The sequence below is a fragment of the Dipteris shenzhenensis genome, chromosome 5 (assembly GCF_047967505.1).
Source record: "Dipteris shenzhenensis isolate YYH24624 ecotype China chromosome 5, Dip_SZ_1.0, whole genome shotgun sequence".
NCBI classification, from domain to species: domain Eukaryota; kingdom Viridiplantae; phylum Streptophyta; class Polypodiopsida; order Gleicheniales; family Dipteridaceae; genus Dipteris; species Dipteris shenzhenensis.
In genome coordinates this window covers 23747001-23891179 of record NC_141600.1, presented here as the reverse complement: position 1 = coordinate 23891179, position 144179 = coordinate 23747001, and the positions used below count along the sequence as shown (strand labels likewise).

At 45.9% G+C, this 144179-nt stretch overlaps 2 protein-coding genes across 2 annotated transcripts; both read left to right on the top strand.

Annotated features, from left to right (window-relative positions):
• The first annotated feature begins 29021 nt into the window (after positions 1–29021).
• CLT2 (CRT (chloroquine-resistance transporter)-like transporter 2) lies at positions 29022–124738 on the top strand. Its single transcript, XM_087374694.1, has 10 exons — positions 29022–29780; positions 75870–76015; positions 76151–76188; positions 76617–76732; positions 99685–99787; positions 100016–100051; positions 112495–112545; positions 112724–112847; positions 113055–113180; positions 124315–124738. Exons 1-10 carry the CDS (start codon positions 29266–29268, stop codon positions 124470–124472), a joined length of 1413 nt encoding a protein of 470 aa, XP_087230820.1. The 5' UTR covers positions 29022–29265; the 3' UTR covers positions 124473–124738.
• A 13836-nt stretch (positions 124739–138574) lies between these two features.
• Positions 138575–140146, top strand: LOC147901758 (UDP-glycosyltransferase 86A1-like). The gene is made up of 2 exons (XM_087374365.1): positions 138575–139070; positions 139164–140146. Exons 1-2 carry the CDS (start codon positions 138575–138577, stop codon positions 140144–140146), a joined length of 1479 nt encoding a protein of 492 aa, XP_087230491.1.
• The last annotated feature ends 4033 nt before the right edge of the window (positions 140147–144179 follow it).

Here is a 144179-nt window from a genome sequence, read left to right as displayed (position 1 = left end):
TTAGATAATGCTAGAACTCATTGACAACATAGACCATCCCAAGAGCTTCTTTTCCAATTATGCAATAATTCCTCTCGACATTGGACAATTATGCAATAAATGGGTTGGTACTACCTTTTTATCTTCTGTCGCATCAATTTTGCACCAATGGCTTTGTTGAAAGCATCGATGAACTCATGGAAGGGAAATTAGGTTGTGTGAGTGGAGCTTTTACTAGCATGAGTTTGAGAAAGTGCCACTAGACTTGGCCGAAGAATCGGGCTAACTAATTTGTTGTGATAGGATGTTCAGCTTTGCAAATCTACTCAAACTTGTTTGGATCGAGAGCAATTCTATCCTTACAAATAATGTGGCCAAGGAGCATGCCGATACTTACTACTACAAATGTGCATTTTGTCAGATTGAGTGGTAGTCAGGTTCCTAGCATTGGTGAGGCACAGCTCAAGATGATGAAGGTTCTCTACTTGGCACCAAAAACACTGAAGTCATCCAAGAAAATGTGCCTGAATGATGTTCAAAAATTTCTAGTATAAGGCATTGGAATGCCACCAATGAGATCGAAGGTCATCACATTGGATGTGAACACCCCCCATTCAGTAATGAAGTGGTTTTCTCTTTATCTTTCTCAGCCATGCATACTTGATTGTAACGACTGAACCCGTCAAGCAAAGAATATGTCTCATGGTTGACTATAGCACCAAGTACAATATCGAGGAAGGGTATGGGAAAGACGTCGGTCACGGTGGCCAAATGGAGCCGATGGTAATCCATGCAAACACACAGCTTCTTGTTCTTCTTGGAGATGATGATGATTAGATAGAGTCAACAAGGTATACAATATCTTATCAATTTCTTCCTTTACCTTTCGGGCATAATTGGTGTTCATCTAGTATTACTATTGTTGGACTGGCTTGGCATCATCCTTGAGCACAATCCGGTGCTGGTAAAATTGAGAGTCAATGCCCTTCATACTAGTGTAAATCCAAGCAGAAACATCAAAAAAGGATTGAGGAGGCCCTAGAGGTCATATTGGAGTTTAGAAGTAAGTTGAAAGATAATTTTGGGATCAGAGTCCAAACACAAATTCAAGTCAAACAGGTCATCCTCTTTGACACATCCAAAATCTAGAAGATCCTAATCAAAGGCTCGCTCCACTTGAATAAGTGTTCGCATGGCAGGATCTTCGGGCATGCCATCATCAGTCAAAAGGCCAAAATCTTTATCTTTGTCCATGCTCTCATTGTGCAAGGTTGATTCCTAGGGGAAGTGATACTTATCAAGGATGGCCATGACATCCACCTCAAAAAGCCTGATAAGGTTTGGGTTATTTGTGAGGAGCTCATCTTCATCTAGCCCATCTATAATGTTGATGCCTTCAAAAACTTGAGGTCATAGGTGCATGTGAACAACGCATTTTGCCTTGACTGATATCTTTTGCTTGCTTTTTTGGATAGTGTTGACTCTGTGCCAACATGAACTTATCAAGAAAGAGAAGGTGTTACAACTTTGTGATACAACTTTGTGTTACAACTTTGTGTTACAACTTCTAGACACAACTTTGTGTAACAACTTTGTGTTACAAGTTTGTGTTACAACTTCTGCATGAAGAGAGAGAATGTGTTACGACTTTGTGACACAACTTTGTGTTACAACTTTGTGTTACAACTTCTACATGTAGAGAGAGAATGTGTTACAACTTTGTGATACAACTTTGTGTAACAACTTTGTGATACGACTTTGTGTTACATGCAGAGAGAGAAGCTCTCCAACTTGTATAAATACCCCATAATGGAATGAAGCCCACACTCTTTGGGGCATTGTGTTGAGTCTGCTTTGGTATTCCAAGCATTTGTCTCAAGTGTCCATGCTTCCTTGCACTGCATGTCCAAAAGCATGTCCTAACCTTGCAACCCTTCTCCCCTCTCCTCCAACCTTGCAACCCACCCTCTCCCTCTCCTCCTCCCTCCTTCTCCTTCCTCCTTCTCCTCCTCCTCCCTCCTCCTCCTCCTCCTCCTCCTCTCTCCTCCCCCTCCCTCCTCCTCTTCCCTCCTCCTCCTTCCTCCTCTCTCTTCATTCACCCATGCTCTTACACCTTCTTCCTCTCCCACTCCTATGCTTTCCTAAACCCTTAAACTCCATGATCTACGAGGGAGACGAGTTCTCCACCATGTACTCTACTCTAAACCTTGGATCCTCCTTCTAACCTTGGACTCCTTCTAAACCTTGGAACCTCCTTCTAAACCCTAGAACTCTTTCTAAACCCTGAAACTCTTTCTGAACCTGGAACCACCTTCTGAACCCTGGAGCTCCTCATAAACCCTTGAACTCTTTCTAAACCCTCGAACCTCCTTCTAAACCCTAAAACTCCTCCTAAACCCTACAACCCCCAATGAAGGCGAAAGCCTTCATTACCTCAACAATGATGGTTTACGTGCCTTTTACACATCATTGTTGAGGTAATGGAGGCTTTCGCCTTCATTGGGTGTTGTAGGGTTTAGGAGGAGTTTAAGGGTTCAGAAGCAGGTTCGAGGGTTTAGAAAGAGTTCAAGGGTTTAGGAGGAGTTCCAGGGTTCAAAAGGTGGTTCCAGGGTTCAGAAAGAGTTCCAGGGTTTAGAAAGAGTTCCAGGGTTTAGAAGGAGGTTCCAAGGTTTAGAAGGAGTCCAGGGTTAGAAGGAGGATCCAAGGTTCAGAGTAGAGTACATGGTGGAGAACTCGTCTCTCTCATAGATCATGGAGTTTAAGGGTTTAGGAAAGCATAGGAGTGGGAGAGGAAGAAGGTGTAAGAGCATGGGTGAAAGAAGGGAGAGGAGGAAGGAGGAGGAGGGAAGAGGAGGAGGGAGGGGGAGGAGAGAGGAGGAGGAGGAGGAGGAGGAGGGAGGAGGAGAAGAAGGAGGAAGGAGAAGGAGGGAGGAGGAGAGGGAGAGGGTGGGTTGCAAGGTTGGAGTAGAGGGGAGAAGGGTTGCAAGGTTAGGACATGCTTTTGGACGTGCAGTGCAAGGAAGCATGGACACTTGAGACAAATGCTTGGAATACCAAAGTAGACTCTTGTAACAACACAATGCTAGTCCAAGGGTTAGAAGGAGTCCAGGGTTAGAAGGAGGATCCAAGGTTTAGAGTATAGTACATGGTGGAGAACTCGTCTCCCATGTAGTTCATGGAGTTTAAGGATTTAGGAAAGCATAGGAGTGGGAGAGAAAGAAGTTGTAAGAGCATGGAAGAAAGAAGAGAGAGGAGAAAGGAGGAGGAGGGAAGAGGAGGAGGGAGAGGGAGGAGAGAGGAGGAGGAGGAGGAGGGAGGAGGAGGAGGAGGAGGAGGAGGGAGGAGGAGGAGAAGGAGGAAGGAGGAGGAGGGAGGAGGAGAGGGAGAGGGTGGGTTGCAAGGTTGGAGGAGAGGGGAGAAGGGTTGCAAGGTTAGGACATGCTTTTGGACGTGCAGTGCAAGGAAGCATGGACACTTGAGACAAATGCTTGGAATACCAAAGTAGACTCAACACAATGCCCCAAAGAGTGTGGGCTTTATTCCATTATGGGGTATTTATACAAGTTGGAGAGCTTCTCTCTCTGCATGTAACACAAAGTCGTATCACAAAGTTGTAACACAAAGTTGTATCACAAAGTTGTAACACAAAGTTGTATCACAAATTTGTAACACAAAGTTGTAACACATTCTCTCTCTACATGTAGAAGTTGTAACACAAAGTTGTTACACAAAGTTGTAACACAAAGTTGTGTCACAAAGTCATAACACATTCTCTCTCTTCATGTAGACAGGAGGATCCAAGGTTCAGAGTATAGTACATGGTGGAGAACTCGTCTCCCACGTAGTTCATGGAGTTTAAGGGTTTAGGAAAGCATAGGACTGGGAGAGGAAGAAGGTGTAAGAGCATGGGTGAAAGAAGAGAGAGGAGAAAGGAGGAGGAGGGAAGAGGAGCAGGGAGAGGGAGGAGAGAGGAGGAGGAGGAGGAGGGAGGAGGAGGAGAGAATGTGTTACGAGTTTGTGACACAACTTTGTGTAACAACTTTGTGTAACAACTTTGTGTAACAACTTTGTGTTACAACTTTGTGTTACAACTTCTACATGTAGAGAGAGAATGTGTTACAACTTTGTGATACAACTTTGTGTAACAACTTTGTGATACAACTTTGTGTTACATGCAGAGAGAGAAGCTCTCCAACTTGTATAAATACCTCATAATGGAATGAAGCCCACACTCTTTGGGGCATTGTGTTGAGTCTACTTTGGTATTCCAAGCATTTGTCTCAAGTGTCCATGCTTCCTTGCACTGCACGTCCAAAAGCATGTCCTAACCTTGCAACCCTTCTCCCCTCTCCTCCAACCTTGCAACCCACCCTCTCCCTCTCCTCCTCCCTCCTTCTCCTTCCTCCTTCTCCTCCTCCTCCTCCTCCTCCTCCTCCTCCTCCTCCTCCTCCTCCTCTCTCCTCCCCCTCCCTCCTCCTCTTCCCTCCTCCTCCTTTCTTCTCTCTCTTCTTTCACCCATGCTCTTACACCTTCTTCCTCTCCCACTCCTATGCTTTCCTAAACCCTTAAACTCCATGATCTATGAGGGAGACGAGTTCTCCACCCTGTACTCTTCTCTGAACCTTGGATCCTCCTTCTAACCCTGGACTCCTTCTAAACCTTGGAACCTCCTTCTAAACCCTGGAACTCTTTCTAAACCCTGGAACTCTTTCTGAACCCTAGTGGAACCACCTTCTGAACCCTGGAACTCCTCCTAAACCCTTGAACTCTTTCTAAACCCTTGAACCTCCTTCTGAACCCTTAAACTCCTCCTAAACCCTACAACCCCCAATGAAGGCAAAAGTCTTCATTACCTCAACAATGATGGTTTACGTGCCTTTTACACATGCTTGCACTTTGTTTGCTTACCACACTTAAGCCTACGTCTCTCACCGGAACACAACTAGAGGTCCTAAGCTACACATATACTACAACCGACAATCCCAATATATCTTTAGGTGACAAAAAGCCTCGGAACCCTGCAACATAGAATACCCAGCTCTTCCTACAAAAGCAGTAGGAAAGAGCCAACATTTGGTGCCGTTGCCGGGGAACTTTGTGTTACAACTTTGTGTAACAACTTTGGTAGGGTCCTTGACCTAGATCCAATGAAGATCGCCTAGAGGCCATGACCTTGAAGCTGAAAGAAGATATGATGCAAGCCATGGATCAAAAACTCCACTTGTCTCAACCGCCAACTCAAACATATCCACGGCGAGAAAATGTCTGGTGCCCACACTGCTTGGCAAATCATACAGCAAATGAATGCCCAGTCCTAAGAGCAAGGATCACTGCACAAGCAAATCCACTGCCACGGTTGTGGTGCCATATCTACGTCATCGGCGGCCATGATGAGACCAGTTGCATCTTCAACATGCGCAACAATCCGCCTCAAAAATCCGCCTCGGCCACCACAATACCAAGCAGCACCCATGCCAGTATACAGGCAACCGGCGCTTGCACAAGCGCCCCTAGCTCCGAGACTAAATCCTATTCCCGTTCGGACACAAGTCCCACAACTACTCAGGAATCCGAATCCACGACCGTATCCAAGAGCACCAAATCCAGCTCCTCAAGCAGTTCCCATACATCAATTACAAGCCGAGGAAGTAGACTCGCTATTTGAGTATGAAGCAGAGTACCCAGTGTACTATGTAGAAGGTGCAGAGGGTCTAATACTAGTCTATGCAAATCAAGTGCGACCCAACACATTTCGAGCACCAATCAAGTGTTACGGTTGTGGAGAAAATCATAGGATCGCAGAGTGCCCTCATCATGGTAGCCCAGCCACTTTCCAACCACTTTGCAGAGATTGTGGCATAGGACATGCCTGTATGGATTGTCCCATGAAAAATAAGGTCCCAGAACAAACAGAGGTTAAGCCTGACATCCCCATCGGCATCATTGGGGTGGACCATCAAAGTCTGGGTCCCGCAAGTATAAGGTCACAGCCTATCAATGTAATTACCTGCCAACAGAATATGTTGACTCTGTGCCAACATGAACTTATCAAGAAAGAGAAGGTGTTACAACTTTGTGATACAACTTTGTGTTACAACTTTGTGTTACAACTTCTAGACACAACTTTGTGTTACGACTTTGTGTAACAAGTTTGTGTTACAACTTCTACATGAAGAGAGAGAATGTGTTACGACTTTGTGACACAACTTTGTGTTACAACTTTGTGTAACAACTTTGTGTAACAACTTTGTGTTACAACTTTGTGTTACAACTTCTACATGTAGAGAGAGAATGTGTTACAACTTTGTGATACAACTTTGTGTAACAACTTTGTGATACGACTTTGTGTTACATGCAGAGAGAGAAGCTCTCCAACTTGTATAAATACCCCATAATGGAATGAAGCCCACACTCTTTGGGGCATTGTGTTGAGTCCACTTTGGTATTCCAAGCATTTGTCTCAAGTGTCCATGCTTCCTTGCACTGCACGTCCAAAAGCATGTCCTAACCTTGCAACCCTTCTCCCCTCTCCTCCAACCCTGCAACCCACCCTCTCCCTCTCCTCCTCCCTCCTCCTCCTTCCTCCTTCTCCTCCTCCTCCCTCCTCCTCCTCCTCCTCCTCCTCCCTCCTCCTCCTCCTCCTCTCTCCTCCCTCTCCCTCCTCCTCTTCCCTCCTCCTCCTTTCTCCTCTCTCTTCTTTCACCCATGCTCTTACACCTTCTTCCTCTCCCACTCCTATGCTTTCCTAAACCCTTAAACTCCATGAACTACGTGGGAGACGAGTTCTCCACCATGTACTCTACTCTGAACCTTGGATCCTCCTTCTAACCCTGGACTCCTTCTAAACCTTGGAACCTCCTTCTAAACCCTAGAACTCTTTCTAAACCCTGGAACTCTTTTTGAACCCTGGAACCACCTTCTGAACCCTGGAACTCCTCCTAAACCCTTGAACTCTTTCTAAACCCTCGAACCTCCTTCTGAACCCTTAAAATCCTCCTAAACCCTACAACCCCCAATGAAGGCGAAAGCCTTCATTACCTGAACAATGATGGTTTATGTGCCTTTTACACATGCTTGCACTTTGTTTGCTTACCACACTTAAGCCTACGTCTCTCACCGGAACACGACTCGAGGTCCTAAGCTACACATATACTACAACCAACAATCCTAATATATCTGTAGGTGACAAAAAGCCTCGGAACCCTGCAACATAGAATACCCAGCTCTTCCTATGAAAGCAGTAGGAAAGAGCCAACATTTGGCGCCGCTACCGGGGGGACTAGCATTGTGTTGTTACAAGGAGGTTAGAAGGAGGTTCCAAGGATTAGAAGGAGGTTCCAAGCATTTATACAAGTATATGTGTAGCTTAGGACCTCGACTCGTGTTCCGGTGAGAGACGTAGGCTTAAGTGTGGTAAGCAAACAAAGTGCAAGCATGTGTAAAAGGCACGTAAACCATCTTTGTTGAGGTAATGAAGGCTTTTGCCTTCATTGGGGGTTGTAGGGTTTAGGAAGAGTTTAAGGGTTCAGAAGGAGGTTCCAGGGTTTAGAAAGAGTTCCAGGGTTTAGGAGGAGTTCCAGGGTTCAGAAGGAGGTTCCAGGGTTTAGAAAGAGTTCCAGGGTTTAGAAGGAGGTTCCAAGGATTAGAAGGAGTCCAGGGTTAGAAGGAGGATCCAAGGTTTAGAGTATAGTACATGGTGGAGAACTCGTCTCCCACGTAGTTCATGGAGTTTAAGGGTTTAGGAAAGCATAAGAGTGGGAGAGGAAGAAGGTGTAAGAGCATGGGTGAAAGAAGAGAGAGGAGAAAGGAGGAGGATGGAAGAGGAGGAGGGAGAGGGAGGAGAGAGGAGGAGGAGGAGGAGGGAGGAGGAGGAGGATGAGGAGGAGGAGGGAGGAGGAGGAGAAGGAGGAAGGAGGAGGAGGGAGGAGGAGAGGGAGAGGGTGGGTTGCAGGGTTGGAGGAGAGGGGAGAAGGGTTGCAAGGTTAGGACATGCTTTTGGACGTGCAGTGCAAGGAAGCATGGACACTTGAGACAAATGCTTGGAATACCAAAGTAGACTCAACACAATGCCCCAAAGAGTGGTTGAGAGGATGTAGATGGCTGCGAACTCTGGAGGGGGTCCCGTGGTTGAGGCGGTGGGCTCTTTCTACACATCCTCTTTAGTGGTGGCATCTTTTCTGAACCTGCATCCATGTACATGTAGTGTACCATTGATCATTGATTGGCATGCCTGTATGACCTTTCTGTGTGTGTGTGGGAGAGAGATCTCTTTTTGTTTTTTTTTTTTGTTATACATCCTTTGAGAGTGTGGAATGAAAGTGTGTGGTACAATTATTCATGCAATCATCTATGTGTCTAAGTGAAAGCGTGTGAGTGCACGTGACCTAGTAGCTAAGTAGGGACTAACTATATGCTTTTTTTGCTGGGATTTTCATAGGGTAGCTAGAACTCACATCACTTCTGAGCTCTAGGTAAAATCGATTGATGCTACCTATATGTGTGAAGATGTACATATGCAAGTGAGTGCTCGTGATACAATCTAATCCTAACTAAGGAAGACTTGGTTTCCCAAATCTTCGTTTTTATCGGGGATGGCTCGCGTGTTGATGTAGTAGCGCTTCAGTCGGCTCCCGTTTATTGTTGTGTTGAATTGGACTCCATCTAGTGTTTCAAGTAGCACAGCTCCGATGGGATTCATCTTTCGTACTCGGTAGGGTCCTTGACCTAGATACTTCAGTATTCTATGTTGCAGGGTTCCGAGGCTTTTTGTCACCTACAGATATATTGGGATTGTCGGTTGTAGTATATGTGTAGCTTAGGACCTCGAGTCGTGTTCCGGTGAGAGACGTAGGCTTAAGTGTGGTAAGCAAACAAAGTGCAAGCATGTGTAAAAGGCACGTGAACCATCTTTGTTGAGGTAATGAAGGCTTTCGCCTTCATTGGGGGTTGTAGGGTTTAGGAAGAGTTTAAGGGTTCAGAAGGAGGTTCCAGGGTTTAGAAAGAGTTCCAGGGTTCAGGAGGAGTTCCAGGGTTCAGAAGGAGGTTCCAGGGTTCAGAAAGAGTTCCAGGGTTTAGAAGGAGGTTCCAAGGATTAGAAGGAGTCCAGGGTTAGAAGGAGGATCCAAGGTTCAGAGTATAGTACATGGTGGAGAACTCGTCTCCCACGTAGTTCATGGAGTTTAAGGGTTTAGGAAAGCATAGGAGTGGGAGAGGAAGAAGGTGTAAGAGCATGGGTGAAAGAAGAGAGAGGAGAAAGGAGGAGGAGGGAAGAGGAGGAGGGAGAGGGAGGAGAGAGGAGGAGGAGGAGGAGGGAGGAGGAGGAGGAGGAGGAGGAGGGAGAAGGAGGAGAAGGAGGAAGGAGGAGGAGGGAGGAGGAGAGGGAGAGGGTGGGTTGCAGGGTTGAAGGAGAGGGGAGAAGGGTTGCAAGGTTAGGACATGCTTTTGGACGTGCAGTGCAAGGAAGCATGGACACTTGAGACAAATGCTTGGAATACCAAAGTAGACTCAACACAATGCCCCCCCGCGCCACCCCCCGCCCTTTCCCCCACTCAGTGCCACCCCCCGCCCCTTTCCCCCCCTGCGCAAACCCCCCGCACCCCCGCCCTGCCCCCCTCCCCTCCACTCGAGCCCTCGCCCCCCCACCCCCGAACCACCTCCCCCCCCCTGCGCAACCACCCCCCCCCTGCGCCAACTCCCCTTGCAAAACCCCCCCCTGGACGTCGCCATCGACGCCCCCCACAAAAAAAAAAAACTAACCTCAGGTTAGTTACTAACTACGGTTAGGTTAGTCGGTTAACCCTAGGCTAGTTAGTCTTAACTACAGTTAGGTTAGGTTAGCTAGGTTAGGATCACTACATTAGTTAGGTTAAAATACCTAGGTTTAGTTAGGCTAGGTTAGTTAGGTTAGGCTAACTAGACTAGGTTAGTTTCACCTAACCTCAGTTAACTTAACTGTAGTTAGTTATACTAACTAAGTAAGACTAACTGATTAGTTAGTCTAACTAGCTCAACTTGGTTTCAACCCCTCGGTCGGACTTAAAGTCCATTCACACCACCATTAGGACACCCCAAATGCAACATTTACCCCTCCTTTAACCCCTCGAAACTCATCCGTTTGGGACCCAAATTGAACCCCGTTTGAACCCAGATTTCACACACGGACACACCACATTACGAGGTATTTTTCCAGCCCATTGCACACCATTTTGGCATCCCTAGCACACGTTCATTCACGCCCCCGTGTGGGCCTCATTTCGCATAAATTCACTCGTATTTTCACGCCGTGACCTCCGATTAACGATCCGTCTGCACCGGCACATTTCCTTACACATGTGGGCTAATCTTAGGCACATTATTAACACAACAGTCCCTACAGACACTAACACCACTCTAACTCTCCTAACCACACCACATTCGCAAACGCCCTTGGGGTAGCGACACCCTTGGCAAATCGCGCACAATCTGCATGCAGTTACGTTCCGGCCAACGACTTCGACTCCAACGCTCGCCCCATCCGCAACTAACTCCACGGCAACAACCGCCCCCGCCAATCCTCTACCCCGACTCCCCCCTGAGATTCAACAACTTCCTTTAACTCCTCCACGCCCCAACATGGCTGGACACCATCATGAGCATGATGGGGATATCGAGCTCGATGCCGAGGCTGACAACTTCTTCAATCGACGAAATCACAACAATCAAGGCCGACGCCCCTTGGGAAAACTGGAACTTCCCAAATATAATGGTATGGGAGACCCAGCTCGCTTCCTCCAGCATTTTGATGCCGCATGTCGAGCAGGTGGTGATCAATCCCATGAAACCAAGGTGGCTTGGTTTCCAATGGCCTTAACTGATGAAGCGTCAGAATGGTACCTCGACCTTCTCGTGGAAGAACGTGCCACATGGGACCTACTTCAAACTGAATTCAAACGTCGCTTTCAAACGGAGAGGCTACAAGATGATCCCGCTCTCCAACTCAGCAAGATCGAACAAGGCCGGAGGGAAGATGTACGCACATACCTAGGAAAGATGAAGAGATTGATCGCCAAATGTGACCCACGCCCAGATGCAAAGTACCTCACGGCATGGTTCATAGCAGGTCTACGAAAGAAAATCCGCAAGGATATGAAAAAGATAAGTAGCTATGAAACATTCAGTGCTGCTCATGCGGCAGCCATTGACATCGAAGATGGCATGACAGATTCAGACACTAGCAGTGATGATGCTAGATCAAATACACGAGATAAACGCTCGAAAAAAGGTAAATCAAAGGACACTGCCAAAGATTGCCTAGAGGCCATGACCTTGAAGCTGAAAGAAGATATGATGCAAGCCATGGATCAAAAACTCCACTTGTCTCAACCGCCAACTCAAACATATCCACGGCGAGAAAATGTCTGGTGCCCACATTGCTTGGCAAATCATATAGCAAATGAATGCCCAGTCCTAAGAGCAAGGATCACTGCATAAGCAAATCCATCGCCACGGTTGTGGTGCCATATCTGCGTCGTCGGCGGCCATGATGAGACCAGTTGCATCTTCAACATACGCAACAATCCGCCTCGACCACCACAATACCAAGCGGCACCCATGCCAGTATACAGGCAACCGGCCGTTGCACAAATGCCCCTAGCTTCGAGACTAAATCCTGTTCCCATTCGGACACAAGTCCCACAACTACTCAGGAATCCAAATCCACGACCGTATCCAAGAGCACCAAATCTAGCTCCTCAGGCAGTTCCCATACATCAATTACAAGCCGAGGAAGTAGACTCGCTATTTGAGTATGAAGAAGAGTACCCAGTGTACTATGTAGAAGGTGCAGAGGGTCTATACCAGTCTATGCAAATCAAGTGCGACCCAACACATTTTGAGCACCAATCAAGTGTTATGGTTGTGGAGAAAATCATAGGATTGCAGAGTGCCCTCATCGTGGTAGCCCAGCCACTTTCCAACCACTCTGCAGAGATTGTGGCATAGGACATGCCTGTATGGATTGTCCCATGAAAAATAAGGTCCCAGAACAAACAGAGGTTAAGCCTGACATCCCCATCGGCATCATTGGGGTGGACCATCAAAGTCTGGGTCCGCCGGCAAGTCTAAGGTCACAGCCTATCAATGTAATTACACGCCAACAGAAAGAGGCCACGAAGGACCCTATCATTCCAATCCAACCGAAGCGACTTCTGAGAAAGAAAGCACAAGTGCCTCCACCTCCGCCAAGCAATGAGCAGCCGAGCTCATCCACATCAACTCCCGAGCCTCGAATACAAGAAGCTCCATTCCCAAATGCAGAGGTGGAGAAGGCTCGTTTTCAGGTACTTCAGCAATGGATCCAAAATGAACAAGCTCAATTTGAGGCTCAGAAACAAGCTCAAGACCCAATCCATGACTTGGCCCCACAAAGTATTGATACTGTACTCGAGCCTTTGTTCCAACAACAGAGTCCACAACAGAATGTACCACCACGTCAACTTGAAGGAGCCGCACTCTCTAGCATCCTGAGTTGCCCTGTGTCAATTCCCATCGGAATCCTCTTACGAAATTGTCCCAATCTCTGGGCGAGTTTCAAAGGATGGATTGAACTCGCAAATCCCCCTCCACCTATGAACGACATTGAAGATATCCCTGTGCGGATGGGTGAGAGAGATGACATACGCAACATCACTGTGCCTTTGATCCACAAGGCATATAATGAAGTCCAAGCCATAGTGGATGGTGGAGCAGGTGTCAATGTCCTATCAAAGGAGCTTTACGAAGAATGGGGTCTCCCACCAATGCAAAAGGCTAATTTCAACATACGCCTTGCCGATGATTCACGGGCTAAACCCTTGGGAATAGTGAATGGCGTGTCCACAAAGATCGCAGGAGTCCGCTTTTCCCTTCAATTCACAATCTTGGATCTCCCCCAAAAATCCTATCAAATCTTACTGGGACGTCCTTGGTTACGGGAAGCATCAGTCCTCCATGACTGGGGAACGGATAGATTGACAATCCAAAATCGAGACACTGCAGTCAGGGTGAATGTGGGGACAGGAGCTATTAAATCAATTGTGCCTAGAGCATTGGATGACACATCTTCCATGACAATCTCGAGCAAATCAGCTCCCTTGCAATAGCATGCCATAGCAGGTGACTCACAAAGCAATGTCAATAACTGGATACAAACATTGGCAACCATCGACAACTGCCATTCATTAGACCCCATTTTCTCACAGATAGATGTTAACGCACTACAGGTCGATCCTCCACCGACACATGAAGAACCAATCGATCTAGAGATGCCATTCTTTATGGCTGACCTCAAATGGGATAATGAACCTGAAGAAGGTACCCCTACCAATGATGACTCAGATTTTCCTTGGGACCTTGAAATAGAGGCTGCGAATGCTGAAATTGAAAATCAAATCTTTGATAATGACCTAGCCATTCTACATGCCCTAATGGCAATTGAGCTCCCAAAAGTTGAACCTCCACAGTTGAATAACAGCAGAAGATCCCGCAAGAAAGCTGCAGGAGGAAATCGCAGAAAAGCCAAGGCCGAGCACTTCAATGAATTCGAACGAGTCCAAACAAGGATTGTCGAATTGTACCTTGCAAAGGCAGTTCCCTCAAAATCAAAACCACCACCTCTTGAATGGTCCCCTGAGGGACTGGAAGGAGTATGTGCAGCACATGAACCCTTACTTGGAAACACTTTACCAGTGGAAAAGTTACCTCACAGTTCCCAATGTAAGAAGTTTCGAAAATATAAGCCACACGTGCGGATGAAGCTCGATCAAGAGACTTCAGAAAAAGAAAGAACAGAAGAGCCTAACCAATTCATAAATGCAACTATGCCACCCAGTACACATGACACATGTCAGGCTAGTTCAACCCCATCAGAGGCCGATCTTCGAGAAGTGCTGGAATACTTTAAGAATTATACAAGTGGCAGTGCACCAATAGCAATGCCAAGACCAATCAGAGAATCTGAAGTTCAAGAAACCGATAGCATTGGAGAAACTCCAATCTATGAGGGACCGGCAAAAACACGCACAATAAACCTCGCCCTTGAAGGGGAGGAAGAAAAATTAGTTTTCATTGGGAAACAGCTCCGTCAAGAAGATGAAATCAAACTCAAAGACCTCCTAATGGAATACCATGACTGCCTAGCATGGTCATACAAAGAGATGAAAGGAATTTCACCAGAAGTGGCAGTTCACACGATCCCTATAAGGGAAGGTGCTCGCCCTAAGGTATGTGGACCTTATCGCACAAATCCTAAATATGGCACCATGGTTTATGACGAGCTGGAAAAACTCCTAGATGCCAGATTCATCTACGAGATAGAGCACACTGATTGGGTTTCACCCATTGTCATTGTGCCTAAACGCAACAAGAAGCTCAGAATATGCGTAAACTTGAAAAATGTGAATGCCGCCACAATTAGGGATCACTACCCCCTACCCTTAACAGAAACAGTGTTGGAAAAGGTGGCAGGATCCGAAATATATAGCTTCTTGGATGGCTTCAGTGGCTATAACCAAGTGCAAATTGCTCCTCAAGACCAATCAAAAACAGCGTTTGCTACAGAATGGGGTATTTTTGCATATAGAGTCATGCCATTCGGCCTTTGTAATGCCCCAGCCACATTCCAACGAGTCATGTTCACAGCTTTCAAGTCATTTTTGAATAAGTTTTTACAGGTGTTCTTGGATGATTTGTGCATCCATTCAACCAAACAGGACCACTTTAAATGCCTGGAAGAAGTACTAATCAAATGCAGGGAGTATGGCATCTCCCTAAATCCAACAAAATGCCAGTTCATGGTCACCCACGGAGTTGTTTTGGGACACATCGTCTCTCAACATGGGATTGCAACTGACATGGACAAAATCAAAATCATCATGGAATTGCCTCCTCCTACAAATTCCAAAGGTGTACAGGTCTTTATGGGACATGCCGGCTATTATAGAAGATTTATATTGCGGTATGCCATGATAGCTAGACCACTTTACAAATTAATAGTGGAGTTCTTATGGAACAAAGAGTGTGACCAAGCCTTTGAGCTTTTAAAATGGCGCCTAATCACAGCACCCATCCTTATATCTCCCAATTGGGATATTAATTTTCATGTTCATACTGATGGATCCAAGTATGCAATTGGGAGTGTGCTTTGTCAACCTGGTGAACATAAGAAAGACTACCCCGTCTACTTCGCCAGTCGACAACTCAATGATGCAGAGATCAACTATACAACCACAGAAAGAGAAGCCCTAGCAATGGTGTATAGTGTAAAGAAATTTCGGCACTATCTACTCACAAATGATTTTGTCTTCTACACCGACCATCAAGCATTGCTTTATCTTGTGAACCGTCTGTGTACCACAGGAAGAATAACCAGATGGCTCCTCTTGCTGCAAGAATTCAACTTCAAAATCATGGTCCGCAAAGGTGCCCAACACTACATTGCCGATCACATGTCTCGAGTCAAGACAGGAGAAGAAGCCACTGGAGTAGAAGACGACTTACCAGATGCCACACTATTTCAAATAGATGTTGTTCCAGAATGGTGTGGAGATATCATTGGGTACTTGATGGCAGGAAGACCACCCCCTAACATGAAAGCAGTAGATGCCAGAAAATTGATTCTAAAAGCTGCACCATATCAACTCATTACAGGACAACTATACAAGATGGGCAAGGACCAGATATTAAGAAGATGTGTAATGCCTCATGAGATCGTGCCAATCCTGAGTGAAGTCCATGAAGGCATTGCAGGAGGACACTTCCAAGGGGAAGCCACAGCAAGAAAAGTTCTCCTTGTAGGCTACTGGTGGCCAACACTGTGGACAAATGCCTATGAATATGTAAAAGGCTATGATGTATGCCAACGAACTCTTAAACCACAACACAAAGACTTCAATCCCCTAACAACAGTTGTTGCACAACAACCATTGAAAAATGGGGGATTGATTATGTGGGTCCCATACATCCAGCAGCAAAAGGAACACAGGCACGCTACATCATTGTGGCCACTGATTACTTTACAAAATGGGCTGAAGCTAAAGCAGTCAGAAAGGCAGATGCCAAAAGCACAGCAAGATTCTTGTACGAACATGTGATCACCCGATTCGGATGCCCCATTGAAATTGTGTCGGATAGAGGCACACATTTTGTCAAATGAGGTAATCCAAGAACTCTTGTCTGGCTTCATGGTCATCCATAGAAAAAGCACACCCTACTACCCCCAAGGGAATGGACTAGCAGAATCCACAAACAAAATCATATGCAATATCCTCACCAAGGTAGTAGAACCACAACATTCTGATTGGGTAGAGAAACTGAATGCAGGCTTATGGGCATACAGAACCACATTCAAGGTCAGTACAGGGAACATACCTTTTCAATTGGTGTACGGCCTTGAAGCCATGGTCCCACTCGAATTTGTAATACCAAGTCTACACATCGCAGTACAGGAACGCATGGGTGATCATGAGTCCTTGAAAGAAAGGCTCTGTCAGTTGGAAAAGCATACAGAGACAAGACTAGTCGCTTATCATGCCATGACAATAGAAAAACGTCGAAGAAAGGCATGGTTTGACAGGAATCTGAAAGCCAAAGACATCAAGGAAGGCGACTTAGTCCTGTTATACAATGCCAAAGTACACAAGGGAAAACTGAAGTATCTAGGTCAAGGACCCTACCGAGTACGAAAGATGAATCCCATCGGAGCTGTGCTACTTGAAACACTAGATGGAGTCCAATTCAACACAACAATAAACGGGAGCCGATTGAAGCGCTACTACATCAACACGCGAGCCATCCCCGATAAAAACGAAGATTTGGGAAACCAAGTCTTCCTTAGTTAGGATTAGATTGTATCACGAGCACTCACTTGCATATGTACGTCTTCGCACATATAGGTAGCATCAATCGATTTTACCTAGAGCTCAGAAGTGATGATGAGTTCTAGCTGCCCTATGAAAATCCCAGCAAAAAAAGCATATAGTTAGTCCCTACTTAGCTAGTGGTCACGTGCACTCACACGCTTTCACTTAGACACATAGATGATTGCATGAATAATTGTACCACACACTTTCATTCCACACTCTCAAAGGATGTATAACCAAAAAAAAAAAAAAAAAGAGATCTCTCTCCCACACTTACACAAAGGACTTTCTCCACTCTTACTACTCCAGCAATGCAACGGATGGCAAGTACGGTACAATCACTGTACAGCAGAGCCCACTGAACATTATCCTCGACAGTACGGTCATTCAAAGGGCTTTCTCACTACCAAAACAAGGTGGCCAATACCCTAAACGGCCTGCTGATGCAAAGTTTATCGAAGTACAGTCTCTCCTCACCAAGGGTACCCTGATCCATAGAGATGGCATATTGCTTCGCACAATCCTTGACCCTCGCCTCAAGAAAGCAGCACAATTTCTATCCACAATCCTGGGAATAAAGAACGGCAAGGAATGCTCCCTTCCACTCCGCACATTTGGTTTGCTGAGTAGGAAGCTAAAACAAGATTGGGTCCAACACTTCGTCATTTTCTTTACCAAAAAACTTGATGGTTCTTCAGGCCAGAAATGTAAAATTCCGCACTTATTGGCTATAATCATCAAAAAAGAACTACAAGAAAGAGAAATGACTCTGCCCTAGTCTCCAAAGCCAATTGAGGAGTTGGACATACCCTTCTCACCAGTATGGGAGCCGTCATCAACTACTCCAGCTATCACATTGATAAGTACAGATGCCTTAATAGAAGTACCTATTCTGGAAAGCAGGATTGCGGAATTGCCCCAGGAAATGCTACAGCTCGGTGCACAACTGCAACCACTAAGCCTCCACCAACAGCACCAGCCCGAGCTCGAGACAAGGTTGGCACCCGAACCTGAGGAACGATCAACACCAGAGCTTGAGACCACATCAGCACTCGAACCCCCATCGACGCCATGCCAGTCGATGAGCCCCAAGGAGAGCTAGTGCTAGATCAGCAGTATGACTATTGTACACAAGGGATTGAAATGCCATTGGAACAACCTCCCCTAAGTACTACAGAATCATCGGGATGGTTACATGGGCATCACTTGTATCAGCAATATCGCCAGACCTCATCACCGTCTGTCATTCTCCAACATCAAGCTAGCCAAATGATCCAAATGTCAGAACTCTTCACTAGCTTGGCTAAGGAAGCGTACGCAAGAGAATTGGAAAGGCAGACGGCATCAGACATCAAAGACCAATTCCAAGCAATCGCCATAGAGGTCAAGGCACTTCGGGCATAGATAGATGAGAAGGAGGTAGAAGAAGTGCACATGAACCAGTCTCTCCAAGCTCAAGAGAAGGCCGTAAGGGATGTGACCTCCAACCTCCACCAAAGTCAAACATAGCTGACTGCGGCAGTAGAAGCCATGGCAATCCTACAGACCTCCTATAACTCCCTGACATCTGCACATGCGCAACAAACAGAGGTAGTGGCACAAGCTCGACTCACTCTCATTCACAAAGAAGAAGAGCTCCAGGATTGCAAAGACAAGCTTGAAGAATTGAAACAATCTTTGGCAGTACGTGCCTTTAGCATTGATGAGCTTACAAGGGAATGCCGACTCTTAAAAAACCAACTTACTACTGTTCAAGAGGCCAGCACTTCACAAGCCCAGGTCTTGGACCAATGGTCCAATACCACTGAAGACATTCCTCAACAGGCAAAGGTCACCTTGCAAATGAAAAAGCTTAAGGAGGCATACACAACCATCTACCATCAGTACAAAGAAAAAATGCATGAGATGCACTCCCAAAAAATAGCCATCTCCAAGCTTGAACTCCAATTGCTAGTGCACAACAATGAGGCATTGGAAGACAACATCAATGACACCCCACTACAATGCACAACCGTGGTGTACGAAGAGCTTGTGGCTGCTCTACAAGTGGAAGATCACCTCAACGCACGCGTGCTTATCCAATGGAAGCAACTCCAAATCAGGATCATATCTACTCATCCAACAATCAACTGGAAATGATCAATCGGGATTAAATCCCTGCGCATAATTTGCCAAGACTTGTCTGAAGATGAGAAGAATATCTTCTGCCTGTCTACACATGCCGGGTTTATAACACTCAGGACGGATGCTTTCATTGCATATGTCTGCCTCATGGGTAGTCCTCCCCTCAGGGTTATTGCAGGTTTGTTGCCATTGCTACAAAGACCATCCCTATTATTTGCACGGCACGACATAACTGACATCCAACCCATGCAGCTGATCATCCCATCGCACCAGCAAAAAGAAGTGTCGGAAGATGACAAGGCCTATCTCTCATCCAACTTCCCATATCTAACCACTCTTTCTGCCAACATCATAACCTCACTTCCCCTTGCTGCTACCACCCTCTTAACCTTCCCCGAGCTCCATCCTAACATCTATTCCCTCCATCGTCTCTTTGCTCATGCCTCTCACCATTTTCAACTTACCCAACAATCACAAACTTACGAGCCCCTCACACCTAGCTTTTTCCCCTCCCTTGCTAATCCTACCCTTGAGGATTACCAAGCTGCTTAAACCATTTGCCCATTTCTTCCCCCCCTTCCCTCTGCTCCCCCTTTCGCCACTATCACTCAACCATATTTCTCCCCCATGTCCCCTGATTCTCTCCCGGCCCCGTCATCACCTCCGACACTTCTGGTGCTCCCATCAGCAGAAAATGATGCAGTATTTGATTTTGAATATCAGGATCCGGATAATCCAATTCGTACACCCATGCCAAGTTCCAATGATGGGTATGATTTTGATGAGATACCACTTCCCAGTAACCCCATCAAGGAATTTTGGAGCAAATATCCTGATATGAAAACTCGCGGTGGATGGACCCTGGGTAACTTTCCTACCAACCTTCGTCAGCATCAAATCAGTGAAGGTTGGATTAGCAAATTGGATCCACAGCCTGATTGGCGCCGTCCCAAGCTCTTTGATGTAATCTTCTTAAAGGAGTACTTACGGGCACCTCCATGTCTCAGAACCCATCCCAAGTTCTATGCAGTTCCACGGCGTAAAAAATGGGAAGCCAACATACACACTTTGGCTGAAGATCGAGTCATTAATTGGCCAATGATCGAACCCTACTCTGGTGTAGAATGGAATATCCAAGGCACCATGATCCGAGCACTTCAGCAGCATGAACAAACAATGCACGGCAACATTGATCGCTTCCTTCGCCAAAGTGCCATATTCTGTAAAACATTAGAATTAATTCTGGAGGTCCCATGTTACCTTGATTCCCATTTGCCTCCACTCAGCTTTAATCCCAATGAACGGATTGATGCTCAGATTACAAGCCGACTCTATCAAAGAGTGATCTTCTTGGAGGCACGCCACATATCTCTGTTCGAGCAAATGGTAGATACAGGCTACCTAGAAACTGCGCAAAAATTGTATGGTGCTAAGGCTCTACAGCAGGATCGGTTGGCACGACACAAGTTCCACAGCCACTGGACTAAAAACATGGCAACCCACGTACGTGATCGCAATAAGCCATAACCCGAGGACGGGTAATAAAATGGATCCGGGAGTATGTTGACTCTGTGCCAACATGAACTTATCAAGAAAGAGAAGGTGCTACAACTTTGTGATACAACTTTGTGTTACAACTTCTAGACACAACTTTGTGTTACGACTTTGTGTAACAACTTTGTGTTACAACTTTGTGTTACAACTTCTGCATGAAGAGAGAGAATGTGTTACGACTTTGTGACACAACTTTGTGTTACAACTTTGTGTTACAACTTCTACATGTAGAGAGAGAATGTGTTACAACTTTGTGATATAACTTTGTGTAACAACTTTGTGATACGACTTTGTGTTACATGCAGAGAGAGAAGCTCTCCAACTTGTATAAATACCCCATAATGGAATGAAGCCCACACTCTTTGGGGCATTGTGTTGAGTCTACTTTGGTATTCCAAGAATTTGTCTCAAATGTCCATGCTTCCTTGCACTGCACGTCCAAAAGCATGTCCTAACCTTGCAACCCTTCTCCCCTCTCCTCCAACCTTGCAACCCACCCTCTCCCTCTCCTCCTCCCTCCTTCTCCTTCCTCCTTCTCCTCCTCCTCCCTCCTCCTCCTCCTCCTCCTCCTCTCTCCTCCCCCTCCCTCCTCCTCTTCCCTCCTCCTCCTTCCTCCTCTCTCTTCTTTCACCCATGCTCTTACACCTTCTTCCTCTCCCACTCCTATGCTTTCCTAAACCCTTAAACTCCATGATCTACGAGGGAGACGAGTTCTCCACCATGTACTCTACTCTGAACCTTGGATCCTCCTTCTAACCCTGGACTCCTTCTAAACCTTGGAACCTCCTTCTAAACCCTGGAACTCTTCTAAACCCTAGAACTCTTTCTGAACCCTGGAACCACCTTCTGAACCCTGGAACTCCTCCTAAACCCTTGAATTCTTTCTAAACCCTCGAACCTCCTTCTGAACCCTTAAACTCCTCCTAAACCCTACAACCCCCAATGAAGGTGAAAGCCTTCATTACCTCAACAATGATGGTTGACGTGCCTTTTACACATGCTTGCACTTTGTTTGCTTACCACACTTAAGCCTACGTCTCTCACCGGAACACGACTCAAGGTCCTAAGCTACACATATACTACAACCGACAATCCCAATATATCTGTAGGTGACAAAAAGCCTCGGAACCCTACAACATAGAATACCCAGCTCTTCCTACGAAAGCAGTAGGAAAGAGCCAACAGATAGTGATCTAATTGGACTACCAATCCTCTTTGACACACGCTTGCTAAGGCCATGGCTTGCCTAAGAACCTGCGGTAGGTGCCACTAATATGTTCCATTCACAACATGACAATTGCAATTAAAAAGTGGAGGCTAGCAATAGTTATGGCAATCCCGAAGAGAAGGCCCATCAATTGTACACACCACTAATCCTCCATTCTAACTACCACAAATGGGGCTGGCTTCCATCCAGAGAATCCAAGATGTTGACACATATCATCAAACGTAATATTCACTCTTGAGCCACCATCAAGCAGCATGCCCAAAATAGCTTGGCCCATCAGGGTCATCATTGTACACTGATCCTTCCAGTTTGTATGATAGCAAGTTTAGCTAGACGATGCAAATAGCTAGACTGGTGCCAATTGGGCCTACATCACACACCATGGGAAGTGATTTTGCTTGGGATTGGTGTAGTGAACTCTATGGGGCCCATGGTATTCCTTTCATAGATGTTGGTGAAAGGTTGACACAAGATTTAGTAATTGCTAAGCTGACATGTTGATCTTTGCGTCCTTCAACACTTCCCAAAATTTGAATGTTGCATTTGAGGTCAAAAGAATTTTCTATATTCTGCATATTTAAATAGCTGGTAAGCATACTAAACTAAGGTTGCACATCTTTGAGCCACTTCAATACTATGGCGTGAACTTTAGCTTATTTCTACCAGTTGATTGGCTCTTTGTCTTTCTTGATGGAATGTCGTTCTAGTAATGCAATACCCGATGGGATCTTCATCATCCTTGATGTCACAACATTGGCCATGGCAGCATCATCAATAGACCTTCCATTTGGCATTTGGAGCCACTACATACACCGCATTCACTTGCGGAGCAACAGGAGTCACGACTATCGAGGCGCAAAAAGGCTCCTTTAGCGCTTGATAATGTTTGAACAATTCACATTCAATCTTTCAGTTCTTTGGTGAGAGTGGTAGGGCGCTTTGCCACCGCTACTCTACATACATAATGCTCTTCATAGTTGTTGTCCTAGACGCACTTCTGGCCCCTATGTGGCTATTGGAGCTACCACCGGGGCAACAGTTGACATCAAAGTGACGAAAAGGTTTTGCACCACGGTTGGTGTTGAAGCACTCAACACTGGAGGTCACAGAGCTGTAAAAACTTTTTATTACAAAAGCAATTAAAGTTCAACCTCCTCTTTACAATAGGGCGATGTGCCTTAGAAATCCTACTTTCCTGCCACCAACGCTCATCCACGATATGTGATGATGCTAGGTGTTTAAACTAAGAGACGTTTTGAACTATTGACCACAAGAGCGTCCTATGGCCATGGTCCAACTTGATTATGTAGCAAGGCCATAAAGGCCCTGATAGATGCCGCCTGACCTTAAAAGCTTGACAGATGCATTTCTAACTAGGATTTGTATAACTCTGGCTAAGGCGGTCAAAGACCATCCATGTTATCAGAGACGAGCCACTTAATTTGGGTTGGTCGAACCAGTAACAATGAGCTCCTTCAACTCTTTCTCTTAGGAAAGTGAGCTGAGTATCCTTGCATGTTTCTCGCCCATTAGAGGAGAATTGGGGTCTCAAAAGGGCCTCATAAGGAATGGATTAGGGAATGCTTAGTGGGCTAATGCAAGGGGCTTGCAGGGTCCCAAAGAGGCCTAACTAGCCCGACCTAGGTGGGTTAAGCCCACATTTGAGCCCATCTCTCCCCCCATCAATGAGCGGAGGGGGCCACTTTTTGAAATTTGAATTTCAAATTTCAAATCTCCCTCCCTCCCTCCCTCTCTCTCTCTGCCTCCCTCCCTCTCTCTCCCTCCCCTCCTCCCTCCCTCCTCCCTCCCTCCTCCTCCCTCTCCCTCTCCCTCTCCCTCTCCCTCCCTCCCCCTCCCTCCTACTCTCCCCTCCTCCGCCTTACTCCTCCTCCTCCCTCTCCCCTCCTCCTGCTCCTTCTTGCTCCTCCTCCCTCCTTCCTCTCCCCTCCTTCTCTAGCGACCCAAGCTCCCTCTCCTCTGCTCCTCCCTCCTACAAAATATATCCCCTCCTCCTCCCTCCTGTAGCATCTCTCCCCTCCTCCTCCCTTCTACAACAACTCCTTCCCTCCCTTCTACACCTATCACCCTACTCTCCTCGTGAACAATAGAAATGGATAATAGTGATCCTTCATATGTTCTAAGAAGTTTAATAAAGTCAAGTGATGTCATTGAAGTGTTGAAGGACCCTAGACAAAAAGGGCTAGGTGAACAAGTTGCTAGAGAGGTAATGAAGGACTTCAAGGGCCTCGTGTAAGCAAAGGAGGTCTTGGAGCTTGTGATGCTACTAGTATAAGTTGTGAAGCTTACAACTTTGTTTTTAAAATGTTCAAGTCTGCTATGGAGGAAAAGTATAAGATATCTACAATGCCATTGCTAACATCGTGGTCTATAAGGCTTGCACGTCAAGAAACAAACCAATGTGCTAGAGAAAATCTCGGAGGATCCATTGTGTAAGTGGCACAATGACTTGGAAGAGTAAAAAGAAATCTAGCATCCAAACATTTGAGATGAATGCTTTCAATAATTTTTACGTGGATGTAGAGAATTTGCAGAGAGCCATGGTCAAATCCTATGGGATGTGAGAAAAGAAGATAAGAGAAATTCCCTCTTCACATTCAACTTTATTTCTTCTCATTTCTATATCCTTACTATATTTCTCTTTCATTGTATAGATGGCAAGCTAGTATTTGTTATAAAAATGGATGAAGCTCAGTTTGTAAAAGAGCACAAGCTAGAGAGGGTGAGCATTTGTATTATGAATGACGCCTTGCATTTTGCTCAAGGGGATGAGGAAGTTGACCAGGGTTTCTCAGTCCACCAATCTGAGAAGGACATATGGTGGCTTGCAGCCTTTGAGACCCCAAAGGAGTGCCACGAGACATTTAAGTGGGTTTGGGAGAGAACCAGCATCCCGTCGATTATTCGAAGACAAGAGGCAAGGCAAACATTAATAGTGGATGGACATGGAACGTTTCAAGTTGAATGGCATCCAACTGGTGATTTGAAGACCCTCAAGTGCTTGTATGGTTGTGATATAGGTGCAGATGCAAAATGGACATGCTTGTATTGCACCCACTCTCAGAAGATGCAAAAGGGAAGCCTACAGTGGGAAAATGGCATCCTTTCTTGCAACCAAAATGCAGCCCCTGATTGTTACAAAAAGGATCCTAAGTGGGACCCCATTCTACCAATTCCATTGGAGCGGGTACACGTGTGTACTTTGCATGCTGAACTACGTATACTTGATAAGTTACTCTATCTCCATCTAGTTCATGCTTGGAATTTGAGGCCACAACAAGTATCTGCATAATGCATTGCAAAAGATGAAGAACTACTCTCACTAATGGAACTTCACGGAGGCAATGTGAAGCTTAAGCAGGACAAGAAACAATCAGGAAAGACATAAAATCTTCCTGCTAAAGTGTCCATGGGTGGAGGAAAGGCAAGGAGGTTCTTGTCCAACCACAATGTCCAACCACAATGCTGATAAAGAAAAACATACATTGGCTGAAAGCACCCTAGGTTGGGAGTACTGGAAAGCTTTGTGTGAGTGCACTACGAATCAAGCTTCACATCCGCGAATTGCTACTTTGAGAGAAAAACTGTGGACAAAGCTTGATGCATTTATAAAGTTGCTTAAACAAGGTCAAATAGATGAGCTTTATTATGAGAGATTGAGGACAACATTAGGAGAATTCATATCATTAATGGTAGAAGCATGGGGGGAGTCACATATTACACATTACATGGTAATCCTCCTTAGGTTGAAATTTTGTGCTCTAAACTTGAGTCAGTTTATGTTTCTAATATGATGTTTTTCTTTACAGCATATTCTTTACGCACATGCACCATGGTTTGTAAAGCAATGGGGCCCTCTATCCATTTGGAATACTCAAGGAATGGAGAAATCGCACTACAGAGCAAAGGCAGCATACTTTAAGAATACAAGGCATGGGGGTGGTATCGCGTGAAGCAATGCACTACACGAAATGTTCGATTGGTTTTATAGATGTCTAGAGGCCAGGACTCTCAAGCACGATAAGGTAGAGATCTCAAGTCTCACAAAAGCGGTTCAACATGTCAAGAAGACAACGAGATGTGCTGCTTGGAAGTCCTGAACAGGGAGCCAAGGGGTTGCGCTTTGGTTGCAATGTAGAGTGAGACAGGGGAGGCATTGGGTCCTAAGAGAATCCCAAATGTAAAATGTTTGATGAATAAAGTTAACACTATTTTGAGTCAATTATAGATTCCAAAATTCACAAATTTGTTTGGAAATTGTAGAATCGCATGTGCGACATGACAGGGCAGAGGGGTGAGTGGGTTCGGAGGGAGGGTGGTGAAGATTAAGTATTACCGAACTGGCGACAAAAGACCAGGGGGGGAGGGGGTGCACTCAAAAAACCCTAATTTAAAAGAAAAACCCTAAACTGCTTTAAAAATGACTATATAAAGCACTTCAAAACCCTAAAATCCCTCATTTCTATGGCAGAAGTTAAACAAATTGCTAGACCCACTAGACGCCGTTTAGACACCACCTGCTCTCCTCCTCACAACTCCATGGCCTCTGAACACACTGCAAGCCCCAGTGGCCAAGAGGGTAATGATCAATAGGGATCTGAAGGTGGTTCTCATCATCAGGAGTCCTAGCAACGCGAGTCCCCACCATCCAACTCTCATGGGGGATCCTAGGGATCTCAACACCAATAGGAATCCCAGCACGATGAAGGATCCAAGCACGATCAGGGGTCTTCTCAGTCCTTCCACACAACTAACTGTGGAAGTAGAGAGGTCTCCCAAGAGGGACAAAATAGTCCAATCAATCGTGATCAACTGCCCCTCCCTCCTCCGTGGGGTCCTGGCATGGAGCATTTACACCAACAAGGGGAGCAAGAAAGGCAAAGAGAGGAGGTGGAGAGATTAAAAGAGCCACAACAAGAGGAAGTATTTGGCGGGCTCACAGATATAATGAATCTTGGCCCCGGCCCAAAGATTTCCCTCCATGTTTGTTTCTTCAAGGACATAGCTGAATGGGTTGACAATAGCGCTTGTCCAATGGAGAGCTAATGTGAGGCTTCTAGACAGGGCCATGTAGGTCGATCGATAGGAGTGGCTTTATCTTTGAGTGATGCCACCCTTTAATGGAGCTTTATCTACTGCCAAGACCCTCCTATCATTCTTAGTTGGCAAATGGATTTGGTCCCTCAAGTACCATACAAAAGACTTTACAATGATGTCACTTTATAGATGGATTTGGTCCCTTAAGTAATGATGCCACATTGTATATCTATTTTTTGTTTTTTGATGAGTTTTTATATATTAGTTTTTGTATTGGGTGTGCATTGAAGACACCAGGTAGAGATATATGGAAAAGCAATCAATGCTTCCCATGTGAAGAAGAGTGGACAATAAAGCTCAATGGGGCATGCAAAAGAAAAACCATGGGGACATTCAAAACTTATGTGCTTATGGAGCTTTGTGATGATGAGCATGCAGGACTGATAGCGAAAGTGAGAGAGGGAGACAGAGGAGTGCACACAAGATACTAACTAAACACTAAGTTGTATTGAACAATAACATGAATATATACTTAGGGTTAGGGTTAGTGTTTGCCCCTAATGCCCTAGAGGTATGGTGCAATTTACATCATCCTCAACACCCCCTCTTAAATTGCACTGGGTAAGTAGAGGGTGCATATACAAGACCTATTTGTGGATTCGTTTGGTGCATATGATAGCATCCAAAACTGAAAAGAAAGCTGAAAAGAAATCAGAGTAGTATGTGTGTATGTGAGCACAGTGACTACGTAGTGGAAGCCCCTCACTACTACTCTCACTCCAGCTCTACGTGCTCCCCGCCCCTCTCCCTCCCCCTCCTCTCCTTGTGCTTAGCCACCCGTCCCTCTTCTCTCCGTGCACTCTACTACTCCACCCCCCCCCCCATACTATCTAGGGTGGTAGAAGGTTCGAGATGCTAAAGCTTCTAAAGGAAGCCACAACGAGTCATCGCGAATCTTCTCATTGAGCCTTACATTAATCGATTTAATCCAACATTGCTTCCTCCTGCCTCGCACAAGTAATTAATTAATAGGGGCTATCTATCGACTGGGGGCCCCTATTCTTGTAAGCGTCTTATCGAATAGAGGTGGAGGATTTTCGAGTCGAGCATATTTTGGAGAGTGGATAGCAACAAAACATGAATTGTATATTGTATCGAGCTGGTTTTGGATAACATAAAGATGTTTTGAGATGAAGAATCTTTTACACACTTGCTCAAATGTTCAACTATACAAGTGCAATACAAACATTGCTTTTTCATTCCATACTTTATGGGAAATGACTACCAAATGCTCTTCATCAAAGAAATTACTCACGAAAGTGAAAATGTTATGGAGTTGGTTTTGGATAACATAAAGATGTCTGAGATGTAGAATCTTTGTCAAGAGAAGTATTCACATACAAACTTGCTGAAATGTTCCACTTTATGTGCGCAATATAAACATTGACTTTTACTTCATGGGAGTCATATATAAGGTTGTAGTTGGGAGAGCGTTCAATCACCTTAGACCATTAGCATGGTCTGGTAGTAGTGTTGACATCCATGGGTTGAGGGAGGGCGAGCCAATCATGCTTGGTTGTGAGCATGGGTCTTGTGGAAGGCCTCGATCACAATATATAGGGTACAATAAGAATGATGATTGAGTTGCCAACATGGAAAGGCTTGAGGAGGCGAGCAAAGGATTATGGAGTGTGACAGATTACGGGTTAAAATCTGGGAACAATAGAGTTGCAGCTAGGGCGTCTAGGCCCGGGGGAGGGGGGGGGGGGGGAAACATGTGCATTGTGGGATGAGGTTAACAAGCCACGTGTATAAAGAGCCACGTGTATAAAGAGCCACGTGTACAGGCTAGGTGGACATGCCGCGTGTTATGTAAGTTAACGAGGAATTAGCGAGAGCAATTACACAATAATCAACCAGCAATTAGCGAGAACAACGGCCGAGCTTGCTAGATTGGAGTTTCCGTTGAAGTGGTCTTCGAGTGTAGGACGAAAATCAATCCTTTCTTAGATTGGCATGCGTCGAGCGTGAGATTCGAGTTCGTGCAGGAGCAGGATTCGCTTCGATTAGAAAGGAAATTTGAGATTGACATTCGTTTGCAGTAGGAAATCAGCGAGTAGCAGGAGAAAATTTGGTGAGATTGACATTCGTTTGCAGGAAGAAATCAGCGAGTAACAGGAGGAATTCGCGTCTGCTAGTCGTTCTTCAGCTTTTTGAAACGAAACCTGTTGACACCATGAATCTTGGACATAGAAGTCTCGGAAGGAACGAATAAAGATGATGAATACAAACGACGAGGTGCAGCGAGAGAATGCTTGACCGTTTTCTGAGAATGCAGTCGATCACAATTGAGCTCGCTCAGGAGCAATACTGTTGACAGCGTCTTCTTCGATCCCGCACAGTACATTTTGATTCTTTTGCGACTACGAATTGTTGTTCCTTGCAAACGTCATGGCGTGCTCCGAAGATTTCCTTTTTGCCAAGACTTCGCGAGTGCGAACCTTTCCCGAGAAGCGATTGTCTCGCTCACTTTCTTATCCCCTTCCTGCGTCCGTTATGAGTTTCAAACCTTTCGCAATCTATAAATCTGTCGACAACCCTGTTGGCAAGCTGCTTCTTAACAGAGTACAGGAATCGCCCGCCGCCCGCACACGTATATCATTGGCAACCTCGGCTTCAAAGAAGCAAGAATTTGGCTCTGTGTCATCCCGTCTGTACGTGGGTAAGCGGAATGTTCACCTCAAGGAGAAAAAGGCAGTACGCGTGAGTGCCTCCGGGACTCCTTTCACAGAAGAAGAAGCAATGTTGACTGTAGGTGGAATAGGATTCTCGAAGAGAGATGTGCAGGTTGCGATTGGAGCTGCTATCACCGTCGTGCTGGCCGTGGCGAACAGAGTGCTTTACAAGATGGCTTTGATTCCGCTCAAGGACTATCCGTTTTTCCTGGCGTTAACCAATACGTTCGGGTATGCTTCTATGTATTAAATATGGCTCTTTTACTGTCTTTTCTTGCTCGTTGAACTTCCATCAATTTTGTCGTGTTCCCTCGTAGGATAATTGGCAAATTTACACAACATCCGATTTTGGGATATGTGTCTTTACTTAACTTCATTCTTTTTCTTACAGCAAGTAGTTGATCCAAAAGCCGACTGAATTAAATTTCTTTCTTACATGAGTGACGCTATGTGGATTCCTTGAATTGTGCACAGTAAATTTATTTCCATTTATCTTGACTTCGAAGTGGGCATGTCAAGCTTCTTTGATCTCGTGAGAGGGCATGAAAACGATTTGGGCCACATGCAAGTGCATGCATGGATGGTTAGGAGCATGTGGATAAAAAATGACTGTGTAAGCGGACAACATGTACATACTTTGCTTGCTTTGAAAATTTTATACTAGAAGATCAAATTTGGTTCGTACTGCATATCACCCGTGTAATTCCTTGGACACCTCCTTAGGCAACCCTTTTTCTCTTATATGAGGCTACACATGGGCTCTTGCCTGCTTGACGAACAGCAGGCCTCTAAAAGGGCCATGGCGTACCTCCAAGTTCCATAGTCCATATTAAGAACTATAGATAGCAGGGCTATAGTGGCTCGTCCACCTTGAAGCTCTGAAGGACAGGAAGTTAAAACCGTCCTGGTTTTGTGTCGACGACCTGAAAATGACCGTCTGTGAGATAGGGTTGTATAGCAATTTCAATAAAGGCTTTGCCATTAGAACAACCTTATAGACCACAAAACAAGCTACGCTTGCTAATATGACTTTCAAGCTACTAAGGATCACTTCTACTGCTTATCGCCTCATCCCAATAATGGGTCACTAGGTACAGATTCGCACTAATCTCCCTTGTGCATAATCAGCACATGAGTTCTTTTAGAACTAAGTACCTCACTTATGCTGCACATCTTCACACAGGAAGAAGAGCACCACTGAGGTCTATTGGATCAGAGTTCAGCATCAAGACTCCAAGTGCCACTGAAGCCTATCAGAAGGCAATGCAGCAGGAGGAGTTAGTAGAGCAGCAGGATCCAGAGGATTATGTACTCCAAGCCTCAAGGTCACAAAGTGGAGCAGCATTGATTCCAGGTTCTTCAGTCCAATGGCTTTACATGTGCCGATCCCAAACTTCGAAGAGGCAGGCAAACATGACGGGGATAATCACACGATCTGGAAGGTGAAGCTGTGTAGTAAGTGGTGGTAAGGATGTTATGGAAGGTGATGACAGGAGGGGATGTGAAACCCCTAATCACAGTGGAGGCGACAAGAAAGATAGTAAAACATGCGAATCTAGATGAGGTGGAAGAGTGTGATGAAAAGGATGCTGAGGCGCTATCACTGATCATCAAAGATGCAAATGGAGCGGTGATCCTGCACATTCAATTGGCAGACACCTCGAAGGAAGCATGTGACATCTTGAAGGGCTTGTATATTTAGTTGGTAGAGACATCGAAGGAAGCATGGGACATCTTGAAGGACTTGTATGAGAAAAACAATACCACTAGGATTCTCAACATCCAAAATCCATGTTCATCATAAGGACAGAGGAGGAAGATGATGTGCATGACCATCTCGTGACAATGAAGGTCAACTGGCATCAGTTGGTCATAGTGGAACTGGTTCAGTTGCCTATGCCCGTGTTGAATATGGTGCCAAAGAGCTTCAGAACCTTTGTGACCTGCATTATGACTTTGGAAAGGCAAAGCCACTCACTTCTGAAGAATTGGGGGCTATGTTGGTACAGGAGGCGGCTGGGGCAAAGATATACGACAAAGTAGTGGCACTGACAAGCAGGCAATGGCAAGCCCAACAAAAGGAAAGATGACAAACCTGATGATGATGAGGAGGTGGAGGCAAGGAGAAGAAGAAATGCTTCTATTGTGATGGTCATCTGCTGCCGCTGATAATGCCATGGAAGAGGACAATGCTAACCACGGTAATCTACTGCGTCCAGAGGTATGATCTCCGTATGCCCTGACTCGATATAAGTAGGTGATGACCTGGAATGCTGCATCGAGCTATAATGGTGAAGATGCAAACTCAGCCTGAATGATCTGGTGAGGCACTGTCGGTTTACCGCGAATCATCAGTGATAGCATAAGAACCTGTAGTCGCTTCACATGAGCCCATCGATAGGTCCAGCCCCCAACAAGGACTTCCATACATCCCCTCTGGTCGAACCAAGGAGTCAAAGAGTAGGCATTTGGTCTGAGGGTCCTAAAATTGTGAACGGAAGCACTGCCTCTACAACCTGGCCAACGAGGCATATCCTCTGCTTAGGCGAGCCTGCATCGCCAGTCTCATAGTGAAAATAGGTCAGTAAAAGATAACCCCCAAGTAGGTGTATGATGAAACAATCTCGACTGGTGACCCGTCAAAAGTAAACTGTCTCCAATGCATCGTGACCCGATATGTATTTAAGATCATGACCTTGGTTTTACCAAAGGTTGACCTTGAGATCATGCGACTCACAGAAACACTGTAGTGCATCTAAGTGCCTCCTCTATTGAGGACGATAGGAGTACCACATCATTTGCATAATGCAATATCTGAATCAGAGTGCTAGTGAGAGAGCATCCAGCCCCCCTATGGGCGAATCTTGATGGTATGGTACGCCAGGAGGTTGTGGACTGATTGACCGTTGGATGTAGATGTTCGTGCCAGCAGCCCACCTTGTGGCTCGGGGGGATGCTCGGATTCTTCAGGTCCTGGACCCGTGAGCATCATGATTGTGGAAAAGGACTGTCTACGGATGAAGGATTCCCTGTGAGTACCATGGAAGGATAGTCCCCTACACTGTGCTCTAGGGTGGAAGGCCCTTGAGTGGATGATGGATTCATACTGGTAGATGCTGATGGCGAGAGAAAGTGTAAGCAAGCTATGAGAAACTCCTCTCGGTCTCGCGTGCACTAGACCCCCAATGCTGCGAAGTTGGCACAATGTTGGGCTTGATGCATGGCCTCCTCAAGGCGTTCCTGTTCTAGCAGCAGCTGGAAGTGGTCCAACGTCGTTGCATCCTCCTTTATCTTCTTTTCCTACTTGTACAAGACCTGGAGTTACTCAAAAAGGAGTTCGATTTGCTCAAAGAGACAATCTTGCTCCCTGTTAGAGGAGATTGAGAGTGCAGTCTTTGAGGATTGGCTGCCATGCTGGATGGGTCCATGATGGAAGACTGGTAGACCCATCAATTGCTATGACACTGATTGCCAGTGGAAAAAAAAATTCCACTTACTCTGCCACAAGGTGTAAATGTACACTGAGGGAGGGAGAAGCTAATGGAGCATGGTGCTGCCACTGAGAATATCCCGACCATGCTCCCTCCTTTGCCTGCCTCATCCCCATAACTGTGATTTGCCATCACGACTCCCTCCACCCTTCTTCAGATCAGAAGGAACCATGCTGCTCTGATACCAATGTAACATGTGTGGGCTTGCTGTGCGGAATAAATGAATGCAAAAGGAGAATTCAAGGAGACACAAGAGATCTTCGTACACTGCTTTATTTATGATGCTGGCATAAATGTCCTAACAACTGTTTGTACATGAGCACCAAATCACCACACAAAACTGAGCAGAAAAACTCTAGCTGCGACTGCAGGAGCACGAGCTATACTGCTGAAACAGACTGCCCAAACCTTGACCTTGCTGCGGTCCAAATCCACCTGTGCGCTGCATGTAGAGGCTGCTAGGAATGGTGACCTGTTGGTTGTAAATTCTCTGCTGTCTTTGGTCCTGTATGGGCGCTGGAAGGGAGATTGACCAGAGTGACCCAGCTGCCCCTTGGTTGGGCTGCTGGAAGGCCCTCAAAAATGCCGAATTCCTGCCCAAATACTATGAGCTATTGCAAATACTGACAGTGCTCACTGCCACCTATGCCTGGCATTGGTGCATGTGACTGCCATCGGGAGAGATGGTGGGAAGGGTATAAGTGTTGTAAAGACCATTGGGGAAGACCACACTATGAAGAAGTCACTGCTAACACAAATGTAGATGGAGAGTACATGGAGGGTGTTGAAGCCCTTAGCCATGTATGACAGGTAAGCAGTTGAGAAAGACATAGGTGGTGGAAATGATGGAAGGAAAGTAGGGAAAGCAGTTGAGAACGACATGGGTGGTGGAAAAGGCACATAAGACGGAAGGAAAATAGGGAAAGGCACGGATGGTATGATTGGTGCAAGCGAGATCGTAAAGTGAGAATTGAGAGGTATGATAGGTGTGGATGCTAGGGGTGATAAGAACCTGAGGTGGTCGGTGATGGAAAAATTAGCAACCATATTATTTGGGACTATTGAGTCAAGTGTTGAGTTCTTGCCGCCCTTGTCAAATTGGCTCTTGATGAAGACATGTTTGTAGAAGAGGAGGGATACTCTTGACCTATGCAAGCTTCCTTGTCCTCCTTACCTTCCTTCTTGACTTGTTCTCCGCTTTGTACCACTTCATCTGAGTTGCAACTATAGTCCTACCAACACTGCTCTTGTTCGTCCAAGTTCACAAGGGCCTCAATTTGCTCTACTAGAGGACTTCTTGGAGATGTATTTTGTACTTCGTGATATGAAGGAACACCAATTGCTACAATGCCACATATGAGGAATGCAAAGGTATAGGAAGCATTGTGGTTGAGTTTGTGTTGCGAGTGTTGTGGTACGAATGCACAAAGGACACTGCTACGAATGTGCAACAAGTCTCTATGCAGGAGAAACGTTTGTTTGTTTGTTTTTTTCCCAGAGAATAGAACTTCTATTGATGTTTGTAAAAAACGATCATACAAGTTGGCAAATACCATGAAGGTGCCAACCATGAAAATCAACAAAAAATAAAATGCTGGCTGTCAGAAAGACAGTCCTGCTACCGGAGATCCTAGCTCACTGCCTAGGGATTCTCTGTAACAGGGGCTAATAACCAGGGTGGCGGACTATACAACCATCTGATCCCTCTCAGGGTGATGTTGTAGAAAACACCTACAGGCCAAGCATCGTAGAAACATTCCCGTCGTGCGACAGTAGCTCGAGAACCTGGAGAGCCTCGCTCCCAAATGGCGCGAAGCGTGATGATGATGTCCTGCCAAATGGCTACCAAGGTGGCCGACGGTGGAACATGGTGCTGGCCCATAACCCAGCTGCAGCAAGCAACCCAGATGTTCCATGCTGTAATGCCAGCTACTGTCTCCCACACGCTGTCCTCCGATGAAGGAAGAGGTCGATGACTAGTGGGAGGGGTCGCCTCATGAAACTCAATGCTGTGAATGCACAGGCCCTGTATCCTGTATGCTAGAGAGACCACGTCAATGGGAAAGGCATGGCCACCCTCTGACAACCAAGCAACCATGCCCCACGTGAAGTCCCTCTGCGTGCCCTGAAGCCTCGCCACAATCCAAATCGCTCCTTGCCATATCCTCTGTGCTGCTGGGCAGCTCCAAAGGCAGTGGGGGATCGTCTCCAAAGTCCCAATTGTGCATGTATGGCAGCTTCCCTCCACCCGCATCTGCTCCAACCAAGGGCCAACAGGAAGACCTCCATGCGCTATCATCTAGAAAAACTAGGAGATCTTCTGCGGTCGAAGACTGGACCAAAGGCGTGTCCAGAACCTGGATCTCACCTCTCGAGGTACCTGCTACGCTGGCCAATGCCTCTCTCTCGATGGAGTCCAGGCTACTGCCTCCAGCTGCAAGCGGCGTCCTCTGCGTGTAGTATAAGAGAAGAAGGGCACCTCCTCCACTCTCTCTGACGGCCAAAACCATTCGCCTGGGTCCCACTGTACTCGACTGAGGGGACGACCCTCCCATAATCATAAGCGCCAGCAAGCTGCATCCAGATCTGAGATGCAAGAGAGCCGATCGACCACTCCTTGCCCAGACAGCCCACTACTCTGACCCTCTGCCACCCTAACTGATCCAAGGCCCCATCCATCTCTAGATCTCCATCTGCTAGAGACTGCAAGAGTCCACCTGGACCCACACTGTAGAACCGGGCTCGGCTGAGAATGGGAGGGAGGGGGCATAGCTGAATCGGAAGAGGTACCCTTGTCCCTAGAACTGGCCCAACCACTGTACTGGAAGGCCCACCCACCAAGACTTTGGGATAGCTCCCTCAATCTCTGCCATCCTTGGGCCCGTGCCCCGAAGATGTGAGAGGGTCTCTAATCGTACCTTTGTGTTAGCTGGGAGTCTCACCCACATACTGAAAGATCGAGCTGGGCCGCTCTCCCACTGTGCCCAACCGATGTGTAACCTCTATCCCAGCATGCGATCATCCTGATCTCAAACCTCCGGGTGCCAAATCAAAGGCCATCGTGCAAACTCCTTAGAAAATTGAGGACTAGCCCGGATAAGACCCCCTACCAATCGTTGCCAAACTCTGAAGAGACTCCACATCAAGGGAGAGCCCTTCCCTATAAGGGGGGCCTCCGAGAAGAGCCATCTGTGTGATTGCTGCCACTGACCACCCGTGCGGGGGGTGTTCCAAAGGAGACCGCGCTGTAGAAGAAGCTACTAGGGCTCTGTACCAGGAGTGAGGCCCCTCACTACCAACTTGCATCAATGATGCCCAATCCTCCCTGGGCCTGGGGCAGGATCACTATCTGCCAGGCTACCCTGGCTCAGGTGTTACATGTGCCATCCGATCCTGCCCAAAGGAAATTGCACACCAAGCACCTCAGCTGTCCCATGCATCCCCTGTGAAAACACCAGCACGAGGCTATGTACCAGGTGGCAGCAAGGAGGACCTGGTTAGCCACCAAGGCCCTTCCTGCAAGAGAGAGTTTGGCTGAGCTCCAGTAAAAAAGCTTGCTGTTGGCTCTTTCCTACTGCTTTCGTAGGAAGAGCTGGGTTTTCTATGTTGCAGGGTTCCGAGGCTTTTTGTCACCTACAGATATATTGGGATTGTCGTTGTAGTATATGTGTAGCTTAGGACCTCGAGTCGTGTTCCGGTGAGAGACATAGGCTTAAGTGTGGTAAGCAAACAAAGTGCAAGCATGTGTAAAAGGCACGTAAACCATCGTTGTTGGGGTAATGAAGGCTTTCACCTTCATTGGGGGTTGTAGGGTTTAGGAGGAGTTTAGGGGTTCAGAAGAAGGTTGTAGGGTTTAGAAAGAGTTCAAGGGTTTAGGAGAAGTTCCAGGGTTCAGAAGGAGGTTCCAGGGTTCAGAAAGAGCTCCAGGGTTTAGAAAGAGTTCCAGGGTTTAGAAGGAGGTTCCAAGGTTTAGAAGGAGTCCAGGGTTAGAGGGAGGATTCAAGGTTCAGAGTAGAATACATGGTGGAGAACTCGTCTCCCTCGTAGATCATGGAGTTTAAGGGTTTAGGAAAGCATAGGAGTGGGAGAGGAAGAAGGTGTAAGAGCATGGGTGAAGGAAGAGAAAGAGGAGGAAGGAGGAGCAGGAGGAGGAGGGAGGAGGAGGAGGAGGAGGAAGGAGAAGGAGGGAGGAGGAGAGGGAGAGGGTGGGTTGCAGGGTTGGAGGAGAGGGGAGAAGGGTTGCAAGGTTAGGACATGCGTTTGGACGTGCAGTGCAAGGAAGCATGGACACTTGAGACAAATGCTTGGAATACCAATGTAGACTCAACACAATGCCCCAAGAGTGCGGGCTTCATTCCATTATGGGCTATTTATACAAGTTGGAGAGCTTCTCTCTCTGCATGTAACACAAAGTCGTATCACAAAGTTGTAACACAAAGTTGTATCACAAAGTTGTAACACAAAGTTGTAACACCTCTCTCTACATGTAGAAGTTGTAACACAAAGTTGTAACACAAAGTTGTTACACAAAGTTGTAACACAAAGTTGTGTCACAAAGTCGTAACACTTTCTCTCTCTTCATGTAGAAGTTGTAACACAAACTTGTAACTCAAAGTTGTTACACAAAGTCGTAACATAAAGTTGTGTCTAGAAGTTGTAACACAAAGTTGTAACACAAAGTTGTATCACAAAGTTGTATCACCTTCTCTTTCTTCATAAGTTCATGTTGGCACAGAGTCAACATACTCCCGGATCCATTTTATTACCCGTCCTTGGGTTATGGCTTATTTTGATTTCAGAGTTGGGATGCCATGTGCGTAATTCAGTGGCTATTTAGCTTGTGGTATGCGAGTCGTTCCTGCTGTAATTCTTTTGCACCACACAATTTGTAGTCAATAGTCAAGAAACTTATCTCCTCTTAAGGAGGGGTAGATGACTATGAATGTCAGAGGGGATCTCGTTGCTGAGGTTGCGGACGCTGCCATCATTGAATCTTCTTGGGAAGAGGTTTAGCGGGGGTCTCGTTGTGGAGGATTGGTATAAAAGGATGTTGGTCAAGAAGCTTATCTCCACTTAAGGAGGGGTAGATGACTATGAATGTCAGAGGGGATCTCGTTGCTGAGGTTGCAGACGCTGCCATCGAATCTTCTTGGGAAGAGGTTTGGCGGGGGTCTCGTTGTTGAGGCTGTCATTTCTTGCTATCTTGCATACATGTTGGATGCGATTGCACCCGTAGCATTGAGCTTGTAGATAATTAGTATGCAAGTTTGATATTTTTGCATATAGGAGACGGCTGTGATGTTTGGCGGGGGTCTCGTTGCGGAGGCTGTAGACTCTGTTGCCAATTCTTGAGTTTTGGCATAGCTTCGTGTACTGCGTGTGAATTCATTGCATGCTTTGAGAGTATGGAATGAAAGTGTGTGATACTATTATGCAATCTATTATGTGCCTATGCAAAATCATGTGAGTGCATGTGATGTGTCTATCTATATGCTTATTTGTGGGATTTGATAGGGAAACTAAGACTCAAACATCCCTAATGTGCAAAAAACATGCGTATGCAGTGAGTGTGCATGTAACAATCTAGTGCAAACTATATGTGCAAAAACGTGCATATGCGAGTGAGTGCTTGTGATACAATCTAATCCTAACTAAGGAAGACTTGGTTTCCCAAATCTTCGTTTTTGTCGGGGATGGCTCGCGTGTTGACGTAGTAGCGCTTCAGTCGGCTCCCGTTTATTGTTGTGTTGAATTGGACTCCATCTAGTGTTTCAAGTAGCACAGCTCCAATGGGATTCATCTTTCGTACTCGGTAGGGTCCTTGACCTAGATACTTCAGTTGTGTACTTTGGCATTGTATAACAGGACTAAGTCGCCTTCCTTGATGTCTTTAGCTTTCAGAGTCCTGTCAAACCATGCCTTTCTTCAACGTTTTTCTGTTGTCATGGCATGATAAGCGACTAGTCTTGTCTCTGTATGCTTTTCCAACTGACAGAGCCTTTCTTTCAAGGACTCATGATCACCCATGCGTTCATGTATTGTGATGCGCAGACTTGGTATTACAAATTCGAGTGGGACCACGGCTTCAAGGCCGTACACCAATTGAAAAGGTGTGTTTCCTGTACTGACCTTGAATGTGGTTCTGTATGCCCATAAGGCTGCATTCAGTTTCTCTGCCCAATCAGAACGCTGTGGTTCTACTACCTTGGTGAGGATATTGCATATGATTTTGTTTGTGGATTCTGCTAGTCCATTCCCTTGGGGGTAGTAGGGTGTGCTTTTTCTATGGATGACCATGAAGCCAGACAAGAGTTCTTAGATTACCTCATTGACAAAATGTGTGCCTCTATCCGACACAATTTCAAGGGGGCATCCGAATCGGGTGATCACATGTTCGTATAAGAACCTTGCTGTGCTTTTGGCATCTGCCTTTCTGACTGCTTTAGCTTCAGCCCATTTTGTAAAGTAATCAGTGGCCACAATGATGTAGCGTGCCTGTGTTCCTTTTGCTGCTGGATGTATGGGACCTACATAATCGATCCCCCATTTTTCAAATGGCTGTTGTGCAACAACTGTTGTTAGGGGATTGAAGTCTTTGTGTTGTGGTTTAATAGTTCGTTGGCATACATCACAGCCCTTTACATATTCATAGGCATCTGCCCACAGTGTTAGCCACCAGTAGCCTGCGAGGAGAACTTTTCTTGCTGTGGCTTCCCCTTGGAAGTGTCCTCCTGCAATGCCGTAATGGACTTCACTCAGGATTGGCAGGATCTCATGAGGCATTACACATCTTCTTAATATCTGGTCCTTGCCCATCTTGTATAGTTGTCCTGCAATGAGTTGATAGGGTGCAGCCTTTAGAATCAATTTTCTGGCATCTACTGCTTTCATGTCAGGGGGTGGTCTTCCTGCCATCAAGTACCCAATGATATCTCCACACCATTCTGGAACAGCATCTATTTGAAATAGTGTGGCATCTGGTAAGTCATCTTCTACTCCAGTGGCTTCTTCTCCTGTCTTGACTCGAGACATGTGATCGGCAATGTAGTGTTGGGCACCTTTGCGGACCACAATTTTGAAGTTGAATTCTTGCAGCAAGAGGAGCCATCTAGTTATTCTTCCTGTGGTACACGGACGGTTCACAAGATAAAGCAATGCTTGATGGTCGGTGTAGAAGACAAAATCATTTGCGAGTAGATAGTGCCGAAATTTCTTTACACTGTACACCATTGCGAGGGCTTCTCTTTCTGTGATTGTATAGTTGATCTCTGCATCATTGAGTTGTCGATTGGCAAAGTAGACGGGGTAGTCTTTCTTATGTTCACCAGGTTGACAAAGCACACTCCCAATTGCATACTTGGATCCATCAGTATGAACATGAAAATCAATATCCCAATTGGGAGATAGAAGGATGGGTGCTGTGATTAGGCGCCACTTTAAAAGCTCAAAGGCTTGGTCGCACTCTTCGGTCCATAAGAACTCCACTAATAATTTGTAAAGTGGTCTAGCTATCATGGCATACCGCAAGATAAATCTTCTATAATAGCCGGCATGTCCCATAAAGACCTGTACACCTTTGGAATTTGTAGGAGGAGGCAATTCCATGATGATTTTGATTTTGTCCATGTCAGTTGCAATCCCATGTTGAGAGACGATGTGTCCCAAAACAACTCCGTGGGTGACCATGAACTGGCATTTTGTTGGATTTAGGGAGATGCCATACTCCCTGCATTTGATTAGTACTTCTTCCAGACATTTGAAGTGGTCCTGTTTGGTTGAATGGATGCACAAATCATCCAAGAAGACCTGTAAAAACTTATCAAAAAATGACTTAAAAGCTGTGAGCATGACTCGCTGGAATGTGGCTGGGGCATTACAAAGGCCGAATGGCATGACTCTATATGCAAAAATACCCCATTCTGTAGCAAATGCTGTTTTTGATTGGTCTTGAGGAGCAATTTGTACTTGGTTATAGCCACTGAAGCCATCCAAGAAGCTATATATTTCGGATCCTGCCACCTTTTCCAACACTGTTTCTGTTAAGGGTAGGGGGTAGTGATCCCTAATTGTGGCGGCATTCACATCTCGTAGATGAATCCGGCATCTAGGAGTTTTTCCAGCTCGTCATAAACCATGGTGCCATATTTAGGATTTGTGCGATAAGGTCCACATACCTTAAGGGGAGCACCTTCCCTTATAGGGATCGTGTGAACTGCCACTTCTGGTGAAATTCCTTTCATCTCTTTGTATGACCATGCTAGGCAGTCACGGTATTCCATTAGGAGGTCTTTGAGTTTGCTTTCATCTTCTTGACGGAGCTGTTTCCCAATGAAAACCAACTTTTCTTCCTCCCCTTCAAGGGCGAGGTTTATTGTGCGTGTTTTTGCCGGTCCCTCATAGATTGGAGTTTCTCCAATGCTATCGGTTTCTTGAACTTCAGATTCTCTGATTAGTCTTGGCATTGCTATTGCACTGCCACTTGTATAATTCTTAAAGTATTCCGGCACTGCTCGAAGATCGGCCTCTGATGGGGTTGAACTAGCCTGAGATGTGGCATGAGTACTGGGTGGCATAGTTGCATTTAGTAATTTGTTAGGCTCTTCTTTCCTTTCTTTTTCTGAAGTCTCTTGATCGAGCTTCATCCGCACATGTGGCTTATATTTCCGAAACTTCTTACGTTGGGAACTGTGGGGTAACTTTTCCACTGGTAAGGTGTTTCCAAGTAAGGGTTCATATGCTGCACATACTCCTTCCAGTCCCTCAGGGGACCATTCAAGAGGTGGTGATTTTGATTTTGAGGGGACTGCCTTTGCAAGATACAATCCCACAATCCGTGTTTGGACTCGTTCGAATTCATTGAAGTGCTCGGCGTTGGCTCTTCTGCGATTTCCTCCTGCAGCTTTCTTGCGGGATCGTCTGCTGTTATGCAACTGTGGAGGTTCAACTTTTGGGAGCTCAACTGCCATTAGGGCATGCAGAATGGCTAGGTCATTATCAAAGATTTGATCTTCAATTGCAGCATTCGCAGCCTCTGTTTCAAGGTCCCAAGGAAAATCTGAGTCATCATTGGTATGGGTACCTTCTTCAGGTTCATTATCCCATTCGAGGTCAGCCATAAAGAAAGGCATCTCTAGATCGATTGGTTCTTCATGCGTCGGTGGAGGATCGACCTGTAGTGCGTTAACATCTATCTGTGAGAAGATGGGGTCTAATGAATGGTAGTTGTCGATTGTTGCCAATGTTTGTATCCAGTTATTGACATTGCTTTGTGAGTCACCTGCTATGGCATGCTGTTGCAAGGGATCTGATTTGCTCGAGATTGTCGTGGAAGATGTGTCATCCAATGCTCTAGGAACAATTGGTTTAATAACTCCTGTCCCCACATTCACCCTGACTGCAGTGTCTCGATTCTGGATTGTCAATCTATCCGTTCCCCAGTCATGGAGGACTGATGCTTCCCGTAACCAAGGACGTCCCAGTAAGATTTGATAGGATTTTTTGGGGAGATCCAAGATTGTGAATTGAAGGGAAAAGCGGACTCCTGCGATCTTTGTGGACACGCCATTCACTATTCCCAAGGGTTTAGCCCGTGAATCATCGGCAAGGCATATGTTGAAATTAGCCTTTTGCAATGGTGGGAGACCCCATTCTTCGTAAAGCTCCTTTGATAGGACATTGACACCTGCTCCACCATCCATTATGGCTTGGATTTCATTATATGCCTTGTGGATCAAAGGCACAGTGATGTTGCGTATGTCATCTTTCTCACCCATCCGCACAGGGATATCATCAATGTCGTTCATAGGTGGAGGGGGATTTGCGAGTTCAATCCATCCTTTGAAACTCTCCCAGAGATTGGGACAATTTCGTAAGAGGATTCCGATGGGAATGGACACAGGGCAACTCAGGATGCTAGAGAGTGCAGCTCCTTCAAGTTGACGTGGCGGTACATTCTGTTGTGGAGTCTGTTGTTGGAACAAAGGCTCGAGTACAGTATCAATACTTTGTGGGACCAAGTCATGGAGTGGGTCTTGAGCTTGTTTCTGAGCCTCAAATTGAGCTTGTTCATTTTGGACCCATTGCTGAAGTGCCTGAAAACGAGCCTTCTCCACCTCTGCATTCGGGAATGGAGCTTCTTTTATTCGAGGCTCGGGAGTTGATGTGGATGAGCTCGGCTGCTCATTGCTTGGCGGAGGTGGAGGCACTTGTGCTTTCTTATTCAGAAGTCGCTTCGGTTGGATTGGAATGATAGGGTCCTTCGTAGCCGCTTTCTGTTGGCGTGTAATTACATTGATAGGTTGTGACCTTAGACTTGCCGGACCCAGACTTTGATGGTCCACCCCAATGATGCCGATGGGGATGTCAGGCTTAACCTCTGTTTGTTCTGGGACCTTATTTTTCATGGGACAATCCATACAGGCATGTCCTATGCCACAATCTCTGCAGAGCGGTTGGAAAGTGGCTGGGCTACCACGATGAGGGCACTCTGCGATCCTATGATTTTCTCCACAACCGTAACACTTGATTGGTGCTCGAAATGTGTTGGGTCGCACTTGATTTGCATAGACTGGTATTAGACCCTCTGCACCTTCTACATAGTACACTGGGTACTCTGCTTCATACTCAAATAGCGAGTCTACTTCCTCGGCTTGTAATTGATGTATGGGAACTGCCTGAGGAGCTGGATTTGGTGCTCTTGGATACGGTCGTGGATTCGGATTCCTGAGTAGTTGTGGGACTTGTGTCCGAACGGGAACAGGATTTAGTCTCGGAGCTAGGGGCGCTTGTGCAAGCGCCGGTTGCCTGTATACTGGCATGGGTGTTGCTTGGTATTGTGGTGGCCGAGGCGGATTGTTGAGGCGGATTGTTGCGCATGTTGAAGATGCAACTGGTCTCATCATGGCCGCCGATGATGCAGATATGGCACCACAACCGTGGCGGTGGATTTGCTTGTGCAGTGATCCTTGCTCTTAGGACTGGGCATTCATTTGCTGTATGATTTGCCAAACAGTGTGGGCACCAGATATTTTCTCGCCGTGGATATATTTAAGTTGGCGGCTGAGACAAGTGGAGTTTTTGATCCATGGCCTGCATCATATCTTCTTTCAGCTTCAAGGTCATGGCCTCGAGGCGATCTTCATTGGATGTTTCGGCAGTGTCCTTTGATTTACCTTTTTTCGAGCGCTTATCTCGTGTATTTGATGTGGCATCATCACTGCTAGTGTCTGAATCTGTCATGCCATCTTCGATGTCAATGGCTGCCGCATGAGCAGCACTGAATGTTTCATAGCTACTTATCTTTTTCTATCCTTGCGGATTTTCTTTCGTAGACCTGCTATGAACCATGCCTTGAGGTACTTTGCATCTGGGCGTGGGTCACATTTGGCGATCAATCTCTTCATCTTTCCCAGGTATGTGCGTACATCTTCCCTCCGGCCTTGTTCGATCTTGCTGAGTTGGAGAGCGGGATCATCTTGTAGCCTCTCCGTTTGGAAGCGACGTTTGAATTCGGTTTGAAGTAGGTCCCATGTGGCACGTTCTTCCACAAGAAGGTCGAGGTACCATTCCGACGCCTCATCAGTTAAGGCCATTGGAAACCAAGCCACCTTGGTTTCATGGGATTGATCACCACCTGCTCGACATGCGGCATCAAAATGCTGGAGGAAGCGAGCTGGGTCTCCCCTACCATTATATTTGGGAAGTTCCAGTTTTCCCAAGGGGTGTCGGCCGTGATTGTTGTGATTTCGTCGATTGAAGAAGTTGTCAGCCTCGGCATCGAGCTCGATGTCCCCATCATGCTCATGACGGCGTCCAGCCATGTTGGGGCGTGGAGGAGTTAAAGGAAGTTGTTGAACCTCAGGGGGGAATTCGGGGTAGAGGATTGGCGGGGGCGGTTGTTGCAGTGGAGTTAGTTGCGGATTGGGCGAGCGTTGGAGTCGAAGTCGTTGGCCGGAACGTAACTGCATGCAGATGGTACGTGATTTGCCAAGGGTATCGCTACCCCAAGGGCGGGTGTGGAGGTGGTGTCGTTAGGAGAGTTAGAGTGATGTTAGTTTGTGTAGGGACCGTCGTGTTAATAATGTGCCTAGGATTGTACTACGTGTGTAGGGAAATGTGCCGGTGCAGACGGATCGTTAATTGGAGGTCACGGCGTGAAAATACGAGTGAATTAATGCAAAATGAGGCCCACACGGGGGCGCGAATGAACGTGTGCCAGGGATGCCGAAATGGTGTGCAATGGGCTGGAAAAATACCCCGTAACGTGGTGTTTCCGTGTGTGAAATCTGGGTTCAAACGGGGTTCAATTTGGGTCCCAAACGGATGAGTTTCGAGGGGTTAAAGGAGGGGTAAATTTGGCGTTTTGGGGGTCCTAATGGTGGTGTGAATGGACTTTAAGTCCGACCGAGGGGTTGAAACCAAGTGACTCTAGTTAGACTAACTAACCGAGGTCCTCCCAGTTACTGTAATTGGGAGGTTAACTAACTGTAGTTAGGTACTAACTGAAGAGTTAGTCTAACCTAAGTGAGGGTTAACTAAACTAACCTAACCTCAGTTACTACCAACCAAACCTACGTAGCTAATCTAATTGAGGTTAACTAACTAACCTAGGGTTAACTAACCTAACCTAACTGTAGTTAGTACTAACCTAACTATGGTTAAACTAACCCTAGAGTTAATTTTAGGTTAGGTTTAGTTTGGTTAGGTTTAGTTAAAAAAAATTTTTTTTCTGTTTGGTTAGGTGGGGGGTTGCCCGGCGGCGGCGCCCGGACGGGGGGGTTGACGCGGCGTGGGAGGGCGGGGGTGGCGCGCGGGGGGGGCGGGGGAGGGCGAGGGGGTTGCGCGGGGTGGGGGGGCGGGGGGATAGGGCGGGGGGTGTGCGCGGGGGGTGTGAGGGGGGTGGCGGGGGAGGGCGGGGGGAAATGGCGGGGGGTGGCGAGGGGGTAAGGGGTTGGGGAGGGCGAGGGGGTGCGCGCGGGGACGAGGGGTGGTGAGAGGGGGTAAGGAGTTGTTGCGAGGGGGGTGCGCGGGGCTGCGGGCGGGGGTGGCGCGGGCGGGGGTGCGCGGGGCGGGGCGGGGGTGGCGCGGGCGGGGGGGCGCGGGGCGGGGCGGGGGTGGCGCGGGCGGGGGGTCGCGGGGCGGGGTCGGGGTGGCGCGGGCGGGGGGCGCGGGGCAGCGGCTTTTCTGCGGAGCGCCGCTGTGGGCGGGGCGGGGCAGGGCGGGGGTGGTGCGGGCGGGGGGTCGCGGGGCGAGGCGGGGGTGACGCGGGGCGGGGCGGGGGTGGCGGGGGGGCGCGGGGCGGCGGCGGCTCTGCGGAGCGCCGCCGCGGGCGGGGTGGGGGGTGGGGTGGGGTCGCAGTGAGGGGAGAGGAGGGTAAGGGGGAGGGGGTAAGCGGGAGAGAGAGGAGAGGGGGGCGGGGTGAGAACGAGGGGGAGAGAGGAGAGAGGGAGTGAGAGAGGGGGTGGGGGAGAGAACGAGGGGGAGAGAGGAGAGAGGGAGTGAGAGAGGGGGTGGGAGAGAGAACGAGGGGGAGAGAGGAGAGAGGGAGTGAAAGAGGGGGTGGGAGAGAGAACGAGGGGGAGAGGGGAGGGGGAGGGGGAGAATGGAGGGGGAAGGTGGAGGTGGAGATGAAGGGGGAGGGGGAGGGGGAGGGGGGAGAGGGGGAGGGGGGAGGTGGTGGTGGAGGAGGAGGGGGAGAGGGGGAGGGGGAAGGTGGTGGTGGAGGGGGAGAGGGGGAGGGGGGAGGTGGTGGTGGAGGGGGAGAGGGGGAGGGGGGAGGTGGAGATGGAGGGGGAGGGGGGAGATGGTGGTGGAAGGGGAGAGGGGTGGAGGTGGAGATGAAGGGGGAGGGGGGAGGTGGTGGTGGAGATCGAGGGGGAGGGGGAGGGGGAGGTGGAGAGGGAGGGGGGAGGTGGAAAAAAAAACTGAAAGACTGAAATCGAAAAGCAGGGAGAAGTGGTCACCTGAACGCTCTCCTAGTCTTTCTCGATGTAACGGGATTGTTGCGGAACAATGGACGGTGGGTGGAAGGCTAGGTCATCGCTGCGAGAAGGGCTCGATGTTACTTATATGGCGAGGATAGGAGTAAGGGGGTGGTCGATGGAGAGGGAGGAGTGTCTTGCGTGGGGCTCGGAAGGAGGAAGAGAATGGAGGCAAAAAGTGAAAGATGAAGAATGAGGGGGGGTGGAGTAGGTTTTTATAGGTTTGGATTTTAGGTTTAGGGTTTAGGTTTAGGGTTTAACCCTAAACTCTTTCCGAGCCATAACTCTTTATGGAGAGCTCGGTTTGCCTTTCTGTAAAAAGGTAAAATGATCGAAATTGAAAGCTCTACGCAACCATGTCCACTACCTAGCCCGGATAAGACCCCCTACCAATCACTGCCAAACTCTGAAGAGACTCCGCATCAAGGGAGAGCCCTTCCCTATAAGGGGGGCCTCCCGAGAAGAGCCATCTGTGTGATTGCTGCCACTGACCACCCGTGCGGGGGGTGTTCCAAAGGAGACCGCGCTGTAGAAGAAGCTACTAGGGCTCTGTACCAGGAGTGAGGCCCCTCACTACCAACTTGCATCAATGATGCCCAATCCTCCCTGGGCCTAGGGCAGGATCACTATCTGCCAGGCTACCCTGGCTCAGGTGTTACATGTGCCATCCGATCCTGCCCAAAGAAAATTGCACACCAAGCGCCTCAGCTGTCCCATGCATCCCCTGTGAAAACACCAGCACGAGGCTATGTACCAGGTGGCAGCAAGGAGGACCTGGTTAGCCACCAAGGCCCTTCCTGCAAGAGAGAGTTTGCCTGAGCTTCAGTAAAAAAGCTTGCTGTTGGCTCTTTCCTACTGCTTTCGTAGGAAGAGCTGGGTTTTCTATGTTGCAGGGTTCCGAGGCTTTTTGTCACCTACAGATATATTGGGATTGTCGTTGTAGTATATGTGTAGCTTAGGACCTCGAGTCGTGTTCCGGTGAGAGACGTAGGCTTAAGTGTGGTAAGCAAACAAAGTGCAAGCATGTGTAAAAGGCACGTAAACCATCGTTGTTGGGGTAATGAAGGCTTTCGCCTTCATTGGGGGTTGTAGGGTTTAGGAGGAGTTTAGGGGTTCAGAAGGAGGTTGTAGGGTTTAGAAAGAGTTCAAGGGTTTAGGAGAAGTTCTAGGGTTCAGAAGGAGGTTCCAGGGTTCAGAAAGAGTTCCAGGGTTTAGAAAGAGTTCCAGGGTTTAGAAGGAGGTTCCAAGGTTTAGGAGTCCAGGGTTAAAGGGAGGATTCAAGGTTCAGAGTAGAATACATGGTGGAGAACTCGTCTCCCTCGTAGATCATGGAGTTTAAGGGTTTAGGAAAGCATAGGAGTGGGAGAGGAAGAAGGTGTAAGAGCATGGGTGAAGGAAGAGAAAGAGAAGGAAGGAGGAGGAGGAGGGGAGGGAGGAGGAGGAGAAGGAGGAAGGAGAAGGAGGGAGGAGGAGAGGGAGAGGGTGGGTTGCAGGGTTGGAGGAGAGGGGAGAAGGGTTACAAGGTTAGGACATGCTTTTGGACGTGCAGTGCAAGGAAGCATGGACACTTGAGACAAATGCTTGGAATACCAATGTAGACTCAACACAATGTCCCAAGAGTGCGGGCTTCATTCCATTATGGGGTATTTATACAAGTTGGAGAGCTTCTCTCTCTGCATGTTACACAAAGTTGTTACACAAAGTTGTAACACAAAGTTGTGTCACAAAGTCGTAACACATTCTCTCTCTTCATGTAGAAGTTGTAACACAAAGTTGTTACACAAAGTCGTAACATAAAGTTGTGTCTAGAAGTTGTAACACAAAGTTGTATCACAAAGTTGTATCACCTTCTCTTTCTTCATAAGTTCATGTTGGCACAGAGTCAACACTTGCGCCGAACACTCTCTAGGACCGGGGAGATCTGCTGCTCTGCTGAAATATCAATGCCAACCTAGTAGCCAAGTTATCTTGCTGTCTGCCCCCTTAGAATCCACCAGAAGCCTAGTGCTGAGCCTGTTGCAACACTGAAAGGAAAGAGTAGAGTGGACACAAAATCAGAATACTTGCTTATAGAATGAAGAAGAAAGAGGTCCTTAAGTAGGCACCTCATACAAGGTCACTGACATCACTGATGACCTCAAAGTTCCACAATCATCTCCTCAATCTGCTCCTAGATTCACTCAATCATCCTATGTGGCTTTTCCACCACCTAACTGTGCTTGTGGGCACCTAACTGTGCCTCTAGCACTCACACATAGAAACATAAGGTGTGCCTGAGGCATACACCTTGAGATATCCCAACAAACCCCCCCTCAAGGGAATGCCTCAGGCTATGTCAAGGATACATCTAGTCTCATAGTTTCTCATGCCATCTCATGGTGGTCAAGGATAAATCTATGGCTAGGTTCTCATGCTAGCAAGGGTTCCCTAGGGTGTAAGGTAAACAGAAAGGGATACAAACAGACCTTCCAATGGTTATCTCCCCTGCATGTACATGCACACAATGTCTGCAGGAGGTACCATGGAACAAAACATACACATGGCCTACATCATAAGGTGACCAGAGGTGTTTACAAAACACACAACACACAATAGTTTATTTTCATTCATTTTGGAGGACTATCCAGTCTGAGTACCTTGACATAAAAAGAGAGATCTGGAGCATACATAGAGATGATTTAAAATGCATAATCTTCATGGGATGCCTCATCTTGTGGAGGCAAAATATCCATGTCAAGGCAAGGTCTTACCACATGGGCAGTGTCTAGTGCCTTATAAGATGATGGTACTATGATAGAACAAGTGGATCTGAAAGTCATATCCTTCATGAGAACAATTATCTTGTCATCTCCATAGTTGTGTAGAGAAGCATATCTTAGGTGTCTGACCTTCATCTTTTTCTTGTACTTGGAGTCAAATAAAAGTGCCATGAGAGGGTAGATCTCTGTAGTTGCTTCCTTTTTGGCAACCATTGTTTTGGCAATCTTCAACAAGGAAGTCAGGTTGGCATTTTCATCCTTTGTAGCATAACAAGACATTGCTTTATGTTTTGGCTTTTCACATATTTTGCATAAGCAAGCCATGAGAGGCTCTAACCCAAGTATTGGGTAGTGTCTTCTCTCTTACAGGGCTTAGAATAACAACTGAAATGCTTCAAAATATAAGCATTTAATGTAGCAAAGTCTTGTGACCAAATTTCAAACAATGATGCTTCTTCTTACATGCTTCATAGAAGTGGATGAAATAAACACTTTCCAATCACAACCAGGTCTAGCAAGTCAAAACAAAACTGAAGCAACACTTGTAGTGAAATTATTGAAAACTTCAAAAGACCAGAAATGCTAGAGTAGCATTTTATGTAGCATCATTTTCAAAAGCTTGTCAAAACTGTCAAAACTAGAGAGCTGAACTTGGAGGGCTCATAGCACACTCTTCAAAGCAAAAGAAAGGGGGCTTTCTGAGGCAAAAGAAAGCTGGTATACCACAGTAGATCCTCTGGGAAGAAGAGGCGAAAATATGCGTCAGGTCGCCTTCACCTTCTTGAACAAAGTCGACTGGTTTTTCTCTGTTTTCTCCTTCAATATGCAGCCATTGCTGCTCAGATTTCAGCACAAGGTAGCTCTAGGTATGGAGAAGCTTGCCCTGAAAGGAATTAGACAAAGACGGAGCAGGCGCAGAGAAAACGCAGGAAGAAGATTCGACGAAGTTCGTGCAATGGCGACCAGCAGAGCGGGTTATTCTTCAATTGCTTGCAGCTCGAAATTCGCCCCAACAAGAGGGATCTCCAGCTGGAAGGGCATGGGAAATGGGTGAGAATTGGAGGAGAACAAGCTCAAGCAAATTTTTGGAAGAAGAGGGAGAGATGGTGAAGAAGAAGAAGAGGAAGAAGATGATGATGTGGCAAAAATGGGCTCAAGGGGGATCAAATGGCTCTGATACCATGTTGGAACACTGAAAGGAAAGAGTAGAGTGGACACAAAATCAGAATACTTGCTTATAGAATGAAGAAGAAAGAGGTCCTTAAGTAGGCACCTCATACAAGGTCACTGACATCATTGATGACCTCAAAGTTCCACAATCATCTCCTCAATCTGCTCCTAGATTCACTCAATCATCCTATGTGGCTTTTCCACCACCTAACTGTGCTTGTGGGCACCTAACTGTGCCTCTAGCACTCACACATAGAAACATAAGGTGTGCCTGAGGCATACACCTTGAGATATCGCAACAGAGCCCCAATCCTGGATCTCCTGTCCTGCCTCTGTCGATCCAAGAAAGCCGACTGATTTGGTCTAGTTGATCCTGGAGCCTGAGGCTAGACAATACATTGCCAAGGCCTCCCTAACTGCATCCAAGCTCCGAGCTGAGCCCTCTACAAAAAGGACTGTGTCATCTGCAAACTTTGAGTCCAAAAGCTCCTCTTTTGCCGAATTGGGAGCCTCATCCCCATTCCTGCTGATTGAGATCTTAGAAAATACCCTAGGGCCTTGGCCACAAAGAGGAATAAGAAAGGGGCAAGGGGGCATCCCTGTCAAACCGAGCGGGAAAGCGAAAAGGCCTCCCCCATGTAGCCACCAATAAGTATCTGGCTCGAACTCCCTGCATAAAGGGCTGAGACACCCGTGATCCAACGATCCGAAAAGCCAAGCCTCTGCATGGTGCCCTCCAAAAAAGACCACTCCACTCTGTCATAGGCCTTCTCGAAATCCAAAAGCAAAATCGCGAGAGGCTGAGACTCCTCTCTGGCCCAATCCAGTGTCTCCTAGAAAGTAAAGATGTTGTCCAGGATGCTATGCTCCTGGACAAAACCTATCTTCGTGTCATGGATGATGTTCACTAGGTGAGGGTGAAGTCGCAAGCGCAAGACCTTGGCTAAGATCTTGTACGCAGTGTCAAGGAGAGCGATCGGTCTCCACTGTCTCAGGTCTTAGCGATCCCCCCCCTTCGGGATCCAGCATATCCAGCTACGACTTAGGGTCTAAGGGAGAGAGCCCGAGTCAAAGATCTCCTGAAAAGCCAAGCAGAGGGGGGTATGAATGCACTCCCAGAAGCCCCTAAAGAAAGCCGAGGACAGCCCGTCCTCCCCAGGGCACTTCTAGGATGGAAGAGCCCAAAGGGCCTCCTAAAGATCCAAAAAATGTGCATCTAACTGGCTACTCACACTTCGAGAGACCACCTCCGGAACGTGCGTCCAAACTAAATCTCGGGCTGCCAAAACCTGTGGGGACCCCTCCTCGGCCTGGAACAAGCACCAATAGAAATCCGAGGTTAACTCCAAGATCTCCTACGGATCCGAGTGCATCTGACCACTAGAGTCTCTCAATCTCTACAACTGTGCGCCAACTCATCTAGGGCCATCTGTGGTAGGCCACGACGGGGCTGCTCTAGGTGAAGAACGATAGGGGAGTGGTCAGAGAGGGTAGTCCCTACTAAAATACCGGTGGCTCCACCCCTATGCATGGCCCAATCTCCGACATAGAATCTGTCTAGTCTCTCAAGTAGACCATCCTACTGCTGCTGCTGAAAGGAGAAACTGAGACTGCCAGGAGACCTAGAGAACTCCAGTTCCCATCAGGGGTCCCGACCGCAGATCGAGAAAATGAACTGCTCCCAAGTGCTTTTTCTGAAGCTGGCATCCCGGAATAAGAAGCACCTCCGCGCTTGTCCTCCTCAAACTCGAGATTGTTGAAGTCACCTCCAACAATCCACGAGTCCACATCCGGGAGGGACTCCGTCAACCGCCTCCAAAGGGTGGGTCGCTATTGTCTACAAGCTGGTGCATACACATTGAGAACCCCAATCCTGGAGTCCCCAACCCTCAAACCCATCCATACTGCTCTTCCTGGGATGAGCTCGCCCTAATCATACACATCCGCTCCAACGGACTAAGACATCGAAATGCAGACCCCCCCACCCTTGCCAACCACGACGAACCATACCTCAGGGCCTCTCCCTAGAAGGAGGTGCCATCTACATCGAACATCTATGGCTGAAAACATATGCTCCTAGATCAAGAGGAGGTCCAGTGTCCACCCAACTACTTCCCTCTGCAACTCATGTCGAAGTAACAGATGCTGCGCGTGCACGTTCCAACTCACCATGGTCCAACTCATGGGGAGGTGGGAGGAGTGGAGAACAGAGCTCGCCTATGAGTGGGAGCCTGTACTGAAACCTGAGACCTCTGAGACTTCGTTGTGGGTTTAGATGGGGAGTAATTTGTGTCAGTACGGCGTTGCACCAAGGGCGTAACAGGCTTTGCTGGCGTGTTGCAAAGGGACCTGGGCGCTGTGCTTTGCTGGCGCCTGCGGCTCAGTTGGGAGATCAAAGGAGGTCTCCTCCTCCTGCTCCATGGGGGCAGCCTCTACTAGCTTCTCCTGAGGCTGGGGGATCGCTGACCGGGCTCTCTCGTGCTCTCTAACCCTAGCGTGATACCTACGATGCTTGAGGGCTGCCTTGCTAGGCTCCTTGTGTTCAACCTTGGTCCAAGTCCCCTGAGAGGGCTCGACCCAAGGTGTTTGGGAGTGCTGCTGACAATCTGACTGCTTGGCGCGATGCTAGGGAGCCCTCTGCCCCTACCTGGGCTGAAGGGGAGCCCCCTGTTCCTGCCTAGGTTGAGGAGGATCCCTACCCTGGCCTCTCATGTAGTCTCGAGCTAAGTGTCCCATCTATCTGCATCGGAGGCACTGGCCTGGAAGCCTAGAGACCTCAACTCTCTGATGTAGTTTGCCTCCATCCAAGGTCTTTAGAAGGATCTCCTTAGGAAGCATCTCGGGGGTGTCCACAATCACTCTAAGCGTGGGGACCTAATCATCTGCGACCACTGTGTCTCCCGAGGGAGGAGGAGACTACAACGCCGTACCAAAATATCCTTCGATAGACTGGAGAACGAATCTATACTAATTCTGGAGCCCCAGGAAGCGAGGTACCTGGTGAGTCATGTCCATGTCCGCCACTGTGAAGCCATGGTACCAAGGGAAGAGGAAGACCATATGAGAACCAAGAAAGATAGGGCTCTGCTCCACAAGTGACAAGGTGGTCTCTGGAGAGCTTAGCCGGAGAAGGAAGACCCCTCTCCCATAGATGGTGACCTCCTAGATGTGGTCATCCCCTAGGGCTGAACTCGCCTAAAAATCCCGAATCTGTCACCTCGAGGGGGTGAGCCCAACAACTCGGCCTACCATGGCCCTCTCCTGAAGAGCCTCCACTGCACTTTGAACCTGTGGCTTATCCTCCAGAGAGAGCAAAACCTTAACAGTATTGGGAGTCGAAGGTGCTGCCATTTGAGCCCCTCTTGCCAGCAGACCAAGGGTCACTGTCAAGGTGGATCTTCAGAAAAAAGCAATTAGCCCGCTGCTGCGTGAAAAGGAAGGCAGAACAAAGGGATACCCTCCACTACAGCCGATGGGTCACATCAAAGTGAAACATGAGTTTTCACCGAAGAAACGTTTGTTAAGTGCAAGGACGGACAAAAACACACAGAGAGGAAAACACACAACGAAGAACATGCACACTCGTTCTTATTGCTCCATGCGAATATAGAGGACTAGTTCTTCCAGAGTCCAGAGTCATAAGCTGTTGTACTCAAAGTTTATGGCGACCCACCAAGAGTCACACTTGGGTCACGTCATGGTCACCTCAGCAACATGCCAAGTTGTTAGACCTTGGTCAGACCTTGGTCATACCTAGTCGCAGCGTGTTCACATGTGTTCACATCTTGGACTTGACATGGACATGACTTGGACATGACATGACTTGACATGGACATGACTTGGACATGACATGGACTTGACATGGACATGACGGAAGCAATACATGACTGAAGGGTGCCAAACCTCAACCTCGACTCACCATGGTCAAAGTCAATCATAGGGAAGTATTGGCGCAATGGTACGCGGGATACACCTGTTGGTGCACATGGGAAGCAGTCCATCAGTTAAGAGGCATAGGTGGTGCACCAACCCTCTCAACCAACTAGTGTCAGGAGCGCAGGAGAACACATGGAGCACGGGATTCACTGACCCAGGACAGGCTGGAGTGTTGCGGAAGCCATCAAGGACAGAGCGGCCCACAAACGGTGGAATGGCTAAGGATGGCTAAGGGTGCAAGAAGGCAACCAATAGGAAGAAGGTGTGGAGATTGGTAGCACGGGGGTGGAGCAGAGGAAGAGAAGGTGAAGAGGGGGAAAGGAAAAAGGGGAGGGACATTCTCGCAGGGACGAGAGGCGGGAGTGAAGGAGTGAGAGGCTAGAGTCAAGAGCTCGCCTCGTGTGTATCTTCGGGGAGTGTATCAGTCATCTTGCTCTCTAATGAGTTATGCTACTTCCCATCTCTGCTCGCTACTCTAAAATCTCTTTTCGTTGTGTTCTCCTCCCCTCCTCTCCCTTCACCTGGTACAACGGACCTGTGTCATGTGGTTGAAGTTCCTTGCTGTTCATGTCGAGGGATGGCTTTCATGATGTTGTTCCGCTTTGGGTCTTCTTCTTGCTCACATCACTTCAGCACTTGTACCGCTTGTACATAGTTGACACCATCTACCGCTTGCACATAGTTGACACCATCGACAAGCACTCACCTACGTTCCATCAGTGACACTTATGGCACGTCTTACTCGCTTCTCGCACCAGTGGCCCTAGGCCTCCGGTAATACTTCCGGAAGTAAGTGTTAAGAAACCCCCCCCCCCTCAGACAGCTTATGGCGATCACGGTGGGACACTGCTGGTGTTGAGTAGCACGAGTGAAGTGGTGATCTAGGGTCCTAGAGAGAGGTCTTATGCCGAGTAGTTCTGAAACATTTGAAGGAGCTAGTGAGAGAACTAGGAGGTACTTGAGGAGAGTGGAGAAAAGACTTCCGGCAGACCAAACTAGGTACAAGAAGCATTACGTGCGACGAAAGTTTGCGAAGTCCTCAACTCGAGCACAAAGTGAGCCCATTGGAGCAGTAGCCAGAGCAAGTAACTTCATCGACACTCTCATTGACTTGGACCAACAAGAACCCTGGTGGTCAGATCCGGACTCCGGAGAAGAAGAAGTGCAAAGCGGAGAACAGGTGAAAGAAGAGGGTACTAAGGACGAGGACTCCTCAGGGACTCATCAAGGTCAAGGCAGCCCCTCTCCTCCTCCTGCAACGATGTCTTCATCAACCACCTCTTCTACCGGAGTGGTGACTCCATCTGCTCCCGCCTCAACCTCTTGTGGACAAGCTGCTACCTCATCTGTTACGCATAGCTCCGGGCTCCTAACTAATCCCTCTTCTATATCTATTCCATTGGGGGGTACTTTTGCTCCGGCCATGCCTTTACCTGCCATGATGGTTTCATCTCCCTTTCCATCCACACCGGTGTTGCCTTTTCCACCACCTTCTTCCTTCCCTTCTGCTTACTCATCCATGACTTCAAGTCCGTCCCTCTCTTTCCCAAATGCTCTCCCATCCTCTTTCACCCCCACATCTTCCATGTTCTCACCCTTTCCCTCTGCAACACCGAGACCCCCCACTTACGCCCTACCATCTGGGTACACTTCCTCTATGACTACATCAGTAGTGACTTCTCCATTGTGGTCCTCCACAGGAGGGGTTGTCGGGGTGGTCTCCTCTTCGGGAGCACCAACACTCATTACAGCCCCATCGGGACTCCCTCCAACTCTTGCATCCTCTCCAACCTCTCGGGTGGGGATGGCCCCCTCTCCAACCTCTCGGGTGGGGACGGCCGTTCTCAGTCCTCCAGACAGAGCGAGACTTCTCGAGCTACTCAACAAGGTCCACGTGAAGACTCAAAAGTTCAAAGGCCACCTCCATGAAGATGCGGAAGCTCATGTGAGGAAGTTCCTCACAGCATGTAGAGCTAAAGGTGTGGAGAATGAGCATGCGTTCCTTCACATCTTTCCCTCGTCATTAGAGGATGCTGCGGATGTATGGTACAGTCAATTTCCTCCGGACCACTTCCAGACGTGGACAGACCTAAGGGAGGAATTCTTACGCACTTTCAAGTTGGAAAAATTCGAACACATGATTGTCCAAGAGTTATTCACTGACACCATGAAGCCTGGAGAGAGCATCTCTGAGATGTACACAAGGATGAGGGTCTTGGCGGCAAAGATGTCGGTGCCACCCAATGACGCCGTCATGAAGGGGTGGTTTTTGAAGGCTTTACCCTCCACCATTGCTATAAGGCTGGTTGACAAACTTCCTGAACATGCCTCGCTACAAGAATTTCTGAGGGAAGCGGTGAAGATGGAACGGTCCCAGTTAAGTTTCGCCTCAACACCCGCTCAGACCGCCCAACTTCCGAGAGAAGAGGGCTCACAGGCATGGCAGCAACTCAAGAAGGAATTAGAAGAAATCAAAGAAGGTCTGAAAGACAGAACAAAAGTGGATGGACCGTCACCCTTTGAAGCTCAGATAAGAAGTGGTCTCTGGTGCACGGACTGCAAGGGTTCTGGCCATGGCTACTGGGAATGTCCATCGAAGCGTAAGGTACCCACCCCAACCTCCTTTTGCACATTTTGTGAAATTCATGGACATGATGCCTCTGAGTGTAGGTATCTTAAGGGGTTGAGGAAGCTTCTGCCGGAGTATCCAATTGGGGAGCCACTGGTGGCTACAATCAACAAAGCTGCACCGACCACTTCAGGGCCAGTACCCCTAGCTTCAGCCCCTGTGAAGGCACCTGAACCACCCACCCACCCTATCATTCCACCTCCACTACTTCCTAATCCTCCTTTGCTCCAAGCTCCTACTCCTAGTGAATTTGGGGCTCCATACTTCTACCCTCCGCCCTACTATGCACAGTATCAACCACCTATGTCAGGGGGTGGATATGGACCCCCTTATGTTCGCGGTCGACGGGGTGGGTTCTGAGGTGGACGTGGAGGCAGAGGTACCAACTTTCGCAGGCCCATCATGTGCTATAGATGTGGCGAGTATGGCCACTACCAAGATGATTGTACACAACCATTTGGGGGACCCTCTCGTACACAGTGCAACACAAATGACCACTACACCAGAGATTGTCCCAATGGCAGAAGGGAATTAACATCGCAAGTCAACATGGTTGATGTAGTAGTGGCGGGGGAGGGTGACAAACCCCATTTGATTGGTGCAGTGTTGGGAGCTGTGACTAGGTCACAAATGAAGGGTGACAGTAGTAAGGATGATTCAACATCAATATCGGAGGCCTCATCACCAACTAACACCAGCTCAGTCACTAGAAGAGCATCCCCACCTCCTTCCCCCAAGGTGGACAGTGGGCACAAGACTACATCGCCCTTGTCCTCTCCTGTAACTGGATTAGAAAGGACCCGAGGGGCCCCACAGCCATCAAGACCTATCAATAGCTCTAAAACTACCTCAGCTCCAAGTGAGCAATCTATGCCTTCAAGGTATCAGGAGGTGATCAGGAGTGTCACCAAAGATCTTCAATCTAGTTCTGAAGATGAAGGAGTCACACCTCAGTTTCCTTCCCGCAAGTCCAAAATAGTGAGGTTTGCAACAGAAGTGACAACTTCAGGGCAAAAACGTGAAGAGTCGCAGGCAGGCCCATCCACCTTCCACTCAGGAAGCACAATGAAGCAAGAGAAGGAAAAAGGGGTGAAGCCTAGTAGTGCCAAAGAAAAGGGGAAATGGGTGATGGGAGAGTCACCACAGGAAATATTGACTGAGAATCCAGAGGCACCTCCTCTCCCTCGCATAAGCTTCGACCCTCGGCCAGAAGCTCGGCGGATGAAGGCACAAAAGATTGCTGCTACTGTCCAGCCCTATTCTTTGATGGATGACTTGATGGATTTTAGGCCCAATATCACCTTACGACAACTCTGTCAATTGTCTCCACATATCAAGCATCAGACTATTGCATTTGTGAATCGCATGCCAGGAGGGCGCCAAAGGGGATCTGTTCAGGGCGGACCCACGCCAGAGACAGTAACAGTTCAAGATGGAGTAACACTAGACAATTGCTCAGCCTATGCTGCCCTCACATGTGAACAAAGTCCCAAGCTCGCAGTGGAGATCAATGGGGTGGAGCTGAAAGATGTTTTCTTGGATGGTGGGGCAGCAGTAAACATCATGCCGAGAGGTACTCTTCAACAACTGGGTTTGAAATTGACAACTGACGTACATTTCCAAGTACGCATGGCGGATCAACGCAAGGTGAAGCCTATGGGGGCTGTAAAAGGTGTTCACATGAAGATTGGGGGAGTTACATTCCTGTCCAATTTTGTTGTACTTAATATGACAGAGGGTGAGCAGACTTATCCTCTACTTCTTGGTAGACCATGGTTACGCTCAGCAAAGGCCATTCAAGATTGGTCAAGTGATGAAGTTCGACTACCTTTGGGATCCACATCCTTAGAAATAGACATGGTTACTGGAAGGGCTCGCCACCGACCTGTGGAACTTGGGGAAGAGGATTTTGAAGAAGAAGAAGGGGTGGAAGAGGAGCGATGGGCACTTGGGGATTGGCCCCTACAGGAAGAAGAGTTGGGCTATGTGGAGGACTCACCCTTCAAAGGTGAAACCGATGTAACAGCGGCACGAGACGTTGGTGAGAGCTTGACGTACTTGTTGGAACATGCTAGACCAGATGAGGAAGAAGCTGTCATCTTGGATTGGATGGGGGCCCTGGGATCCTTAGCCATCAACATGGTGGAGTTGTGTCCAGAAGAGGATCCTGAAGCCCATTTTGGTACTTCACGGAATGCGCAAGAGGTGAGCCAGGAAGCCTCTTCCCCACCTGGGTTGGCTGATCTCATGTATGAACGGATGCCTTTTGGCCTTCTTAATAATCCCCACATGTATCAGCGAATGATGTCCGCAAGTACCAGACCAAGTGGTGGGGAGGCCACCAGGGTGACTCAAAGACAAGACCATGAAGCAGCAATGGAAGCAATGGATGCACACGACATGGATGCCTCACACCAAGAAAATGACCATGGGGTCACAACAGAGGAGGAAGAGGATCCTATGCAAGAAGATGATGAGCGAGCGGAGCATAATGATGGACCTGAAGAGAACACTTATGAATCTATGGAAGAAGAAGATGACCACATAGATCATAGGCTGGCTGAGCACAATGATGGTATTGGAGAATACACTCATGGATCTGCAGAAGAAGAGGATGATCCCCTACTTACTGATGTCACTCAAAGGCAGGAGGTACCGGAAATGACTCTTGGAAGGGTTATTGAATCCATTATGCAATCTGACCAACCTAGGAGGGGTCAAGAGGCCAGTCAATTTGAAGGAGCCGTCCACATTCACACTGGAGTCTGGAACTTCAGACCTTCAAGGCAAGCCCACAGCATACAGGGAGAAGAAGATGTCGCGGACCTTGTTCTACTCGACTTATATATGTCAAAAGCTGACTCCCCAACGACACAGGAGGTTCATGACACTACATACGAGGTGGTTGGACTACCATATAGAGGAATGCTCAAGCAAGCACAAAAAGGAAAGAAGAGAATGGGCCCAACTGTTGCCTCTACATTTCAACCATTTCCAGAACACACCCAACCGTCCTATCCGAGCTCTTGGATGGAAGAAGTAGTGGGGAATTTTTCTCTAGATGATTCTCCTGCGCACCCAGCAGTGGGAGTAGAAGAACCGAACAACTCCGCATCAGGAAGCATACCTCAGGTTGACCATGCCAGGGATTGGAGGTATCTGAACATAGGGACAGAAGACCAACCGCGACATCTTAAGGTAGCCAGTTGGGTCTGGGAACATGACTATCTCCTTGCTGCATTGTCTGATTTTTTTCAAGAGTATGTTGATGTCTTTGCCTGGTCATATAAGGATTTAAAGGGAGTACCCACTGAGTTTATGGAACATCGCATCGATCTATATCCGGAAGCCGAGCCGGTGATCAGGGGACCATATCGCATGAATCCTAACTATGGCAAGGCTGTCCATGCTGATATTCAAAAGATGGAGCAAGCAGGGTTGATCTACCCTGTTGACTACTCCGAATGGCTTAGTGGCATCGTAGTGGTACCCAAAAGAGAGACTGGAAAACTCCGAGTTTGTGTCGACTATAGGAGTTTGAATACCGCCACACGTCGGGATAGGTTTCCTCTCCCCTTCACTGACAGGGTGCTTGAAACCGTAGCTGGTCATGCTCTTTTCTCCTTCATGGATGGATACAGTGGGTATAACCAGGTTCGGGTGCGAGAGCAAGATCAGTTAAAGACTACCTTCGTCACCCAATGGGGAACTTATGCTTACCGGATGATGCCTTTTGGTCTATGCAATGCACCGGCCACGTTTCAACGTCTTGTCACCAAACTTTTCCAAGAGAACATCGGAAAGTTCCTTGAGGTATTCTTGGATGACTTCTCTGTGTTCAATGGTAAGAATGCTTCTCACCTCGAACCTGCTATTCAGACTGATCATATGAGTAAGTTGAGGTGGGTTTTTGATAAGTGCAGAGAAGCTAGGTTGTGCTTGAATCCGGACAAATGCTTCTTCCTCGCCTTGCGAGGGGTCCTCCTTGGCCACATCGTCTCAGCTAAGGGAATGACCACGGACCCAGCAAAGGTGGAAGTGATATTGACCTTGCCTATTCCTCGCACACCCAGAGAAGTCAAGTCTTTTTTGGGACATGTGGGTTATTATAGAAGATTCATCAGGTCCTATGCCGACATAGCGGTGGCGTTGACGGAACTCCTTCGGCAGGAGCAGTCCTTCAACTGGTCGGCACCTCAACAACTGGCGTTTGACAACCTCAAGGATCGTCTAGTAAAGGCACCCATCTTGCGGCAACCTCAATGGGATATCATTTTTCATGTGCATGTAGATGCAAGTGGGCTGGCCATTGGGGCGATATTGGCCCAACCAGATGAAGAGCACAAACTCGACCTGCCTGTGTACTTTGCAAGCAGACAACTCAATGGAGCAGAAAGAAACTATAGCACCACTGAACGCGAAGGCTTGGGCATGGTCTATGCCATGACAAAGTATCGGCACTATCTCTTGGGCAGTAAGTTTATCATCATTACTGATCATCAAGCTCTCAAGTATTTACTGAACAAACCAACGCTTGGGGGGAGAGTGAGTAGGTGGATTCTTCTATTTCAAGAGTTTGACTTTGACATCCTAGTGAGAGCAGGCCGATTACATCAACCAGCAGACCACTTGTCAAGGATCTCTTCAGGTGAAGCAGCCATAGGAGTTGATGATGACCTTCCAGATGCGGGCCTCTTCCGTGTCGATGCCACAGTACCAAAAGATGACTGCCTGTTTGCGGTGGATAGCTGTCCCCCATGGTATGCAAACATTGTACAATTGTTGTCTACAGGGGAGTTCTCCAAAGGGTTAACTCCAGCACAAAAGCGGAGGCAGATTCTTCAGGCTGCTCCTTTCAAACTGATCGCGGGTCAGCTGTACAAGTTGGGGAAGGACCACATATTGAGGAGGTGTGTGCTTCCTCATGAAACACAAGACATCCTTCAGGAGGCTCACTCAGGCATGGGGGGAGGTCATATGGCACCAGAGGCCACTGCTAGAAAGATAATGCGCTCTGGGTTGTGGTGGCCAAAGCTATTCCAAGACTGCTATGCTTATGTGCGCCGCTGTGACTCATGTCAAAGAGGGGGGCCGAAGCCTACCCGACGGGAGTACCTTCCCCTTCAGCCATCCAGCCCTGTACCCCCCTTCTATAGATGGGGATTGGATTTTGTTGGACCCATCTCTCCTGCAACTCGAAGAGGGAACAAGTATGCTCTGATTGCTACTGATTATGGCACTAAATGGGTGGAGGCTAGGGCCGCGAAGACCTGCACTGCTCAAGTTGTGGCCTCATTCTTGTATGATCAAATCATTTCTAGGTTTGGATGTCCTGTGGAATTGATGAGTGACAGAGGTACCCACTTTCTCAATGATGTCATCGCTGACCTCATCACCCAACTGCAAATTGTTCACAAGACCTCTAGTTCATACTACCCTCGAGCCAATGGTTTGGCCGAGAGCTCCAATCGGACCATGTCTCATATTGTGGCTCGGTTATGCCTTCATTCCTTGGCAGATTGGGATATTCTACTACCAGCTGCTCTTTTTGCTTACAGAACCGCATACAAGGCTAGCACTGGATATTCACCTTTCCAGCTAGTTTACGGCTTGGAGGCGGTTATGCCCTATGAGTTCCACATGAAGACCACTAGGGTCATGGCAGAGATGGATGATGACTTGGAGGCATGCACACTTGAGAGATTATGGGATCTTGAAGCCTTGGATGAACATCGTCGTGAAGCGATCCTGGCTCAGGAAGTCTGGCAAAGAAGGCAGAAGGCATGGCATGACAGAAATCTCAGGAAGAGGGAATTCCAAGTTGGCAGCTTAGTCTTGTTATATTCCAGTAAGTTCCTGAAGCATAAACCCAAATTTGTCAGTGGTTGGACAGGGCCCTTCTTTATCACAAGGATTATTCCCAGTGGAGGGGTTTATTTGGCCACCTTGGAGGGCAAGAAGTTACCAGCACCTGTAAATGGCTCACGGGTAAAGAAGTATCATCCACATTGACTCTCTCTTTGGATAAGGATTTCCATTCCTATTAGTTGAATTTCTATTTATTCAAACCACAACAATGTATTCCCTTTCCTAACCCTGTCAAGCTTCTACTCTCAACCCCGTTGCACTCTTTGGTGAGAGACCAAAAAAAAAAAAAAACTGAGTTTTCCTTCTCTGGCAAGGCGGAGATAGCCCTTGCCTTCCCTGACACACCCTCCTCCTTAATCCTTCTTCACCTCTCTGTCACTCAGGTTCACCTCTCTGTCACCCAGGTTCACCTCCAGGTCACCCCTGTTCACTCCTATGTCAATTCCCCATGTTCACCTCTCTGTCACCCATGTTCACCCCTAGGTCACCCCTGTTCACCTCTAGGTCACCCCTGTTCACTCCTATGTCAATTCCCCATGTTCACCTCTCTGTCACCCATGTTCACCCCTAGGTCACCCCTGTTCACCTCTAGGTCACCCCTGTTCACTCCTATGTCAATTCCCCATGTTCACCTCTCTGTCACCCATGTTCACTCCTAGGTCACCCCTGTTCACCTCTAGGTCACCCCTGTTCACTCCTATGTCAACCCCCCATGTTCACCTCTCTGTCACCCATGTTCACTCCTAGGTCACCCCTGTTCACCTCCAGGTCACCCCTGTTCACTCCTATGTCAATTCCCCATGTTCACCTCTCTGTCACCCATGTTCACTCCTAGGTCACCTCCAGGTCACCCCTGTTCACTCCTATGTCAATTCCCCATGTTCACCTCTCTGTCACCCATGTTCACCCCTAGGTCACCCCTGTTCACCTCTAGGTCACCCCTGTTCACTCCTATGTCAATTCCCCATGTTCACCTCTCTGTCACCCATGTTCACCCCTAGGTCACCCCTGTTCACCTCTAGGTCACCCCTGTTCACTCCTATGTCAATTCCCCATGTTCACCTCTCTGTCACCCATGTTCACTCCTATGTCAATTCCCCATGTTCACTCCTATGTCAATTCCCCATGTTCACCTCTCTGTCACCCATGTTCACCCCTAGGTCACCCATGTTCACCTCTAGGTCACCCCTGTTCACTCCTGTCAATTCCCCATGTTCACTCCTATGTCAATTCCCCATGTTCACCTCTCTGTCACCCATGTTCACCCCTAGGTCACCCCTGTTCACCTCTAGGTCACCCCTGTTCACTCCTATGTCAATTCCCCATGTTCACCTCTCTGTCACCCATGTTCACTCCTAGGTCACCCCTGTTCACCTCCAGGTCACCCCTGTTCACTCCTATGTCAATTCCCCATGTTCACCTCTCTGTCACCCATGTTCACCCCTAGGTCACCCCTGTTCACCTCTAGGTCACCCCTGTTCACTCCTATGTCAATTCCCCATGTTCACCTCTCTGTCACCCATGTTCACTCCTATGTCAATTCCCCATGTTCACTCCTATGTCAATTCCCCATGTTCACCTCTCTGTCACCCATGTTCACCTCTAGGTCACCCCTGTTCACCTCTAGGTTACCCCTATTTACTCCTATGTCAATTCCCCATGTTCACCTCTCTGTCACCCATGTTCACCCCTAGGTCACCCCTGTTCACCTCTAGGTCACCCCTGTTCACTCCTATGTCAATTCCCCATGTTCACCTCTCTGTCACCCATGTTCACTCTTAGGTCACCCCTGTTCACCTCTAGGTCACCCCTGTTCACTCCTATGTCAATTCCCCATGTTCACCTCTCTGTCACCCATGTTCACTCCTAGGTCACCCTTGTTCACCTCTAGGTCACCCTTGTTCACTCCTATGTCAACCCCCCATGTTCACCTCTCTATCACCCATGTTCACTCCTAGGTCACCCCTGTTCACCTCCAGGTCACCCCTGTTCACTCCTATGTCAATTCCCCATGTTCACCTCTCTGTCACCCATGTTCACTCCTAGGTCACCCCTGTTCACCTCCAGGTCACCCCTGTTCACTCCTATGTCAATTCCCCATGTTCACCTCTCTGTCACCCATGTTCACCTCTAGGTCACCCCTGTTCACCTCCAGGTCACCCCTGTTCACTCCTATGTCAATTCCCCATGTTCACCTCTCTGTCACCCATGTTCACCTCTAGGTCACCCCTGTTCACCTCCAGGTCACCCCTGTTCACTCCTATGTCAATTCCCCATGTTCACCTCTCTGTCACCCATGTTCACTCCTAGGTCACCCCTGTTCACCTCCAGGTCACCCCTGTTCACTCCTATGTCAATTCCCCATGTTCACCTCTCTGTCACCCATGTTCACTCCTAGGTCACCCCTGTTCACCTCCAGGTCACCCCTGTTCACTCCTATGTCAATTCCCCATGTTCACCTCTCTGTCACCCATGTTCACTCCTAGGTCACCCCTGTTCACCTCCAGGTCACCCCTGTTCACTCCTATGTCAATTCCCCATGTTCACCTCTCTGTCACCCATGTTCACTCCTAGGTCACCCCTGTTCACCTCCAGGTCACCCCTGTTCACTCCTATGTCAATTCCCCATGTTCACCTCTCTGTCACCCATGTTCACCTCTAGGTCACCCCTGTTCACCTCTAGGTCACCCCTTGTTCATCCTTGGTTCACCCTTGGTTCATCCCTCCTTCAGCTTCATTCAGCCTCATTCACCTCTATAACACCCTGATCCAATATCCTATACAAGAGAGAGAGTAAAATTCAAACTCCAATTTTCCCACGTTTATTCAAATATTTCCTCTTGCCCACACCGCTTTTTCTCTCACCTACCCCCTCCCACCAAGGCTATATTTAGCCACCAAATTCAGCGTCTGTCCTTTATCTCCTAATTCCAACCACTGCTATATTTAGCATCTGGCTAAAACTCTCCTAATTCCAACCACTGCTATATTTAGCATCAGGCTAAACTCAGCGTGGATCCTTGGGATCAGCTCATCCACCTCCCCCACCGCATCTTGCAGCCCACACATGCTAATTTTAGCTTACTTTTCTAAAGATGGATCTCTTCGTTATATATTTATGGCTGTTTCTCCCCCCTCCAGACAACGAAATCATACGCAGCCTCCCCTCCCTCCTCCTCCTGCAGCCTACGAAATCATACGCAGCCTCCTCTCCCTCCTTCTCCTGCCGCCTCCCTCCTTCTCCTGCAGCCTCCCTCCTTCTCCCTCCAGCGCAGTCTCTGCAGCCTCCCTCCAACGCTTCTCCTGCAGCCCCCTCCTTCCCCCTCCATCGCACATCTCCTACAGCCACCCTCTGCTGCAGCTCCTCCTTCTCTGCAGCCTCCCTCCAACGCTTCTCCTGCAGCCCCCTCCTTCCCCCTCCATCGCACATCTCCTACAGCATCGACCCTCTGCTGCAGCTCCTCCTTCTCTGCAGCCTCCCTCCAGCGCAGTCTCTGCAGCCTCCCTCCTTCTCCCTCCAACGCTTCTCCTACAGCCCCCCCTCCTTCCCCCTCCATCGCACATCTCCTACAGCATCGACCCTCTGCTGCAGCTCCTCCTTCTCTGCAGCCTCCCTCCAGCGCAGTCTCTGCAGCCTCCCTCCTTCTCCCTCCAACGCTTCTCCTGCAGCCCCCCTCCTTCTCCCTCCATCGCACATCTCCTACAGCATCGACCCTCTGCTGCAGCTCCTCCTTCTCTGCAGCCTCCCTCCAGCGCAGTCTCTGCAGCCTCCCTCCTTCTCCCTCCAACGCTTCTCCTGCAGCCCCCCTCCTTCCCCCTCCATCGCACATCTCCTACAGCATCGACCCTCTGCTGCAGCTCCTCCTTCTCTGCAGCCACCCTCTGCTGCAGCTCCTCCTTCTCTGCAGCCTCCCTCCAACGCTTCTCCTGCAGCCTCCCTCCTTCCCCCTCCATCGCATATCTCCTACAGCATCGTCCCTCCTGCTGCAGCCTCCCTCCTTCTCCTGCAAGCCTCCCTCCAACGCTTTCTCCTGCAGCCTCCCTCCTTCTCCCTCCATCGCATATTTCCTGCAGTCTCCTGCAGCCTCCCTCCTTCTCCCTCCCTCGCATATTTCCTGCAGACTATCATCCTCCCTCCTTCTCCCTTCAGTGCAGTCTCCTGCAGCCTCCCCTCCATCACCTTCTCCTGCACCCCTCCTTCTCCTGCAGGTTCTCCCTCCATCGCCACCCTACAACTCTTCCTCCATCGCCACCCTACAACTCTCCCTCCATCGCCACCTTACAGCTCTCCCTCCCTCGCCATCTTGCAAAACCCTGCAGCCTTCCCTCCAACACCTTCTCTGCAGCCCTACCTTCATCGCAATTCTCCTTCCCCCTTCTTGTTATCACCTGGCCAGCTCCCCTCTCATTAGCACCTCGCAAGCTTCCTCTCTAGACCTCCTCATCGACTCCCCTTCTCGATTATCAACTGGCCAGCTTCCTTCTTGCCTCGTCATTCACGCCCCTTCCTTTCCTGCTTCCTTTCTAACTTTCGTGCTTCTCCATCAGCTTCCCTTCTTATCACCATCAGCTCCCCTTCTTGTCACCACCTACCCCACTCTCTCGTTCTATCTCTGTGGGCTTGCCAAAGCCCTCGACAGCAGCTCCCCTACCTCGTCACCAGCTCCCCTTCCCTTCCTGCTTCAAGCCCTCGACAGCAGCTCCCCTACCTCGTCACCAGCTCCCCTTCCCTTCCTGCTTCAAGCCCTTGACAGCAGCTCCCCTACCTCGCCACCAGCTCCCCTTCCCTTCCGGCTTCCTTTCTTGCCTTGTCATCACTCACCTTCCTGCTTCGTCATCAGCTTCGTCTCCTGCTTCGTCATTAGCTTACACTTTACCTCTTGTTCTTCTTCATGCTCGAGAAGAAGTCTAAGTATAAGCCGAGGTTGCCCAGAGATAAGCTCTTCATTCCTTTCTATACCCCCATGACGTCTCAGGCAGCCTCTGCAGTGCACATGACCTCACCCCTGCCTACAGCCTCAGCAGGGCTGTCTCAAGCAGCCTCTGCAGTGCACATGACCTCACCCCTGCCTACAGCCTCCGCAGGGCTGACTACATCAGCTAGGCCGACTTCATCAGCAGAGCCACTTCCATCAGCAAGGCCAACTTCATCGGTAGGGCCGACTTCATTAGCAGGACCGACTTCATCAGCGATACATTCCCATCTTGGTCCGGAGATCACTATCATCTCGGATGGTGAGCCACCGCAATCAAGACAGCAGCGGGGGGTTCTTTTCCACTCCCAGAGCTCCAGTGCCTCCTCTTCTGACCATGGGGGCTCAGATTACACCCCCTCTGCACGGAGACCACATTCAGAAGGGTCGGGTGGGCCAACGGAGATACAGAGCCCTTCGGTAACCACCCCTCCCCTCTCCCACGTTCGGGTTATGTTTAAACCTCTTCTGGATCCGAACCTCAAACTATCCTCCGTATTGTCATCTTCCGAGATCCAGACCCTCAGTCTAACTGAGTTCGACAAGGTCATCTTCCCTCCGGTGGATGTGGAACTGTGTACAGGATTCATCAGATCTTACGACTATGTCACAGACACTTTTGAGTTCATGGGCTCCAGGCAGCTTCTCACACCCAATTTGGTCTCACAGTACATGGGGCTCCCTGCTCTCCCTATTCAGCCTCCTTCCGACGATTCACCACATCTCCTGTCATTCCTTTCACAGTGCAAACCCAACAGGAGGGGATATGATTGCAAAAAGGTTTTGGAAGGTGGAAGCAGAGAAGCAGTGATCACACGCTACTTCTTCACTCGCTTCTATTCAGCACCCGGGCATTACTACATCACGAAAGGTATCCGTCCTGCTCTTAATGCTCTCTTCACCATCACTCAGTATGATTTTGCATCTCTCTTTTATTCAACATTCCGGGCCACTGTTCGAAATCGCACACGCCGAGGCACACACACATGTACTTGTGGACCTCACCTCACCTACCTCTTGCACCAGTGGCGGGCTGCAACGCCTGCACTTTTTCCTCCACCTTCACATACTTCATCCTCTCCTCACCGCCCACCCTCCGCTCCTATGATCCCCCTCTTGAGATCATCTCCACTGGCCCTTCGTGCGGCCCCAGCATCCTCGGCCTCTGCTGCACCAGTCTTTGTCCTCTCTTCCTCTCCAGTCCCCGTTGCCACTCTTGCTCCCCCCACATCTGCATCTCCAGTCTCCATTCCCACTCTTGCTTCACCCACATCTGTAGCACAGGTTTCTGAGCCATTCCCTCTTGGGCCAGCCTCTGGAGCTTTGCCATCAGTTGCTCATGCAGGAGTCGCCTCTCCATCCATCCCCTTCGAGGCAGATTGTGATTTCCCTGATGATGTTCTTCCGGTCACTCCCCTACCCTCCTCAGGTCTCACCCACCATGGCAGAACATTACCACTTACCTCACCCGCAGTCATGACCATTTCCCCTCCGATCATCTCATCAGGGTCAGTAGGGTGCAAAGATATGCACCTTAATCCCCCGCCTCAGGGGGATACCTCCACAGAAGGTACGGCAGGAGGCACCGTTACAGCAGCTGGCACCTCTGCCCTGGAATCTCTTGATGGAGAGGCATCAGAACGCCACAGGTTATTGAACTTGAATCTTACTTTGGGAGCCACTGGTGATGCGAAGACCCCACCCCGGGTGTCTCGACGACTGACCCCTGAACCAAGTATGGAGGCTGCTGAACAGGACTTACTGGAAACTCGACCTGGCGAGGTTATTTTTGCTGGGGGTAAGATACCTTTTCCAGCGGATTGTCCTCCACTTCCTCAAAATGATATGTTGGATACCTACTTCGCAACCTCCTCGGGAGATCTATTCACCCATGAGGCCCAGATAGAGGAACAGAGCCAGGAACACAAACGGCTGCTGTATGCATTAAAGCGGAAGCGGTCTCCTGTTTGCATGGAGGAGGAGGACTTGGACCAAATTTTCACACTTCCCTTGCAAGAGACAATCGCTTCCAACAAGAAGGTATCCCAAGCTCCAAGCTGTTACCTAGACATCGACACACTGGCTCCAGTGGCAGCTCTAGAGGACCTAGAGCAAGAGGGGATGAAAGCGGCCTTCGAGGAATATGGCGAACTTATTGACATGGCTGACCGAATGACCTATCGGGACAGGTATGCATGGGTTAAAAGGTCCCTTCATATGGCTCAACGCATTATAGATGACAGCTTCATTCAGATGGGTGCCTCCCTCTTTAATACTACGGGTCAGGTTTGCAAGCTTCTGTCACAGAAGCAACACCTCCGCTTGGAACATGAGAAGCAGGTAGCCAGCATGCATAAAGAATGGGATACAACATTGCAAATGAAAACAGCGGAGTGGGGAGCAATTCTACAGGCAAGGGAAGCTGGCTGGAAAACTCAGCAAGACGAGTTTCAGCAAAGTCTTGTAGCAAGGGAGGCAGAGTGGACAGCCACCACGAAAGTTTTGGAGGACCACCATTCAGCCCAACAGGCTCAAAGCCAGCGGGAGCTTGCCGCCCTACAGGACAGATACACCTCACTGGCTGCGGATAAGCTTACTGTGGATCAACAAATGGAGGAGGTGCGGAGTCAAATGAAGCAGATTCGCGAGGCGGAAGACCATCTCCAAGTTTCACATTCCAAGTTGCAGGACAACTTCCATGGGCTGCAAGATGAAAATGCTGCTCTCAAATCTCGATGTGAACAGTACAGGTCTGGCTACCACAGGTATAAATCCAAATACGAGGACATCCGCAACCTCATGGACACAGTCGAGGAAGAGGCACGGACCAGCCCCGGAACCTCAGCACACCCACCACACCCACCCCCTCCCCCTCCCTGACTTTCATCCAGCAAGCAGTAGCTCCTGGATCTTTTAGTTCGGCATATCTTTTTGGAACTTTGTACATTTGGATTCTCATGTAAATAAGGAGTTTGGAGTTGTATGGCCATGAGCCAGTTTCTTTTTTCAGTTTTACAGTTGTATGGCCATGAGCCAGTTTCTTTTTCAGTTTTACAGTTGTATGGCCATGAGCCCTTTCTTTTCAGTTTTGGGATGTCAACCCCAAGGTCACTTTCTTATTTGTACTTAACACTTAACTTTCTCTCACAAGATCCTGGGTCATTCACCGGGACGGTGAATGATAGTGGCGGGGGACCTGTTGTACTCAAAGTTTATGGCGACCCACCAAGAGTCACACTTGGGTCACGTCATGGTCACCTCAGCAACATGCCAAGTTGTTAGACCTTGGTCAGACCTTGGTCATACCTAGTCGCAGCGTGTTCACATGTGTTCACATCTTGGACTTGACATGGACATGACTTGGACATGACATGACTTGACATGGACATGACTTGGACATGACATGGACTTGACATGGACATGACGGAAGCAATACATGACTGAAGGGTGCCAAACCTCAACCTCGACTCACCATGGTCAAAGTCAATCATAGGGAAGTATTGGCGCAATGGTACGCGGGATACACCTGTTGGTGCACATGGGAAGCAGTCCATCAGTTAAGAGGCATAGGTGGTGCACCAACCCTCTCAACCAACTAGTGTCAGGAGCGCAGGAGAACACATGGAGCACGGGATTCACTGACCCAGGACAGGCTGGAGTGTTGCGGAAGCCATCAAGGACAGAGCGGCCCACAAACGGTGGAATGGCTAAGGATGGCTAAGGGTGCAAGAAGGCAACCAATAGGAAGAAGGTGTGGAGATTGGTAGCGCGGGGGTGGAGCAGAGGAAGAGAAGGTGAAGAGGGGGAAAGGAAAAAGGGGAGGGACATTCTCGCAGGGACGAGAGGCGGGAGTGAAGGAGTGAGAGGCTAGAGTCAAGAGCTCGCCTCGTGTGTATCTTCGGGGAGTGTATCAGTCATCTTGCTCTCTAATGAGTTATGCTACTTCCCATCTCTGCTCGCTACTCTAAAATCTCTTTTCGTTGTGTTCTCCTCCCCTCCTCTCCCTTCACCTGGTACAACGGACCTGTGTCATGTGGTTGAAGTTCCTTGCTGTTCATGTCGAGGGATGGCTTTCATGATGTTGTTCCGCTTTGGGTCTTCTTCTTGCTCACATCACTTCAGCACTTGTACCGCTTGTACATAGTTGACACCATCTACCGCTTGCACATAGTTGACACCATCGATAAGCACTCACCTACGTTCCATCAGTGACACTTATGGCACGTCTTACTCGCTTCTCGCACCAGTGGCCCTAGGCCTCCGGTAATACTTCCGGAAGTAAGTGTTAAGAAACCCCCCCCCCTCAGACATAAGCCAACAAGCACAAGCAAATCTCAATCCCATCACCATTCGCTCTCAGTACAACACTACATGGCAAACTTGTAGCTTAAGCCTCTTTCCTCTCCTTTGCTCAATGGTAGTCCCGATTTCCCTCCACATTTACTTTCAACTTGGCTGGTCACATCCACTGGAAATGACCTGTGAATCTCTGTCTTTTCTCCACTCTTATTGGTTCTCCTCTTATCTCCCTCAGCATTCTGCTGCTCAGTCTCCTAATGACTATGGACATCCATCCAACTGCCAAAGGTCCGTTGATAAAAGAAAAGAGGGAAGATAGAGAGAGTGGAAAAAAGGGTGAAAGATAAGCTCAGAAGACTATTAGTTCTTTTTCAAGAGATTCAATGCCCATTCACATGAAGTCTTCCTCTTCACAAAACTCTAGATGCAAGATACATTCAGGGAGATCCTCCTCATCTATTAGGGTTATTCCTTTCCATTCTTCTTCTTCTTCTATTACTTGTAGAAGCAACGACCAATAATTTTCATGAACCTCACTAAACAATATCTCAATCTGGAAACCATAAAAAAGAACTCCGAGTACCTCTGAGTCCAACTCCAAGGACAGAATCATACTCAACTTCAAAAAAGTACTTATGAAATGCAAGCTGAAACCAGGACAAGTAGGATTAGAAATAGTGTGGGCTCCAAGTGATGAGCTTATGCACTGGGCTCCAAAGCATGTTTCCAGGAACAAGACTCGAAGTAACTTCCCACAAACTCACTGAAAATGGATCACACAAATTCAAAGAGAACCCAAAAAACTACACAGCCCAAGACAAGTAAACTTCAGATCTGAAACTTCACTTAACAATGCAGAGAACAGTCCAGCCTTAAAAAGCTTCGAACCCACAGTCCACATGAAGGCTATTTTCCATTTCTTTCTATAGCCCGATCAACCACAAATGCTAGTATTTGGTTCCTCTTTTCACACCAGCCAATATCCAAACATCCCGCACGTCAAAGAGGAGTTACACCTCTGCCAGCTTCGAACCCACAGTCCACATGAAGGCTATTTTCCATTTCTTTCTATAGCCCGATCAACCACAAATGCTAGTATTTGGTTCCTCTTTTCACACCAGCCAATATCCAAACATCCCACACGTCAAAGAGGAGTTACACCTCTGCCCAGAGAGCATCCAGTGCTTTACTCACTCTCTTTTGCTCCGCAGCTCCAAAAACAGCCAGCTCCCATCGATCAGTTCTCCGTGAACACATGCGAGCCAGGCCACACATCTACAACCCTTTCACTTCTGTCATCAGAAATAAAACGACGTAGCAACATCCTTCAGCAACGATCAGTCAACCATCACCATTCAACTGCCCCTATCTCTGTGTGTGGATTCACTGCTTGATTGCTGTAGCCTCAATCTCTGACGACTGCTCCCCACAAGAACTACGACCTCTCTTTACAATGATCTATACTCAGAGTGCCTCTCCAAATTGCCAAGGTGCTTCCAGTTTCCCCGAGAGATGTTTCACGGTTGATTACTTGGTTTCCTCCCTCTAGCCTTTGAGCTCACGTATCATCCGCGTCGCCATGGACTTCAAGCTTCCTATAGAGAATCTATCTCTGTTCCAAAGCTCCTATCTCCACAGCATGCCTTTGCTCTCAGAGCTCTCCTCTTCACACACGATGACCCCTTCAATCAAAAGGCTTCCAACCTTCTATAGTAGAGACGCCACCTCCAGAAACCCGTCACCCACGATGGCCTTCACGCAACGGTTTCAGCCTCCCGTTCACGCGTGACCTCTGCTATCCCACGAGCCCCTCCACCCGTGTAGTCGTTCAGCCTCCAACTCTTCAAGAAGCCCCTCGTCAAATGCAACAAAACGATCCTTCCAGCGAGCTCCCGTCGTTCAGCTCCCAGCCACCACCTCGCCATCTAGAAGCTCCCCTTCTTCCTCACGTAGCCACATTTGCATGCTTGCCTTTTTGTATGAGCCATGTCATTCTTGATTGTTTGCCTTTTTACCACTCTCAAAGCCTTCCCAAAGCTTAGACCTAGACTTTTAAAGAACCATACAATAAACTCAGTGCACACTAATGCATGCCACAAGCACTTAGTACCTAATTGCCCACCGACTATCCACATATGATGGATATAATTCCGACACGCTGGATACAAAGGCATCCACGACAAAAAATGCTCATGCTTTCATGCACATATGGCTCGGGACTACCATGGAAAAATGTTTGTCATTCCACACAAACACACTAGATACCATGCTCTGGGTTACCCTGGTGCAACCACACTGGTGCAACCACACTGCACATTATCATTTCCCAAAGGTCCCTATAAAAAGCATTTACAATCTCAAAAAAATATTTACATCAGTATAAGTCTCTTGATGAGAGTGTCCATAAACTCAAAACTACCACCCACTAGCTATGTACATACCTATGTGCCTACCCTCCAGTATAAACAGTGCTCAAAAACTTATTACAGATTTAAGCCTATCACCGTCGTCTTCTGACTCTTCGGTGTTAAAAAGGTCAGACTTCACGATCTGTAATATAATTTTCACCTCTGATTATATCTATTGATGTTGAGATGTGCTTAAGATTTCATGGGATAACTTAAATTTTTGAAGTTATCTCCTTGTCTGATTGCAGTGCTTTCTTAATCATTGTTTCCTTGCGTATGCTTAGGAAAAATAGCCAGGAAAACAAATCAAGCATATGCCTTGTTATGTTGTGAATATAGGTTCTTCCCTTTCATGCTGTAAACTACTTTGTTTACATAACACAGCTTTAGGGTGCCTATGAGTGGACCGGAGATGTGGATTGGAAGTCTGAACATACAATTTAGTTGGGCGGTGAAGTAAATTTAGTGTATTTCTTTGCAATACAAGAGACCTGCAGTTAAAAACTTATACATATCCTCCATTTTCATGCCATATATATTTTTTATGGATCTAATACACGTTACAAATGGAAGCATCAATTTTACAAAAGATGTATTGCTTGTATTTGAGAGTGTTTAATATTATTCATGCTACATTGGGGAGTGTTGCTTAGTGCTTGTATTTGAGAGTGTTTTATACTATTCATGCGATATGAGGGAGTGTTCCTTAGTGCAAAGGCAAACATCAAAAGCTTGATTTTTTATTGATTTTTGAGTTGGAATGAGGAACTAATTGTATGAGTTTTTTGGGAACCTTGGGCATGTACAGGTATGTTTTGGTTTACTTGTCCATTCTGTACGTACGGTACCGGAAAGGTATTGTGACAGATGAGATGCTGGAACTTCCAAAGTCCCGTTTCATTATAGTAGGAGCCCTTGAAGCCCTTGGTCTTGCTTCAGGGATGGCAGCTGCAGGTATACAAGATCATCGTTTTTGCAGACATGCAGGCATAATTCAAGGGTGTCCATATTTTCCAGGGCGACTTGATTATTTCCAATGAGTTGTGACCTCATACATTGTTTATCTTTGTGATTGGATTTGACAAGCAGTTGTTCTACCTGGAGCTTTGATCCCCATTTTAACACAGGTGCTTATTGTCTGTGTTGAATGCTAAGTTTGCATCCATGCATGCATGCCTCTGTGTGTGTGTGTGTGTTCTTTCCATCTTTTCTTTGTTTGCAATATTTCTTGTTAGGGAAGATTTATTTTATACTAGTGTATAGCAGTTTAGTATTACAACTCAATATATAATCAATCATACAAAGGTGTATATCTGTTGAACGCATTGACATGAGCATTTGTGTAGAAAGGTCATGCTGCATAGTATTTCAAACTATTTTGATTCATAATCACGTACAAAAGGGGCTACATCTTTGTTACAGAATTCACAACAGCATTTTTGTGGAGAGGTCGTCCCGCTTCTTGCATTGATATGCTGACTAATCTTCTGTGTGTGTGCTGTGTCAACATTTTTTGAGTTTAATACACATCTGAAGTCTTGGGGCTAGTGTGCAGAGTTTTTTGGTCTGGCAGCTTGTTCTGTCTATGGCTTTTCTGAAGAAGCGATATTCCTTTGGTCAAATTGTGGGATGTGCTATGGTGCTTACTGGAGTAGTTGTTGCCCTTGCAAGGTACAGTTTCAGTTTGGAAGTTTTCTCTGTTTTCAATGACTTGTATTAACTATTGGATAATTTATACATTGTAACTCAATAGAATACTTGCATGATGTGTATCCTAGTTAGACTGCGTATATTGAATCTCACAATTGGAAAGCGCAAAAGAGCAGAGAGAGAGAGAGAGAGAGAGAGGATATGATATGATTGTATTAAAGTCCGCATGAGACCCTTCAGGATCAATCACTATCAACTAATAGTGATTCCTTACATCCAGTGAGAGAAACTATTATAAACTTGCTATATAGTGAGTACTTGTTGGGCTACCTTGTGTGCTAGTCCTAGTACCTGTTGGGCTACCTTGTGTGCTAGTCCTAGTACCTTGTGGTTGTGTTCCAATACCTCTTTCAAGTAGCTTCCTAGGTTTTTGGCTGGCTGCTCCAGCAGATTTCTCAAATGATCTCTGCTGCCCTCATAACCTTCTTTGATGTGTGCATAGGCTCTACAGCTTAGGAGTACATGCTGCTCATTTTCTATCTCCCTTGTGGGGCAGATTTTGCAGGTCCTTTCTTCTCTGGGGATCCTAGGTCTTGCCCCACCTACCCCTCTCTACCTCGAGATCATGTGAACTAGTTCTAATTTTGTAGATTAGATGTCGTTTAAATATTAATATATCTTCCCTGAGGTATTTCTGCATTCCATAGCTATCCAGTGAATTGACTCCTGTTTGTAGAACTCCATCTTTATCCCCAGGTTTTGCCATCGTTTCTGTAGCATTTTCTGTGTCACTATTTCCCTGATTTCACATGCATCTTCTGGTATGTCAGCAGCTCTTGTACACCATGATTCCATCCACTTCATTTCCTCTCTGTGCCAACCTGTGATTTGCTTAGCTTCCATTCCCTTTTTTTTTTGGGGGGGGGAGGGGAGGGGGGGGGGGGAGAGAGAGAGAGAGAGGGAGATTAACATCCTCGGGAGGCCTCGCGGGCCTATGGGACAAAGTACTCCAAGCGAAAATAGCTCATACAAGCCTCGAAGGGCTGAGGCAAAGGGCCTTGCTGAGTGCTATGCTAAGCTAAAGCTGAAGAGCTCAAAAGCTCAAACAAACAAAACTTAGATACAAATTGAAAACCCAAAATCCAACGCTGTGGTGGCTCTTTGGTGGGCTGTGAGGGTATCTCGGATTTGCCTCTGTCGGGCTGTCTCGCTCTGTGGCAGAGAGAGAGAGAGGAAGAGAGAGAGATTAACGTCCATGGGAGGCCTCATGGGCCTATGGGACAAAGTGACCCCAAAAGGGGAAAACTCATACAAGCCACAAAGGGCTGAGGCAAAGGGGGCGTGCTAAGACTCTTTGCTGAGTACTGTGCTGAAATAACAAGAGCTCAATGGCTCAAGCAAAATCAAGTACAAAAATATATATCATATCGTGTGCTATCTGCTATCTGGAGCAGGTTGAGAACTGGAACTAGAAACACAAAAACCGAAACCCGGCACTGTGGTGGCTCATCTATGAGCAGTGAAAATGTCTCAAATCTGAGTCTGTCTGGCTGTCTCATGCTGTGGTGTCGGAGGGGGGGGTGGTCTCCTCGATCTCTGAACCCGCTGAGCTATGTTCAGCTACAAAGCATGTATAGACTTTCTGGTGTCTAGACCTCACCTCTTCAATGATAGTCCCCAGAGTGAAGATGTGGTCTAGGGTAGAATGCCGCCTCTACCCTCGAGCCTCTATATGACTACTCAGCTCCCTCTCTAGTTCACCTACCCCACTCGTTGAGGATCTCTCTTCACAGACTTCGCATCGAGAGCAGCATAGTAGAGCGACTACCCAGGGAGAGGTGCATATGCACATTGTGTGACATGCAGGAGGTTGAGATAGAGGAGCATTTCATCTTTAGGTGTCATGTTTACTATGAGATCCGAGGGCGTTTCTACTGCCTCTTCAGAGATAGCTATGGGATTTTGGCCCGTTTCCTCTCCTACACAGACCAGCGATGTTTGACAGGTTTCATTCATGAGGTACTTAGACTCTGCGAGAGGATATTCCGAGCACGGAGATAGGAGCAGACTTCTTCCTCGGCTGATCTCTCTCAAAGCTCTATCATGGAGTTCTTTCAGCCAGATCACATGGACCACCACGAGACGAGGTCTCGACATGACCGTGACCCAGAGCTTGTGACCCGACAGCTCAGACAGAGGGTTGACACACAAATTACACTTGGGGACATCCTCTCCTTGTTTAGAGTCAGAGCCCGACCGACGGGGGTCACAGTATCCCTGGTTAGACACAGAGCTACGACCAAGAGACGTGCCCGGACTGCACCTTTGAGTGGCCGACAACACTCTATTGCCGACTTCATGCCTCCACTGCCTCATCCATCTTGATATCCTGCTGCTGCTGATGATGATGATGTTGATGATGATGCTGAGATTGATATATAGTCGACCATCAACATGACTATGTTGTCCTTAGGACTTGGTATTGTGATTCTGCATTTTTTGCATTTTGCGTTGGTATGGATGCTTGTTAAGTAGCTCCACTACCACAGCTCGTTGTATTAGTATTTTCACAATCTCATAGACCCATCGGTCTTCCAAAGACTTTAATAAAGTTTCTTTCTTTCTTTCTAATATTGATCCATAAATCTTGGCCAGAGTGTGGCCAATCATGAGGGTATAGGGGTACGGTAGTTCCCAGTATCCATAGGGTCCCCGGCTTTGTGTATCAACACAATAGTGGTGGTGCTCCAAGCATGTGGGAAGCCGTGACACACAGCCTGGTTGAACATCTGTGCTAGGATGGGAGCTAATACCTCTTGCCCATGTGCAAAGTGCTCAGTACGTAGGCCCTCATGATCGTGTGCTCTCTGATTTTGTAATTGATGAAGTGCAGCCCATACATTCTGTGTGGTGAACAAGCGACAGGTGGTGGACCTGGGCATGGAGGACATGTCTGGCGGTGTCTGCATCTCGGCATGATATAGCCACACATGGTTAGTGATGGGAATAGGTGGCTTCCTCTCCAATAGAAACCCCCACCCAGTGGTCGAGTCTCCTCCTCGAAAAGATCTAACAATCTCATCCATTTGTGTGTGAGAAAGGTCCACCTCTTACGGCGTGTCGATTGCTGAAAGATCCACATGATGTCAGATGACCCAAGGCCCGCTCCCATGTGAGATGGGCACTCACCTCTTTGCGCTCATCGTCGAACCAAAGGTTTTGAGGCATCTTCCCAACTTGGAACCGCATGGATCGGGTCATGGAAAGGATCTGGTGGCAACATCATGTACCCCCTCTAAGTAGAGTTGGGATGGCTTGGACCTCCATGGTGCATTCATGCTCTGGTCAATCTCTACATCGTGTGTGGCCTCAGTGTCTCTGGCTCCACAACTCCATGTCGTCTCTTCTTGCTGAATCACTCTACCCTCATATCAACTAGCTCCTCCTCTACTCCACTATATCCTAGGGTTGACTCAAATGCGTAGAAATTTTTGACATGTCATTGTACTCCATTAGCCTCTATCTCCTATCACTCTGTCACCTCTGCTATCTAATATGTCTTAATGCGGTCTCTTGGTGTCATTGCATCTCAATTAGATAGAGCCAGCACAAACTTGGTCATGAAAGTGGATGAGCCGAGAGAGTGGCCCAAAACCATGCCCCTCCTGAAAGAGACAATGGTGTCATCCACGGATCTCATAATAGACTGGGCGAGTATAGAGAAAATGCTCCTCTGTCTTCACCTCCTCGAGTATGCATAGCATGCAAATCCATTGCTCTCTAGTGTGCTTGTGGCTCCTTGCCTTGATCCTCAGCTGATGGGACAATACCCACATCTATCCAATGGCTATCCTAATTGCATGTGAGACTCATCTGTCCTCCAGGTATTGGGGTCTGATATGATATAAATTCCTCTAGAGACCCTTCAGGATGTTTGGGCTTGGTGACCACTGTCAAAATGATAGTGGTGTGTTACATCTGAAAATATGAGAAAACATTATAGATCGCTTGCTAAGCTGTGCTGCAAGCAAAGGATTGCATGTTCCTTATTTTTATCTCCCGTGTCGAAGGCCTTCCGAAAGTCTACAAAGAAAGCATAGACTTTCTAGTGCCTCAATGTCACCTCTTCAATGATGGCCCTCAAAGTGAAGATGTTTAAGGTTGGAGTGTTGTCATCAGAAGCTTGTGTCTCTATCCGTAAGGGGTATTTGCTGGGTATATAGACTACCGCCATGGTTGCTAGCTCCTGTTTCAGAATCTCTATAGGCGAGGTGCCATGAGATTTGGAAACGGGTGTCGTTCCTTGTAGCTCGGCAAGCTCTTCCTTTTCTTGTTTTCATCGATAGCTCCTTGTGGAAGTTGGTTGTATGGTTTTTTCAAGCATGAATAGAATTTACCTTTCTTTGGGAAAAAAAAAATGAAAAAAAGACGCACACACTTCTACTGACCCACAAGCCATTGTGAGATTGTGTCCTACTTCTTGAGATGCTCTATGGAAGACAGGTACCATCTGAGTGCCCTTTCGCAGTCCAGAAGGAGGTGATGCAGGCAGAGAGCCTGAGGCTGAAGCTCCTCGTTGCTCCTCTGAATCACGTCCTTTGCCCGTAGGGCCGAGCCTCCCTTCAGTGGGATCTCAGGATGCTACCAAATCTCTGTACATCCTACTAAACCTGCTTCTGGAACAAGGAATTCGGAATGCAAACCCCTCTTTTGGAGGAGTCCTTGATGGGGCTACTCTAGGTGTAGAGAGTTCAGGGAGTGCTCAGACATTGTGGTGTCTACTAAAATACCGGTGGTTCTACCCTTATGCAATGCTCAATCGCCCACATAGAATCTGCCCATCCTCTCTAGAAGTCCATCCTACCTTCGCTACCCAAAGTAGAAGCGGAGGCTATTGGGAAATCTAGAGAACTCCACCTCCTGCCAAAGGTCCATGCCCACAGATCGCTAAGATGAACCTCTCCCCTGTGCTCCTCTCGGTCGTAAGCATTTTCGAAAAAGAGGCTCCGCTTCAGTTGTCCTCAAACTCTAGGTTGTTGAAGTCACCTCCAACGATCCAAGAGTCCACATCAGGGAGGCTCTCAGACAGTCCCCTCCAAAATGCGGGGTTTGCTTTCTACAAGCAAGAGCATTCACATTCAAGATGTTGATCCTGGAGTCACCCACCCATAAATAAACCCATCCATACTGCCCTTAGTGTGATAAGCTCACCGTAATCGTATACATTTGTAGCTACCACATGCAAGACAAAAAGGCAAACCCCCCTACTCCTACCTATTGCGGGGGACCACACCTCAAGGGCAAATGAGATGACGCCAACGTTTGACACCTGTTGTTGAAACTGTCGGCCCTACCACAACCCTCAAAACTCTAATGTAAGTATCAAATGTTGTGGTTGCTGGCGCATACGATGGCTAAGACCGTGCATGTTCCAACTCACCAAGGTCCAACACATGAGGAGGAAGGGGGAGAACAAAGCTCGTTGATGAGTGGGAGCTTGTCCGCTTGTGTTGCACCTCTTTGACTCCAATCCAATCACTCCCGTTGCAATGTTTGTGCCTTGCCTTTTCAGGGTGAGGCCATTCTGAAAGGTAGTTGTGTCATCATGGGGGATCCAAAGCTCCCTCACCTGGGGGCCCCACCACTCCATCAAGTGAAGCAGCTCTTGTCTCATCATAAAATCAAATAGGCGGGGGGGTCCACTACTCCTCTCCTGTGGAGACAAAGCCCCAGCAAGGGCGAGTGCGAGAGACCCAACCAATCCGTTGCATCCCCCTTTCCAAGGCTGCAAAATCAGCACCGTCATCTATATGACAAGAGGATACTCATCCCAATCTCTAGGTAGTTCCTGGGTCCAAGCCTCCAAATCTCTCTTGGCAAAGGTTGCCCAAGGCAGAGCTTTGGACTTGGAAGTGGGATGAACAAACCACCTGTCCTTGACTATTCTGATGGAACATAATCTTGCAGAAGGGGGGGGGTTGGAATGCAGCTGAGATGACCCCTTTTGGGAGGGTGGGAAACTCATCCGCATGCTTGCCAAGTGCAAGGGGTCAAGAGGTGGTCGAAGCTATTGCAAAGGGGTGAGGAGAGGAGGGAAGCAGAGACGAGGGGGGGGAAAGGTGGTGACAGAGTGACTGCTGCCAAGGGAAGGAACTAAAGAGGGGGGAGTAGAAGCAGGTGGGGGAGAAGGAGGGGGAGGGGGAGATCTGCAGGAGGGTGGGGTAGTAGATGTTGAAGTGGCAGGAGCTCCGTTGTCTTGTTATTATGCAGGAGCTTGTGTGCTTTGGGCTCCTATCACTGGGGGGTCTACTAGAAGATCAAAAGACGTCTCGTCCTTTGGCATTTGGGGATGGTTTGCTAGGGCACCCTTTGACTACTTCCCTTGGGATTGGGAAATTGCTTCTTGCCCTGCCCTCCCATGTTCACGAAGTTTGGTCCGCCACCTATGGTTCTTTAGAGCCTTCTTGCTGGGCTTCTTGCGATCCACTTTGGTCCAAACCCCCTCAGAAGACTCCACCTAAGCTATCTGGAACTTTGAATACCATCTCTTTGGCGTTGTGGCCTATCAGAGCGTGCTACCCTCTACCATAAGGCTGAGGAGGAGCCTTATCCTGACCCCTTTGACAATCTCATACTAAGTACTCCGTTTGTCTATGTCGTAGACACTGACTTGGCAGATCTGAGATATCAAGTCTCCGCCTGAACCCCCCTTTGTCGAGAGTCTCGAGAAGGATCTCCTCTAGTAGGGTCTCTGGGTACTCATCTATCACCTTGAGGCGAGAAACTCTATCATTTTCTACCACCGATGCTGCTATCTAAGGTGGAGAATCAAGCATCGTGTTATTCCCTCTCCCAAAAGATAGGACAGTACTTCCTCGAAGCCCGAAAGTGGAGCATCACTAAAAAGCATGGCACGTGATGAGCCGAATGCATGTCGTCCATGGTGAATCCATGACACTACAGTAGGAGCTAGACGGGCCGAGGAAGATAGGGCTCTGCTCTAGCAGGGTCTGGGTGGTGTCTGGGAAGTTTCAGCTGGAGGACAAACATTCTCCTCCGGTAGACGGTGACCTGCTGAATGTGGTCATCAGCTAGTGCTAAGCTCGCTCCTACACCTATCTCCATGAGAGCATGAGACTCACGATCTTGCTCACCAGGGCTTTATCCTAGAATGATTGAATTGCAATTTCAAACTTGTTGGTTGTTCTATGGAGAAAGAAGAACTTGGATGGGGCAGTGGGAGTTGAGAGTGCTACCATTTGAGCCCCTATTGCCAGACCTCTTCAAAAAGTGCAAGCAAAAATCTGTGCCATGAAAGGAGGGGAGGGGGGGTGGAAAAGGATGATGAAAAGGAGAAGGCTTGTAGCTAAGGAGACAAAGGCACGTGCCTTCACACCCCTAGTCCTTCAACTAAAAAAGGCCACAACTAGGCTCTAGGGAGCGGGCGGCTAAGGCTGCTCACCAAGTGGAGGAGCAACAAAAAAGGTGTCTCAAGATCTCGAAAAGAACTCAAATCCACACAACTGGCACTTGCTAACCAAGGGGGATGCTTGGGACCAAAGGAGGCTAACAAAAGGTCCAAAAAGAAGTGCAAATAGTTGCAGCCTACTCCAAGGGGCTATTTGAACTACAAAGGATTCAATAAGCCTTCCACCTTGCTTGAACCAACTACACCAGGCATCCACCTGCCAAGCGAGCTCATCAGCTAGTTGCAACACTTGGCGAGCTCACCAGCATAGCCCTAGTTGCTTGGCTGGCAAGCGGGAGCTGCCCATCAAAAAACTCACGAACTGTTAAAGAACCTTCAAGAGGAAGCAAACTGGAACGAAGGCCTTTTTAGCTTTAAAAACAAGCAAACACCAAGCTGAGACTATTGCGAGCTCTAAGAAGCTGACCACGAGTAGGGGAGCAGCTAGACGGGCTCTCCAATACAATTTGAGTATGTTAGAAACATGGTGAAGGGAGAGAGAGAGAGAGAGTTAGGGTGTGAGGAAATAATGCTCAAATGAAGACACAAAGAAGGCTTTCATTCATTCATCAAGTGTGACAAGACAAGTGAAGTACAAGCCTTATATAGGCTACTTACTCACACACTAGCACCTAGTGCATATGGGATAAGTCCCATGATGACACGTGGCACTCACACAAGACTCACACATAAACTAGTACTAGATCACCTAGTACTACACACTAACACTTCACACCAACACACTCTTTGACTATGATATCTCCAACAGAGTAGCACTAAATGACCAAAGATTCAATGTTGCTTTAAGGCCGGAGCAATGGCACACCAAAGGTGAAAAGCCAGGGCGAGGAGAAGAGGAAATTTAAGGGGGAAACGAAGAGGCTATGATGGGGGGGAAGGGGCACATCAGCAAGTAGGGAGCAGTTCGTGACTTCTAATTGGGTATATAAAATTTGGATGTTTTTCAAGGCTCATGGAATCCCTTGCCGTGTGAATGGGAGCAATGGTGTTAAGGGTCCAGGTGTGAGGGAAACCTTTGCAAACTGCTATGTTACAAAGCTTTGCTAAGATCATTACCAAAGTCCGCCAAAGTATTTATTCCATATACAATGAACTTAGTACGTAGGCCCTCATGGTCTTTTGCTTGGCCTTTGTGAAGGTGTGTTTGATAGCACTGGCTTTGAAAAATGTGCATGATGTAGGACGTGGTGCGTGCAAGAGATCGGGTGCTGGCTGGTCGGGGACATCATATAGCGTGTGTGCATATGAGTGCGAGAGTTTGGTGTTCATGAGAGGGGATGGGGCTCGCCATTCAAGGGACTTCCGCCCAAGTTTTAGAGTTGTGCTTGAACAAAATGTACATTAACTCCTCGTTTTGGTGAATGAAAGCGTGCTTCTTTTGGCATACCAAATGACGGTAGTCGCATACTATCTCTGCCTCACTCGGAAGATGATGCTTAGCCTCAAATCTAAGTTGTTGGCGTAAAGCCGTACACTCGTCATCATACGAGCTGTTATAGGGTACTGACCCAAGAGTCGGAGGGGAGTGGAAGGGGTGGTGTGTGGAAAAATGTGTAGGGCAGCTTCATGGAGAGTGCATGTTATCAAGGCAGCTTGGTCCTCTAGGAGTAGAGTGGAGAGGCATGCAGAGTACTTAGGTGAAAGGATGTGATCCAATAAGTGAAACTCTAGGAGTGGTATGTCGTCGATGTATGTGAGCAACTTGATCCTGTAGGAGTGGTATTAGTCGATGCATGTGAGTAGAGTGGAGAGGCATGCAAAGTATTGAGGTGTAACGATGTGATCTAATAAGCGAAACAAGTGAAACCACCTAAGGAGAGCCAACGATCCAGGCCATTATAGATGATAAAAACACGTATCCTACCCACGTCTAATAGCGCATGCCCATAGTATGTGGTTGGGGTTTGTCTGTCAGCGGAGAATCCATAGTTACCAGGGAACACTATTCCCCCTTCTGAGAACATTCGAAATGCCATTCGGTGAAGGAAGGGAGACTAGAATGCTCCCTCGCACCTGCCATTTTAAAAAGGTGGACACAATGCTGCCTGTAAAGAGTGGCTGCATGCCTAACAAGGAGTGCCCTAAGGCTTTGAGTGACTAGAATGGTCTATGAGACCTTGGTGCATTTCTCTGTTGCTTAAAACCCAAAAAGTACTGAAACTGTGCTCATGTGAAGCGCAATGTAAGATCGATATCCTTAAGCATGATTATCTCCACCTAAGGCTCTCTCTATAAGTGATATAAGGCCATGGAAGCTCGTATTGTGGGGGAGGGCCACGTCTGAAGAAAGATGCAATTTCATCTCCATTTGTGGCCATGTGCTGAATTGTTGGGTAGGACTTCCATGCTGGTGGAGCCTCTCCTGTTTGATGCCTACATCCACCCCTATTGGGCCAACGGTGAAACTGTATGGGTGTTTGGGCAAGGACAGTAGTGATAAGTGCTGCTTTTGTTGTCTCTGGAGTATAAGCTTCTCATCATGCTTGTGGGAAGTAACAAGATCCAAGTGTGTCTTCTTGTCTATGGAAGTGGGTGTTGAGATATCGAGCTCCACTCGTGATATGCCAGGGTGACCGTTGTGTATTTATGTCACCGACTTGTTAGCTGCAGATGCGGTTGGTACACCGCCCACGAATAATAACTGGATGACAGCTATCCTTATCTACTCTAGTTCGTGGCTCAGTTAGTATGACACCTTAGTTAGTTGAGTTTGGGTTGAGACCCACATATAGGGTTCTTCTATTTCTTTGTACAAGAGTTCTTTTGGCTTTCACAACTAAGAAGAGGAAAACTGTTTTCAGCCTCCACGTGTGTGTGTATTTCCCCATTGTGTATGTGAGAAAGCCGCTTATACTTTACTCTGCTTTTGGTTTGACTGTACATATCTTCTATGTCTACTTCAATTACTTGCATCACATACAACGTTCAGGGTCTTTGCAATGTCAATAAGTGGAGACTTTTCTGGCATTATGTACATAGTATGCATCCCGATGTGATCTCTTTACAAGAACACAACCAATACTTCTTGGCTGGTCAGCAAGGCCACTATGCTGGTTATGATATTTTTTATGCTGGTACAATGCACTTTTCGGGGGTTTGCATGCTGGTAAAACATGATATGCAGCCCATGGCTGCTTACAATGACCCTCAGGGTCGATGGATGGTGATCAGGTGCACTTGGCAGGCTGATCTCTATGAAATAGCATCTGTTTATGCCTCACAAACTTCTGCGACTAGAGCTCAAATGTGGGTCTCCCTCAAACAATATCCATGGCTGTCCAATGCTTTTTTGTGTGGAGACTTTAACAACTCACCTGCCACTCAAGAAATACCACTCATCGTTCTCTCACATGATCCCCACTGAGCTTCGACATTGGGAAGATATGCTCTCATTCCTGCATGCAGAAGATCTATGGCTCTCATTAAGGGACAGAGATATGGGTTATACATATCATCACAATGCCTTTACTCATTACTGGGTTCGACTTGACAGATGGTATTTGCTGCATGCTCAGCAGTATGCTGATTTTACATGTACACTATGGGTTGATCATTCCCTCTTGCTATCTGATCATTTTCCAGTATGCTTGACATTATCTATAGCACGTCTGACAGATGATATGCCTTTTTTTGGTCATCGACTGCTCCATGTTAACAGTGCTTATTTGCTTCATCAACAATTTCAGAACATGGTGAGAGTGGCTGTCCGTCCCCTCCTCTCACATGCTCAGGAGGATATGGATTTTGCTTGGGTCAGTCTTGCTCATCGCTTGTAGGCTGTTATTCAAGATTATGGACAGAGCTACATGGGTAACCTCAGGCTCAAGCTGAAATGGGCTCAATCTCACAAGCAGCAAATGGATGCAATCAGTTCTCATAGACAGCTTACCTCTTCTGAACAAGATTCTTGTGCTTATGCGGTTCATATCATTCACCAAAATGATCTTCGCAAATTAAAGAAGTGGCAAATCCGAGCTCGCATGAAACCCCTTTTGGATAAGGGCTATTCCTCCAAGGCCTTTTTTAAAGGTCTCCACGCGGATAGGCGAAAGGAGAATATTTGCAAGATCAAGAAAGATGATGGCACCTGGACCACTTTCAAATCAGAATTGGAATTGCAATGTTCTAGTCATTTCCAACATCTCTTTTCTCTTCAGCCTGATCATTTGATACAAGTGAATGCAGCTAGGTCTCAATTTCTTATGCATGTCCAGCCCATATTGTCTCGGGAACAGGCTCATGCATTGGAGCAGCCTTTTATGCTTAGTGAACTAGATGATGCTTTGAGTCATCTACGTAAAAGCAGCTCTCCTGGTTGGGATGGATTGACTGTCGAATTTTCCGTACATTTTGGGATGATCTCAAGAACACTCTTCTTCTAATGATCAATCATGCTTGGGCAGAACAATCTCTTCCTCCATCCTGGAAACATGGCCTAGTCAAATTGATTCCCAAAAAAAGGTTGTGTGAGACGATGGCTGATTGGCGGCCTTTATCTCTCATGCCTGTTATTTACAAACTCATCGCTAAAATGATTGTCCTCAGGGTTCGCTTCCTTTTGCAAGCAGGACTTCATCCTAGGCAGTATGGGTTTGTCCCCAGAAGGCAGATCACTGACAATATCTCCAATGCTTTGCTTGCGATTGAGTATGCCAAATATTCTAAACAAGATGTTCTCATTCTGCAAGTAGACATTGCGAAAGCATTTGATACTGTCCATTGGGATTTCATTTCTCAGACTATGCATAAATTGGGATTTGGCCCTCGGCTCGTCCATATTATCTACTGGCTCTATTCTTATGCCACGGCGCAGTGCCTGCTTGGTGGTGGATTGTCAAGAACTTGGACTATGACCCGCTCAGTGAGACATGGATGCCCTCTTAGTTCCTTACTGTATACCATTGCTACCCATCCGTTACTGTTGCACATGGACTATCTTGCAGACACAGGACATCTTCATGGCTTGCAAATTCCAGGGGCACAGTCATTTCTTGCACAGGCTGTTATGCTCTCGCCGAGATAGCAGGACCTCGGAAAGTTCGTAGTACATTTTATTGACGATATCCTGATATTCAGTAAAACTATTACTGAGCATCGTGAACACTTAAGGATAGTGTTCAGTACTTTGAGGAAAGCCAGTCTTTATGTGAATAAGAAGAAAACTATACTGTGTATGGTTAGGCTGGAATATTTAGGGTTCATAATTACTCCACAGGGGGTAGAAATGGATCCGAAGAAAGTGACTGCGATACTAACTTAGCCAATCCCTCAGAGTCTGACCGTGTTGCGATCATTCTTGGGATTTGTCCAGTTCTATAGAAGGCATATCAAAGGATATTTCGGAATAGTATCGCCATTGACTGATCTGACCTTGGATAAAGTACCTTTTATTTGGGGACAGAATCAACAAGAAAGTTTTAACACCATAAAACAAGCTGTGGTCTCAGGACTGGTGTTAAAAATAGTTGCTCCCCAGAAACCGTTGTTCCTAGAAACCGATGCAAGTGGCATTGCGGTAGGAGCAGTTCTCCTTCAAGAGGGAAGGCCAGTAGCCTTTGAAAGCAAGAAGCTTTCTCCCTCTCAAAGGAATTGGCCAACTCATGAATTAGAGTTGTATGCTGTTATCCATGCTTTGAAAACATGGAGGCATTATTTGTATGGTTCAGAGTTTTATGTGGATGTGGATCATGATACTCTGAAACATTTTTGTAAACAACCTGACTTGAGGGGCCGCCAAGCTAGGTGGGCAGAGCTCATGCAGGAGTTTAATCTAACGATTCGGTACCGAAGAGGAAAAGATAATAAGGTGGCTGATGCGTTGTCTCGCATTATGCACAACCTGAGTTTCACGGTATTAGAGAGTGCTCTAATGACCGAGATAAGAGAAACTCAAAAGGTGGACGAGTTTGTCCAGAGCTTATGGCCTAAAGCTCATGTGTTAAAACCCGGGGAAAGTGAAAAGGATGACCTGGCATCCAGAAAAGGCCAAACTTATGCAAGATATACCATAAGGGATGGTATGCTAGTTAGAAATGGCAAGGTTGTAGTACCTGGTCAGAATGATCTCAGGCAGAGAGTCATTCGACAATGCCATGATAGCCCGTGTGCGGGACATCCGGGTGTCGAGAAGACATATGATCTCGTGAAGCGAGATTTCTTTTGGCCAAAGATGAAAAAGCATATTCATGAATATGTGACACGGTGTTTCTCGTGTCAGGTAAGTAAGGCCGAGCGGGTGAAGCCACCCGGACTTTTACAGCCCTTGGAAATACCACTAAGTAAGTGGGAGAGCATTTCCATGGACTTTATTGTAAGGCTACCTGCAACACAAGGAGGATATAATTCTATCCTTGTGGTGGTTGATCGTCTAACCAAGATGGCTCACTTCATTCCGACTAGAGAGTCTGTTAGTGCCCCGCAAGTGGCGGATTTGTTCATTAGACATATATTTCGTTTGCATGGATTGCCTAGATCCATAGTGTCAGACAGAGATGTCAGATTTACCGGTCATTTTTGGACAGCGGTATTTGAGACACTGAGGACTGAGTTGGGAATGAGTAGTGGGGATCATCCTGAGACGGATGGTCAGACGGAGAGAGTCAACCAGACTTTAGAGGATATGCTGAGGGCATATGTGTCATTGAGGCAACATACGTGGGACAAGTGGTTGCCATTGTTGGAGTTTGCCTACAATGCTAGGAAACATTCCTCTACCGGGTTCAGTCCGTTTGAACTGAACTATGGTTATAGACCAACCAATCCGACTATAGTTGGAGTACCTCAGAAAGTGCCTAGTGCCGTGAACTTTGTAGTTCAGATGCGGGAGATGCTAGCACTTGCGAGAGCTAATATCCGCCAAGCTATGGATAGAGCCAAGGTATATGCGGATGAAAATCGGTCTATAAGAGTATTTAAAGAAGGAGAAAAAGTTTTTCTCAGAGTTCCTTCACACTCGAAGTCGTTGACTTCAGGAGAGTGTGCTAAGTTATCACCTCGATACTGTGGGCCGTGGTTAATTCTAAAGAGAATAGGCAGTGTAGCCTATAAATTGGAATTGCCACAGGGGTGTAAGGTGCACCCGGTTTTTCATGTTTCGCGCTTAAAGAAATTTTTGCATACAGGTGACTCACTAATAGAAGGTGTGGTTTTGTTTCAGGAGATAGAGGATATTGCAAGGCGCAAACCAACAAGAATCCTGGACCGAGGAACAATGCAAATACGAAATCGGAAGATACCCACGGTGTTGGTTGCATGGCATGGTCAGCCTCTATCGGAAGCTACCTGGGAATCCGTATATCAGTTACGGAGAGTGTTCCCAGATTTCATCATCGAGGACGCTGATGCTTGAAGAGCGAAGGAATGTTATGCTCTAGCCGAGATAGCAAGACCTCGGATAGATCGGTGGGCATTTTCTCTTAGATGACCAACTTTTGTAATAGTTAATGTGCGTAATCGAAATGGTCAAGAGAAGTAACTGCCAAGGTCCTAGGTGAGGGTGGAATGGCATTGACTAGGTAGTTCTGAGTGCTAAGGCCTAGGTGCACCTAAATGTGCAATAATGCCAAGGGGCAAGTGGTTTTTAATGTGCCCCAAGAGAGGGGTAAAAAGGTGCACCAAGTGGAGAGGCTAAATTGATGACATTTGGCACGGAGAACTATCTAGGGAATTGTGGGTCTCATGGATAAGCATGAAAATAACGAAGGAACGTGGGGATCAGATGATCTGCTATCCATGAGAGTTTGGCTGGGTGGAACAAATGAATGCCATCGCCGGTGATTTGTATCCACGTAGGAATAGAGCTTCGTGAACAAGAGATAGAGTTTATAACACAGGCATATGCTGATGATTCATACTTTATGCCCAGGAATTCTCAAAGTGACCTTTCTCATTTGATGCATGCACTGAATGACTTTGGTATAGCTGCTGGACTGCATATCAATTTTCAGAAATCAAAACTTCTAGCTATGAAAGAAGCTGATTGGCATGCACTTCTCTGGCCAGGCCACATTATCTCTTCCCATACTATTGTGAGGCATCTAGGCTACCCCATTGGCTGGAATATTACCCCGCAACACCAGCTCAAATGGGTGCTTCAAAAGATCAACAAGAAGCTGGAATACTGGCATTTGTCCACTTGGCCTCTACATGTTTGACTTCGGATAGTACAGTCCATTGGCATATGTGCAATTCTATTTGCCTCTTCTTCCCTGGTCTTTTAAGTAGTTGGCTTCCTATATGTAACAGGCTATGGAGATATTTTGGAAAAGCAAATCTCACAAAAAGGCTTTGCGGCTACTACCAATGCAGTCTATTTGTTCACCCAAGACTCATGGGGGGCTGAATATTCTCAATCTCCAGGTTTAGAGCACTATGATTGCTGATTTCTTTCAGCAAAAACAGCCATGGGCTATTATTAGCAGCTATGTGTGGAAACATGACGTCCCATGCATATGGGCATTGGATTACAGATCACTGGAAAGGAGTCATGACCACATTTCAGGGAAAAATTCCTGGTTGCCCTGTTTCTACTGCTTTTATTCATGATTGGAAGAGAATTCTTTCATATGCTAAATGGACAGGTGCTTCCTCTCATCATGGTAATTCTTTTCGCTTGGAAAGCATCCATTGGAGCAAGGTGTTTGAATCGCCTCTCGCTTTACAGGCACCTATTAAAGCCTCTCATCTCAGATGTCTCCATTCCTCCTCTTCTTTCACTGGACTCGCTTTTGGGTACTATGGACCATTTGGACACAGAGACTGCATTCCAGGATGGGTCAACAGTTTCCTCAGGCATATATTTTCTTCAGAATGTCCCTCAAGCAATCCTTATATGATAGTTTTGCTGCAAGGGACTTGGATGCTACTAGCCTTGAAGTGTTCTCTCACTGTTTTTGAGTTCTTTCATTGGGCTCTCCTTTGGAGTCTAATGTCATGTACATTGATTTTATGTTAATATAGTAATCTTCTTTCACCAAAAAGTATGTGAGAAAGCCGCAAGTGAGACTCCTTTTCTCTCTCCCACTATCTTCACATGGTATCAGAGCCTTGTTCGTGGTAAGGAGCTCAAGAAAGCAAACCAAGTTCACGGTGTCCTGGTAAGAGGACCAGTGTTACTTTCCTTTTTCGAGTTTGGGAGCAAATCTTTGCAGGTAGCACAGCCAGAAGTGCAAGAGTGCACTGTCTTAGATTGAGACGCCCTTCGTGGTGTGGCGAGAGGGCGGTACATGCTGCGAGGGAAGGACGAAGCCCTCGATGACTTTATTTTTCTGATTCGAGGTCATTTCGGGGCCCGTTTTGAAGGCGGAAGTTCTTCACAGGCACTCAGAAAAAGGCCCTGTTCTTGCTGTGCGACCACTGCTCTACTGATCGGTGAAAAGTTGCCGCAGAAATTGCATGGTATGCTTGTGTGCAGAGATATTGGGAGTTGCAGAATCATGCTTGTTGCCTGTTGATGCAAAATCGTCACTAGGAAGTGACTGTGTGGTCAAATACCACTTTCGTCAGTTTTGCAGATCTGCCCTTGTGAGGCAAAAGCTGTGTTTTTTTGCAGTGACAGAATATTTTGCAATGTTCTGTAATGGCGTCTGATTCTCTTTCACAGATTGTCACTGAAAAGCTTGACAAGAACAACTTCCAGGCATGGAAGTTTAGAATGACGAATTTCCTTATGGGAAAAGGCTATTGGGAGTTCATTACAGGAAATGAAGAAGAACCAGCTCTTCTTAATGTTCCTAATCAACAAGAAATGCAGGCATTTAAAGGATGGCATGAGAGAGCCAGAAAAGTTATGTACTGGCTGTCTGTCAGTATTTCAGATTCTATGATTGTGCATATTCAGGATGCAAGTACGCCAAAGGAGGCATGGGATACTTTGGCAAAAATGTACAGCACAAATACGCAAGCCAGGAAAATGCAGCTCAAACAGGAGTTGCACAATGTGCAGAGAGAAAATTTGAGCATCAATGACTATCACATGAAGGTGAAGAAAATTACAGATGCACTTGCTTCCATTGGGTCGCTAGTGGAAGATGATGATCTAGTTTCTGTGACCTTGAATGGTCTAGGAAAGGATTATGCACAGTTCCGGACATCCATTGCCGTCCGTGAAAAATTTCCTGATTTTGAAGAGTTGTTTGCTCTTCTAATTTCTGAAGAGCAGAGAAATGGGGGTGCATCTTCTTCAGGAGGAACTTCAAAAGAAACTATCTTCTACTCAAATGCTGGAAGAGGCAGAGGCAAAGGCAGAGGCAGAGGAAGAGGAGGCTGATCTGCAGGTCGTGGTAGAAATCAGAATATGTAACAAACTCAAGAAAACCAGTCCTATGGAGGAGGACGTGGTAACTCTAGAGGCAGGGGGAACCAAAGAGGCCGTGGTGGATGGCAGAGAGGCCAAAATGCAAACAACAATGTTGAATGCTACTACTGTGGTAAAATGGGTCATATGGCTAAGGACTGCTACAAAAAGCAGAATGACATTATGAATGGAAAATTGCAGCAAGGCAATTATGCATCTTCTAGTACATAGGGTGATGACAGAAATGAGCATCTATTTATGGTGCAGCACATGACCAATTCTGTGACAAGTGCAGAAGAACAAAATGATGTGTGGTATGTTGACTCAGGTGCGTCAAACCACATGACAGGTCATGCAGAATGGATGCAGGATGCAAGGAAAATGAAAAAACGAGGATTTGTGGAGACTGGTGATGATACTGCACATCCTATTGTGCAGATTGGTAAAATTCCTTTGTCTATGCAGGATGGAAAAAAGAAATACATGTCTGATGTATTTCATGTCCCGAACATCACCAAGAACCTAGTTTCTATTGGTCAAATGGTTGAGCAGGGCTTGCAGGTCAGATTTAATCCTCATGGATGCTTTGTTGAGGATATGAAAAATAACGGTCGCTTGATAGCAAAAGGAAAGAAGAAGGGCAGGATATTTACATTGGATGTGGACATGCCTGAATTGAGTGCAGCAATGTTTGCACATGGGACGGGTGCAGTTGCAGATATTGATATCTGACATAAACGCATTGGTCATGTTAATATACAGCGACTTAAATCAATGCAAGCCCAAAATATTATTGCAGGATTGCCTAAATTCAAGGTTGCAGAAATGCATAAGGTTTGTGAAGCCTGTCAATTTGGAAAACAGGCAAGGAAACCATTTCCTAGGCATGTTCAAGAGAGTAAAAAGCCATTGGAATTAATCCACTCTGATGTGTGGACTACTAAAGCTGCATCTATTGGAGGTTGTCACTATTTTGTCACTTTTATTGATGACTTCAATAGAAAAGTTTGGGTGTATTTTATGAAAAAGGAAAGTGAAGTGTTTGGGCACTTCAAAGCTTTTAAAGCTATGGTTGAAAAAGAAACAAACCTGCAAATAAAATGCCTAAGGTCAGATGGAAGGGGAGAGTACCTCTCAAATGAGTTTGCAAGGTTCCTGCAGGAGCATGGCATAAAGCAGCAATATTCATGCAGTCATACCCCACAGCAAAATGGACTTGCAGAAAGGAAAAACAGGCATATTGGAGAGGTATCTCGGGCCATGCTAAATGAAAAAGATCTACCAGATTATTATTGGGCTGAAGCAGATGCTACAATAGTTTACATAATGAACAGGACTCCCACTGCAGCAATACATGGCATGACGCCAGAGGAGATGTATACTGGTAGGAAACCAGACATTTCTCATTTGAAAATTTTTGGTTGCATTGCCTATGTTTATGTGCCAGATGAGTTGAGGTCCAAGTTGGATCCAAAAGCTGAGAAGTGCGTCTTTATTGGTTATTCTTTGCAGCAGAAAGGGTATAGATGCTATAACCCTTCTACTCGTAAGTTTACAGTGAGCAGAGATGTTGTTTTTGATGAGATGAGCAGCTGGTATAAACCAGTAAATGTGATGATTGATGTAGATGCACAAAATGGTAATGCTGCACAGAATTCACAGCAGCAATCACAAAATATCAATGGACCTGCAGTGTCCTCTAGTGGTTCACATACTTTACCATGGACAGGCAGATTGAGATCAGGAGAATCTCCGTAAAGCAATGCAGATAATGGTACGCAGGTATCACGAAAAGGAAAAGAGAAGGTAGATCAGCCCATGTTTGATGTGAATGCAGGTCACTCTTATGTGGATGGTGAATCTAGTGGCTCAGAACAGAGCATTGATGATTAGTTGGGTATTCCTTCTGTCGTTACACCTGGAGTAAGGAAGACCAGGGATGTTTTGAGAGCACTTGGAAGTGAGCCTATTTTGCGCAGGTCTACCAGAGCTAGGTATTCTGTGGATAGGCTGAAATATGATGGATTTACAGTCATTCACTATGCCTATATGGTCAAAGTGATACAGGAACCAGAACCCACTTCTTTTGAGCAAGCCATGGGAAATGAAAAATGGGAGAAAGCCATGGATGAAGAAATGGATGCCTTGGAAGCAAATGCTACATGGGAATTGGTGCCTTTGCCTAAAGACAAGAATGCAATTGTCTGTAAGTGGGTTTATAAGATCAAGCACAATGCAGATGGTTCTGTGAACAGATACAAGGCAAGATTAGTTGTCAAGGGGTATGCACAGGTCTACCAGAGCTAGGTATCCTGTGGATAGGCTGAAATAATGATGGATTTACAGCCATTCACTATGCCTATATGGTCAAAGTGATACAGGAACCAGAACCCACTTCTTTTGAGCAAGCCATGGGAAATGAAAAATGGGAGAAAGCCATGGATGAATAAATGGATGCCTTGGAAGCAAATGCTACATGGGAATTGGTGCCTTTGCCTAAAGACAAGAATGCAATTGGCTGTAAGTGGATTTATAAGATCAAGCACAATGCAGATGGTTCTGTGAACAGATACAAGGCAAGATTAGTTGTCAAGGGGTATGCACAGACATATGGCATTGATTATGAAGGAACATTCAGTCCGGTTGCAAGGATGGCAACTGTAAGAGCAGTCATTGCTATGGCTGCATCAAAGGGAGAATCCCTTCTTGCATGGTGATTTGCAAGAAGAGGTCTTTATGGAGCAGCCACCAGGTTATGTTCATGCTATTCATCCTGAGTTTGTTTGCAGGTTGAAGAAAGCCTTGTATGGCTTGAAGCAAGCACCTAGAGCATGGTCTGACAAGATAGGACAGTATCTTGTCACTATTGGCTTTCAGATTTCCAAGGCAGATTTCTCACTCTATGTGAGAAAAACAAAGAAATGTATTATGCTGCTTGTTATTTATGTTGATGATTTGATCATCACAGGTGATAGTGATGAAGATATCCTTCATGTGAAAATGCTATTGAAGCAGAAGTTTGAGATGAAGAATTTGGGAGAGCTGCGTTATTTCTTGGGCATTGAGGTGATTAGATCACCAAGTGGGATACAGCTCTTACAGAGGCAGTATGGATTGGACATGCTGTCCAAATATGGGATGACAAGCTGCAAGCCTATTTCAGTTCCTTTGGAGCAGAATGTGAAGCTGAGCACAGATGCAGGTGAGCTTCTAGAAGACCCTACTATGTACAGACGCATAGTAGGAAGTTGGATTTATATGACTATTACCAGACCAGATTTAAGCTATGCTGTTAGATTGGTAAGTCAGTTTATGCAGGCTCCAAGGAAACCGCATTTGGATGTGGCTAGACGCATATTCAGGTATGTGAAGTCCACATTGCAGTATGGACTATTTTATGAGGCTGGGGTTCAGATACAGTTGCATGGATACACTGATGCTGATTGGGCTGGTAGTACCTCTGATAGACGATCTACCAGTGGATATGTGTTTTCTTTTGGGAGTGCTGCAGTCACCTGGAGCAGCAAGAAATAGCCTACAGTTGCCTTGTCGAGCACAGAGGCTGAGTATAGGGGTGCAACAATGGCAGCATATGAGGTAGCTTGGTTGCATAAGCTACTTTATGGTATGCATCAGTCTACAGATGGGTCAGTTGTCATTTATTGTGACAACATGAGCAGTATACACTTGGCAAATAACCCAGTCTATCATGCTAGAACAAAGCACATTGAGGTGCATTATCACTATGTGCGGGAGAAGATTTTACTAGGTCTTATTGAAGTATAGTTGCCTTGTCGAGCACAGAGGCTGAGTACAGGGGTGCAGCAATGGTAGCATGTGAGGTAGCTTGGTTGCATAAGCTACTTTATGATATGCATTAGTCTACAGATGGGCCAGTTGTCATTTATTGTGACAACATGAGCAGTATACACTTGGCAAATAACCCAGTCTATCATGCTAGAACAAAGCACATTGAGGTGCATTATCACTATGTGCGGGAGAAGGTTTTACTAGGTCTTATTGATCTAGTTTATGTCAGCACAGAGGATCAGGTAGCTGACATATTCACGAAGGCATTGGACGCAGAGAAGCTGCGCAAGTTCAGAGACCTGCTTGGTGTGCAAGAATTAGGATTGAGCTCGAGGGGGAGTATTGAGATATCGAGCTCCACTCGTGATATGCCAGGGTGACCATTGTGTATTTATGTCACTGACTTGTTAGCTGCAGATGCGGTTGGTACACCGCCCACGAATAATAGCTGGATGACAGCTATCCTTATCTACTCTAGTTCGTGGCTCAGTTAGTATGCCACCTTAGTTAGTTGAGTTTGGTTTGAGACCCACATATAGGGTTCTTCTATTTCTTTGTACAAGAGTTCTTTTGGCTTTCACAACTAAGAAGAGGAAAATTGTTTTCAGCCTCCACCTGTGTGTGTATTCCCCCATTGTGTATGTGAGAAAGCTGCAAGTGAGACTCCTTCCCTCTCTCCCACTATCTTCACAGTGGGTAGGAAGTCTTGTGATGCAAGGCTCAGGATTATCAAGAAGTTGTTGGGCCGAATGTGCAAAGACTTGAGGGGATGTTACCAATGATAAGAAATCTGGTGTATTCCATAGTACAAGGTGCATATGAATGTAAGGTGTGTCTCTATCTCAATCTCATCCAAATGACATAACTGGCATATGTGGGGGAGGGGGAGGGAAGGGGTTGCCGGGGATGTCGCGCATGCATGCAAGGGGGGGTTGTTGTCTTTGGCTATTCAAACGTTTGCACTCTTTAGGCATATTTACTCATCTCAATGTGGCATTCGTGTGAGGAGGCAAGACACATGCACAAAGCATGTGACATTCTGAGGTACTCTTATTATGTGATTTGCCCTCACGAGTGGAATTGAGAAAATTATCTTAGACCATCTTGCCCTAGTTGGGATTTATAGTCATACTTAGATAGATATGCACAAATTGCTGCACATACATTCATATATGTAAACATGCAGATTAAATGCATACGTTTATTGGCATCTTATAAATGAATGAAATGCAAGTCACTAATGGCAGCATTTCACGTAATACAAACACATTTCTATGTCAAGCAGCAGCTGCACGTGTCTTTGCAAGAAAGCTTTTAAAATATATCTTTAAGTTCTTTTATCACATAAATTTGATTTTGGTATGCCATTGTAATTTGCAGTAGTGGAAGTGGATTGGCATCTTCCGCAAATCAAATAGGAATTTTATGGCCATTGCTGATGATTTTGTCAGCTGCCTTTCAAGCTAGTGCCTCCATTATCAAGGTTATTGCATTTTTAAAGATTTCATGATAGCTTAAGGACTGGTTTCTAATAATTAAGTATTGTTTTTAAAGAAAAGGGCATGTGCTAATAACCTTGTACCATAAATACTCAGTACATAAGAATTTAGCCCATGTTTTTTCCCATGTTTTTTCTTCTACATATCTCGTCATTATATTTTTCTCACAAAAGTATTGACATAAATTATCAATCTTGTATTTGATCTTGCAGGAGTTTGTATTTCGTGATGCTGCAGAGCGCTTGAAGGTTGTATTTATTCCTCTTTACTAGAATTCTCTGCTTTCATATTTTCGAGAGTCTTCTTCACACCTATGAGGTTAAGCGAAAAGAATGGTTGAAATTACATGAAATTAGAGGTTGGCCAGACTAGTAGATAATGCAACAAGAAGGGTTACTTTTGGATGTGTCTATGTGGACGTAATGAACTTTGGGAGCCATTTATGAAATGCTGCTTTTTCTACCCAAGGGGATTAAGCGAAAAGAATGGATGGTGAAATTACATGAAAGTATAGGTTGTCTAGACTAATAGATAATGCAACAAGAAGGGTAACTTTTTGGTAGTGTCTATGTGGACGTAATGAACTTTGGGAGCCATTTATTAAGTGCTCCTTTTTCTACCGAAGGGGTGATGGATCCTATAGGTAGCATTCGATAGCTGACATTTTGGATCCTGAGTCTGGCTAAGTCAGCTTTTCCTCCATCTTGCATGGAGTTCCTCAAGTAAGCCAATTTTCGACTTTAAATAGAGGCTGTTTATCTGTAAACTTAAGATATCTCAATACAAGTGTAAGAAAGCATTAGATTTAGAGCAAACTTAAAGAGTTTGATTACATAACTAATAACATTGAAATAATTATCAAGCAATGAAAATCATTAATAATATTGGGCACTACTAGTCATTGGAAGGCATCATTGTGATTGTAGAACTATTCTTAAAGGCACGTGGAGACCATGGAAGGTGTGGTTCTTTCAGATGCTTGTATTTGGAAAAAGAATGTTTTCAGGGAGTGGGTCCCTTGTGCAATCCATAGTAAGAGAGTTTGCAGCTCGTGTCTCGAATTTGCATTTGTGCATGTGATGGCTAGTGTTTTTTCTTTTCCTAGAGAAAAGAACTTTCTACTTGAAAACTTTGAGAGAAAAAACCAATACATGTCAGCAATATGTGAGGCGTTAACCAAACAGCGTTTTGGACGTGGAATTTCTTCATGGAAGTTCCTAGAAGCCGTGCCCTGGGAATCCTGCGTGGGAAGGGGAGAAGTGGGAAGAGGAGAAGATCCGAGGGTGGGATCCGGAGGAGCCTTGGAGCTCATGGCGTAGAAGGGAGTGAAGAGAGTGTCCTTCAGTAGGCGAGTCTTGCACTTAAGACGTGATTGTGGCATGAACCTGCCTGAGCGGAAGCGGCTCCGTGATGCACCAGAGAACCAGGGGAAGGAAGGTGGGGGCTATGATGGAGAGGCGAGAGAGGGGGGCTGTCTGCCAATGGAGAGCCGAGAGAGGAGGTCTGTTTGTCGGTGGAGAGGCACAAGAGGGGGGCTGTTTGTCGATGGAGAGGCGAGAGAGGGGGCTATTTGATGGAGAGGTAAGAGATGGGGGGGGGGGGCTGTCCGGTGGAGATGCGAGGGGAGGAGGGGCGCGATGGAGAGGTTAGGGAAGGAGGGGAGGTGCAATGGAGAGGTGAGAGGGGGGGGGGATTTGCGATGGAGAGGAGAGGGAGGGAGGGGAGGTGCGATGGATAGGTGAGAGGGGGGGGTTGCGATGGAGAGGAGAGGGAGGTAGGGAGGGGGGGTGCGAAGGAGAGGCGAGAGAGGGGGGGGGGGGTTTTGGAGAGGTGAGGGAGGGAGGGGGGTGTGATGGAGAGGGAGGCAGGGGGGGGGGGGTTGTGATGGAGAGGAGAGGGAGGGAGGGGGTGCGATGGAGAGGGAGGGAGGGAGAGCTGTTGGAGAGGCAAGGGAGGGAGGGGGAGTTGTTGGAGAGGTGAGGGAGGGAGGGGGTGCACTGTTGGAGAGGCGAGGGAGGGAGGAGGTTGAGAGAGGAGGGTTGCGATGGAGAGAAGAGGGAGGGGAGGTGCGATGGAGATGTGAGAGGGGGGGTTGCGATGGAGAGGAGAGGGAGGGAGGGGCGGTGCGAAGGAGAGGCGAGAGAAGGGGGGGGGGGGTTGGAGAGGTGAGGGAGGGAGGGGGGTGTGATGGAGAGGGAGGGAGGGGGCGGGGGGGTTGCGATGGAGAGGAGAGGGAGGGAGGGGGTGCGATGGAGAGGGAGGGAGGGAGAGCTGTTGGAGAGGTGAGGGAGGGAGGGGGTGCGCTGTTGGAGAGGCGAGGGAGGGAGGAGGTTGAGAGAGGAGGGGGCTGCGTAGGAGAGGTAAGGGAGGGAAGGAGCTGTGTAGGAGATGGAGAGGTAAGGGAGGGAGGGGGGGGGGGGGGGGTTTGCGATGGAGAGGAGAGGGAGGGAGGGGGTGCGATGGAGAGGGAGGGAGGGAGAGCTGTTGGAGAGGCGAGGGAGGGAGGGGGAGCTGTTGGAGAGGCGAGGGAGGGAGGAGGTTGAGAGAGGTGAGAGAGGAGGGGGCTGCGTAGGAGAGGTAAGGGAGGGAAGGAGCTGCGTAGGAGATGGAGGGGCTGATGGCATAAGGGATGTGTAGGAGATGGAGGGGGGCTGATGGCGTGGGTAGGAAGAGCTGATAGGAAGAAAGGGGGCTGCGTAGGAAGAGAGGAGGTTAGGGAAGGAAGGGAGGTGGCGCAAGGAGAGTGTAAAGCTTGGAGCAGGTGGTGCAAGGAGAGGGAGAGCTTGGAGCAGGTGGCGCAAGGAGAGGGAGATGTGGCAAGCAACGTTGGCTGCCAAATGATGCAAGAGAAGCATTCAAAGATGGAGCGGTGGCTAAAATAGAGGGGGTGAGCTAAAAATAGCGAGGTGCATAAAAATAGCTAATTTTATCCCAAATCAGCCAGAGATTGCCTAACATAGCGAGTTCCCGCCAATTTTAACAAGAGTTGCCAAAAATAGCAAAAATTGTCCTAGGTGACCACGATGTACCCACGGTGACAAGACTATCATTGGAATGACGAGGAAGACCCATTGAGAAGGGGGTGACAAGGTTGTCATGGAATAACGAGGTGACAAGGTTGTCACTGAGACAACAAGGTGACAAGGTTGTCACTGGGACGACAAGGTGACAAGGTGGTTACCGAGACGACCAAGTGACAAGGTGGTCACTGAGACAACGAGGTGACAAGGTTGTCACTGGGACGACGAGGTGACAAGGTTCTCACTAGGACGACGAGGTGACAAGGTGGTCACCGAGACGACAAGGTGACAAGGTGGTCACCGAGACGACCAAGTGACAAGGTGGTCATCGAGACGATGAGGTGACAAGGTGGTCAGTGCGACTACGAGGTGACAAGGTTGTCACTGGGACGACGAGGTGACAAGGATGTCATTGGGAAGACCAAGTGACCAAGTGATGATGGAGATAGAGGGAGAAAGCAATCATTAGAAGACCAAGGGACATGAGTCCATGGGAAATGAGGTGATAAGAGTGAACATGGTGAAGCAGGGTGACAAGAGTGGACATGGTGAAGCAAGGTGACAAGAGTGAACATGGTGAAGCAAGGTGAACATGGTGAAGGAGGGTGTGAAGGTTGTCATTGGAATGACCCGGAGACTGCAAAATGGATGGAGAAGAACGACAATATCAAGGAACTCATGGAAGTGATCAACCAGATGGAGAGAGCCTGTTAGGTAAGCTTCCTTGCTTAAATGTCCACACTGGTCTTTGGAACGACACAACTAAGTAGCTAGGCTCATGCACTGTGGTGGGATATATTCATGGGCCAAGACCACCCGCAGCTTCTTGACAGGGGTGGGTGCTCAATGCTGCTTGGTCGCGTAAGGGGCTAGTAGTAACCAACATACGCTTCCTGAGAAATGGATTCATAGTTTTTTTTTTTGAAAAATGAGAGATGGCAAGCTTTGTAGTTAGAAATGGAATGTGACCATTAGAAGCCAACCCGTATCGGTACAGATGTGGGATCCCTCCTTTACTCCCAACATGCTGCCTCCTTCCAAAGCTCCCATTTGGGTCGAGTTCCTCGACCTTCACTAGTGATGATGCAAACGAAGACGACCATCCGACACAGGATCATGCTCTTACTGTCTGTCTCCAACATCTAGAAGATGATGGAGATCATGATTTTGCTTTCTAAGCATGATATATTTGGGTACTCTGCCCTAGGGGTGTTTCCCAAAAGTATTGTGGGAGCCATGTGTTTTTGGCTTTGATAGGTCTATTTGTTGGTGCATTGGTCTCCTAGACCTCTGAGTTGATCACGCATCCATGCATGATGAGCCTCTAAGCAATGCTAGATGAGATTTCTATGTTATGCTCACTAGCCTCTGAGCCATGCTCACTTGCCTCTGAGATTGTGTCGGAGCCATGTCTAGTTCTAGACCGGCATGCACAGTTTTGATGACCGTCATTGTCATGTTCTGTTCTTGGTTCCATTCCAGTAGTCCCTCACCTTTCCTCCATTGGGGGGTGTTAGGAAACAGAGTCAATTTGAGTGACTTTGAGTGTGTTTCTATTGGGATGCGTCAATTTTACGAGCAAAAACCTATGAGCAGGTTTATCTGAGCGTGTTTTTCAAGAGATTTAAAAAAATGTATTTCTTTAGGAAACATGGTTTTTACACTTTTATTTTCACTAGAACTAGATCCCTTTATCATAAAAATATACAAACTAGTCACTCATTCATTTTTACACAACATAATTTTCTTATTTAGAGATATCCCTTTGTATCCCTGTTATTACCTTTAAAAAGTGTTGATTCCTTTAAGAAACATCCCTCATAATCACTCTCAGTGTAATAATACTATGCATATATAATTACTTATTAACACATTTATATCATATGGCAATATCTTTTTAGTGTTTTTATAGCATAAATAATAAGATATTTATGGACATGTTTCTAAAGAAGTTTAAATTACTATAAATAAGTATTAACTTGGGCTTATATATCACTCTCATAAAATACATGTAATATTTAATACTATATATGCAAGATTTTCCAAAATATAACTTCATAGATGTGCTCAAAGGGGGTGTTCTGATCAATTTGAGTGGTTGAATGACTATATTTGGACATTGGATATGAAAGTTATGTCACTTTTAAAAGTGCTGTCCAAGGTAGTTTCGCCAGCGAAACTACCTTAGGAGACCTACTTCAAAGGGGTTTCGCTGGCGAAACTACCTAGATGGCTTACTTCAATGAGTTTTCTTTGAAGAAACCCTTTCATGAAGATAGGTTGAGAGAGGGTTTTCAATGTCACCCCCTATTAGGTAAAAGTTGTAAGAAGGATCATAAGGGAATTTTCCTAGAGAAGTCTACTGTACATGTGGGTTCCTTCAAAAGCCATCCCATTATGCTCTCACCATTCCTAAAGATTTTTGTATAAAATAGACATTGCTATAATACTTTGCATATTTCTAAGTGAAACTATGTTTTCTTCTGATCGATTTTTGCCATATTTATGAATAGGTGGAAGCTTTTTTTTCCCTTCGCTCGGATGCTCGAAAGATTTCGCTCAGAAAATGCTCGTCCCCTTTCTATTGAGTTCTAGAGTAGTACTATACTACTTTATATCCTAGAGTGCCATGTGTCACTATGGGACTTATCCCATATACATTTGACACTTAGCGTGTGTGTGCCTATCCTATAAAGGCATTGTACTTTCTCATGTCAAATCATCAAGCCTTAAGCCTTTCTTGATCATGTAAGTACTTTTCTTGGTTGTACATTTCTTTCTAGCATTCTTTCATTTCCATTATTTTTGCCTAGTCTTGCTTTTCTACTTTACTTTCCATTCCATGTCTTGCATCTTCACTTCTTTCAGCTGCCCTATGTAAAAGATAAACTTGTCGGATCTGGCGGGCGGCTTTTGGGGGAATGACGAACATTTTTACAAATGGGTCAGAGGAACAGAGAGAAAAAGTGAAGGCGAGAGAAACAGGTGGTAGAGAAAGCAAAAGAATCAGCCACTACCGAACGGGGGCACAGCATTCTCAGGGAGATAAAGGAAAGTCTTAGAAGAGAAGCTATAGAAGTGATGGGCGGGAAAAGGGGATAGGGAAAACGAGCGAATGTTTAGGATGCTCAGGAAGAAGCATGCCCAGTAAAACATCGAAGAACTCAAAATAGATGGACATATGCTAGTTGACAAGGAATTGATCCTCCAAGCAGTGGTGCAACATTTTCAACAGGCAAGCAGCTGTGGACCATTGTAGTTAATGCCCGATCGAGGGGGTGGTAGCCAGATTGGACGCTTCCTATCTAGAAAGATAGATCACAGCTACAGAATCGAAAGTAGTTGTGAATCAAATGGCTCAGGGAAAGACGCGTGGAGAAGACGTCCTTCCAATCGAATTCTTCCAAGGCTTATGGGAGACCTTAAGTCCTTTTCTCTTGCTAGTGAAAGGTTATCTAGATTCTAGAATCAACATAGGGATGATCAAGCTAATTCTAAAAGGAGGCCCGATCGAAGAACTCAAGAATTGGAGGCCACTTACAATGCTTAGCACTTGCTACAAAATCTTCACAAAGGTTCTGGCACTCAGGCTAAAAGGGAAAATGCAAGTTTGGATCAGAGAAGAGAAAAAAGGATTCATCCAAGGAAGAAATCCTCACACTATGGAAAGGATTGGAGTATGCTGAAGAGCATGGGCAAGACATCTGCTTCATGAAAGTTGACTTTGACAAAGCCTATGATATAATGGAATGGGGATTTATCCTTCACGCTCTCCAAGATATGGGACTCAGACCTATTTTTAGGAGCTTTTTCAACGCCTTACTACGGGGGACTAAAGCTAAAGTGAAAGTCAATTAAAAAGCATTAGACACTTTCCATTTAAAAAGGTCCATTAGACAAGGATGTCCCTTTTCCCCCCTGCTTCTTGCTATAGCGGCTGATGTACTCGGACGGCTAATTCAAAGGGATATATTTTAGGCATTCAGTTCGGATACCAATGGGTTTCAAATGTTCAGATAAGAGTAGGTGGGAATGCGTCATCCACAAAGTCAAAGAGAAGATTGCAAGATGGCAAGGTCTCCAACCCACCCTGGCCAGAAGAAAGTTTGTACTAAATCATTATATTTATCCATCAGTAATTTACTTCATTTCATGCTGGTTTCCTTTGCAGAAAGCCTTGTCTCAGGTTAATACGCTTTTTAGAACCTTCCTGTGGGGAGGGGACTTGGGTCAAAGGAAAATGGCTAACGTTCACAGGAGGTATTGCATGATGCCGAAAGAAAAGGGAGGGCTGGGCATAGTGAATGTTGAGAAATCTTCAGCGAGGTTCATGGCATAGTGGATCCTCAAGGGGTCACGGTGAAGCATGATGACAAGAGTGAACATGGTGAAGCAGGTGAACATGGTGAAGGAGGGTGTCAAGGTTGTCATTGGAATGACCCAGTTGACAAGAGTGGTCATGGTGAAGCAGGATGACAAGAGTGAACATGGTGAAGCAGGGTGACAAGAGTGAACATGGTGAAGCAAGAGTGAACATGGTGAAGGAGGGTGTCAAGGTTGTCATTGGAATGACCCAGTGACAAGAGTGGTCATGGTGAAGCAGGATGACAAGTGTGAACATGGTGAAGCAGGTGACAAGAGTGGACATGGTGAAGTAGGGTGAGAAAGTGAACCTTGGAGTTTGCAGAGTGACAAGGGGCAATGGAGTAGTTGAAGCAGGGGCAGGAGCAACCTGCGCTGATACCAAATGTGAGAACTAGGGAGAGTAGAAAGCAAGAGTGTGAGCTAAATAACTGAATAGAAGAAGTCAGATACAAGTGAGAGTGAGGGGTTTTGTCCCTTATACAAGTGAGAGTGAGGGGTTTTGTCTAAGGGACAAAACCCTTATCCTATCCACTAACTGTAGTTAGGGATTGGACTATGGTTAGGGGGAAAAACCTCAATGAGGGAAAAGTGCCCTTAACCTACTTATTACAATACATTGGCCAGTGCCTAGAATATAATAATAATTATAACACCATCAGATGGTGGCATAGTACCGTCTTGAAGACCGTAACAATAAACCATGCCGAAGATGGTAGAAATAGGCCATGTTGAAGATAAAGTCACGCTGAAGGTGATTGGTCACAATGAAGGTGACAAGAGCTCTGATATCTGATAGAATGACACTGAAGGTGACTAGTCACACTAAAGGTGACATGAGCTATAATAAAGATAGCATACATGGTGATCAGGCATGAAAGAGTACTCTGAAGTGTAGATGAGCATGTGCACATGGTAGCAGAAGATGCCCGCCGGCCGGGATGGGGAGTTCTTCAACCGAAACTCACACACACGTGAGATCAATAACTATGAGATTCCAAAGATACAAATATAAAATAGTAATAGAAGATAGGGGAAGTTCCAACTGGTAATGCATTCACTTACTCTCTTCAGAACTTTGTAAGGTACTTATGACAAAGCTTAGTATTAGTGTTCCCCTTCAAGGAAGCATATTTGCAGTTCTAATCTGCATAAATTTATATGGAATTGGGCTTTTATTATAGTATCTTTACATTGTTGTAATAAAGGAGTCATGTGGGCCAGATCATCCCTTGGTTGTTGATTGGTCAATGCAATATCAACAACTATGGAAGGTACATGAACTTGCATTGAAATACATAGCTTCAAATGGGCTCATCCCAACGGAGGTATGCTTAATACTATTACAGCAGAACTCAGCCAAATGCAGCCACTTATTCCAAGTTGACTGAGTGTCAAACAGAAATATCTGAGATACTCTTCGAGCCATCTATTTATCCTCTCTGTTTGGCCATGCGTCTGAGGATGTTCAGCTGTGCTAAGGGGTGAGAAGCAGGCCCATATTTCTGAACAATTCTTGCCAGAAATGTCCCATGAATTTGGCATCACGATCACTTACAATCTCTTGTGACAGTTCATGCAGTTTGAATTCATTTTCCATGAATTGGGAAGCAATCATGGAGCCTGATTATTGAGTTTTGGTGGGTGTGCAATGAGCAGCCTTAGTAAGCCTGTCAACCAGAACATAAATGCTCTCCAGCCTCTACCAGTCACAAGCAACCCGTTGATAAAACTCATGGAAATATGTATCATTTCCCCTTTGGAATGGGTAGAGGTTGGAGCGGATCAGCTGGACTAAGGTTCAGTTCTCTGTTCTGTTGACAAGGCTTGCAGCTTTGCACATATGTGTACGCATCTTACTTTGCTGTACTCTCTCATAGGTCTTGAACAGCCCTATATGACCAGCCAAGGGAGAAGAATGAAGCTCCTACAATACTACCAACTCAAACACTGAAATTTCAACAAGGAAAATCCTGTCATGGTACCATATCATCCCATGGATGATCAAGGCGATTGGGGTCCGCGATTGGGGTCCTGCAGGTCCTAAAATAAAGTTGCAGCTGCTGGATCTGCAAGGTATTCCTCTTGAATGCCATGGATCCACTCTTTCTAAATTTCTGTTATGGAAGTAAAATTGCATCACCACATTCTAGAGAGTGAGTCAGCCACCATATTCTCCCTCCCCACGTTGTATTCAATATCAAAGCCATAGCTTTGCACAATGGAAAGCTACCTTCTCTGCTTAGGAAATAAATCAGACTGAGATAAAACATTTGAGAGTTCAATAATCAGCCTTTCTTAAAATGACTGCCACATATGTAGTGATGCCATTTCTTGATAGCATTCAAGGTATTATTCTTGAAATCCATGGGTCCAATCTTTGTAAATTTCTGTTATGGAAGATATGGTCCTGCCCGCATTCTAGAGAGTGAATTAGCCACTATATTCTCCTTCCCCACTTTCTATTCCATATCAAAATCATAGTTTTGCACAAGGGAAAGCCACCTTCTCTGCTTAGAGATAAATCATACTGAGATAGAAAATATTTGAGAGTTCTATGATCAGTCTTTACCTTAAAATGCCTCCCATATATGTAGTGATGCCATTTTAGCATGCAAGATTGCTAGCATTTCTTGGCCATATATGTGGTAGCTCAGCTCCTTGTCATCTAACTTACGACTCTATAGGCTATTACATCATGTCCCTGCTTCAGCACAGGTCCAATGCCTCCACTAGCATCAGCTTCAGTAGTAAATCGCTGAGAGAAATTCGTACATACAAGTATAGGAGCTAAAGTCAAGGCATCCTTCAAGTCTTGAAAAAAATTTTCTACAATTGTTGTTAAAAAAAGCTTCCTTTTTAAGGTGGTTAGTAAAAAGTGCTGCACTTGATTAACCTCCTATAGAAAGAGGCAAGCCCAGGTAAATCCATAACTGAGAGGTATTTTTGGGGCATGACCTTAATGGGGTCCACTGTAATCCCACTGCTGCTGACAATATGACCAAGATACTCCACCTCATTTGCCATACATGTACATTTTCTTGCTTTAGCAGTGTTGGTGCACCAGTCATTAGCTAGAACTTGCTTTACAGGCATCATGTGCTCCTCCTGAGATTTACTATATATAAGTATATCATCAAAGTAGACCAAAACAGATTTGTAGAGGTAGGGATGTTGGTCTTATTCACGAGTGCTTGGAACGTTGCTGGAGCATTAGTGAGGCCAAATGCCATCACTTTGAACCTGTATAAACCTCAATCAGTTCTGAAGCTGTTTTGGGCTCATCCTCCTCTTTCATCCTATTTGATGGCCGCCTGATCGTAAATCAATCTTTGTAAAGAACTTGGCACCCTTCAGTTCATCCAATAAATCATCAATTCTTGGTGTAAGAAATCTGTTCTTCACAATCATTCTGTTTAGATCCCTGTAATTAATGCACATCCTATATGAACGATCTTTTTTCTTCACCAAGAGGATGAGAGCAGTAAAAGGGGATTGGGTGTGAGTAAATTCTCTGTCAACGTGGCACGAGCTCCTTGATTTTCTTGCCATCTCCTCCCTTTGAGCCCTTGAAAGCCTATAGGGTGCTTTATTCACTGGTTTTGACCTTGGCTCGAGAATAATTGAGTGGTCAATATCCCTCTGGGGAGGTAGGTGATGTGGGAGATCAGCAAAAACATTGCTGCAGCAATCCTGCATATCCTCATCCTCATCCTCCGCTGACAGTCCATTGCCGTTCTTGTTTTTGGCAAATGTATGGCATAAAATCCACGAACACCCTTAAGGTCTCTTGCCAATTTTCTTGATGATATCACTGGGATCTGTTTGCAAGAGTGCAGGAACTTCATAATCATATTATTCAATCCATAACGAACTAACCCAAAGTCCTTATCCATTCACAGCCCATTTCTGAATCAATAGGCCCATATCAAGAACAAGTAGATCTCCAGTGAATGTATAGTCTTTTGTACAGTTGTATTTGAATGGCCTGACAACATAGTTTGCTGATGAAGTGCTCACCATTAGACACTTATTTAAGTCCATGATCCAATGTTGGTGGGTGCAATCTCACTGCTTGGATAGTCTTGGAATTGATGAAGTTATGGGTACTCCCACTATCAATTAATATGTGGACAGATTTGCCATTAATACCCCCTTCAATCTGAGAGTTTGTGCACCTAGCCCATTATATCCTCTGGAGAGATGCTGTACAGAACTGATCGATTGTCCGAGAATATCTCAGTATCCTCAACATGTGAGTTACCCTCAGAATCTCTACCAACACACATATAATCATCAACAACTTCAACATTCCATTGTTGGCATGCTCTTTGACACTTTGACTGGTAGTCTCCATTAGTCGTGGGATTCATGAGAAACTTCCTCATCATCTTTGTCATCATTCTCACAATCATGGAATTCTGAACCTGCTATTGCATCATCGGAGGCTGGTTCATCATTAATCTCTAGTATCATGCTGACCTTTTCCCATGATTGGCTTGCATATACTCTGATGCTCAGGGGTTCACTTTTCTCCACATAGATACCACATATGCTTTCATGGCTTGCATATACTCCGATGCTCAGGGGTTCACTTTTCTCCACATAGATACCACATATGCTTTCTTTTCCTCTCATCGATGAGGGACATACTTCTTTTTACTTCCATGATCAGCACTTTGGTCTTGTCTAGATTCATCTCAATCTTTGAGACTTGTAGAATTCACTGAGTGCATTCAGGTGTCTTTGAAGATTAGCCTTATCCTTTCCCAGTAACACCACATGATTTATATACAATAGTAAAACAATCACACATGTAACTAGTTGAGGACTTGCAGAATTCGTGAGTGCATTGAGGTATCTTTGGATATTAGACGTGTCCTTTTCCCATAGCAGCACATCGTCTGCAAACAATGGTAGAACAATGACATACGTAACTATATGGATGCCTTCTTTTCCTGGTCTCCTTATCCAGTTTTTAAGCTCTTCAATGAATATCCCAAACAGGGTTGGGGAAAGCGGGCAGCCCTATTTGACCCCGATGTAACTAATAAAGATTTCTCTCTCTCCCTTCTGATCCATCCACCACTTATCTTGCCAGCTCGGTCAAACCTTTCATATAATCTTGAAGTTGAGAGAGAGAGAGAGAGTGAGTGAGAGAGAGAGAGAGAGAGAGAGAGCTTCAGATAGGGTTGGAGGATTTTTTTATGTGCAAGATTCATTAGTTACTACATCTTTTTCTCTCCACTTTTCTCTGTTCACCTTGATGGTTGCATTTTGAACACTCTGTTCTTTTATTATTTTGCCAGGGTGGGTCAGTAGATATCTTCATTGTGAATTCTTTTGGATCAAGCTTCCAGGTAATTCTTTTGTCATGAGGAGTATTTCCATGCCTCTTTTCTTAAAACATGGTCTGAAGAAATGTTGGTGTCTTTATTGCTAATATCGTCTGTCTCAAAAAATTTAAGAACATAGTACCTTCGTTTGCATTTTATTTTACACTGTATTTATGAGATGGACATCCTCAATGATTTGCAGGCTCTTTTTGTTCTTTTAATGCTTCCTTTTTTATCTCAATTGCGGGGGATTCAATTCAGCCAGCTACCGGGCTATATAAAAGATGGAGCTGGTTGTTTGTTTAATGTTGGGTCTGTGAGCGCAGGTACTAGCTCTTTGTTTTGTTATGGTTCCCAGTTTCTGTCTCTAGCACCAGTGCTACATGCTTATGTTCCTTCATCCCTGTAAACATTGCCTTGAGACAAGAATCCTGTGATTAGTAAAGTATCTTCATTTCATTTTGGCATGCTTCCTCTTGATATTCTTCATTTCAGGCTTGTTTAACCAGTAACGTTGGATTTGGATACTGCAGATTGTGATGGAGCCACTCTGCTGGCCTTCGCTTATGTAGTGGTGAACATGGCTTTCAATATCTCTCTTCTCTCACTCCTGAAAATGTCGTCTGCTGTTGTATCTTCCCTTTCTGTAACACTTGCAGGTATGAGACACAAATTTCAAAATCATTTCTCAGTTACATGCAGTATTATCTTTGAAGTCACATATTAGTCTTTCACAGGAAAATCCTGGCCTTTGCATCTTTGACGGTGTGTGGATAAAAAATGTAAATATTTTTTCCACTTATTGCATGCTGATGGATAGGTGCATAGCTATGTACATAGCTAGTTGATGGAGGGAATGAGCTACATAGATGTACAGATGGTAGATACTTCTACAGAGACATCTGGGAGATGATGGAAAGCAGTGGGGGGGCATCAGGCACTTCAGAGTAATTGGTGAGGGATGACATGTCTTTTATGGTTATCCTGTGTTATGTTATCTTGTCATAAGTGGTTCCCCATTTGTAAGTCATGTGAGCATTCATATCCTAGTTTGAGGGCTTTGGTTATATGTGGCAGTCAAGCACTAAAGGTTTAGGTTGTGTACAAGGGTGTGCTTAAAGCGTGTGCTTAAAGCCTAAGGTTGGGGATTAATGGACCTAAGGTTCAAGAAAACCTTTGAGGAGTAAAAAGCATGGATGACGTGGCTTCTTTTGAAGTAAGATAATCCATGCATGCAATAGTAGGCTACGTGATGGCGGGTTGAATCTTCTGGAGCGAGTAGTGGCAAAGTATGTGGAGAAGGCGGCTGGAAGATCGTCTTGGAAGAGAGGGGAAGGGGGACACACGTAACTACGGAGAGGAGGAAAGGAGAAGAACAGGGAGCTGCAGGGGGTGATGTGTGAGGAGGGATGAGCTTTGTGAGGAACGGAGAGACCGTAGGAGCACCTTGCTAGCATCCCGCAACAAGAGTTCCTTGTTGAGAGCTGAAGGAGCCTGGAAGAGGAGCCGTTGCCTCACGGGAGTCTGGGGATTTTGTGTTTGCTATGCTGAAGGAGAGGACGACTATGGAGTATGGGAGGACCGCAAACAAGGAGGAGATGGAGGGAGAATGAAAAAGGAGGGGAGCTGTTCGGAGCTGTTGGAGGGGGGGAGCAAAAAAACGAGAGGAAGCTCATAAGAGACTGGAGATCAGAGATCGAGGAGCCGTAGCTGGGAGAGGATATGTGAACATCGTGAGCTGTAGAAGAGGGAGGGTGTGTCAGAAATCGAGATAATGGAGAACCTAGTCGACTTTTTCTCAGAAGTTTTCTGAGCTAATTCTTGGCGACAAGTAGCAGCTGAACGTCTTCAACTATAACCTCCAAGAAGAGCGACTGTTTGTGAAGGGAAACCTTGTTGTTTGGAAGCTGTACCAAGAAAGGCTTGCGTAATTTCAGACTGTCTATGGCTTCTGAAAATAGTTGCCTGGAGAGTAGATTCCGAGTAGATTGCTGAATTTGCTGAATGGAGGCTGTGGGCAATGAGTTCTGATCAGCTGATGCATTTCCATCACGGGAAGTTGCTGTTTTTTTATGTCTTTGTGTGTAGAGGAGGTGGGCGACTTCACAGGAGGCTGAATCTGATGACTGAAAAGACTCTAGGATAGGTGATTTCATTTATGGCTGAATTATGTGCCCAAGAGGTAGCTTGGAGGTAGGCGACCTATTTTGGGTGAGATTTGGAGCTGAATTTTGACTGCTTTCAGTGTGAGAAGCAGAGAGAATGTGCCATAGAGATGTCTAGTTGGAAATTTGATGATCTGGCAGTGCATAGAGGATGGACTGTTCCAATCTTGAGCATTGGCAAGCTGGTTTTGCTATCTTGAAATAGGTGATTTCATATACAGAGGTTTGGAGCTGTTTTTTTGCCCGAAAAGTGGCCCAGTAGATGGATTTTATCAGTAGGTTGAGGGCTGATGCTGTGTTTATGTTTGTGGGAGTCTATAGAGGTGTTGGGTGCCTATGAACTTGCTGGAAATAGCAAAAATCAGAACTGTTTCGGAGATTTTGGTGTGGAGTTGGCAGAAGAGCTGAACAGTCTGCTGTAGCAAAGCTTACATTTGGAACCTGTCGGGAAAGGAAAGAAGAAAAACCTAAGGAAGAAGCTGACAGTTTGTGGCTGAACTTACTGAACCAATCGGGTGGCTGTTCATTCCTTTTGATCACTGAAGAATGCTCTCTTATGTTGGGATACTTTCCGGGCAAAAATAGAGTGCTTGGCTGACCATAGAATGACTTGGCTGAGAGTGTTGAAATGCATTTGATGAGTATATGGAGATAAACTACAGGTGCAAAGATGATGGCAAACTGAAGACCTGAGGCTTCTATGTTGAGCACTTGTTTATTATCTTGGGATCCTTATGTCTGTGTGTTGATGGCTGGTTTAGGATGGCTGATTACAGCTTGCATGTTGGGAATGATGACTCACATGTAAATGTCTGATGTTTTCTTGTGTTGGACATATGCTTTGGGTGCCGGTGTAAAAACATTCATCAGAAGCTCACACAGCTATTGATCCTTCGGAGATCTTGAGCTTCAGATTCTAAGAAGGGTCAATACGTTGAAATGTATTTGTCAATTTAGTTTGGTCCAGAGGTAGAGAGTTTCTCATACAAAGGCTTTAATGCAGAAATAGTGTTGTGAGTGGAACATGAATCTTATTGGTCAATTATACTGAGGTTAGATGACGAAGATGGGAAGGAGTAGCTATTCCCTAAGATATCCCTGAAAGCATAACGCATATTGAATTCTATGAAGAGGGAGATGCCTAGTGACTGCAAGAGTGGCATGCTGTGTGTATAAAGATCTTGTGTTGATACTTTTTGTGTAGTTCTGGGTATGGTGAGGTGGATGTAGGTAGCTATAAAGGCCATTGCTGCTCTATCATTTTGTCCATCCACGTTTTGGTGCCTCCACAGAGGCAGTTCACTTCAGTTTACAAGATTGGAGGAGCAGATGTTCTGAGACGTGTTGCAAGCAATGGGGAGAAATCCACACATGAGAGTGATACAGTGTCAGTGGTGTGGAGAATGTGGTCACAGGAAGGAGAGATGCATTGAAGTCCAGCTACATGTGATCCGACTCCGAGCCAGAGTGCGGAGAGCTCTGAAAGTGCTTGCCCGCAGGAAAAAGAATGCTCTTTGGATGCAGAGTGAGCTTCTTCAGTAGTGTGTTTGTTTTGTTGCCTTCCAGTTTTGTTGTGGTTGAGAAAGCCAGGGTGTGTGACAGTTGGACAGTTGAAAGATTGTGAGGATGGCACAAGATTTCCCAGAGTACTGGGGGATGCCGTATGAAAATGCAGTAAAATTCCTGGAAAAGTTGGAATTTACAGCACTTATAAAAGATAGGGTAGCCCCTGAGATTTTGTTTCAGATCTTGAATTATTGTTTGCAGGGAGATGCAAAAGCATGGTTGCAGACTCAAGTTGCTACCTTCAGGACTGCTCATCCTCAGCAACAAAATCCAGAGTATACAGTGGTGAGAGCAGCTTTCCTTGCACGGTTTGCACAAGCCAAGAGCCCTAATGAAGTCTGGAAAGAGCTATGCTCAGTGAGACAGGCGGAAGAACAAGATGTGAATCAGTACATAATTCAGTTTGGGAGATTATGGAGTTTGTGGTGTGAAGCTCTTGTTCCAGAAGTACCACCTCAAATGATCAAGCGTGATCGTTTCATAGCTGGTCTAAAGCCTACGCTCAGATTGAAAGTAGAGCTGAAGAATTTGGATAGTTTTGAAGATGCAGTCAGAGTGGCCAGGGAGAAAGAATGGAAAGTCCAAAGACTGAGACAGCTTGGCATGCAAGAAGAGCCTAGGAATTCGATTGGAAGTCGAGAAATAATAAAGGCTTATGCAGAGAGAGAGCCGGTGTCTGTTCCTATGCAGGATGACTCCCTGAAGAAGAACTTGCATTTTGCTGTAGAGCTTATGAAATCACTCAGTCTAAATTGGATGGAGACTGCAGGAAGAGGAAGAGGCCGAGGTGTGCAAAACAACAGGAGAGATGTACAGGCTGGGAGTGAAGGAAATACAGTTGGAACAGGTAGAGGACGGGGATACATGAGTAATGTGAAGTGCTGGAATTGTGGAGAGTGGGGACATATCAGCCCTCACTGTGATAAGCCAGCAAGAGTAGGTGGAGAAGTTTATCCTGTGATGCAGAAGACAAATGATAGGTCAGGAGACTTCAATGTGGAAGTGAAGGATTTGAATCAGCCCTCTACCAGTGGAGTTAAATGGGATGATAAAGAAAAAGGGAAGGCAATCAGCCTGATTAGGGTGGAGACTATTCTGGAGATCATGCCAGTAGCAAAGAGAACAAGGAGTGCAATAGGAGAGAATGGACCTTCTGCAAAAAAAGGGAAGCATGTGGAGTTTGATCTCAGCCCTCAGTCTCCTAAAAAGAAGAGTCGGAGGCCCATGAAACATTACAAGACTTCAGATTTGCATATGGGTCAAGGACAAGAGGAATACACACTGATGAATGATTTGAAGGGGAGGACAGCTAATATAACTTTTGCACAGTTACTTGGTTTGTGTCTGAAGCTCAAAAGAGAATGGAAGCAGTTGGCTAATCCCAGGAAAAGGAATGAGCAGGAGCCTACGAGAGGAGGGATGGAGATGATGTCTGTAGAAGATCTTCCAGATTTATGCCCTGCAGTGGATGCATGGTGTGGAGGTATGAGTGTTGGAGAGGCATTTGTTGATGGCGGTGCACAGATAAGTGTCATGACTCAGGCATGTATGGAGAGGTTGGGGCTAAAATTGAATGCACATTCAGATTTTAGGCTCCGATTGGCAAACCATGCGAAGGTGAAGTGTCTGGGTATATGCACGGGAGTAGTAGTGGATGCTTTTGGAGTATCCTGTTGCATTAATTGCCACATTATGCCTGATATGAGCAGCAGACGGGAAATAGAAGAAAAACCAGAAGAAACAAGCATGGAGGAGGAGTCAGATAGTGAGACTGAAGAAGAAAGTACTACATCTGAGGAGGAGGGGCAAGTATCATTTCTGTTGAAGGAGTTTGATGCATATGAGTTGCAGGCGGCAGAGATACAAAAAGCTAAGGAGGAGAGTAAGCTTGAAGATATGGATAATTTGAGGCAACCCCCACCTTCCCAGACAGAAAGAGAAGAGATATTGCTGTCCATGCTGAATTTCAGTCTGGAAGAAGTGGAAAAGGAGGAGTATATGAGAGTCATTCATCAGTATCCAAAGCTGTCTATAACCTCACATGAAGAGATTAGGGGTTTCAGATGTGAGCCAATGCACATTGAGCTAAACGAAGGTAGCAGACTTGTTTTTCAGAAGTTGAGGAGGACACACAGAGAGCTTTTACCTGTGCTGAGAGAGGAGTTGAATAAGTTGCTCAAGGCTGGGCTGATATATCCAGTGGAACATTCGGATTGGGGTAGTCCAGTGGTAATCATTCCTAAGCATGCAGGAGGATGGAGAGTATGTATTGACTTCTCAATGCGGTAACTAAAAGCAATCATTATCCTCTTCCTTTTATTGATGATATATTGGATAGAGTGGTAGGGTATGAGAAATACAGTGTGTGTGATGGATACTCTGGATACTTCCAGATTTCAATTGCCGAGGAGGATCAAATCAAAACTACATTCATCACACCCTGGGGTTGCTTTTGTTACAGAGTAGTGCCATTTGGATTGAAGAATGCACCGGCATGGTATCAGGAGAATACTGATGAAGTGTTCGCTCCTTTCATCGATAAATTTGTGAGAGCATTTCTGGATGATATATGTGTGTACAGTTCCAAGAGAGAGCATGCATAGAGGCTGGATCAAGTGTTCCACAGAATGGATGAAGCAGGAGGACAATTCAACCCACGGAAATGTCATTTGGGATGCTCCAAAGTGAAATTATTGGGACATATAGTATCCCAAAGTGGCATTGAGCCTGATCCAGAGAAGGTGAAAGCCCTTATCTTACTTCCAGCTCCCTCTACATCAAAACAGTTGCAGACTTTTGTGCAAAAAGTGAAGTATATGACAAGATTCATACATTTAGTCTCTCAGCTGTTGTATCCTTTGCAACAAGCTATGAAAGAAGAACCTCTACAATGGAGTGAGGATTGTGAAGCAGTGTTCAATAGAGTGAAGGAAGTGTTGGGAGAGATTGCTTGTGTGAAAGCTCCAGATTTCTCTCAGACCTTTTATGTGAACCCTTCATTTGGACCTGATGTTGTGGGAGCCATTTTATTACAGAAAGGGGAGGAGTCCCGTTATATGAGGCCTGTGTATTATGCAAGCAGAGTCAAAACAGAAGCAGAGAGGAGATATACGGAGGCAGAGCTGATTCTGTTAAGCTTGGTGTATGCTTAGGAAGTTCAGGGCATATCTGATCTCAAAGCCATTTGTGATTTTGACTTGCTACCCTTTATTGCCTCAGCTTGTTAATAATTCAACACTTTCTCGAAGCATGATGAAATGGTTAGTTGAGCTACAAGAATATACTTTCTAATTTTTGGTGGAGAGCACTTCCAGAGCCACACTGGCAGATCTATTAACATACGAAGAGGGTCCCATTTTGGTAAAGGAAGTAGAGAAGAAAATAGATAAAGAGGAGCATGCTATCATGCTAGGAGCATCTATCTTGCATTTTGATGGCTCATACAGGAAGAGTTTACATCAAGCTAATGGAGGATATGTGATTACTGATTCAGAGAGCAAGCTGATTGAGAAGGAGGGAGTCCATTTGGAAGCCGGAAGTAATAATGAGGCAGAGTATGCAGCATTATATGAGGGGTTTCTGGTTGCACTTAAGTTGAAGATTCAGAAGATAATGATCAAGGGAGATTCTCTACTTGTTGTAAAGCAGGTTTTAGGAAGTTGGCAAGCAAGAAACCCGAGGTTGAGAGGGTATCTAGCCAAAGTAAAAAGACTGCTTCAACAATTTACAGCATGGAATATCCAGCATGTGCGAAGGGAGGATAATCAAATGGCACATGAATTGGCTCAGGAGATGAGTGACCAAGATCCAATGATAGCAAAGCTTGAAGATCCACTGTACAGAGGGAGAGAATTCCTGGCTCAAATAGTGGATTTCTTACTTACTGGACATCTACCTCAAGAGCTTAAGAAGAATCAGAAATATCACTTCATACGGAAGAGCAGACAGTATATGATGATTGATGATGAGCTTTACATGAGAGGAGCTGATCAAATCTTGAGAAGAGTGCCCTGGAGAGAAGAAATATATTATATACTGTCATCCAGTCATGAATGAGCTTGTGGAGGACACTATGCTTTTAAGATTACACTGTAGAAAATACTTCTGGAGGGTTATGTGTGGCCTTCAATACAAAAGGATGTACAGCATTGGTGCAAATCCTGCCATGAATGTTAGAGGATGGGAAAAAGAATTCTTAAAATGGAGCCAAGAAATATTATGTTGGTTTATGATAATTTTGAAAGATGGGGGATAGATGCAGTTGGTCCTCTACCCAGAACTGCCAGAGGGAAAGGTTATATGTTAACTGCAGTGGAGTATTTATCAAAATGGGCAGAGGTGAAGGCAGTAAAGAGAGTGGATAGCAAAGAGGTTGCTGATTCCATATATGAACACATATGCTGCAGATTTGGGATTCCCTTGGAGCTACTTTCAGATAGTGGTCCTGGATTCAGAGGAGAAGTCACAGATTATTTATGCAGCAAGCTGAATATAAATCACAAGTATATCATCCCATACTACCCTTAGTGCAATGGATTGAATGAGAATTTTAATGGGGATTTCAAGTTGATGATGACTAAGATGACTGGAAGCCACACCAAAAACTGGGATTTGGAGATGAATAGAGTTTTGTGGGCATACAGGGTAGCAGTGAAGCATAGCACGCAATTCTCTCCATTTCATTTGGTATATGGGAAAGAAGCAATTCTGCCATTGGATATAGAGATACCAGCTTTGAAATTTTTAGTTGAAGAAGGATATGAGCCTGTAGACAGTTACAGGGAGAGATTACTAGCACTGCAGGTAATGCAGTTAGATAGGGATTTGGCTTTTGAGCATTATGCCAGAGTGCAAATGCGGAGGCAAGAATTAGAAAATGCAAAAATCAAGAAAAAAGAGATCGAAGATGGAGACTTGGTTCTCAGATACAATAGCAAACTGGATAGTACATTTCATACTGCATTTCAAACCAAGTGGGAAGGCCCATAGAGAGTAGAGAAAAAATTTGAAATGGAACTTATCAATTGACTGATTTAGATGGTAAAAAACATAAAAAGAGAGTCAATGGTGTCCGGTTGAAGAGATACTTTGCACGGTTGATGGTAGCACTGAAAGAAGAGGATCATGAAGATAATGAGAAGTGGCAAAATCAATGGAAGTCAGTGCAAAGTGAAGAAGAAAAAAATTTGGATCTGTCATCTCTTTTTGGCTCACTGCTAGACATGAATTTCACAGCTGAAGAAAGGGGTTGCTAGAGATGTGTTGATAAAAAACGTAAATATTTTTTCCACTTATTGCATGCTGATGGATAGGTGCATAGCTATGTACATAGCTCGTTGATGGAGGGAATGAGCTATGGATACTCTCATAAAGACTCTACATAGATGTACAGATGGTAGATACTTCTACAGAGACGTCTGGGAGATGATGGAAAGCAGTGGGGGGGCATCAGGCACTTCAGAGTAATTGGTGAGGGATGACATGTCTTTTATGGTTATCCTGTGTTATGTTATCTTGTCATGAGTGGTTCCCGATTTGTAAGTCATGTGAGCATTCATATCCTAGTTTGAGGGCTTTGGTTATATGTGGCAATCAAGCACTGAAGGTTTAGGTTGTGTACAAGGGTGTGCTTAAAGCCTAAGGTTGGGGATTAATGGACCTAAGGTTCAAGAAAACCTTTGAGAGGAGTAAAAAGCATGGATGACGTGGCTTCTTTTGAAGTAAGATAATCCATGCATGCAATAGTAGGCTACGTGATGGCGAGTTGAATCTTTTGGAGCGAGTAGTGGCAAAGTACGTGGAGAAGGCGGCTGGAAGATCGTCTTCGAAGAGAGGGGAAGGGGGACACACGTAACTACGGAGAGGAGGAAGGGAGAAGAACGGGGAGCTGCAGGGCGTGATGTGTGAGGAGGGATGAGCTCTGTGAGGAACGGAGAGACCGTAGGAGCACCTTGCTAGCATCCCACAGCAAGAGTTCCTTGTTGAGAGCTGAAGGAGTCTGGAAGAGGAGCCGTTGCCTCACGGGAGTTTGGGGATTTTGTGTTTGCTATGCTGAAGGAGAGGACGACTATGGAGTATGGGAGGACCGCAGACAAGGAGGAGATGGAGGGAGAATGAAAAAGGAAGGGAGCTGTTGGAGGAGGGGAGCAAAAAAACGAGAGGAAGCTCATAAGAGACTAGAGATCAGAGATTGAGGAGCCGTAGCTGCTTGTGGGAGAGGATATGTGAACAGCGTGAGCTGTAGAAGAGGGAGGGCGTGTCAGAAATCGAGATAATGGAGACCCTAGTCGACTTGTTCTCAAAAGTTTTTTGAGCTAATTCTTGGCGACAAGTAGCAGCTGAACGTCTTCAATTGTAGCCTCCAAGAAGAGCGACTGTTTGTGAAGGGAAACCTTGTTGTTTGGAAGCTGTACCAAGAAAGGCTTGCGTAATTTCAGACTGTCTGTGGCTTCTGAAAATAGTTGCTTGGAGAGCAGATTCCGAGTAGAGGTTGCTGAATTTGCTGAATGGAGGCTGTGGGCAATGAGTTCTGATCAGCTGATGCATTTCCATCACGGGAAGTTGCTGTTATTTTATGTCTTTGTGTGTAGAGGAGGTGGGCGACTTCACAGGAGGCTGAATCTGATGACTGAAAAGACTCTGGGATAGTTGATTTCATTTATGGCTGAATTATGTGCCCAAGAGGTAGCTTGGAGGTAGGCGACCTGTTTTGGGTGAGATTTGGAGCTGAATTTTGACTGCTTTCAGTGTGAGAAGCAGAGAGAATGTGCCATAGAGATGTCTAGTTGGAAATTTGATGATCTGGCAGTGCATAGAGGATGGACTGTTCCCAATCTTGAGCATTGGCAAGCTGGTTTTGCTATCTTGAAATAGGTGATTTCATATACAGAGGTTTGGAGCTGTTTTTTTCCCAGAAAAGTGGCCCAGTAGATGGATTTTATCAGTAGGTTGAGGGCTGATGCTGTGTTTATGTTTGTGGGAGTCTGTAGAGGTGTTGGGTGCCTATGAACTTGCTGGAAATAGCAAAAATCAGAACTGTTTCGGAGATTTTGGTGTGGAGTTGGCAGAAGAGCTGAACAATCTGCTGTAGCAAAGCTTACATTTGGAACCTGTCGGGAAAGGAAAGAAGAAAAACCTAAGGAAGAAGCTGACAGTTTGTGGCTGAACTTACTGTGCCAATCGGGTGGCTGTTCATTCCTTTTGATCACTGAAGAATGCTCTCTTATGTTGGGATACTTTCTGGGCAGAAATAGAGTGCTTGGCTGACCATAGAATGACTTGGTTGAGAGTGTTGAAATGCATTTGATGAGTATATGGAGATAAACTACAGGTGCAAAGATGATGGCAAATTGAAGACCTGAGGCTTTTATGTTGAGCACTTGTTTATTATCTTGGGATCCTTATGTCTGTGTGTTGATGGCTGGTTTAGGATGGCTGATTACAGCTTGCATGTTGGGAATGATGACTCACGTGTAAATGTCTGATGTTTTCTTGTGTTGGACATATGCTTTGGGTGCCGGTGTAAAAACATTCATCAGAAGCCCACACAGCTACTGATCCTTCGGAGATCTTGAGCTTCAGATTCTAAGAAGGGTCAATACGTTGAAATGTATTTGTCAATTTAGTTTGGTCCAGAGGTAGAGAGTTTCTCATATGAAGGCTTTAATGGAGAAATAGTGTTGTGAGCGGAACATGAATCTTATTGGTCAGTTATACTGAAGTTAGATGATGAAGATGGGAAGGAGTAGCTATTCCCTAAGATATCCCTGAAAGCATAACGCATATTGAATTCTATGAAGAGGGAGATGCCTAGTGACTGCAAGAGTGGCATGCTGTGTGTATAAAGATCTTGTGTTGATACTTTTTGTGTAGTCCTTGGTATGGTGAGGTGGATGTAGGTAGCTATAAAGGCCATTGCCGCTCTATCATTTTGTCCATCCAACGGGTATATCCTAGCTTACATTAGATATAAATTCATCCATATTATCTGAAATATCTTGTTTTCACTCCCATATTACATGAATGGAACTGTGCATAATGCCTTTTTTTTTTGCTTTTGCAGTGCCGCTTTCAATTTACGTCTTCACGCTACCTCTCCCATATGTTGGGGTCCCAGCTTCCCTCCCTCCAACCTTTTTGTTTGGCACAGTCATCCTATTAGGTGGCCTTTCTTTCTACAATTTTTCCAGTCACTTCAAGAAGTTTCTCAAGCATGATTAAAGGGGCTATTCAGAAGCTATTCAGGAACACAAGTTGCTTGAACAAAGTCTATTTTTGACACTGGATACTCATTCCAGAAAGAGTTAAGCGGAATGTCCATATAAAAAATTGAGTCTAAATGCCTTGAACAAGGTATATCTTTGCACAGAATCTTGTTCTGCAAGGAGTGGCATAGAACATTAGTATTTAATTGCATTCTTTTTGTGCAGGCAAATCATTTTAGCAAATTGGTATGCAACTTATTCAATTATAATTTGTATTGAAGAGCCTATTTTTAATTCAATAGTGAGCGTTTGTGCACAAATCTTTATGGCTTAATTTTGGAAGAAATTTTTGAGTGCTTCAAGGCATGCAGAGATTGAGCGATATTAATGAATGAGAACCTAAGTCCTTTCTCTATTGCCAGTTCAAAAATAAAAAGAGGTTACTTTAGCTGTTTTGATGGGGCAAGTGTTGTCTTTTCTCTCTTCATAGATTTGGCCTAAATAAAACTCATCAAGAAATAGGGAACCAATGATATTAAAATGGATTCACTTTGTGACACTGTAGCTAGCCTTTGCTATGCATGATGGAGTGCGTGATAACCTTGCAGGGACTGTTGTGGGTCTAAGGCTGCACGTGTTTTGCTTGTCAACAACGATATGTTTAGGCTTGTTCCCAACACATGTATTTGTCTAGATATGTGTCTATTCTTCGATTCGAACAATCTTATTGTTTTTTTGTCTAGCTACCTATCTGATTTTTAAAGCATAAAGAGCACACTTAGAAGGATCAGCAGCAGTAACAATGAACCTGAAAATTGTGAACCTTAGCATAACTGTAGCAATCATCTTGACAATTGTCTTTACATGTCACAGCACATGCTATGGGGTATTAAACTCACCTACACATGATTTTTCCCATTGCAGCTCGCTAACCTCTAGCACTTGCAGACGCGTTACAGGGGCCTCTGGGAATGCATTTGATTTTCTCCCAAGTGTGACCACTTTTTTTTTTTGCAAAGAAAGGAAACTTCTATTAATGCTTGAAAAGCTTCATACAAAACAGAGCTCCAAAGGTGCTGAGTATGGAAAAAACTGATCAAGGCTGAAAGAAGAAAATCAGCCTGTTCCAAAGAAAGCTAGCTCATTGCCTAGGGAATCTCTAGTACAGGGGCTAATAGCTAGGTGGGGAGACTATACAACCAACGAATCCCTTGTGGAGTGAATATGTAGAAAACTCAAGCCTTGCAGAAACATCGTCGCGCGACAGTTGCCCTAGAGCCTGGGGTCCCACCCTCCAAGGTGGAGCATTGCGTGTAAATCTTATCTTGCCATATGGCGACCAAGGTAGCCGAGGGTGTAACCGGATGCTCACCTACCACTAGACTACATCAAGGAACCCAAATGTTCCACGTCGTGAGACTGGCTACTACCTCCCACATACTTTCCTTCGGAGGGGAATGAGGATCCGGGCTATCGAGAGGGACCGTCTCATGGAGCTCTATGCTCTGAATGCTCTAACTCTGTATCCAGTAAGTTGGAGAGACCTCATCAATCTGGAACGCGTGACCTCTCTCAGTCAACTAGGCTACCATGCCCCAGGTGTAGTCCCTTTGAAGGCTTTGCATGCGGGTCATACTCCTGAGAGCTCCCATCTAGATCCTCACTCCGCTACGACAGGTCCAAAGGTAGTGAGGGATCGTCTCGAGAACTCCAGTAGAGTGGCAGTGACGCTGCCCCTCCACCCACATCTACTCCAACCACGAAACTATGGGCAAGCCTTCATGGGCGGCCAGCCAATCTTCCTCGGTCGCAAACTGGACCATAGGCGCATCCAAAACTTGGAATGGGCCTCCTAGGGCACCCTCTAGGCCACTCAATGTCTCTCCCTCGAAGATGTCCATGTGGAAGAGTCCACCTGAAGCCTACTGCCAATCCGAGTGGTATAGGAAAAAAAGGGTGCCTCGTCTACCCGAGGCCGAGCTTGGAAGGCTAAAACCACAACCTCGGATCTCACTTGACCGCCTTTAGGGGCCTACCTTTCCAAAGCCAGAGGCTCCGCGCCTCGTCTATCCGAGGCCGAGCCTGGAAGGCCAAAACCACAACCTCGAATCTCACTGGACCGCCTTCAGGGGCCTACCTTTCCAAAGCCAGAGGCTCCATCTGGGGGCATCCTGCTCTAGGATGCTGGGGGGATCGATGTGCCACTCCTTCCCCAATCGGCCAACAACTCTGATCATCTGCCAATGAATCCCATCCATACTCCCGTCCAGCTTTGGGTCTTTCTTAGTGAGTGCCTGAAGTAGGCCTCTAGACCCTACATGGAAGAAACCAAGCTGCTTGATAGCTCGTTGGATCATTATCCTCAAGGGGACCCTAGTCCGAGAGAATTGACCCAACCATCTGATGCATATCCATATGCAGAGTCCCTCCCACCAAGGCTCAAAGATGGCTAAGTCAACATCCCTTATCTGCTGCCTTGTCCCTTGCATATGCGCTATGGCTCCAAGCCTTGCATGTGCCTTCTGTAATCTATTCCATCTGCAAACCAACAAGCCGAGCCACTGTCCCACTGTGCCCATCCAATGTGAGTCTGCTATTCGAGCATGTGCCCATCCTGATCCCTGATCTCTAGGTGCCAAATGAGAGGTTGACGCTCAAACTCCTCTTTGCAAAGGGGTTGAGCACGGATGAGGCTCCCTACTAATCTCTGCCAAACCCTATGTAGGCTCATCATCATGGGGGAACCCTTCCCCATAAGGGGAGCCTTTGAGAAGATCCATATGTGTGACTGTTGCCATTGCCCTCCAGTGTGTGGGATGTTCCTGAGAAGCCCTCTTTGTAAAAGGAGCTTCCTAAGCTCTTCACCAAGGGTGAGGCTGCACACAATCAACTTGCCCAAGAGGGCTCTACTTTGCATCTCCGGATCAATGATACCCAAGCCTCCCAATGCCTGTGGCATGATCACTATTTGCCAAGCGACCCAGGCTCTGATGTTCCTCGTGCTGTCGGATTCTGCCCAAAGGAAATTTCGAACCAGATGTCGGAGCTATCTAATGCACCCTCTGTGAAAGCACTAGTAGGAGGCAATGTATCCGGCCGTGGCAAGGACCTGGTTTGCTATGAAGGCATGGCCCGTTAGGGAGAGATTGGTTGAGCTCTAGTAGAGAAGCTTCCACCCACCACTCTCAACAGCAGGGACAATCTGTTGCTCTGCGGTAATATCAATACCTACCTGGGACCCGAGGTATCTCGCTGTCTTGCCCCACGGTATCTAGTGGAAGCCAAAGGCACTCCCCCACTCTCTTATCTCCTGTGTCTCCTTAGAGCATGTGAAGAAGCTGAAGCATTTTGTCCAGTTGATCCGTGCCCTTGAGGCCTCACAATATATAGCCAGGTCTCCTCGAACTCTCTCCAAGATCACTGTGGTGCCCTCTACATACAAGGTTGTGTCATCTGCAAACTTGGAATCTAACAACTCCTGCTATCTGATTGGAAGCCTCTACCCTATGAGGCCCGCCACCTGCGATCCCCAATGCTTCTGCCACAAAAAGGAAAAGGAAAGGAGTTTGGGGGCAGCCCTAGTGTACCAAGTGAGAGAGAAAAGGCATTGCCTATGTAATCCATATGTCTGAGAAACCCAACCTCTGCATAGTGCCCTCCAAGTTAGACCACTCCAGCCTGTCATAAGCCTTCTCAAAATCAAAGAGAAGGATGGCCAAAGGCTATGACTCCTCCCTAGTCCAATCCATTGCCTCCCAGAACATGAAAATGTTATCTAGGATGCAGCGCTCCTGTACAAATCCATGCTGTGTATCATGGATGATGTCAGTGAGATGAGGCCGCAACCGCAAACTCAATACGGTAGCAAGGATCTTGTATGCGGTGTCCAGCAGGGTGACCGGTCTCCACTGCTGGATGTCTGACCTATCTCCCCCTTTTGGGATCAAACAAATCCACCCCCTGTTAAGGGACTGAGGAAGGGAAGCCGTGTCAAAGATCTCCTGGCAGGTTGAGTGAAAAGGGGTGGCAATGATCTCCTAAAAGTTGCGAAAGAAGGCTAGAGTCAAGCCATCTTTGCCAAGACACTTTTAGGTCGGTAAGGCCTTGAGGGCTTCCCAGAGCTCCTCAAGGCAAGCTAGAGTCACCCTCTCTACCTGAAAGAGTTGGTTGTAGAAATCCGTGGTCAGCTCTAAAATCTCTAGTGGATTAGTGTGCAAGATGCTTTGCAGATCTCCTAATCGTTGTAGCTATGTGCATGTCAATCAAGGTTAGGTGGTTTGAAAAAAATGCTTCGCCATCCTATCCCCTTGTTGAACCCAGTGGGCTCGGGTGGAGTGGTAGGAAAACTCAACCCGCTGAACCCCCGTGTCTTGGAGCTCAAGGCGTACACTCTCGTATCTATCCCTAAGTCACTGGGATCTTGGGTCCTATTCCTTGAGCCTCTCTATGGAGGCGAGGTCTTGTCGCAGTGCACGTTCGTGCTCCTGAAGAGCCCTCCTCCGTCTAAGGGTGTGAGATTGCAACACCTCACTGCTCCTCTAAACCATATCTGTCGCCCATGAAGCCTAGCCCTCATAGGGTATTGACTCTGGCTACTGCCAAATCTCTGCAATACCGAGCTGAATCTCCTTATCCTACAGAATCAAGAAACAAGGCTCTTCTATGAGTGAGTTTCTACTCCAAAAAAACTATTTTTTGTGACTTTGAGGGGGGTTTGGAGGATGAGTAGTTAGTGTCCGTGCATCGGCGTACCAGGGTGGACATCGGCTTAATGCCAATCTTCCGTGCCCACTGCAACATGAAGGAGACATCCACTCCGAACATTTCAGCACATTCTCGAGTGGCCAGTAGTGTGCCTAATCTATCCTTGCCTCAGGCGGCAATCTCATAACCCCTACGATCAATCCATAGATCGGCTTCTCCCACGTGAAGCTCAACTGGAAATTCACTATAGCACCATGGGCGTGCCAAAGATCTAGTCCCTATGGACCCATTCAATTGTCCGTCATGCGTGAGATTTGATACCCCATCATAGCATCAAACACCAATGGGGTCTACTTCTCCAACCCTATGGAGGCGAACTGGAATTTCCAAACTGGATGCATTTGGGAGCCCATCACACTGATTGAACCCCCTTTGTGAGGCTACAAGATCATGAGTGTCATCTCCAGTGGTAGAGGGTAAGAGTTCGGGATCTCTAGGTGATTCTAGGGTCCCAATCTCCAAAAGTCCCTCAAAAGAGGGCACCCAGGTTGGAGTTCGGGAGCTGTTGACCAGGAGAACGAGCCCCTTCCTTCTGAATCCCACCAAGAATGGGAGGGTTGAGAAGCGAGGAGGACAGGACGGTGAGCTGAGGAAGAAGAGGGGGACACGGTCTTGCCTTTGCCTATTGGCAGGGGAGTCGAGGCAGGTCCAATACAAGGTGGGAGGGGGGGGAGGTTGAAGTAGCTTCTATGGAGAGGGAGGGAGGGCAGGGAGGAGGGAGGAGGGGGAGGCGAGTGGAGGGGGGTGGGTGGTGAGGATGACCATAGCAAGAGTGGTGAGGGGGGTAGGAGGGGGTGGGGGGAGCTTAGAAGGAGGGGAAGGGCGTGGAGAGGGAGAGGGGTCCAGGGGGGAGGGGAGCATGGAGGACTAGGGATAGTCACAGGCCCGCCCTATTGATCAAGCACACTGGTGCTGAATGTTGCATATTATTAATATTTGGTAGCGTTGTTCTTAGATCCGATCTTCAATGAGACCAGCTATACAAGTCAAATAAACAAGGGTTTTGGGTGCTCAAGTAGCAATGCTTTCACTCCCATTTCTAGGATTTCTAGAACTAAGTCTCATGAGACCAGCTATACAAGTCAAATAAACAAGGGTTTTGGGTGCTCAAGTAGCAATGCTTTCACTCCCATTTCTAGGATTTCTAGAACTAAGTCTCTTCTTTTTGACTCTTTGGTCTACCCAACTAGTATATATGGTAGTCTCTACTAGTGTCACAACCTATTAGAGATAGATTGGGCTCAAGTAGAGAGGCTCTAGGTCTTACTAGTTACATGGACGATCTACAAAGCAATATGCCTCAATTCCACATCATATTCTCTTTATAGAGGTGAGAGTCTTTCCTCTTCAGGTAGACGTAGTATGGGTGATCACATACCTTCAACCAAGTAAAAAAAATTGGTTCCATGACCTTAGGCCGATTCCGTTACGTCAGCTAGCTCTATTTGCATCCATGAACACTAGCATCCGATGGAAGTTAAAGATGTTGGTATGATCAAGCATGCAAAAGATTGGCAAGGCTTTTGGACATAACGTGGACAGATTGCCACTTTTTGTGTATAGTCTCAGGGCCCTCTCTGTTTTGCTCACTTATCATGAGGCAAACTAGGTCATTTGAGAGGATCTTCTATCACTACACAAGTACAAGTCTTGGTTACCACCTAGCGATATTCCCTTGAAGCTTAGCTATTATGGATCCACCTCCCCCATGCCTTGGGGATCTTGATTAGGAAGTTCCATATTTCTTCTCACTAATTATGCATTGATACCAAATGAGCAGTGGGCACCCTTGAGAGTGTTACATTTTCACTATGTGACTTCCAAGAGGTTGAATCCAAAAAGCAGTTCTATTTTAGATGTCTTGTCTACTATGAAGTACAAGGCCACCACCGTTTTCTATTCAGAGATGGTTTTGGACCTCTCTCCCAAGACTTCTAGTCCAACTGGATCAAAGGCAAGTAGCAGATTTCCTTCATGAGGATGTAAACATAGAGACTAGCTACTCAAGATCTAAGGATGAGACCATGAGTCCCAATGGAATCTAGCCAAAGGATGAATATTGATTTTTAAAAGTTAGAAAGCATGGACTAGTAGTCCCCAAAAAAACATTGCCAACCTGATACTCGAAGAGAGACAAGATAGACCTGGTATGTGTTCACACACATGTTAGGCTCAAAGATTTCCCTCCATGTTTGTTTCTTCAATGACATAGCCGAATGGGTTGACAATAGCACTTGTCCAATGGAGAGCTAATGTGAGGCTTCTAGACAGGGCCATGTAGGTCTTTATCTTTAAGCGATGCCAGCCTTTAATGGAGCTTTATCTGCTGCAAAGACCCTCCTATCATTCTTAGTTGGCAAATGGATTTGGTCCCTCAAGTACCATACAAAAGACTTTACAATGATGTCACTTTATAGATGGATTTGGTCCCTCAAGTAGCATACAAAGGACTTTACAATGATGCAACATTGTATATCTATTTTCTATTTTCTGATAAGTTTTTATATATGAGTTTTCATATTGGCTGTGCATTTAAGACACCAGGTAGAGATATATGGAAAAGCAATCAATGCTTCCCATGTGAAGAAAAGTGGACAACAAAGCTCAATGGGGCATGCAAAAGAAAAACCATGGGGACATTCAAAACTTATGTGCTTATGGAGCTTTGTAATGATGAGCATGCCAGGATGGACTGATACTAGAAGTGAGAGAGGGTGAGAGAGGAGTGCACACAAGATACTAACTAAACACTAAGTTGTATCGAACAATAACATGAATATATACTTAGGGTTAGGGTTAGGGTTTGCCCCTAATGCCCTAGAGGTATGGTGCAATTTACATCATCCTCAACACCCCCTCTAAAATTGCACTGGGTAAGTAGAGGGTGCATATACAAGACCTATTTGTGGATTCGTTTGGTGCATATGATAGCATCCAAAACTGAAAAGAAAGCTGAAAAGAAATCAGAGTAGTATGTGTGTATGTGAGCACAATGACTACGTAGTGGAAGCATGTACAATGAGTACAACTTATGATCTTGTACATATCATGCATTTCCCTCTCTTAAGTTGTGGGTCATCCTTCACCTTTGGGAATAAAACCCAAAAGATATGTGGAAAGGGAGAGGAAAGAAATATGTAGAAAGTGAAGTCCACCTAGATCAAAGATTGGTCGATTGAAAGATGGTTGCGTTGAGAATTGTGTGTATGGTTGGGTGTTGAAAATGTCAACACTGAACATGTCATAAGTCACCTTGGACTGTGTAGCTGCTCATAAAAGAGGCATTTGAACGTGAGGATAGTTGATGTAGCGATGGAGATGTGATTCGGTAGGTTGTGACACCAACCTACTAGATAGCAATGTGTAAGGTATGCTGCAGTAGAACTATAATCTTTGTCAAATGATGCAGGGTCAAAGAAGACCCCAAAGTTGTGTGGATAGAGTGATCCAGGGGCTGAAAATCTAGGGTAGAGGGTATAGCTGTGATACATTGCTTTGTTGAAGAAGAGGGCCGTACAAATGACAAGAAATGGCAACCTGACAAACCTCTATGCTCAACTTTCATGAGCTGAAGATCGTCTGATGTGTGCATGCCTAAACATCTGTCAACATAGGATGTAGCATTTGTCGTAGGCTCATTGAGAAGAAGCTAATAGTATAAAGGCCTAGAAGCCTAAAATATCACTAAAAAAACATGAGGTGTCCCTGAGGCATATACGATGCCGAATGCTAATGTAGGGGCTGATTTGGAGTACTGGATCCAACCACTAACGTGCATCAAGTATGGACTATATACGAATGTGCGTCAAGTATGGACTATATACGATAGCCATAAGTGCATATGCTAAAACACAGAAGTTCTTCAAGTTGCACTATGGCTGAACCTGATGATGTCCACTGCACTGGGGTAGGACCACACTGATGCATAGGTATCCTCATGCTGAGGAATGATCTGTTAATCAAAAGAGGTGGTGATCACTGGATCCAAGGGTGGTGCAATGCGGCATAATTGAGCCGATGCTAGAATGTCATGAAGGCTGATCTACTAATCTATACTACTCGTGGAAACTGTGTCCATAGGATGCTCTGTGGCAGAGGTGAAAGCATCAGGGATCGATGCTAGAATGGAATCATTTGAAGAGCTGGATGCATTGTGGCATAATTCTCCACATGTGGCAAAATATGTGAGTGCCTCGTATTGAGGAATTACCTACTGCATATACACAGAGGGGGCACAACTCTGTGTGGGTAATTGTGGATCGGTTGACCAAGATGGCTCATTTTATTCCTGTCAATGAAGATGTTAAAACTCCAAAATTAGCTAGGCTATTTGTGGAGCATATCGATAGATTGTATGGGCTACTAGCCGGTATTGTTAGTGATCGGGATAGTAAATTTAACATCAATTTTTGGAGGGCTATATTTATGAGGTTGGAAATTTCATTGAATATAAGCACCGCGAATCATCCATAGAGTGATGGTCAAACTAAAAGAGTCAATCAGATCATTGGGGATATGATGTGAGCATATGTAAATAAACAACAAACTAATTGGGAATAGTAGTTGCCCATATTAGAATTTGCATGTAACAGTGCCAAACATTCAGCTACAGGTTTTAGTCCATTCATGATGATGTATGGATTTCAACCGAGCCCTAATGGCAATGGGACTCGAAAAAGAGAATGTACAAGCAGCCAAAGACTTTCTTGAAGATATGAATCAAACGCTTAAGTTATCTAAAGATAGCATAAGAAGAGCTCAAGATAGAGCACGAAGTTATGCAAAACCCCACCGTAGAGGGTTGGAGTTTGAAGTAAATGAGAAATTCTACCTCAAAGTACCTAAATCTTCAGAATCTCTAAAATCAGGTAAATTTCCGAAGTTGTCTCCTAGGTATTGTGGACCATTCACAATACTTAAGAGGATTGGAGAACTTTCTTACAAATTAGCCTTACCTGAGGGGTGTAGAGTACATCTAGTTTAGAAGGCTTAAAAGAAAATTAGGAGATGATGATAATCTCATTGGAAGTGAAGTCCTAGTTGAACTCATTGAACCTGCATCTTTACCACATGAACCAGAAAGAATTTTAGATAAATAAGAAAAAAGAACATGACATACTATCTGGCGAGAATGTTTGGTTAAGTGGAAAGATAGATTTGAAGAGAGTTCAATACGGGAAAGGGTACGCAATCTCCAAAGGAGGTTTCCCAATTTTGTTTTTGAGGACATAAACCATTCTTTAGGGGAAGGGAATGTTACGTTAGCCACCATAATCCTAGAACCGTGTGGTGTGGTTATGGTCAGGCAGGAAACCAGAGGGCTGGACGATGCTTGCATACTATGAGGCCTAGAGGGTTTGGGTCTAGGGTCACACCTAGAGGGTTTGGGTCTAGGGCCACACCTAGGCCTAGACATTAATGAAGAGGTGCAAATGGACTCTATGAGAGGGCTAGTATGTAATGTCCCTTATGTGCGACGAATCATGGAACCAATTCGAAAACCCAAGAGACATGTAATGTTATTTGAGGAGAATATATAAAGGGCTCTTATGTGCATTTGTTGCAGGAAACTTTGCATAACAAAAGTTGCAAAAGATGATTATGAAGCCATGTGCATCAGCATTTGGAGTAAAACAGGGACTAATAGACATAACTTTCTTCTTCAAGAGTTTTCTTGTTTTCTTCATCAAGGTGATAAGGACTCAAGGATAAGACACTATAAACCCAAATTGAAACCCAGGGTTAATGGGACATCTATATGTAATCGAGGATATCAATGGTTAACCGGACTATCACATGGTACGTATTGGATCATCTGGGCAAAGGTAAAAGACAAAGTGGTTCATAAAATTCATGGAAATGCCTATAAGCTTAAATGAAAACAAAGCACTAGAGATGCATTTGCAACATTAAAGCAAATCCTTGACGATCATGCATTACCACAACCTCATCTTCCACAAACAATGCCGGATGGAAGTATGGAATGCCAACATCATCTTCCTTTGGGAATGACAAAGAAGGATGTGCTAGAAACAATCAATAAAGATTTACAAGATAGAGAAGAGAGCATGATTTCAAGGGCAATCTTGTATAAAATTTGGTGTGGACAGTTTTTCCATGTCAAGACACCATTAAAGCAAAGGATGTCAAATCCAAGACATGTGATGAATTGAAAAATGCCATTGAACATAGTAAATGTGAGCACAAGCACGAAAAATATATAAGATGGCAAACAATCCATTTAACTCATGTGCAAGATGTTAGATTGTTGTATGCAGCATGCCTCTTAGAGAGAGGAAGCTATTGTGCATGTCAAAAACTCCATGTGTATTACCATTGATGGCATGGATCAGAATACAACAACATTACCAAGGTATAGATGTACCCCACCACCATTGGAGGGTAAACGTGGACTAAAAACACATTTGTGTGGAGTATTAGTGCATGGATTTTGACTCTTTTGCGATGTATGGATTGATTGCTTACATGAACACGATAGTAACCAAGTGGCAACATCCATCATGAAAGCAATACAGAAGGTTAGAGATGCACATGGATGTTTACCTCGCACCTTGCATATAGAGGCCAATAACTACTGGAGAGAAAGCAAGAATAAATATATATTTGGTTTATGCTCTATGTTGGTTGGTTTGAAAATATTTGAAGAAGTGGAAGTTGGTTTTCTTCTTGTCATCATACACATGAAGATATAGATCAAATATTTAGTGTTATCTCTAGTGAGTTAAAGTCAAGGGATATTTTGACATTGGAGGATATGATGTCTCGAATTGGGAAAAAAATTGGAGGCTCTCAAAAGGAGGAATCAAAAGTGGCTGTCTTGGAGAGAATGGTAGATTGGAGGGCATTCACAGCCACATTTAAAAGGGGGAGATGATGCATTAATAGGGCACACAAATCCACACAAAGGGGGAGATGATGCATTAATAGGGCACACAAATCCACACTATTTCCAATTTAGCATGCATAACAATATCTAGTGATGCAATGGAAGCACTACTCAGTGGATGGAGATCCTTTATCAAGTGAGCCATATGCTTTTTTATAGAGAATAACTCCATTGGAGGAAACTAGATTTGTTCTTGCAAAGAATAAAGCACTTGACGTAGATGAAATGAAAGGCTTGGATGCGTTTATTAAACAACTTCAAAGTATGATGCAAAAATATCCTAAGCAAGCAATACAGAATGGGGAGATAATCAAGTCAGTTAAGGCAATTGTCAAATCTTTACAAAAACAACAAAATTTAATGAGCATTGAATACTCTGAATCTTTTTGGCCAGAAGAAGCTATGGCACCGAGATCCACATTGGATACAAATATGGCAATAGATGAGGAAGAAGCTGAGCAATGCATTTTACCTCAAAAATATTGTGGTAGGAAGGGGGATAAACCTTTACCAGAGTTTGTACCATTTGATGAGATTGAAGAGGTATGTTTGTTGCAGTTAGGGATGCAGATTCAAAGTTAGATGAACAAGGTGCCCAATTTGGGTGGCAAAGGTTGCTCATATAGCAAGGGATCAGAAGGGAACATTCACAGCTTTATGGTATGAACCAAAGCCTTTGAAAAGTCTCCCCAAAAAATACACAGTGAAACAAATGTATGAGGGATTCTTGCAAAAGAAACGTGAATGGATTCCAAATAAAGAGGGCTTGACAGAGGTGGAACTGAGTAGCATTATTCATTGTTGGAAATCAAGGACTCAAAGTTACAAAAAGAAGCATGGCTATGATGTTGAAAAATGTATCATAATTCTTGATCCTAGCCTTGCACATATTAAACATCATTTGGCTAGGCTTAACCCATCAAGTGAAAATGCAATACCAGAATCTGATGACTCTGAACAAAATTTAGAAGCATAGGATAATATATTGTATGCCTTGTTCCTGAAAAATGGTATATCTATACAAATGGTATTCAATCAAATGGTGTATCTATACACCCCTATATATTGAATTTGACAAACTCTTTTCCCCATACAATCAAATGGTGTATGTATACACCCCCCATATATTTAATTCAACCAACTCTTTCCATATATTTCATATTGAGTGGAGGTGCACAACATTTTCAGCTTTATCAGACCATATTTGTGAGGGGGTGATCCATTTTTTTGCAAATTTACCCATGATGTATCGAGTAGAGGTCGCCACTTACAACCTTGAAAATTTTTAGGTTTATTATGTGGAGCTTACACATCTAGTGTTCCGAAAATACCCAATTTATGAGTCTACTAAGTGATATTGAACAGAGGTGACCAATTCAGAAAAAAAGTCCAAACGAAGCGAGAAATTTTAAATTTGTTGAATACAATGTTTGTAACTTTTGGTGTTTGTTAACACAATCATAAATATTATGAGAGTTTGCTTAATATTGTAACTTTTGAAGGTGTTTGTTAACACCATTATAAATATTATGATAGTTTATTTATTGTAACTTTTGAAGGTAAACGTTAACACCATTATTAATATTACGAGAGTTTACAACTACGGAATCTTACCTTTTGGTGTAACTTATCAGTGTCATGTTAAATTTTATAATTTTGATTTCATCTCCTTTCAAAATCTCTAAAAATTTGCTTCTTTTTATGTTTTCATCTGTGCTTTAAAGAGTGGGTTTTTTCTTAAATTTTATCCAAAAACTAGTCCAAAGGAATATGTAAAAACGAATTTGTACATTGGCAAGTCTAAAATTAATGAAATAAGTGATACACACACACACACACACACACACACACACACACACACACACACACATATATATATATATAGAGAGAGAGAGAGACATGCAAGTGGAGACAAAGTCGGTGGGACTGGAAACACAATTTACATCCATTTGATATAGTTTTTGAAAATTCCCGAGTCCTTAGTAGGTGCAAGGCAAGCAGAGGACTAGAGAACACACTAGAAGCACACATATGTGGACATAGTATGGAATCAATGGGACTAGAAACACAATTTACATCCATTTGATATAGTTTTCAAAAATTCCTAAGTCCTGAGGAGGTGCTTGGCCGGCAGAATTTTATGAGGAGGTGCTTGGCCTGCAGAATTTTATTGGGCTGTTCGACAGTTTTGAGGAGGTGCTTGGCCTGCAGAATTTTATGAGGAGGTGCTTGGCCTGCAGAATTTTATTGGGCTGTTCGAGAGGTTTGTGCATCTCTGGGCGGGGGGCATATTTTTGGGTGGAAAGGTAGAGGGAGGAGAAGACAAAATCGAAGGGAGAACATACCAAGAATGCAACTCTTTGTTTCTTTTCTAAGTTCGAAGAACTTAGCCGGCTTTCATTAACCACAAACGATATAAGACTAGAGCTGGTTCTTTTGTTTTCTCCATGGCTCCATCCGCCTCTGAAATGCCTCACGCTGTTCTCCTCCCCGTCCCTGCCCAAGGCCATATCAACCCCATGATGCAGCTCGCCAAGAAACTTGCCGCTCATGGAGTCTCCATCTCCTTAATCACCCTCAATCACTATATCTCTCGTATCTCACAATCCCAGCTGCACACCCATTCCTCTAGTGCCTCGCTCAATCGCATCCGTTTGATTGGCGTCCCCGACGGCGTGCCCAATGACTGCGACTTAAATCTCAACAGCCCTTACATTGCAGCCGCCATCCAGAGGCTAGATGGTGCTTTGGAGACAGTCCTCCAGGATCTCCTCCCCATCACTTGCGTCATCGGTGATTGCTTCTTACCAAGTGTGCGAGACGTTGCCAACAAACTCAAGCTCCCTCGAATCCTGTTTTGGCCACAGTCTGCTACCAGTTTCACCATTCATTGCCATTCCGATGATATCATTGCAAACGGTTTTGATCCATTCGAACGCACCGGTATAACCTTGTGATTTCATCGTCTGGACTCTGCAGCCTTATAGTTCTCCATACTTAGTAGATGATTGTTGGGTCCTTGTGTGTGATATGCAGTGAAGCGTTTCGGCCCTAAATTAGAGCCAATGGACCTCATCGTTTGTCTTGCTGGTGTTTCACCGATGCACCCTGCTTATCTCCCCTTCGGAAATCCCATTGGCGTCAACGAATTGAAGTGGTACAAATCCATGATCGCCCAACAGTTTGGCAACCTCGATGAGGTTTTCTGGGTGATCGGAAACGCCGTTGAGGAGCTGGAACCTGACGTCTGCAAAGCCATTCCGAAATTCCAGCCCATGGGCCCTTTGATACCGTCTGCCTTCCTTGGCGAAGAGAATCCTTATGATATTAGAACTGGAACGAGTTTCTGGAAGGAAGACGACTGCACTCAGTGGTTGGACAGCCAACCACATTCATCAGTTTTGTACGTTTCCTTCGGAAGTGCGACGAAATTCTCGATTACACAGATTCAAGAGATCGCTTTCGGCCTCCTCGCCAGCAAGCATCGTTTTCTCTGGGTAATACGATCAGATTCACTCATTGAAGATGTAACAAACGTCCTGGAAGCGTTACCGGAAGGTTTTGCAGATGAAACGAAAGAGCAAGGCCAAATTATCAGCTGGGCACCTCAAGTTTTAGTGCTCGCACATCCAGCGGTTTGTGGGTTTTGGTCGCACTGTGGTTGGAACTCGATCTTGGAGAGCATTTGCACTGGGGTACCATTGTTGGGGTGGCCACAGATGTTCGATCAAGTAACCAACTGCTATATGGCGGCCAATGAATGGAAGATAGGGATCCAGCTGAAGACGGACGAGGATAACAAGATAGACAGAGGGGAGGTGGAGAGAGCAGTTAGGCTGCTGATGGACGGGGAAGTTGCAGAGGAGATGAGGACAAGAGCTGCAAAACTGAGAGATGCAGCCAGAAAGGCGATTAAGGATGGCATGGAGAGCTCTCAGAAGCGCTTTCTGCTTTTGGTAGAGGAGCTCTTTCGAAGATCACGACACCAATCAATCCACAAGCTGGAATCTGTTGTTTAATATAAGTTCAAACAGAATCGTATGAGAAAAAGCGGTGGTAGGAGTTCGATTATCATATTTAGAATCTATAACTTCCAAAACCAACATTGTTTTGTTTATGCTAACAACTTTAACAAAGACGACATCTCTTACTTTTAAAACTGTAACTTCCACTATACAGCTCACATGAGCATGATTCCAAAGCCAGTATTATTTTATTTATGCTTATAACTATTGTGCGTAGGCAGCCTTAGGACAAAAATAGAGGAAGAAGAAAGAATAAACGAGGGATGCATTTTGTGATTCTCATAAAGTCTTAAGAAAATTGGAATTGTGTTTACATCAATACTGAATCAATTGAAGACATGAATGGCTAAATAAATGCTTAAAAATGGAATGAAGTAAACATACAACAAGACTAAGTTTTAACAAATTAGCATAATGGTTACATCAATTATGCGTGAATCAATTGAAGACATGAGGTTTTAACAAATTAGAAATATGGTTATATTGAAAATATCAAGAGGACGATGAACACACTGCTAGATAGGGTGGCCAAGCTCAGGTGTTGGAACAAAGTGCTTCAAGTAGATATGCCAAGTGCTAACACTTCTCCTGCTCAGCACAACAACCTCTCAACTTTTTCCCCCTCAATAAAATTTCTCTTAATATCTTGAAAGTATATCCTTGGAACGATTTCATTTCTATCCCAAAGAGTTCTATGTGCTTGCATATAAGAAATGTCACATTCTAAGATATCACGCAATGTTTTAAAGTCTCCATGTGGATATTTTAAATGCACTGCAGAACTTAGCATGTTGGTGATTATCACTACACATCTTTTCTCACCACAACGTTGAAAATGACACATTCATAGGATCAAGACTATGTATTTATGCAAAGCCTATGACTTCATTCTTGTTGTATAACACCACCTCTAAGACCTCTGATAGTGTAAATACCTATAGCATTAGAAACTGTAAAAAATCCCAACAAATCTCACACTTGAAATCAAAAAACAAAAATATATTGATGTGCACCCCAACCTAAACCCTGAACCCTAAATCCTAAACTCTTAACCCCAAACCCTAAACCTAAACTCCAAACCCAAAATTGTAAATGTACCCCCAACCTATTGATTTGTTCAACAGGTTCGGGTTGCACCCCAGGTTGGGGGGTGCAACCCAAAATTTGGTGATTTGTTCAACAGGTTGGGGCTATAAAAATCTCTGAACAAAAGGGCTCTCAAACTGCTCACCGCCCCACCATTCGATTCCCACGTGAGTTCCTTTCTTCCTTTCTTCATACCTTTTGTGAACTCCTTCTAGAATCCACCCCTGAACCCAATTCTTGCCAAGTGGCCTCATGCCTTGGTGCCATGTGTCCCATAAGGGGCCTTACCATTCTAGCCCTTGCATAGAGCCCATTTGCACCTCTTCATTAATGGCTAGGCCTAGGGGTAACCCTAGACCCAAACCCTCTAGGCCTAGGGTTAACCCTAGACCCAAACCCTCTAGGACTCATAGTATGCAATCATCCTTGAGCCCTTGCATAGAGCCCATTTCCACCTCTTCATTAATGTCTAGGCCTAGGGGTAACCCTAAACCCAAACCCTCTAGGCCTCATAGTATGCAATCATCCTTGAACCCTCTAGTTTCTTGCCTGACCATAATCACACCACATGGCTCCAGGAATATGGCTAACGTAACATTCCCTTCCCCTTAATAATGGTTTATGTCCTCAAAAACAAAATTGGAAAACCTCCTCTGGAGATCGCTTACCCTTTTCCACGTTGAACTCTCTTCAGGTCTATCTTTCCACTTAACCAGACATTCTTGCCATGTAGTATGTCGTGTAATTTTTTCTTGTTTATCTAAAATTCTTTCTGGTTCGTGTGGTAAAGATGCAAGTTCAATGAGTTCAACTAGGGCTTTATTTCTAATGAGATTCATCTCCTAATTTTATTTTTAGCCTACTAACATATAAAATTGAATGTACTCTACATCCCTCAAGTAAGGCTAATTTGTAAGCAAGTTCTCCAATCCTCTTATGTATTGTGAATGGTCATTTACGTGTCTTTAGAGATTCTAAAGATTTAGGTACCTTGAGGTAGAATTTCTCATTCACTTCAAACTCCAACCTTCTACGGTGGGGTTTGCATAACTTCGTGCTCTATCCTGAGGTCTTCTTATGCCATCTTAATAGCTTAAGCATTTGATTCATATCTTCAAGAAAGTCTTTGGCTGCTTGAACTTTCTCTTTTTTTGAGTCCCACTACCATTGGGGCTCTTGGTTGAAATCCATACATCATGAATGGACTAAAACCTATAGCTAAATGTTTGGCACTATTATATGCAAATTCTAATGTGGGCAAATATTGTTTCCAGTTAGTTTTCTATTTACTTACATAATCTCGAAGCAAATCCTCAATGATTTGATTGACTCTTTTAGTTTGGCCATCACTCTGTGGATGATCCATGGTGCTCATATTCAATGAAGTTTCTAACCTCTTAAACACAGCCCTCCAAAAGTGGCTATTAAATTTGCTATCCTGTCACTAACAATACTGGTTGGTAGTCCATACAGTGTATAGATATGCTCCACAAATAGCCTAGCTAATTCTGGAGTTTTAAGATCTTCATTGACAGGAATAAAACGAGCCTTCTTGGTCAACCAATCTACAATTACCCACATAGAGTTGTGCCTCCTCTATGTCCTGGGTAATCCCATAGTAAAGTCCATGGAGATGCTTTCCCATTTGCCAGATGGAATCTCCAATGGGTGTAGGAGACCTCCTACCTTAAGGCATTTAGCCTAATTGACCTAGCATTTTTGGCACTTCAATACATAATCTTGGACATCCTTACCTATTCCAAGCCAAGAAATTTATCTTTTCAAAAGCACATATGTCTTTAAATTTTTGAGTGTCCAGCAGCACTTGGACTATCATGACATTAAAAAAGAATTTTGTGCTTAATGTCATTATTATCCGCGACACAGACTCTACTCTTGTAGAGCAGGTAGCCATCTTTAATAGTATATTTTTTCCGCTTGAGTCCTTTATCACCAACCTGTGATGTGTCACCATTTCCATGTGACTCCTCAGTGAAAGCCCCTTGATTAACTGGATCCCTATTTCTAATTGCTTTCCATATTTCCGAGAAGTGAGGATCAAACTCACATTTCCCCTTTAAGGACTCTAGAAAATGATTCTGAAATTGAGTAAATTTCAATTAATTAACAATTGGCATTTGGCTAAGGGAGTCTGCTACCATATTGAACTTGCCCTTCTGATATGTCAATTGTATATCAAACTCTTGCATTAATTCAGCCCATAGCTTTTTTACCTTTAAGATCTGGCGGATTGCAAAACCACTTATATAAATGCTCTCCTAATCAAAGATGATCTCAAATTTTGCACCCTATAAATAGTGCCTCCACTTCTTTAAAGCATAGACTGTAGCATATAGTTCCTTCTCATATGCCGAGTAATTCCGTTGGGCACGATCTAACTTTTTGCTTTCAAAAGCCATTGATCGACCTTTTTGTAAAAGTACTGCCCCAATAGCAAAATCATTGGCCTATTTCTCAACCACAAATGGTTCATTGGGATCCACTACCTTTAAGACAGGAGCTGCTACTATAGCTACTTTTAATTTTTTAAAACTTCTCTTTTGAGGTTCATCCCATATGAAGGTGCTTCCCTTCCCCTTAAGCTATTCCATCATCGAAACAACAATCTTAGCATAATACTAGATGAATATCCTATAAAATCCATAAAAACCTGAGAATATTTGCAATTCTTCAAGGTTTGTAGGATGTGGCCATTCCAATATAGCCCTTACTTTTTCAAGGGCCATACGAACCCGTTCTTGGGATATTATATGTCCCAAGTATTTTACTTCTTTTGTAAAGAAATCACATTTGGATTCTTTAGCAAAGAGTGAATTATCTCTAATTAGATGGAACACTTTTCAGAAATGTTCCAAATGCTTATTTCTGGTTTTACTATAAATAAGGATATCGTCTAAAAATACCACATCAAATTTCCCTA

What these genes read in the sequence shown, in the direction of transcription:
- CLT2 (XM_087374694.1), top strand. Translation starts at nt 29,266, where the DNA reads ATGGCGTGCTCCGAAGATTTCCTTTTTGCCAAGACTTCGCGAGTGCGA. An exon ending in TTCAGGGATGGCAGCTGCAG is followed by an intron (nt 76,016 to 76,150) that starts GTATACAAGATC and finishes TTTGACAAGCAG; the next exon opens with TTGTTCTACCTGGAGCTTTG. An exon ending in GTAGTTGTTGCCCTTGCAAG is followed by an intron (nt 76,733 to 99,684) that starts GTACAGTTTCAG and finishes TGTAATTTGCAG; the next exon opens with TAGTGGAAGTGGATTGGCAT.
- LOC147901758 (XM_087374365.1), top strand. Translation starts at nt 138,575, where the DNA reads ATGGCTCCATCCGCCTCTGAAATGCCTCACGCTGTTCTCCTCCCCGTC. An exon ending in TGATCCATTCGAACGCACCG is followed by an intron (nt 139,071 to 139,163) that starts GTATAACCTTGT and finishes TGTGATATGCAG; the next exon opens with TGAAGCGTTTCGGCCCTAAA.